This window comes from Tympanuchus pallidicinctus, unplaced genomic scaffold (genome assembly GCF_026119805.1).
Source record: "Tympanuchus pallidicinctus isolate F22 unplaced genomic scaffold, pur_lepc_1.0 scaffold3, whole genome shotgun sequence".
Classification (NCBI taxonomy): domain Eukaryota; kingdom Metazoa; phylum Chordata; class Aves; order Galliformes; family Phasianidae; genus Tympanuchus; species Tympanuchus pallidicinctus.
In genome coordinates this window covers 72996534-73118429 of record NW_026294747.1, presented here as the reverse complement: position 1 = coordinate 73118429, position 121896 = coordinate 72996534, and the positions used below count along the sequence as shown (strand labels likewise).

General features: G+C 40.4%; 2 protein-coding genes across 8 annotated transcripts in view; both read right to left on the bottom strand.

Annotated features, from left to right (window-relative positions):
• Nucleotides 1-2188: 2188 nt before the first annotated feature.
• On the bottom strand, nt 2189-71042 carry ARHGAP12 (Rho GTPase activating protein 12). 6 transcript variants are annotated; one of them, XM_052693798.1, is made up of 19 exons: nt 70906-71042; nt 63620-64374; nt 39379-39642; nt 35297-35437; nt 33659-33739; nt 26846-26971; nt 23741-23815; nt 21569-21630; nt 20272-20353; nt 18074-18196; nt 13655-13756; nt 13238-13336; nt 11546-11648; nt 10529-10648; nt 7584-7682; nt 5775-5852; nt 4556-4690; nt 4199-4301; nt 2189-3787 (listed from the first exon to the last, which is right to left on the bottom strand). In XM_052693798.1, exons 2-19 carry the CDS (start codon nt 64286-64288, stop codon nt 3613-3615), a joined length of 2637 nt encoding a protein of 878 aa, XP_052549758.1. In that variant the 5' UTR covers nt 64289-64374; nt 70906-71042; the 3' UTR covers nt 2189-3612. The 6 variants fall into 6 exon arrangements, with proteins under 6 accessions (XP_052549758.1, XP_052549760.1, XP_052549761.1 ...); XM_052693800.1 differs by lacking the exon at nt 18074-18196 and having other exon boundaries at nt 13655-13759; XM_052693801.1 differs by lacking the exon at nt 18074-18196.
• Nucleotides 71043-91531: 20489 nt separating this feature from the next.
• Nucleotides 91532-121896, bottom strand: part of KIF5B (kinesin family member 5B) — a 31676-nt gene continuing 1311 nt past the window's right edge. Inside the window, exons 2-26 of one of the 2 annotated variants that reach the window (XM_052693797.1) lie at nt 115162-115249; nt 113494-113567; nt 112794-112898; nt 112437-112485; nt 112099-112154; nt 111927-112014; nt 110444-110568; nt 109754-109858; nt 109162-109307; nt 107562-107710; nt 106081-106274; nt 105233-105301; nt 103880-104086; nt 103020-103163; nt 102085-102270; nt 101257-101374; nt 100861-100922; nt 100669-100778; nt 100221-100322; nt 98649-98709; nt 98494-98565; nt 98220-98324; nt 97513-97729; nt 96330-96462; nt 91532-94073 (exon numbers count right to left, since the gene is read on the bottom strand). In XM_052693797.1, the coding sequence (XP_052549757.1) occupies nt 94067-94073; nt 96330-96462; nt 97513-97729; nt 98220-98324; nt 98494-98565; nt 98649-98709; nt 100221-100322; nt 100669-100778; nt 100861-100922; nt 101257-101374; nt 102085-102270; nt 103020-103163; nt 103880-104086; nt 105233-105301; nt 106081-106274; nt 107562-107710; nt 109162-109307; nt 109754-109858; nt 110444-110568; nt 111927-112014; nt 112099-112154; nt 112437-112485; nt 112794-112898; nt 113494-113567; nt 115162-115249 (2772 nt within the window). In that variant the 3' untranslated portion in view covers nt 91532-94066. Of the gene's footprint in view, nt 94074-96329; nt 96463-97512; nt 97730-98219; nt 98325-98493; nt 98566-98648; nt 98710-100220; nt 100323-100668; nt 100779-100860; nt 100923-101256; nt 101375-102084; nt 102274-103019; nt 103164-103879; nt 104087-105232; nt 105302-106080; nt 106275-107561; nt 107711-109161; nt 109308-109753; nt 109859-110443; nt 110569-111926; nt 112015-112098; nt 112155-112436; nt 112486-112793; nt 112899-113493; nt 113568-115161; nt 115250-121896 lie in introns of both variants that reach the window. The other variant, XM_052693796.1, reaches the window with a different exon arrangement.

Here is a 121896-nt window from a genome sequence, read left to right as displayed (position 1 = left end):
CAATAACCCCGGTGTTATCCTATAACTGTTCCCATTTGCCGCTCTGTGTGTGCTGAACACAACGTAAATTTCTTCTTTTGAAAGAGAGCAGCAGCTAAGTACCTTAACAAACAGTGCATCTGGGGAAGTCCAAGAAAACTCTAATATTAGAGCTGCCATTAAAGTCTCAAGGAAATAAAAAGGACCAGGAGGCCAAGCTCCCTCAGCACGTCTTTCATGTTGGTTTGCTACACAGCGTGATCTTGTTTTACAAGTGCTCTGTTTACAAGAATGCTATGGAAAAAGAAAAAAAAAAAGTTCATTTAAGTCCCACAATCGCATAGGGCTACTTTTGAGAAAGGGCCGATGCAGCCCTACCAGCTGCTGGCCCACAGAACTTGGCAATTGTGGAGGCTAATTAAGATTCCTCAGAGCTGCTCTCTGCTCCTCATCAGACATGCTGAGCCTCCCCCCGTGCCTCAGCAGAATGGCCACTGCGAGGCCCGCTCGTGAATTCACCGATTGATTCTGAAAATATCATTACAGGGCTAAATAAAGCCGTTCCCTTTAAGAGGAAAACACCAGCGCTCTGCATAAGAATGAAGCAACGGTACAGCACCCACAGCCCGCACCCACAGCCTGCCTTCTCTCTTATGCTGCCAGAACCAAGGATTGCCAGAGGGTTCAGTGCACAGGGAAGCCGTGCTGGCTGGCTGCGAGGGGGAGCTGTCAGCAGTGAGCACAACAAGCAATGAGCACTGATGGGACCAACTTGCACACATCTTTGATTGAAAAACAGTCCATTCAACATGAGACGATGATGTATTTGTCCTGTCTGTGTGATCACCTCTAGCTTTAAAGAGAAGAAACTCCTACCCGGTATGGATCAAGGCTGAGTGGCTGGGTAACAACACCATGTAGCCGAACTGCAGAGGCACGCAGTTACTGCAGCGTGACTTGAACTGGCAGCAAAGCATGAGACCTGCAGTCCCTTTGCGACTGCAAAGGTTTATATTGCTGTAAAAACAGGTTTTATGCTAGAATCCAATCTGCTTCATATATTCCTCAGTTCAGCCTCTGTTTCATCTAACACCAATTGCTTTCCCTCCCCACGTTTGTACAGAACTCAGGGTTTGATTTTTACAGGAAATAACAGCTAACTGTGGGAAGAAGACACCGCAGACCAGGTAGTGAGGAATCCCAGCGTGCTGCCATGCAGAAGCTCAAGCACACTCGCAGCTCCAACAGCTGCCTCTTCCTGAACAGGCACTGTTTAGCTGCACCACTGTCAGTTAAGAAGTACTTTCCCAAGTGAGACAATTAAAACTCAGGACAATTTCATCGCACAAAACCGTATTATGTATTGTAATAACAAAATGCTTTATTTTCTGGGAGTACAAGGAAAAATGTGATGTTCATCCTGGTTATCAAATGGTTCTAAGGAGGAATTCTTTATCTGAATACAGAAACACTCATACAGCTTATCTATCTCCTTTAGCAATGGGAATTCTTTATTTTACAGCTGAAGTTGGGATTTCAATAATCTACAACAACAGATTTCAACTTTGCTTGTATTCTCTAGTAGATGGGGCATGTCTGCCACTCAGCACTGCTCTTGTTTGAAAGCCTAACAGAAGGCTGAAAAGACAACACAGATGTAGCTATCACAATTCTCACCCAGGTTGCTTTGCAACAAACCACAAGACTTCACCATTACCACAACAAAACAGTGAGAAAGCCGCAAGGTAAGCTGCTTTCTCCTTTATCTATGAAGACTTCTCATTCAAGCTTTATGCTTGTGAAATTCTCATACCATCTGACTACATCTCAGTACTTCACCACACGTTCCCTTTGCAGGAATCTGGAACTCCGTTGTGAGAAGAATACAACAGGTTAAAAGTGAAAGTGAGTTATTTCCCAATGAATCTGCTATCTGTAAGACAGGTTGAGAGCTGAGATGCTTAAAAGACAGCAAACTTATATCCATAAATTACTCCTGTCTTCTACAAATCTTAAAGTAAGAGTTTAGCTTGTTAAAGAAAGGGGATGGGAGGTTCCTAAAATTGTCAGGTTATAAAGTAAGCTTTCACCTTTTAATGTGGCACAACTCCTTGCTGCAAGCAGTATCCATGCTAAGCAACAAGAGGTGTCAGTCTTACTGTGTAAAGGGGGTTCACGTTGTCTGAAGCGGGAATGGCAAACTCCAAAATAACTAATGGTTTTCTTTATTCAGGTTAGACATAACAAATGTCAGATACAGCAGTTAGTCTAGAAAAATACATTTAAAAAAATCTGCAGCAGACCGTGCTCCCTGTAACAAAATCTTTCAAAACCAGTTTTACAAATTATTCTACATTAATGTAAAAAGAAACTCAAATTTAGCATCATGGATTCCATCAAACTTCTCTCTAACAGAACATGAGTTTCACTTTTTGTAGATGTTAGAATTTGTAATATATCTTTCTAATGCATCCTGTACATATTAAATAACCTGAAAGGCTCCTCTTGTAGTGCATTAATTTAGCAAGCACACTCAGTATTTTTCCAGTACCATTCGTATTACAGTTATTTGCCCGCAAATGTAATTAATATCTAAAAGTGCACACAGTTAGGCCCCCCTCCCTCTCCATAACCTGTTTCAATGCTGAAACCCAGACGTAGACTGGAAACATTATGCTACTGCAGCTACTCTACCCACCGTTAGAAATGTGCGACTAGAACATTCTTAAACTATACAAGAACTGAATTATATACAAGAACCAAAAGGACAGTCTGTATTTACATAAGAAACTTCCACTACCACAGCATTGTACCAAGAACTCAGTGTTACAGTCGGTATTTACTTAGGTTTTAGCTGTAGATCAGTATAACAAAACCTAGCTCAGGAAACACCCTGAAAAAATGAACGTATGTATTAAATATGACTTTGTTATGCCACAAGACAAATATCCATTGCTGGATACACTTACAAGTTCAGTGTTCGCAATAGTATGCTGTTCTATAAAGCAACTAAGAAGTTCCAGAAAGGTCACTGGGGGAAAAAAGAGGAAAAAAAAAAGGAAAAAGGACAGCAGATGTCATGTGAGGAATTAGACCTGAATAACTAAACCAAACTGTTAGCATAAGAGAGTCACTGCATGCAGAAACCCCTCGGAAAAGCATCATACCGGCCTGCATCGCGTGCTGTATTGTAATACACGTGCCTAAGATGGAACTTCACTGATTATTTTTTTCATAGAACTTTTCCATACCAAGTGGGAATATTTTAAGGTTAAATTCCAGATTATCCAGTTTGAGATTTAGAGCTTTACTCTCCAACAAATCCAGTGTATGAACCTATACTGTAATTTTCAAATGCTACTGTAAAAAAAAAAAAAAAAAAAGGCAAACTATAAACTTTTAATTTGCTATTTTACAATGAATTTTTCAAAGAAATCCAAACAAGCAAAGTGTTGTCTCTAATTTGCATTAAAGTGGTAAAACACTTCTCCTGTTTTTCCCCTCCCCCAAAAGTGCAAAAATCAAGTTGCTTCTTGGTCCACAAACATAATACATCATATACAGTGAGAGATTTTCCTCCTGATGGAATACTGCTTCCAACCCATCACTTCCAGTTTGCACTCCATGAAAATGTCAGCGTCCAAAGATGGCATTCAATTCCAGCAGAATTAATTCTACAATCTGGTTCTGGTACACCGTATGGACTGCTATGTTACCAGTCTCTTTCTCTGGTTTTAATAAGGTTGGACCAAAAACTATTGCTATGCTCTGATAGGTCATTCGGTTCTTTTCTCCGTTTTCTACAACTCTGAAAGAGAAAAAAATAAACACAAAGAAGATGTATCAGTGCTAGAGTAATGGGATGACAGAAAAGTAGTCCAAAGCAAATGACTATTCATGATATTTAATGACTGCTGGTCTTGTAATTAGCACAAAGCTGCTGCGATTCCCTCCTCTGCAAAAAAAGTTTTGTTCTGTGATACTATTTTTGAAATCCTCACAATTCCTTTAACATAAGACAGTAAGCATCACAATTATGCCACATACCATCCTCCTGATGCTCTGCAAGCTTGTACAAATACAGACTGATACATTCCTTTTATCAAGTCCAATATGTGCTTTTCTTGCATAGCGGGCACTGCCACCTCCCTTTTCTTACCTTGATTATTTAGCTTTAAGGGAGTATTGGCAATACAAAGCCTTTCCCTCTGATTCTTACCTCTTCAGGTGTCTGAAGAGCACTTGCATAGTGTCCTGATTTGGTTTTGGCAACTGTTTGATTAGATCTTTAACAGCATTGACACGCTGTCTCGGTTCTTGCTCTGCAGAAGGAAGAAGTGTAGAAACAAAACCTCAGTAATTCTGTACAAAAAATTAACAGACTGGGGCTAAAAGCTCTGACTTCGCGGGGCTGATATCAGAGAGCATGCTGCCACCTCCTGGGCAGCCTGTATATTACTGAGAGAACTTCAGGTAAGCCTTGTGAACATTCATAACCAAAACATTCTACAATAACCAAATTGCTCCTATTGAGCAGAACTTGTATCAAAAGCACAGAACTGCTTCCCATACTTACTAATTGCATTGACAAAGTCATTGAAGTGGTTGTAAGTGAACAGCGGCTCTGGCAGTTCTCTGAAAAACATCTTTAGAGCTCCTGTGATGACATGTATATCTTCCCATTTACTGTCATTTAAGTCAAGCTTCTCATCTGAGAGAGAAAAATGAATAATTAATGTTAATAATTTAACTACAAAGGCCTAGTTAAAAATGTTAATTCCTTTTCTCTCCTGCGTTTATGGCTTTTAAAATATGGAAGATGGGTATCCTGCTTCAGCCTCTTCACTGCTGGGTACAGAGCTGCAACAGTGTGAAATCTTTTACATTTATAGGTGGCTTGAAGAGTACTTTTCAGAACAAATTCTGTGTGAGATGCTCATAAGGCTGCATCACAGCAACCTTGCATGCTCTTAGAAGGGCTAAAACACTGTCAACAATCCAGCCCAATCCAGCCATTCCACCCTAACCTGAAAGCGGGTTCTCTTCAGAGCCTGTATGAAAAGAGGCAGTCAAACTCTGCCTACTGCACTACGTGCGGTCCTACCAAGGAGGCTTTCCAGAGAAGAATCTCAACTCTGGAGGTAACACAGAATTTACTTTTAGACCTGATTAATCAGGAAATGACTGATCAAATCATAGTGCTCAGGTGAGCTACTGTTCATCTTCCCACCTGCAGGCTACCTATTGATTCCCACTATAGCACTATACAGAACACTACATACACTATAGCACAGATACAGAAAGAGGTTTTATACATGAGAGTACTGTCAAGCTAACAATCCCCACACTAATCTTGCTAAAAAACATTAACTTACAAGTTTAACACTAGTAGAAGCTTGGCATTCTGTTTTCCCATAAGGTATGTAGTTTGGGGTTCTTTAGCCATTTTTTCCCTCTTGAATTCTATTACCACCTTTCTTCAGAAAAATGCTCTAGCAATGTCTCCATGTAAGACCAAACCTCCAGGCTGTTAGGGTGGTGGTTTTTTGTTTATTTTGATAGGGTTTGGTGGTTTCATCTTTGTGTGTATGTGTGTGTGTGTGTGTGTGTGTGTGTGTGTGTGTGTGTGTGTTTTTACACACTAAATTCTGCAATTTTGAATTAACCTTAAGGATGGCCATCATTTCTCAAGAAAAGCTGCAGTTACACATTAAGAAATCATTTCTCATGAGTTCTTTCAAACTTCAAGCAATCTGAAAAGCTAAGCTACTGTAATGTAGCTGATGAAGACTTACCATGATTGACCGCAAATCTTAGCTTCTGTATCACTGCAAGATTACCACTAACTCGGTATAAGCCATCAACATCTAATCCTAAAATAAAGGGATAAACCAATTTTAATCTTTCATGCATACAGGTTCTGAAATCACTAGGCTCCTTGCTCACAGGTCTACTCTGTAAAATCAAAACCTAAAGCTGCCCAGTTAATCTTGTGCTAACGATCACTTGGCTCGGCAATAAACATTTCTCTAGATTTTTTGATGGGCAGGGCACATCACAGAAGGTTTAGTTTGCTGAAAAAGGTTTTGTACTATCAAGCTCAAAGTAATCTTCAAAGCTCCCTATGCAGAAGAATAGGAGTAAATGAGGTACTGGCTTCAAGTTTTCCCAGTAAGACTGGAGACGCCATTTAAAATGCTTGTAGTGGGTGGAGGGAGGGATATATGCAGAGTCCAACATGCAAGAACCGAGTATTTTGTGGATGTTCCATTTTTCAATTTATGGTTAAGAAATATCAAATCAGGCATAAAAGAGCATCTCAAAGTTGTCCAGTGACCAGGTTTGCACGAAGCAACAACGTGCCTGCATACTCACTACCCAACAGCCTTTAGAAGTAAACGGGTAGCCCTTGCTTTTACAGTACTGTAACACTCAGCCAGGGGAAGAAGAAAACTGTCTCTGTGGATGCTACTGCAATTAGTCAGAATTGATTAGCAGGTAAAGAATTAAATTGAAATGCCACTTGAATACAGCACGAGTCAGTGCCCCTGAGAGGGTGAGTGTTGCCAGAATACCTTCAGACCCTGTGGCTCATAGAGTAGTCTGATGCAATACAGCACAGTTACCAGCACCATCTGACATATCCCTTCTCCCCATAATCCACTAGCCATTCCTTTACAAAAAGAACAACTTTGATGTGCGTTGGAAGTAAAAAGAGTTGAAGTAGGAAAAAAAGCTGCTCATTTCTGTCAGCTTCCCCTCAGGTATTTAAAAAGGGAAAACTTCACCACCATCTTCACTGCAGCACTATTTTAAAATATAAAAAATTTTTTTTTAAAAAAAGGGAAAAATAGCCCCTCTCTGTCAAACTGTGGACCTCAAATGGAATAAAGCCTGCTGTTACAAACAAGAAGGCAGTTTGTCCAGTTTGTTGACCTACAGTACCACAATGGAAACGGTTATTTTTTCCCTTCCAGGACACAAGGCAACAGCACTGAGAAAGAAGACAATATGCTGCAAAAAGTCCTAAGTTCCCATGGAAAATGCCTTAAAATTCACTTCTGGTATTCCCTCGTAAACACCCTGATCTCAATATTATATTCTCAAATTAACAGACCATCTGAGCAATGGCAAGAGACAAGCAAGAAGCCCAATCTAAAGTACAAACAAGTCAGGAATTACAACCAAGAAATTAAAAAAAAAAAACACCGGATAAGTCCTTGGTATCAGACAGCTCCCATCAGACAGTCACACGTAACTTCTCAAAGTCTCTCTTCACCTGCGGTAAAACTTTGTTGATAAGCTCTTCTATGACTTGTTGTAATTTCTCCTCCTTTAGACCCTTACTGCCAAAAAGCTGTTCAGCATTCTCCTCATTGTGAAAGATACTGAAGTAGATCAATTCCTCTGCTGTAAGACTTCCTTCCCTCTCCCCATACTGGATTCCACTGGATACCTTCCCACTCTCAAAAACTCATTACCGACAGACATATGTCAGATTATTTTCTCTAACAAATCAACAGCACATTAAGGATTAAAACATTCAAAATTAGACAGCGTGATGAGCAAGAGGGGTTTAAAGACAAACATAAAATTCACCATACCATGTTCCTCAACATGCTCAATGCACAGCTTCACGAACTTTGGCACCGTGCTGTTTTCTCTTTGACACAAGCTGGTGAGATTGGAACCAAACACTTGATCTGGAACCAAGTAAAGAGACTGATTTACAGTGGAACAGGACTGGAGTGACAGAACTAGTTCAGGTTAAAACCTCTACAAAGAGCAAAAAGTACTGGATACAATTGTTGCATTAGAGTGAAAGGGAGTAAAGTTCTGAAAAGAGTCCTTAACAGCTCCCAGAAAGAACAAGTGTCAGCAGTCACCCAAACATGAGTCTAGGGGGGAGGAACTTTTGGTACTGAAATCGTTATAATCCATCAGAAGAAAACTTAGAAGAATCATACAGTCATTACTGCAGTGAAAATTTAATGGATTCAAATGTTCTGTTGTATTTCATTCCTCTCTAGAGTTCAAAATATATAATCTTTGAATAAAAAAAAAAAATCTGAACAGAAAAATTTTAACCCAAATGAAAGCATTCGGGGAGAGAAACGTTATTCTGCATTACACCTACTGTTTAATCCGGCATTACATATTCATTTAAGAGAAAGGTTTCAATATTGAGCTTATTTCTAACACATTTAAGCTCTGAAACGACTACATAAAAGATAGAGCTTTGCACAGCTCTGACTGCATGTGTGACTGTGCATAGGCAACATGGCCGCAAGGTTGCAATTCAAATACAAGTACTTATGGACAACGTCCATCTTTTCAGATACTGTGCATCTTGCTCTCAGAATTACACAAAAGGCAGTGGGAATGCTCTCTGTCATAAAATAGAGCAAAAATGACAATCAGCTTTGGCAGAGAACATGTTGCAAAGTCTTAGTGTTTCACGGACACGTTAATTCTCCTTGTTCAGATCAGATGGTAGCACTGAAACGTTCCCCAGACTCATATGGTTTCATCATATGCCCAAATAACAGATGACATCCCAAGTTCAGATGCATGAGACTGAAACACGGTCTTGAAATATAGAAGCAAAGCTCAGACTCAAAAGGAAGAAAGTTTTATTTTATCTTTTGAAGGCAGCATGTAAGTGACCATCTTTGCAGTACTTAATACATTTCACTTCAGAGCTTATGCAAGAGAGAAACTGCTCTTGCATTTGAACCATGCATAGCATCTAGCCCATTTTTCATGTTTAGTAACAACATTTGCATTTGATAACTGCTTTGGGAAATCCACACAGCACACCAAACCAATTATACAGTAAGAAAATTGGTATTACTAGCTGTACGCATAAAGGCCAGCGCCCCAAAACATCTCATTCCTGCTGCTCCTACTCACACAGCCAGCTGTATAAGCAGAATCAGTAGCAAAGGGTTGAAAAAGGCCACGCAGCAGAAAGGCAGACTAGCAAGCAGCTGTAGCAGGTAAAACAATGCAGATTAGATAGGACAAGAAAATACCGGTATGTAACAAAATTATTTGCTGCAACTGCTTCTGACCATAACAATTTCCACACACAGGAGAACCTTACTTGTTTCCCCCATTTTAAAGCAGCTTTTGTAATTCTGTTTTCCCATGTAAAAAATGTTTAGCACAGCTACTTCTCACTTTGATGCATGCTGTTTCAAGGGTGTTTTGTAAAAATTTTTCATTTTTTCAGCTCATATTCCATTTGACAAGCTTTCATTTACTAAGCTTAATAGCAGCCACAAAGTACACTGGGCTTCAGATAAACTTCTGTATTTTTCACTCATACAGTAAATGTAAAACTGTACAGCACAGATCCAACTGTTAAAGTTTATGTCATGCTTTTAAATAAAAACAAACTCTTTGTTCCTTAGTGTCTTTATTTAAAAATCCAATCATCAGCATGCACGTGTACAAGTTAAACTTGGCTTAGCATTCACTATTGCTCATGGCAGCAGTTATGTCATTGAGAATTCACATGAATTCTAAGCTGTAAAGCAGGGCAAAAACATCAAAGTCTGGGAAAAATGCCTCCTTACTTCAAACAAAAAATTCATCACTTACAGTTAAATTATATTTGCAGATACACAAATATATCAAATGCTACATGCAACAGAAGCACATCTGTTAAAGTATGCAGTTAGGGAAATCACAGTCAGATTTGGTCTGATATTTGCCTACCCATCTGCTATTTTGACCCTAGTAGAGCACCACCTATGAGTCCTGCTAAAGCATACAAACAAATAAATTAAGTTTTACAGTGAGTACCAGGAATTACCAAGAAGAAATTTACACAATCACATTAATTTAGACCTGTTCAAAAACTCTTCTCTTTCAGAGTTCTTACAAATGTGATAGATGGAAGTATATATTAAGCTATCAATCGTTTCATAAGTTGGATTCAAGAATATCTATAAAACTCATTCTTTGTGGAAAAAAAAAAGTCCAAAAAAATGTATAACATAAAAAAAAGGTTAGGGAAAAAGGATGTTGGAGTTGAGATTCCTTTAGCCTCATCCTTTTTCTGCCTAAACATTTCATTTCTAATGAGATGGCACATATTTCTCTGGTTCCATCCAGACTAAAAACATCCCTGTAAAACATGAGCATGTGTTCAGCTCAGTAACAAAGGGACAATCTTCCTTTCCCTCGTTTGCACAAACGATTATTTGGCTATACAAAATTCCCAGCTCAGAGCAGCAGACCAAATGGACTTTCTAGCTCAGAAGCGCTGTGATTCCACAGGGGCTCCTGGGCTCTCATTTTCCACTTCAGTTTTGCCAATAATGGGATGAAAAGGACATCCTTGACAAAGTTTAGTAGCTAACAGCATTGCTCAGAAGACTCAGAAGAACAACAAACAATCACCAGTTTCACTATCCAAGACTTGTTAGGCAGGCCACATTCATGTTTTACTCTAAAACTAGACAACATGAACCCCATTTTACACGTGAATTATCAAATTCAGTTTCTCAAATTATTTCCTTTGTTAAAAAGGTTCATTTACCCTTAATGTAGCCTTTTTCACGGACAGCCTGTAATGTAGGTCGTCGTGTGAGAAACTTCTTGAGCTTCGTTTTGGTCTTTTTCTGATCTGTGGCATCTATATTGCTAGGCATTTTCACCGCTGGAAGTAAAAATACAGTTAGTAAGAATATTCACAAGAACAACTTTTTTTTAACACTGGTTCCTTGGAAAAGAAATTCGACAACAAATACAGAGAAACAGAAAAAAAAAGAAAATAAACCATTCAAATTCACATTGCATTCACATTTTCCTTTTTTTTTTTTTAATTTCTTGTACATAGCATCCATTTTTCAAACTGCCAAGAGGCTAACCTGTCACCAAGTGCTGTGTGTGAAAATAACTAAATAGTAACTTAAAATAAACATGGAATTTAAAACATATAGCTGTGTTTCAGAACTAGCCCTGGCCCTCACCAAGCATTTTAAATTAAATAAATACTTCCTTGCAATCTACGTGCAGCCCAGAAGTAAAGGACAAAACAGACTGCCTGATTAATATATTTCTTTGCAAAGAAAAATTTCTGTGGCTAGAAGAAATTTCTTTCAAATTCCGAGTGTGAGATTAAAAATGTTTCATTTATGTAAGTGATCCAATATAGGGTTAGCAGCTTACTGAAACTGAAGTGTAAGTTAACAGTGAAAATATTTACAGGTGCTGCACCATGGACAAAAAAGTAAAACTATCCAAATCTGTTTCGAATAAGGGCAAAGAGATTCTTACGCAAAACAATTTATGCCAGAGAAAACAAAAACATCCAATTACTTTTACACATTGGACAAAAGTGAGTATACCTTGAGAATAGATCATTTCTTTACTGCCTGTTTTCTCCTACTTTTTAAGTATGATTAGGAAAACAGATAGAAGTCAGAAACTGGCACCAAATGGAAAATGTCCTCTTGAATTCTTTTCTGTTTACACACGAGTGAAGACAAGGTAATTTTTTTTTTGTTTTGTTTTTGCATTCCTAAAATCAATTATTGGAAAGTTTTCTACTCACAACGAAGTTTCCTAGAGTCTTTATTCTCTTTTTCTTTGTCTTGTTTTTCCACCCCAGGAGAATCTGGTACCTCATCTTCTAATGCTTCATCAGATTCTACTACCTATTACATTTAAGAAGATAAAGGTAAGTTTACCAATTCAGAGAACACACCATTAAAAATACATTTCATGTAGACTGCTTTACAATACACTGCTATTTTCCCTTTCACTTAATTCTTTCCAGAATTCTAGATGCCAAAATTATCTTCAGAGATGATACCATTCTTGCTGGCAGTAACTTTGAGAAGCATTTGGTCATAAGACCCAATACTGACAAAAATTTAATTACATCAACTTCTTTCTTCCTCCCAAATTCAGTAGACATCAGCTGTTTCATTCATATGTTCTGCAACAGAAGCACCTGACTGATAAAGTCAAAATCAATTTCTACAGCATTTATCCTGATTCTAATCTCCCTAGTTTAAGTTTTCTGTGACAGAAACAGACTGCCAGTTGGAGAATTAGGCCTCTGTCAAAGTACACACTGAATTCAGTCCAACAGAGTATCGATACCAGGGTCCAAAAGCCTTGCTCTGTGGATTAATGTTCTTTCAGCATATTGTCAAAAAGAACAAAAAACCCACAGTTAAATGGAAATGCAAATCATGTTGCTGTATGAGGGCAGATGCTGAAGAAATTGTCTGCTGCCTATCACCTAGGTTGCATTCCATCAGGAAACAAGAAGAAAGCTTCCTTTGGTCTCAGTGCATAACACCAGTTAATTTGCACTTTAACTTGCACAGCAGATGTGAGCTTTAAACAACCCTCATTCCTTATTGTTTTTCAAAAGCTTCAGACAGACTTTTTAAAATGTCACCAGTCAATATACTCAAACGTTCAATTAATGTCCCTGCCAAGGATCCAGCTGCCACTGACATCATGTGAACAGGATTCTCTTCCTCAAAGCTTTTCAGGATTGTTAAGTTTCAGATCTCCTGGATTTGAATATATCACCTAGAATTTAGGTTTGTAAAATGGACCAAGTCAAAATTTGTGTGTGTAAAAACAGAGCAGATATCCTTCACAGATATTCCTTCTATATAACATATTGACATAACAGCTCCCTGAGGGAGGAGAGAGACATGAATCTAAGCTGTAGCCTTCCTTTGGGCTTCAGATCTGAGCAAGCCACAGCCATCATTCATTCACAGTTACTATCACAATAGAGGGTTTTCTTCAAACTTAAGTTTGTTTCAGATCTGATTCATTTTTGTACCCAAAACTTTCAGTGCTTCAAATTATCAGATGGTCTATATCAGGTATATTTTTCCCTGTGCAGTATTAGGTCTCTACGCTTTTGATTCACACTTTAATTTAGCCTGAAGGGAATAGCAATAGCAGATGCTGAAGTAAGCATTCTTTTGTTGGTCGCCCTCCCTTTCACCCCCCCCCCCTCTTTTCTTGAGAGAAAAAAAGCTCATTTCTGAGGAGATCAGTCCACACCTCCCAGTTCTTAATCCAGTGGATCACTGCTCTTTCCTTGGCACAACAACAATTTTATTTCTTATCACTGGGAATCATCATATCCCCAGCCCATTCCCAAGAAAATGACAAAATGAAGATGTATGTAATTACTACAAATAGCTCATATACATTATTTTGCTAAAAAATACTACCTTGAAATCAGAGCCTTCATGATTCAAATACCTACCTGATTGTTGATAGTGTAGTTAAGGACTTTATACCATTCATTAATGAAGCTGTCATTATCAGACTGAATTAAGAGCTCAGTTCCCTGGCGAGTTTTTAGCTTTAAAGAAACAAAAACAGATGTCATCAGAACTGATAAACATGCTAGAACTCCAAAATCAAATTACATGAAGTTAAACTTCGCGCTGGCACAACTTTCAGATGATAAATAGCTACTCTAAAATCAGTAAAAGCACAAAGTAAGTTGTCTTAAAATTGAAAAGCATATCCTGTACAAATATATTAAGAATGGACATCTCCTGCAGGTACCTAAGTGTGTGATTTACAGAGAAGAAATGCAAAAAACCTGAAGTTTTTAGAGACCATTTTTGAAATTGCTTGAATGCTTAGAGTTTTGCATATAGGTAAAATAATTTACCTCAATGACATTCTTTTTGCTGGATTTGTCCTTTGAAGCCCAGTCAATCAATGCCCCTTTGAGATCCACTGTAAATTCTGGCTTGGACTGATTCACACCAAACTTCTGGAAAAAAAAAAGGAACAATGATGATGAACTTTAAGAAAAATACAAATAACAAAAGCTTCCAAGATACATAGACTTGCAATTCCTGAATGTAACACACTGTCACTTGATTCACAGCCTACGCAATTTAAAGCAAACACAGCATCCTGCCACAAATAAACTAACGTAATACCAGAAAAACTGAAACAAACAAAAAGCACCAAAATCTCTTTATTCATGCCTATTATGAACTGCTCAGCCTAAGGATTTTAAAATTCCAGTAGTTTTAAATTCTGATCAGATTTCAGCAGACTTGTTCCTGTTGAAAGTGGTAGAAGTCTATGGAGAATCTGATCATAGCTTGATTCTTGTGGAAAGTCTCAAGCATCGTCAGTTTTTACATTCGCAGAAGAAAATCTCTTTTTAAATGTTCCCAGTGATGCTTTCTATACTAAATCTATTCAGTATTTTCCTTTAGCATACCCTAGTAAGTAAACAGAAATCAATTTCACTGTCTAGCTTCTAAAAAACAAGTAACCAAAGCAACTAAGAAGCATTTAACCCATTATCAACCGATTTGGAGGAACACAGCATGAATAAGAGCTATCTTTACTTCCTACTTTACCACTACGCTGGGTATAGCCAAGTACTTCTACCAGGGTCACAGTATACATCCCATAGCTTTAAAACATAATTTCTCAAGGAAGACAATTTGCAAACAAAAAGCTAATTGTTAGTAAGTTTTGTTTGCTTTTAATGTATAGAGAAAGCATTAAGTCAATTGGCTGCAGAAGAAAAAAATTGATGTACATTTGGGGGACAGTCTACAGCATCAAATCCATCACAAAGCTTCTTTTCTAGTTATGAAATAATAATAATTTAAATATATATATTTTGTGCTCATGTGACAAAATTCAAGTTGACCCAAGTCTCAAGACAGCATCCTTGCTGCAAACATCACAAGGCTTCCAGTCTGTACCACAACAACGGCACCTGAGGTGAGAAAACACAGCTCAAAAAACAGAACTAATCTGCTGCTTCTGATTAAATTCACAGCAAGGATGTTAGTTAATGCTGTTTTAGAAAGGCTGTTTACAGCTAGAACATCTTCCTACCTGATTCCTAATTAAATGATGATCAGAATGAAACAGCCTAACCTGTGAAATATCAGAATGAAAGAATACTTCTAATTTACACAGTGTCAACTAACATCTGAAAAAACTGCCTGCTTTCTATCTTGATTCTCAGATTTCTCATCTAAGGATGTTTCTTAATAGCTTTTGGTTGAGTCCCAGCTCAGAAATGGAGTTCACAACAACCTTCGTGCATGTTGGAAAACATTTAGGGATGGCCACTGGAGAGAGCATGAGACTAGAGCTGAAGTCCTCTACAAGATGAGGGATTTGTTACCAATGCCTTCCCCATGATGCTGAGCAGCAAAGGAGATGACCTGCAGTGGGTGAAGTCAGTTAGCAACAGCCACAAGTGTTTCGACCACAAGGAGTGGTTCCCTGCTGCCCTCTGGTATGCCCCACTATGCAGAACTCCAGGTGGCAGCTCCCACATTAACTCAAAACACCACTGTACTTTATCCATTTCTTTTTCTTTTTTCTTCTCTTTTTTAAGCCTGACTACCTTCAGCACAACCTGAAAAGCACAGGACAATCCCTCCAAAAAAGAAGAAAAAGAGCCAGCTATTAATGGTGGGAGGGAACAGCCAGGGAACAGCCAAGCAAGCACTCTAAGCCTCCCTACAAAGCACCTCTGATCTACCAGAGTATCACAGACTCATCACAAACTTAGAATTTCCTTGAAGAAAGAAGTTTAACCTTCCATCTCTCCTATGAGCTTCCCTACCATGGTTCTTATCTGCTCCTGCCTGTGTGGAGATGAGAGGCCAGCCACCACTGTCCTCCTCAAAACCTTCCAGGAGCAAATCCCGAGCAAGGCTGCCGAGACGCTCAGCTTACAAGGGTTAGCTAGAGGCAACTGAATCCTTCTGAAACACACAGGTTCTCCTGAGTGCAATAATAAGAAAAGTTGTTCCTTTAGCATCCTGGAAACAGAGCACATTGCTAGGTCCGCACTGGTCAAGCCACATTCAGCCCTTACTCCCAGTTCTGACTGCAGTTCTCTTTTCTGCTGTCAGAGAAGTTGCAGAGAGCAGAAATGAAAGAGAAAGAGGGAAGAGGTCGAGAACATGCTGCTGAGAAAAGCCCTAACATAGTAAGTTGTCCTAGAGTCTCTTCTGACAGATTTTTCCAGGATAAAGAAATAGTCATGGGACATGTTTATGCAATTTTCAAGGCAGAGATAATTTCCCCTTTTTGGAAAGTGTAATGACTGTTGTTTTTTTTCACTCAGACACAGATGCTGAGTTGCATGAGGACTGCCTTGGAGTTATGTGCTGACATCAGAATCACACTTTTTCTTGTTTTCAGGAGTTGTCTCCACATCATGGGTGCAAGCATAGGACAAACCACACAGCCAGTAGTGGGATATATTTCAGCTTTTTTTGGAAATTGAACTGGCTTTTATGTATAGGAAGACACTGGGAAACACAAATGACACCAGCCAGTCTAATAATTCTGTTCCCAGTCAGTTTCATAGAACTTTCTAATTCCATGTCTTCTTCAGAAATAGTGCCAAGGGACAGATGCTTCTGAAGTTCTGTTACCAGTCCCAAAGAACTTACAGCTTGAACAAGAAGAAAAAACACCAAGACATTCTATTTTACCATGGCAGAATTAGAGAGCTTTTCTGAAATCTACTATAAGTATTTACATTTCAAACATTCATCATTATTATCAGCTGAGCCCTGTATACTCAGCTGTGCAATACTGATGAACTACAGCAATGTACATACAGCACTCTTGTACACTGTAAGGAGTGGTATGGCACTGTAAACAGAGCTTGCCCACATTAACTGTGAAGAGCACTTATTTCCTTGATCTTTCAGTGGGAAGTTTACTCACTTCTGGTTTACCACCAGCACACCTGACACTGAAGAAATGCAGCTATTATATAAGGTTGACAAACAAATCCTTCCAGCAATTACTGTTTACTGCTGTTGCTTTTCTTTTTGAAGCCCCATCACTAATATCCATCAGTAGCTATTACATCTCCTTCACAACAAAAGAGAAAAGCTTTCAACATACTGAAAGAATTGAAAGAGAGATGAGTGAAATCCACTATTTCCCTTACAGAAAACAGCATTTTAAACAATATAATGATGCACAAAAATTATGTGGCTTCCACACACACAGGTTCATTGGACAGAAATAAAAAGAGCTGCATCATTTTTAGCACAAGTTTAATTGAAAAAGCCTACAGTTACTGCCTCCTGACAAAAAATAATAATAATAGAGCCATGGTAATCAAAAAGTGCCATGTTTTCAAGGATCTTAACGGAATCCAAAATATTTAGCACTCTCTCCACTCTTCAGAGAGCACAGGAGAGATAGCAATGTAGTTACAGTGACCACCAGATTACAGTCCTCAAAAAGTCAAGAAGTGATACATTGCTTTTAATGTTATATAAGATGTGTGTATACACACACACACTTCTTTACTATGAAAGCTTTAGTTTGATTCTGGTTAAATTAATAATCAGCACTAAAACACTAAGAACTGCTTATATAGCCAGTCAATCCTCTTTTTCCTTCTAACAAGAATCTTAACATTTTCTTCTTTTCCACCATGAAACTATCATATTAGCTACCAACACTTTTTCCAATAAAGAGTACATCCAAGCTTGGCAGCTACCCTTCAACATACGACTAATACAGATGCTTAAATTATACATAAGGAGTTCTACAAATTTATATCAGCTTTATGTATGTAGCATATAGCCAGAATGCCATGGAGATCTTTTCCTTTTTTTTTTTTTTATTTCAGTTATAGCTGACATTAACCAATATCATGTACATTGATGTATCAAAGGCACCACAGGAGCCTTAAAAACAGTCTGAATTAGTTCTGTTAGAAAGAATTAGACATAGTATCTGTTAAAAAGAAACAAAACGTGACCACATCATGCTGTTTATTAGTTAAGACGCTGGTGGTTCAAACGTTAGGCAAATCTGGGATTAGAACTCAGGCGCTGATGATAATAGTTGATCTTTGTTCCATTAAAACAACTACAGCATTATTACAATACACTTTTGTTAATTTGTATCTTAAAAAAAAACCAAAACACTTTGAAAAATAGCAAACAGGATACATAAGGTGTTATTTGAAGTGATAAAACTTAACTTTTGGAACGTTTAAATTTACTTTCAAGATTAGTGGCAAATGGCCTTAGAGCGACAAGAGGCATGCAACATGAACACATACACTGAGAGCTGAAACTTGGGCAGAGTTTACATAGGTGACAGCAGGTCGACGACTGAGAGCATTTTTCCAAGAAGAAAGCAGCGAGAGCAAGAGCTCAGGGATTGAGAGCCCTTGGCAAAATGACTTGACGAGAAAAGGAAGAAAAGTGATGAAGTCACAAAACAATGCACAAAAAATGATATGGTTACATCAATTATTAGACACAGCTAAAAAATCATCTTCTGCTAGATGAAGAAGCAAAGAGGAAATTATTCTCTCATGTCACATAGACTTGACTTTACTCAATTAAAACATTGATAAAGATCAAAGTTTCTGACAAGAGAGGTGCAATTTTTAACGTCCCCCCAAACAATCTTGTGCGTAAAGATCAAAAAGAGCATGTGCTGCGTAAGCCAAATGCAAACATGCATACAGTTGATGTTCTCCCTTGACATTCTCAATTTAATTATAAATATGACAGAATAAAGTTCTGCATACTGTCAGTATTTAACTGTTTGATGCAGAAATACTCTTACTATATATATATTAGTGATCACAATACTTTTGCTGCACTTAAATTATCAAAAGAATTGGTAACTTCTTTTTTCCACTAACGGACTGTTTGAAAGTTGTAACACAGCTCACACTGCTCTCCCCAGCCAAGCAGAGTATTATCATTATATTACACAACTATTATCACTATATTACACGACTATTATTATTATTATTTTTTTTTTTAAGCAGATCATTCAGTCTGGCATACATTTATTCATTTATAACTGTATCATACAATCAGGAACAGCGATATAATAAACATAGTTAAAATTAGTATGCTGCATATTTTTGTTTTGCTTTTTTCCATCAATTGTTAAATTTGGATTAAGAGCATTAAAAATTTTTTAGAATAAAAAAATAATAGTACTCTTTGAGACCACATATCAAACCAACTATCAAACCTCATCCTGAATGGCTGGGAATTTTCCAGTTCATGAAGTAGAATGATGAAAATGGACTTGACTGAATAATAGACAGTGACTAAAGGGTATGAAAGAAGACAAGACCAAGTTTTAAAGCTTTCCAAATCCTAACACTTCCTGCTTTGGAACTCACCTTTTAAGATTCTCTAATATTTCTTCAATATATTTTGTCAGTGAAGATAATGTATGAAAAAGTAGTTCACAGATTTTTTTGATTTTTTTTTTTTAATATTATTTCTCTCACTTGCAAATAATACTAACTATATTTACCCAGCATCCCAACATTTGCAGGTGGGAAGGTCAGTAACTTTCAGGTGTACATGCTTCTGTTCATTTTTCTGCGCTTGACCCTCTGACGTGCATCATACCCTCTTCCTCTTCCCACACTCAGTATGGGCAGATCTCCTTAAGTTACAAAGTCCACTTTCTACAACAAACAGTGCAGTTCAACTTATCTCATGCTTCTAATCCTTATTATTTTTTCCTTCCTTATTGTTTTCCACCTGTTTGACCACCTTGTCCAACTTCACCATTTCCATTCCCTGCTACTCCCAGTGGTTTTTTTTCAAGCAAGTTTATCCACTTTTGTGCAACCACCCCTTCTGCAGCAACAAAATGGCAGAAAAAAAAACCCAAACTCAGAGCTTTGGAAAAGAACAGTCAGTATCAATTCGCTGCCCAAAAAACTGTAGCAGCAGAAAGTGAGTCAAGTAGAAAAATCAGCAAAGCACAGCAGCATAGCTTACATCGGTAAGAAGAAATTTTGTTGGGCAAGATGCAATTTTGTTATCAGTGTGACAACATCCTGGAATAACTTTGTATGACCTCTCCTTAGCTATTATAGGAGATCTACATTTATTTTTAATATCAGACTTCCAAAGTAAGTAAGAAAGCCACAGGTAACAAACCATTTTTATATTGATTCATGTAGGAATGTAGCAGGATTATAGCCAATTTAACTATAATGTTATTAAAGTAGAAACTATATCAATATTGAAGAATCATTGTCATTGTCTCCAGTGTGAAATTTTTCTTTCAAAATAGATGCAAATACTCATCACACATTATGTGGTTATAAAACAAAAGTTCAAAGCTATCACTAAACAGTAAGACAACTTTTTTTTTTTTTTTAAATTGTGCATACATATTGGTATTTAAGACCAATAAACAACAGGGCTGTAATTTGTTGTGCTTTATGATATCAACACTTAAAAGAAGGTGAGGCCTTGTTGCAGAGCTTACCCAGCCAGTTCCACTTCCTTGGGTTTTAGTGAACAGCAGTGATGAACCTTGTAATACCGCCCAGGATGACATCCAATTCTTTCTGTAAATATTTGTAAACAAAACATAATAAATTGACTTTAAAAGCAGATACTAAAGCTGTGTGTCACTGCTGCCCAGCTGACTTGCATGTTAATATACTTAACCATATATATTGTCATCAGTGCCATCAGTAAATCTTAATTGCTTGCATATTTGCAGAAGTGAACATATGTTAATTGTCCCAGCCTGACCATCAAAATCTAAATCAAACAAACCTAATTAGTAGTGGGAGCAGCTCACCAGAAGGAATGCCATACAATTATAATTTCAAAAGGGCTAATCTGGAATGCTCAGCCTACTGTGTACTAAGGAGATTATGCCAAAGCACTGCATAATTCTGAAATTGACTGATCACATCTTATTGGGATGTACGTGCCCCACTTTTATGCAGTAAGCTCATTAACACCAGCAACAAAATATTTGTTACACATCCAAAAAAATACAGGAAAGGAACAAATCAGTTCTTTAGCTGTCTGACAATTTTTGTGCCTAAATATCTGCCTAGAGGTTAAAAAAAAAAATAAAATAGAAAGCCTTACAAGCTCTAACAATCCATTCCCACTGCCTAAACATTAATTATTATTGAACAGCTCTCAAAGTGACAGGAGGGTCACATTGCAGTATTCTGGTAAAGCAGCCCAATAATCCAGATCAGTGATTCCAAACAGATTTGCCCTAAGTGATGAGGGTATACTGCACCAGCAACAGCTTGTATGAGCCACCATCTATCTCTTCCTACTGGGCTCTTAGAAGCAGCTCTGGGAAACCAAGATGGAGATCAGACCTGCTGCCCACCTGGCCCTGGACCAGGTCAGAGGGTCTCTGGAAAATCAGCTGTGTGCTAGCAATTTAATCCTTAAAAAAGAAATAATGCTTCATGTTTCAGAAATTTGGGAATGTTGATATAGACGTATACAATAGTAGACCTAAGAAAATCCCTTTCAAAAAATTACAGGTAAAAAAGTAAACCTAAATTAAATCTGAGGAAAAACCACATTTAGACACTATTTGGTACTGACTCTGCAAACACTGGAATTAGGTTAGACAGTATTAGTTGGTTTTACATTAGGATTTATAACGCAGGTGCCCACCCCTAAGCAAAAAAAGGAAACTACAAATGAGGCCATTCATCACATACAGGTAGAGTAGCATTGATAAATATGGAATCTCTTGCCCACTCGTATCTACACGTACTTCTAAAAGTAGGAGGACCTACCGAACTTTCTTCCCATTTTCTGTAATTTTTGTCACATTCAATAATCCATACTTCTCTTGACCCTGCAAGATGGAATAAGACAAATTAAAAAGAAAATTTGCTTTTATTGCCATCACATCACTGAATTCAATCCCCTCGAACAATCAGTATCTGGCAATAAGCCATCTTTGCCAGTGTTGTAACTTCAAGAAACTGCTGTAAGTATATTTAAACAAGCAGCATCAGTAAAATCAAGATTTTTCACAGGAAAATATTCCAGTATACTAATTACCACTAAGAAGGTATAATGCTTTCCTTCTACAGGGCCTCAGTTCTTTAAAAGAAAAAAAAAACTTAAAACTTTTGTGGTACGACGCAGCAGAAATTTTAAGCAAGGATATGTTGATTTGTGTAATAGTAATTTTGTGTTTGTGTCTGCCACTAAAAAAAAGGAGATATCTGACAAACAACCTAAATTCTTCAACAGAATTCTTCTAACTCAAGTTAACTGTATATTTTAAATAAATCATTCCCGAACTGCATAAAAATACTAATAAATTAGTTTTCAAACAGATGAGCAAAACATTCCATGTCCTATTTTTTCCTAGCCCCAAGAGAAAGATTAGAATTTTAAGCTACTTAATTATACACTGTGGATGAAAATCATTTAATTTGTATGCCACTGTACAACTTTGGAGATCAAGCAGTGAAAAGCAAAAAAAGAATAACAATGAGCTAGAAGGGTATGTTTAAGTTACAAAGGAGTGAATATTTCTAGTTTCTGTACAAGAATAAGAAAAATAAGGCATATTTTTAAAAAATAGGACAAAAAGGAAATAGTCAATTTGCACTATCCTATTGCACTACTGCACTATTAAGAAGTAATCTGTTAGTTGAAATAATCAATTAGGGAAAAGATCTAAATTAGCTTTATCATAACAAAAACATCCTCAATTTTAGATCCACTGAAAATACAAGATATTTAGAGGAGAATGTTAGAGAGAACATCTCAAATTTAAGCAGACCACGGAATAATCACAAAATACAGAATAGAAGAGGAAAACTTGACTCTGACATTGTCTTTATCAGAGACACAGAGCTGTATTTCATGAATCTTACAGATTTTTATTTGCATGTTTTATGTGGTTTGCATTAAACACAAGAGATGTGTTTTCAAAGATAGCATTTATCTGGTGATTCATGCTGTCATGGTCCATTAGTAATTGCTCGTCTTAATCTAATATCTCTACTGAGCCAGAGTGCCTTCCCAAGCCAGTGAAAATATATATTATTTTCCAAAAATAGGACCTCACTGCCTGGGTAACCCATGCTCACTTTCTCCAATATTCTGCGGTATTAAAAAATCGCACAGGGAACAGTTATGAACGCTCCGAAAAAAACCTACTTGGAAAGCATATCATCATGCCTTACTTAACAGCAACACTAGAGGGTACTAAGGAGAAAATTATGGTAATATTTAACTGGGGGGAAGAGAAGTCTAAATAACAAAACACAAAAATACAACTTTTTTTTGTAATATTAAGTTCCAGAGACAGCTAAAGAGAGCAGACTGCTTTTCTCCTATTGTTTACCAGCAATAGCAAGTTCTGCTACAAAATCTAACATCTCAAGATCAAACAAGTGTTCACATTTAAAACTTCAACTGAGGCAAAAAAAAAAATCTGTTTAGCATTCATAACAAGTCTTTAGCAAGTTGAAGTTTTCCTCCCGTTATTCTATGAAAGCAAAAAGACAAGGCTTATTTATATAAGGCTCTCAAGATTACTACAAGTTTTCAACAGGTGAAAACACAAGTGAAAAATGAAGCATTGCATCATATGAGCTATTAGTGACCAACGACAGTGATAAACACAGTGGATACAGAAAGTTTATTTCTGCTTGTAAACTACCAGGTTGCTAGGTATGAAGTCATGACTTGGAGGAAAAAGTCAATCCTACATAATTTGACACAACTAAGCTACACATCCACCACTCTCACAAAGCTGGTTTTAAGTCAAATATTCTTTTTTTTTTTTTTTTTTTTTTTTTTTGAAAGCCCAGTTGGATGCAATACATTCCTTGCACAGTGTCATTAATTCTATCCTGTTCTTTTCTCCCAATAACAAGCAATTTTCTAATCACAAATAGCACGTTTCTACAACATCTACTTATTTAAACAATTTCCATACTGACTGTGGCTTGATGCTTCGGTGAAGAAGGAGAGGACTCATTTTCAGGAAAACTGGCCTTAGAAGAGCTTGATGATTCCTATAGAATTTAAATAATTGGTATAAATTATTCTTTCTCACAGTGTTTTTTTAATTAAAAAATAAAACCTTTTTCACCCCTAAAGGCACACTTTCCAATTTCCCCCCCACTCTCACAAAAATAGGTTGTTCTGAGCATTCATGATATTCTGAAATACTTGTATTATAAACCTGCTTAACTAAACAGTGTTCTTACAATACTTACGGCCCAATCAAACCAGATTATTAAGCATGTACCCATTTGAAAAAAAAAAAAGTTAATACATTATCAGCTTAAAGCAAAGCTTTCATCCATATTAAGGAGCAGATTTCTTTGTATGACTGCAGTCACATTATGAAGCACGTTTGAAATACAAACAAATTACAAGGCACCACGTGGAAAACGAAATTTGAAGAACAGCCTATGCTTCTGTGCAGACAATAAATTTAAGACCAGCATAAAAAATAGCTGTCCATACAGAAAAGTTTATACCAGCTCTATTAACTTCTGTGAGTCCTGGCAGTTGATTTCCTTATAGTAAATGACCAAAACTTTCTAGAGATTCACATTGTTCTTCTAAACCAGACATTGATGATGGAGCAAAAGAAAATGTCTGACAACCAGAAAAAATGCTGGAACCAAAAAGGCACATGAGTTTCCTCTGAAGTATTGACCCCATAAAAATCTGGTAAGAATTTCAAACAGAAGAAAAACAGCATTTGGTCTCTGTTACTTCTCATGCATTTCTCCCCCACCTCCCCAGATGGCTGGTGAAACCACTCATCTGAAAACCAGTTGCTGTTTTTATATTTATTTCACTCCATAGTTCTCACCACTAAGCAGCTCTGGAAGAAGACTACTAGTACACATGGTCATTAACTAATCCTTTATCACAGACTGCCTCTAAGCAACACATGTAACGTGTCTACCACTGATAACAACACGGATGCATCAATGCACCAAACAAATGAACGGCCTCCCTGTCCTTCCACAAAACACTCATGGTACATTTTTAATTTTCTTGAAGCATGAGCATTGTGCTTTATATAAAGTTACATACAGAAACCTTATCAGTAACAAATGCGTGATGACTGCTTATTTTAAAGCTGTTAGAACTGCATTAACTAAGCTACTGACTTAAGACTTCACAGATGCGGCTTATACACAACTTCTCCTGGTTACTACACTAGACATTTGTACAGTTGCACATTTGTTTCACTGGGCTTAAGGTCTAGGTACTAGACTATTGAGTCTTTGAAGTAAGCAGCTCCACCTAATCAATGCTTTACATGAGCATCTTCATTTGACACTGAGCTACATAGAAGCCAGCCCAAAGCAAATTTAAATCCTGTAAAAAAAAAAATCTTCCTTTAAAAGTATGGCCAAATTTTTTAATTTATTGCCAACAGAAGTGTTTATACTGTGAAATGTAAACTTTACATGAAGCTAGAGGACTCCCTCCAGCTTTGATTTTGCAGAACTCCATCTGGCCATTCAAACACAGGTGACAACACATTTGATACATAAAGATGCTTAAGAGGAACAGGAAGGATGAAGAAGGGCAAAGAAACCTTGGAATTGCTAAAGCTAAACTGATGCATCTAGATGCAAAGTGCACCATTGTCAGCCAAGCACGATCCCTGGGTCCTCTGCACTACATATGACATTCTAAACTGACAGCTTCAACACTTAAAATCAAATTCAAGAAATTCTATTCTGAAGAACTAAGTCAACTCATGGTAACTCACTTGCTTCCTTTTCCACAACACTCCATTCCAACACAAACTACTGGAATATTCCAGAAGTAACATGTCAGGCACGTAACATTCTGAGCAGTAGATCCATTTTCATTACTACTACTGTGTTTTGTCCACTTGTCTTTGACATGGGCATGTGTAATTGCACACTTACTGGTCATTCTCCATACTCCCAGAAATACACTGATGTCCTTTCACTTCTCCATGTATCTTTACAGAAGAGAAGTTTACAAGCCAGTTTGTTGGCATCTTATTGTCAGTAGCCTATGCTAACACTTCAGCATTAAGATGCATTTCTGTTTCCATGAATCTTGGGTCAGACTGCTGTGAAGTTCCAAAAATCAGCAAGCCATTCATTACCCCTACAACACCAATTTCAGTTCCTCTCTGCTTACATGAGCTCTCCACGTGCACTGGCAGTATGGCACAGTGCAAGTAGAAATGGCTATGATAGAAATCAGACAAAAAAGACACAGGCAGATGAAGAACAACGGAGAGGCTCTGTCCCCATGCTTGCTCAAACATCTATTAGTTGACAGCCCCCAACAGATTACCAAGAACATGCCACAGAGAATGAACAGAAAACAGCTTCTGTTATTACTGACTCAGCTCTGTGCTGACTAAACTCCCAGCTCTGCTCTGGAGGCGAAATAAAACCAAGCATTTTAGCACTTTCAGTACTGTGCGCTGCCCTTAAACAACATTACAGCCCTGCTGTAATCAAGCACAACTTCTCTTCGCATATTACAGAGGAGATCAGCAGAACTGTCATTAAAGGGATTAGCTCACTACATAACACCACTATTTGTATCTCTAATTTAGAATTTTTGGTTTAGTAAGCAAAAGTTTTATTTCAACTCTATGAATACTTCAGCTACTCATTTGCCATGTTTAAAGGGGATTCTTGCTTAGCGTCTCCTACAACTAAAATATTCAGGCATGAAATATCAATATACCTTACATGGGAACCTCGCCCACATTCACAATTTTTGAATTTAAAACCTTTCCAAAGCCTGAACTGAATTACAGGAAATTCCCAATTATAAGTAAAATGACTATAAACATCAAACTCTGAATTAACATGAGTTATTTCAAGGCTAACAAGAATAAGGCTACCACTGACAAAGAAACAACAGCAAAATTATCAAGCAGTCCTTGGATTCTCTGAATGTTATCAAACAGTGATGCAAAACATAAAATGAGATTTCAGAAATTCATACATGGCAGTTTCTTTTCAATACTTCACAAATAGAAAACAGTTCACATTGCAGCATGCTGTTTAACTTGCTCCTACCTTATCGTTGGTGTCCAACACAATTGTGCTGTGTCTCCATTTTGTTAAAACTATTGGTTCTTGTAGCCTCCTGTCCAGACTCCTACTCTTTATTATATCTCTTTGCTGCTGTGGTGAAGCATTATACTAAAGAAAAGAAAAATCAAACTATAAGTAGGCTCTAATTCACACAAAAAAGGCCTGCATCTTCACAGTACAAACTTTCAGATTCCTGATTTCATCCAGGTGTGTGAATGAAATTTATTTAGCCTTTTCTAAATTTAGCTCTTAGTTTTCAGAACCATCCTGTCTACGGTAGTCCTCTCGACAGACAGATGTTTGATTTCCTGGACAAAAGCTTTCTGCAAGCAACTGCCATATCAAGAACTAGCATGGCATTAGAATAAACATATGATTTAAACATTCAAGTCTTCATATTGCACTGACAGTAAAAAGCACCTCATGACATAAGACAAGGATAACCCTGCTATTCTACAATAAGCCATGCAGATTAAGAGTGTTTAACTGAATATGATTCTATTTGGCTCCAAGGTTTCCTATGCTTAAGAGAGTAGATACTAAGAAGTGAGGTGAGGACTTCCTTTTTCAGAAATACCTACATCAACTATTGCTAAGGGAACTTGTTATTGTGCAACACATCTAAGTGCAGAAAACAAGTATTTAGCAGGAAATAATTTTAAGACTTGGCAGAGCATTAAGAGCAAGGGAGACACAAGTTCTATGTTCTGATAAGCTCAATAGCATTCAGAGATGAACAGGTTGAGAAAATATAAAGGCCATGAGAAAGATCCAGCATTTAACTTCCATTCAGCTTTGCAGCATACATATAAGTAACAGAGACATTTAAAATCATCACGTTATAAAGAACTATAAAAATATTTCAAGCAAACTTTCACATTGAAAGAACAAACAAGAAAAGACAAAAGATTTGTTTGCTTTTTACAGTCAGTAACAATCTCATTCTCTCTATTCAGATTAGAAGACTGAAATCTATACACAGAAACAGAAGGAAATAAGCGTGACACATAATGGACTAGAATTCAAATGTAGCACAGGAAAGTCAAATACTCATTTTACTGAAAAAAGGCAAAAACTATCCTTGACATGACATTGAATTCTACAGTTTTGCTACCAATTTACTCAGGCCCTCCAATTGCTCCAATTGCTACCAATAAACTCAGAGCCTCAGGTCTTCAAAGATGATAATACATACTGACGAAGTACAGCAAAATTAAAGCTCAATAACATAAATTCCAAATTCAAGATGAATAACAATTAAGTTAAATATACAGCAAATACAGCAATATACAGCAAAACTGCCGACATTACAACTAAAACCTAAGCAAGTTTCAACTATACTATGCCTAAACAGCAGAAGACTGCTACAGTGTTCCTTACAACAGTTCAAATATGTTTTTGCTATAAAGTGAACTGTTTATTTTACATATACACACACGTATATATACATCAGTGACATTAATGAATATTAGTTATGGAAATCTTCCACACACTTTCCATTTGAGTATTTTGAAGAACTCAAGCTGTAACCACAAAGACTTTAAAGTATCTTGAATTAAAATCTACCTTAAGAGCTAGAATATAGTCACAGTCTATTTACAGGTGATCTATATTTAAAAGGTGCCTTTGATACCATCATGAACCACTGGGAGTCTGTTTACCTAGCAGGTAACTCCATCCCAAAGGAAAAAGGGTCTGTAAGGCAAGGCTGACTCTCCAGTTTTACAAAATATACTGCACAAGAAAGCAACAATATATAGAGCTAACAGCTAACGTTTCAGGAACACTGCACTGTGCATCTTATCAGCTTCAGTACTTTGTGCTGGTGATACAAGCAGTGTTAATAAACTGACAAAGTCCTTAAAAAGAACATTTGACATCTCTCTCGCATTTTCTCACAACACAAGTGTCAAGTAAACTATTTTCAGTCAAATGTTCATTGTCAGGTATATTTTCCTCCCGGTGAACAGCAGAATAAACTACCAGAGGAAAAAAGAGAAAGCTAAGTATTTCTGGGCTCAAGACAAGCTTCTGCTTCCAAAACAAAGGGAGTGATTTGTGATATTTGTGATTTCTAAAAAGAGTTACAGTGAGATACAGATACTGCTTTGGACTCTGGATTCTCCAAGCAAACTAACCATGAACTACAATGGATAGATGCTACTGGTTAGAGAGAAGCAGCCAGGGTGCCAGTGATGCAGTTAGATTCCTCTTTACATCTTCGGTGTCACCTTGAAGACTAAGGCTAGGTAAGGGCCGTAGAGAAGTCATCCTATGACACCACATGCCCTAGCATCACACCTTTAAAAGTTGCTATCATTTTCCTAATTCTGAAACTTCTAATAATGCAGCACGGAACTCCAAACGCACACTACTGCTCTTTGAAAAAATGTCCCCAGAACTCCAGCTTGTCCCACTCAGTTACCCCTCCCTAGCACTCCCAGCCTGACCCTCATTTCACGGCCAGTTCCTCTTATCAGCAAGTGAGGACAACAAATTGTTCATACTCCTACTGCATACACCAAGTAACCCTGACTCCTTGTTACACTGGTTCTTGGTACAGGGTGAAGACACTGCTGATATTGATTTAGGTAACACAGGGTTATTTTCATTGTTGAAGTCATTCAGTGCTTTCACCAGCTACTTGAAAGCTTTCTTTGCCTCACAGTAAATTTTTCTAACCCTCTCAACTGGCTGAATAACTTATATTTAATTTTAACCCGATAATGGAGCATGGCTCAAGGCTCTGTCCTAGCCTAATTGTGACTGAAATAAATGCAACACCTCCAAGCTATTTGTAGCAGTTGTCCTCATTCTTTGGGAGATGACACAGATCTGTCAGCTTCAAGACAGAGAACAAAGATTCCTCTTTGTTTGCACTAATAACAGACACAGTCAAAGACAAGGAATTGGGCGGGTGAAGGGAGAAGAGGGTGGGAAGCAGCTGACAGTGAAATTTGGTAAAGACCCAACGTTAAAAGCAGGTCAGGGATTAAAACAGGAACATATAAGAATATTCTGACATCCCATTATCCTTTATCACCTTATCTACTCCGCTATATTATTTGCAGTTTTCTCAGTAAACAGTCTGAAATTATTTTTGTTCTTTGAATGATTGCTTCACAACAAAAGGATTTCACCAGTGCTGCAACTGTCTTTGGCTTTGAATAAACTTTTCACTTCTGTGACTGAACTAACATCAATGCAAATGTTTTGCTATTTCTTATGAACTAAAAAAAATGCTTTTTTCACCTTACATAAATAGAAATACAACATTTCTTCACTGCCTGTAAAGGACCCTGCCCACACCTTGCTTTCTCTCCCTGGAGGATTAAGGCTCCTCATGTTCCATCTGTACAAGCAGAGTTTCAGGCCACGGCTGCACTGAAGGAACAGTGCAGGGCAGGAGGCTGCTGCAGAAGACAGCTCCCGTTGGAGCAGAAGTGATCCAAAACCCCTCTGCACCCACTCTACTGACTTGACTGCCCTGGATGTTCTTTGCTTCACCTTCTATCCCAGTGGGTTGTTTGATTTTTTGATTTGTGTTTGTTTTTAATAATCTGCAAGAACAAACAATTGAATGTAGCAGAATCCACAAGAGGAAAGAGAAAGTCTTCTGGAAGATGTATTACAAGTTGCAAGTAAAGATTAGTATCCACTTCAAATAATAATTCAGCTGTCAGTGAACATAGGGCTGAAAATAGGAAAAGTCTGGGGTGTGCATCACCTGGGTGTGGTGAGAGAAGGGACTGTCCTGCTCTGCTCAGCAGCCTCACCTTGAGCACTGTGTGTAGTTTGGCCACCACAACATCAGAAGGGCTTAAAACTATTATAAAGTAATTGTCTACAGGAGGGTTGTGAAGATGTAGAACAGTGAAGAAGGCAACACGTATGACTTCAGTGGCTGAGGTGCCTGGCTGCACTCAGCCCAGAGCCGAGGAGCTGAGCGGAGGCCTGATGGCGGCTGCAGCTCCTCACAGGGAGCGGAGGGCAGCGCTGAGCTCTGCTCTGTGTGACAGCGACAGGGCTGAGGGAACGGCATGGAGCTGTGTGAGGGGAGGGCAGCTGGGCTCAGGGAATGGTTCTGCACCAGAGGGCGGTGGGCACGGAACGGGCTGCACAGGGCTGTGGGCACGGCCCCGAGTGCTGGAGTTCAAGGAGCGTCTGGACACTGCTCACAGACACTGGGTTTGATTTGTAGGTAACTTTCATGTAGTACGGACCCAGGAGTTGCATTTGATGATCCTTGTTGGGTCCCTTCCAACTCATGCTATTTATGATTGTGTTCTTCTGTTCCACTACAAAAAGTTGGGCCATGCTCATCACAAGCGTTAACAGAATTTTTCAGCAGTTGTCAAAGCTACTCCATGCAGATGTTAGTTCAGCCAGAGGCATTCCGCTATTCCTAGATGTTACATAAATGTATATGACTGGAGGGCTTGTTATAAGACTGTCTGAAGTAATCTATGTTGTAACTCACCCTCCTCCCCTAACACCATCAGATACTTGTTTTTATATACACGTACAGTAGTGAAGCACTAATACAGAGCATGTTCACATTTACAGCCAGTGCTATAAAAGCAAAACTTTTTCATGTTACAGTACTATCTCAGTACTGTATCTTGGTTCTAGTTCTAATAATGTGCAGATTACCAAGAATAATCTAAAATAAAAAGCATTATCTTTTTTTCTTTCCTGGTTTAACAGCATCACATAACCATACTATTCCATACATTTATTTTGCAATTAATTTTGAATAGAAACACAAGATCTAAATATGTCAAGGGGAAATAAAACTGATACTGAGTACTACTGTAGACTCCACCTACTTTCTTTTTAAAGATCTTTTTCCAAGTAACTTAATTTTCATTTAAACAAGAGTGGCAGTGCTGAAGTCTTTCTATGGTCTTTTCTCTAAGCATTCATGAGAGTTTCCAACAAAGATAATTTTTCTTCAAAGCCATTCTGCAGTCTATACTGTGTTTCCAGTTCATTTGTCCTAAAGCACTTTTGGAACCAGCCTCAGCAAGCTTTTCGGGAGACTGATCTTCAATCACGCCCCAACTACTCACATCTTTGTAACATTTTCACTGTATGTTCATCAGATACAATGATGCAGACTAGCTAAATATTTTGCTGAAATGTTTAATATATTAATTAAAGCTATAGGTAGGAATTTCTGTCAATACATAAGACTGTGAATTGAGAACTAAATTGCTAATATACTTCTGTTAATCATATATTTGCTGCCACTAAAGCGCTTTCAAAGATCACTCAGTAAGGAACTAATAATAGAGTCTAGTCAGCAGAAGAGAAATAACTTAAGGAAAGTTCCTAACAGCAATATTTGATAATTTTGATATAAACAAGAGGCAAAGCAGATCAGACCACAGATCAGACCAAAAAGAGAGGCTAGCTATCGTTCTGTACATGGTTACTAATAGGAGGGACCTCAGAGGCTTACACAGAACCACTAGAATATCATTACAAACACACTAAACCTCCTCTCTTTGTGTTTATGTCTCACACAACAGTTCTGGTTTATCTTTGCAACTTTTTACAGCCGAATTAGAGCCAACTCAATGAGTTACTTAGTTCAAAGCCAACCTATTTTAGTAGAAAGCAACTTCTTCACTGTCAACTTTGTGCAGGAGGCAAAGAACAAAGCACCAAAGAAATTACTGCCCTTATGTACTTCAAACTATAAACACCTAACTATCAATTGTTTCCACCAGAACTTCTTGAAGCAGATTTTTACTTTTCTACTTAATCTAATAGCCAATTAATGGCTAAATAGCTTTCAAAAACAATAGTTACCAATTCATTATATATATTAGAAAATGTTAAATATTTAACACATCAGATCAACACTGGAGAATTCGTAAAGATAACTCAGCTCTTCAGTAACACAAATTCTTCAGCTGATCTACCAAAAGAGCCGAGCATTTAGCTACATTCCTAAGTTTAAATACTTGTCCAAAAGCACTATCTATTAAGGCTGCTCCTTTTTAAGTAGAAAGGACACAGGCTTTAGGGAAATAATAGCTGAGGAACACACTCTTTGGAATACTTACGCATGCAATTCTCTGAATATTTATTATGATCACCTTAATACATAAGACTGAACAAACATCCTAACACTAGAAAGGCACATATAAAAACATAATTATGACAAGCGTTCTGAAAATGAGAATTATATGTTATTAGGTACATCCTCCGACTACCTAAATCTGTCAATTTCCCATAATTTTTTTTTTCACTCCAATATTAAGTACCAGTTTATACTTTAGTTGAAACTCTTAAAGGTCATTCTCAAAGACACCTTAAACTGTAGAACCTTCTGTTTTTCACTAATTCTGTGTATAAAATCAGAATCATAAAGTGTACATGGCAAAATAATGCATGGCAAAAATAATGCTCTTTGGAGTGTACTACAGAGAAAGCACAATTTCTCAGGAATATTCTGTAGCTTAGAAAATTTACCTTTTTTCCCCTAAAAATGCTTTCTATTTCATGAAAATAAATCACAGATATTACTTCGCAGCCTTACACGAAAAGCTAGGTTCTGCAAAGACATCACATCTTTTTTGCTATTTGAATAGCTACATCATCTATTTTTATTAAGTCTGTCAGCGTGCTTTTCTTCTTCACAACTTGAAATTCCACCAAAGTGACAGAAATAATGAAGTGAAACCCCTAAGTCCTCTTGTTGTGTCTAACTCCCACTAAAGGCCTCATAGAACACCTCCTAGGGAGGAGGGCAACAGTCCAAAGTTTCTTCTTCAGGTCACTCACCTTTGGTAACTCCCATTCTGATCGGGAACCATCAGCACTGTAGTAGTATGGTCTACCTTGTTCATCTGCATGTTTTAGCCACTGTAGAAAGAAGCGTGATGACAGGAAATGTAATTAGTGTGACAGTCATAACATAGCTAAACTCTGATAATTTAGGATTTAAAGTGAATTTGTCATAAAGTCCCATCCACTTCAGCAGGGTGTGCAAAGTAACCTCCGTTAACTAAGTTTAGTCAGTAGTGAGAACAGATCAGTTTTCAGCTTCCTGCATACAGCTCACTATCACTTTTTCCTTCTGCAGCTCCTCAGGCAAAACTCCTGCAGTAACACAGATACTGAATTCCTGATGACTCATATAATCTACTAAGAGATTGTGATAAACAGATGTTTTGAAGATTACACATCTCACTCATCATCATTATGATGTCATTTTAAGGAGGTATGATCTTTACACCAGATCTGTGGAAGGATTTTATACATAAGATCACAAAATTTCAAGTAGCTCATCTAGCAGCTGTTGATAATTTAATAGATTACTAAACAACCTGAACTCCATTTTTATAGCATCAACACGAGCATGAGTTGCAGTCTAAGATGATAATACAGATTCTGTAACCTCTAACAGCAACTCCCAGAATCAAAGAGGTAAAACCATGGTGACTATAACTAATGGTGCAGAACAAACAGAACTGTAAAGAGCAAAATTCTACAGGACTTTTGAACAGTAATACACATGGAAAAACTCACACCTCAGGTCAAGTAGGTTTCACGAAATTATGCACCAGCAAGTTTGTTTTCTATCAATCCCAATGTAATTTTTTTTTTTAACGTTTACCTATTTGCCAAAACAGAGCATGCACTATAGATTTTCAGCAGAAACAGATCTGAGAAGGACAAAAATGCATAACTGACATAAAACTCAACTATTCAAAAGCTTCTTTAAAAGCGCTTGCATACATTAAGTGGAGAACAAGTGATGCTACCATAAACACTCCTTGAAAGTCAAAGAAATCAAAACAACTTCAGTGGACCACTAGAAAAATAGACTGCTTTACAAATATAAACAAATATTGTCATTTTTTCTTCATGGGAGAAAATTCTAGGATACGTCCAGAATCATGCTAAGTTGTCAGGAGCAATTCAGTAATTAGAATAGAACATAAATCTATGATACAGCTATGGTGTAAGTACAAACTTTGTCTACATCTGAAAGCAGCACTGAAAATTTTTTAAAAAGGATGAAACTGAAAAAGAAGATTTTTCAGTTTGAAACCATCCCATCCGGAAGACACCTGCAGACAAGAACAACACTTAAAAGATAATAAGAACATCATGATATTGATATGAAGTTCATTCCTGAAGCATAACCAAGAGGATGGAAGGTGGGGAAAAAACATACACGTTATATATTCATTTAAAATAATATGACACCAATGAAAATAAGAAAACCTCCCCTGAATGGTGAAGCACATACATGAGAAAAAAAAAAAATAGTTCATCTGAGAAAGTTTCATGCATATTTAAAAACAAAAAGGTAGATACCAGTAAGGAATGCTATTCACTTCTAGAAATGAAATCTGCATTTCTATTAGTGAATTAGCTGAAGAGAGCATGTGATGAGAAGAAGGAAAAAAGTACCTTTTCATTAGTATAGTCATTGGTATATAAGGTTTGACCATGTTCATCCAACTCTTCTGACCAACCCTTTGGAGGAGAACCGTACTGACTATCTGACTGGCTGTAACAAGAACTGTGGTCGTTTTCTTCTGATGAAAGATGCTACAAGTAGTCAGAAACATACAAGGCAGTTTTGAGAATGAAAATGCTTTAAAATCTGAAAGATCAAAGATTATTTGACTAGAAAGAGAATAGTAATAAGAGCAGGAAGTTCACATTTTTATGTCTTACATGAGAAAATGAGCTCATAAATAATCAATAATTGCTAGGTAATTGAAACAAAATCAGAACACAATTTATACTTTTTCTTTACTAACCCAGATTCTGACTACTCAAATTCAACCAGTGTCATATGACAGATTCAAACCTAATTAATACTCTGAATCTGTTGCCAATGTAAATTTTATTCCCACCAATTTGTATTACTGAATGACGAAGGAAGCTAGCTTTCATTACCTCTATTGCTCCAGAACACCCACAAGACATACTACACCTTGTGTTTCTGGCATCATCCCAGCTTTCATACTTAAATTCCCTCGTTCTCTTTCCAAATAGTTCATGGAAACCAAATGATCATTCAGGATAACTTCAGCTGAATCTGTCTATGTGTATGATGCATCCCACAATGTTAGCAATTTTCAGTCTTTACCTTCCAGTGTTGGCACGTGACAATTTAAAAGCAAGACATTTTTACCTGCTAAAGACACAGCTAACAGAATTATAAGATTATCTTCTAAAGGTAAGAGTGAATTATAACATGGAAACAAGTTTGATGCATGAAATAGAAGAAAGGTTTTGCACACACATCAAAACTTGTGGTAACTCACCACGTGCATGAGGGAAACTCCCTAAGCTGACACAAACTGACTACTAAGCACAGCAAAATCCATAGATCACTTCTGGTCACTCATAAAGCAAATGTCCCCTACAGCCTACAGAATGCGAGCATTTAAACTATGCATTAAACAATCTCATTTCTTGCCTATAACACAAAAATCCGAACTGCCAATTTCTACTGACTGAGGCAAAAAGTCTTCAGTCACATTTTTACACTTGGACTTGAGACTAACAAGTTGAAAATGCTGCTACAGGCTCCTCTTGAATAATTGCTTTATAACATAGCAGTAGTGTGTACACATATTTAAGTTAACATAACATTTTAATGTTCTAATACTGATTAGAGAAATGTCAGTGCGCTTACGGTAGCAGACTTTGGAAATATATATATATTTAATAAAAATTACAGCCAAACAAGATAATGTTTCTTCCAAATAATTCCTGATGCTGAGGAAAGCAACATACAAATTAAAACTAAATATTCTCCTAGGAGAAAAATAGCAACCAGCCTGTTGCTCAGTAAGAATGACTTCACATGTCTGTCTGTAACATACTTATAACACAACAGTTCTGATGTTCCAAGGCTCAGCTAATCCCATCAGCATACTGTCTAGGAGTTTAACTTTAGCTGATAAACTTAAATGAAATTGCAGAGCTGTTACAAAATTTATCAAACAAAAGTCATTCTTTAACACATAAAAACAAATGCTGAAGTTGCTTAAATGGGCATTTTAAAAATTACACTGGACAAACCACGCTCTACGACTTCTGGTTCCTCTTCCAACACCTTTCCAGTACTGCCTCTATGCTTCCTACTTCATGTAGCCTAATATTTCTACCTAAGAGTCCCAGCCCCAATCATATTCCACCCCAATCAACTAAAAACATCTAAAGCAGACAGCTACCAAATCTGTCATCTCGTTTTACTGTAGCTTAGCCTGGTATCTCAACCTTTACGTATTTGGTAAAAGTATTCAACACCATAAATGAAATGCTGAACACAAACAGTGGACTGTGAAACACTCACAAATGAAGGATTGAAAAGAAGAAAAAAGTGGCTTCAAAACCAACCAGTAATAGCATAGCCATAAAGGACGAATTACAAAAGAATCTTGCACTATTTGAAATTTTTCAACTAGACAAGTTCATATTAATCAAAGCACATATCATCCACTGACCTTACAAAAAAAGAAGTTGAGATGGATAAGATTGTTTGATGGCTAGAATTGGTAAAGCTAGTACAGATTGGCCTTCAAACATCATAAACAAGTGAACGAACTGAGCTATCTGATACAACAGTAAAAACAAAGCAGTAAAGAAGCTTCTGAACATGCAACTACGTGGTGAAGTGGTGGTACAGAGGTTTGAGTCAGGAATCGTCTGCAGATGGTGGGGGAAAGAATTTTTGAAAGTACTCCCATGAGAAGAAGGAATAGTGATGACATTAGGAAATCAGTTACACGTTGCTACATGAGTTACTACTCAAAAAATAGATAAATAAAAGCAGTCATTTCTTCACAGAAAATCACTCCAGAAGAACAAAATTGTACCTAGCAAAAGAACAGCCAAGCGTGAAATTAACAGATAATTGTCAGAGACTGGCAAACTGAGTTTTGCCAGTTTACCTGTTGCAGCCACTAGCCGGTGGCGAGAAGGTAAGACTCTTTAAATGCTTGCAAATACCATTGCTGCTCAGAAGGCCATTCCCAATGGCAATGAGAGGGCTCCCTTTTGCTGTCCGCCCCATTTCTGGCACTAATGGCCCAGAGGCAGATTTCCATAACAGGACGCTTAGCAATCTAAAATTTCTGAGCAGTATACAATTACATTTTAAAACTAAACAACATAATAGCTCATGTGTGGTTCAGGTGGATTTCCTCGTATCTGAAAAAGGTATATGAAAATAGAAGATTTCTTGACATATGTTTGCTTTTTCTTTCAAGCTTGATACTGATTAACCTCAATACTGTTTGAATACAAGAACACTGTTTTAAGCATATTTAAACAGTAATATTCAGCTTCCAAATATTCCTTTTCTTTATCTGAATCACAGCAAATTGAGATAGACTAACACCACTTGTTTAGGTCTGCCTACCAATCAGCTGCACATAGCACATTAGCTACTCAAATATTATCCTTAACTATTTTTTAATGCAAATAACTTCTGTGGGAAAGCTTAACAACAGTAAACAGCTCTAGAAAGTGAAGGATTTGCATTACAAGAAAAAACAGCCTTTATAGCTGGAACATAACCAGGTCAAAAGTTCCTACAGCCTTCCCCAAGCATTTGCCACCATGAGACCCAGACACTTGATTAGACACACCTCTCAGCACTGTTACTTATGGTCTCTTCTTCTCTAGGACATCCAGTTATCATTCACAGAATTAAGAAAATGATTTCCTCAAAGTTCACAATTTTCCCTAACAAAGTATTACTTTTAATTGCCTTTTCCCCTAGTTTTCTCTACAGATATCCAAGGCCCCAAAAAGAAATCATTGATAAGTGTAAATTCATTTCTTGTAAGAAAACAGTTAGATAAAAATGTATGGAATTGAATAGAAGCCTCAATTTCAGTGTTTTTGATGCTGTTGGAAAGTGCTATAAAACATCACTAAGTCTAGTTTTAGCTCCCCAACTCTCCTACGTAGACTTACTGCCACAGCATTAACCAAGCAGGAACAAACACCTGCACGTACCTTTGTTTTACTGTGTATTTAACTTACACTGATAACTCCCCTCGCATTTCATCTCCCTTCCCAGTTTCTAGAAACTGCCTCACTTCCTGTCCTTCCCCCACTTCCTTTATCACCCCAGAAATGTGGAGAATACACTGACAAAGAGAACATATTCCACATCAGAAAAGCTGCAATGGTTTCCTTACTCCATTGTCATTTAAATTCCTGTTAGTTTCAAGTTCTCCTTTATTTTCAAAAGGAAACCTGCAGCACCTGATGAGGGACTGCCAGGTACTTTCACAACTAGTACTCAGGCTCACGATCCATCCTGTACACATTTCATGTACACATTTTCATATACAAAATTGACTGAAGTCAATGGTTGATGGTTACTACATCCCATGAAGCCACACAATTGATAAGACAAATGAAGACAGCCCTTGATACCTCAAAATTCAGAGATATCAAGTTCCATAACAAAACAGTATTCAAATGCATTACAACCTCATTGTGATCTCAGAACAAACTACCTCATGATCTGCATGGCTCTGGGAATCCCCTTTATTAATGCTTGCATCTCGGGCCCAACGTGGAGGTTTCCAGGTTCGTTCCTGTGATCCTCTGTTGTAGTAATAACAGCGTCCTGTTGTATCTTTATGGGTTTCCCATTCCCCATTTATTTGGACTGGAGCACTTGTAGGTAGTGGTGGAAGTGCAGACTGAGATATTTTCAGTTCTTGTAAATTAGCATAAACTGGTGAATCAGGCCTCCCTTGGCTTGGTGGAGTAGTTGGCTATTGAGAGAAGAAATGTATTATTAAAGAGCAAATGACTTTTATAATGCTCCCTTACAAATCAGCATGTATTACAAGAGTAAAATTAACCAACACACTCCTCTTTTTTTTTCTTATTACTTATAAAAGCACAAAGGAAAGCCACAAGATACCAAAAAGATCAGATTTTTTTCAATATTAAACAGATGTTGTTTGTGATATTTATAGTTCACATTTCAGCATTTCTCCAAGTTGATAATTGCCTTGCAATGAATTTGAAATGCAATAAAATCTTCATCAAATAATTATATATTTTAAAACTTCAGCTATGCAGTTAAAGGATTGCTCAGTAGCTGTAAGTAATATGATCTTAAGATGAAACACATTATTTCTTACATGTTACTTCATCAATTAAAGATGGTTTCCAAGTCATTTTCGTCCCCTAATATTATATAAATGATGGTGAATATAAAGCAGTGATTTTGTTTCTCAACGAGAATTCAGCAGACCGTTGAATTTGAAAGACAAATCTAATGTGGTGATGCTGAAACTCCAGAAAACACTTGGGTGGTTTATACCTGTAAGCCTTTCCAAATAAATGCTTACTTAAACTCTTTTATGTAATAACACTGTGAGCATTCTGATTACCACTCCCTTCTTACAGAAATTATGTGGATACTTATTTAAAGTGCCCAATTTTATTCATATATATGCAAATAAGGAGAACAACAATTGTCCACAAGGAAATAAAAAATAAAGGACAATTTCACATTCATATTTTGTGGATATGAAGACCTGCGAAAAGCATAGTTAAAAGTCTGTGGTACTCACTGAAACCATGAGTACTTTCAAATAAGCCACAGAAGTGGTTAGAAGAAAAATATACTTTTGACGTTCAATTTCTGAAGTGCAGTAGAAGCATGTAAAACACACCATGCGAAGGATAAGAGCATGTGTTTTCATGAGAACTGTGATCAGGAAACTGTGGAACCAGCTTGCCATTAAGCCAAATTGAATGCCTGTTAACATAAAGCCAACTCTCTACATCACAGCATTTATTCAGACACTCTAAAGAAAGTAAAAATATCATGCAAACCATCCCTTCCTCCCCCCTCTTGCTTTTAATTTAGAAGCTTTGCTGTAGGCAAGCCCTTGTGCCTCTTGCTGCATCTTTCAAAGGAAAAAAAAGAACATATTGCGTTACATAAAAGATCCTTTACGATGTGCTTTTAAACATTAAAATTTTAGACTGCTAATCATGGCCACATCTAATCATAAATTATTGGGGTTTGCTCAGACAAGAAAGGATATTGTACCACACAATCAGATATCAACTGCTTGCACCACAGCTGGAACCAAATATGGGCAATATCCACAACCAGAAGGGGAAACAGCTAGAGAGGAACTTAATGAGATTAAAACAAGCACAGACCTGTTTTGTGAATCTTTAAAAGTGAAAAGACAACTTACTGGATACAGCAAGTACAGTGTGTTTAACTGGAATATACTGCAAACCTGGGGGGAAGAGGTATCCGCAGCACTTGCAAAATCAGCTGAAAACAATTAGCATCTCCTCCATCAATTCAAAGGAAAGAAACCTACTACAAAACTTTATGAAAACACTACTTTTCTACTACCCAAGTCTCTCCTTTTAGAGGGGCAGAGAGGAATGCTGGAACAGCTGGATTTGGTAAAGTACTGTTTCTTGAGGACATTAATAGCATAAGGAGCACTGCCATAAATGTTCTCAGGAACGTCCCTCGACTCCACTGAACACTGAGAATGCCCTGCCTGCAGCTGCACAGGCCTCAGCCTCGCACAGCAATCCTCAATTTTTGCTTCCACAAAAGACCAGAATTGATTTCGGCACTGTAACTGGAACAACTCTGGATGAAGCTGCAGGACCCATGTCACACTAGAATGATATTGGCAACTCCAGGCCAGTGTGCTCCATGTGCTGCCACGCAGCTCAAGCAACACATCAGTTACACTTCATACACTAATGTGTGATGAAATTGTAACGTATGTTTTTCTTCTGACTGCTTAACACTTCTAAACTAAAATTTCTGGTTTACAAGCAGAGAAGTCAGAATTTCTGCCCAGAACAGCAAACGAGGCAGCTATGAGCCCTGCCAGCCAGGGCAGCCAGCTCTCTCCTGAGAGACCTTTTTGGTACAATTACAAGATTTAAGAGACACCCTTTAAGTTATTGTTTTCAGCAAAGCATGAAAAATGCAAACTCATAAATCTACCTTCAGCACACAGCTTAGCTTTAAGTGCATCCATGGGGATAACATTCTTATCAGGAACTGCTCTGAACAACCGCATGGCACGCAGCAGCACTTCCCCATACCTCTGGGCACGCAGTGAGGTGCGCTGCTGCCTGCAGTGCTGAGTTCAACAGCACCCAACATTACCAATGTTAATTTTACCTGGTAAAAATTTGTTTATTAATAAAGCAACTTATAAAAGCCCCATGAAGCGACCTCTGTGTGCTGCCCTGAGGACGCCAGCAGGAAGGCCTGTCCCTCCCCAGGCAGCTCCCACCAGGCGGCCCTACCGAGCTCCCAGGCCTCCCACACCCCTGCCATTGTGATGAAGGTGACAGCTTCTAGTTCAAGTCTGCTCTGCAAAACTGCCACTAGTTTCAAGTCAAAAAGCATATTAAAATAATTTAACTGTTTTCCTTTCATTTACTAAGCTCATTGGTAATGTGTAAATAGGAGTAAATAAAGCATTACCTAAATCAAAATCGTTTATAACAATTTCCATGGCTGTTTTCCCAAATGCAGATAAATATAGGTTTGCTAAACACCAAACATTTCTGTAAGTACATGTGGACTTCCAGTTAGAACTTCCCTCCCTACTTCCTTTTTTGTCCTACAGAACTTCCAGTGCTCACATGGGCAGAATTAAATCTACTGAAAGAGACTACTTGTTCTTGCAACTCTGATAGCGAGAAAATATGTAAAACACGTCCTTCAGCATGCACACGCACGTACACAGAAGGTGCATTTCAAGCTTCATCTGCCTCTTGGTATGATTTCAAGCTTCTTCCTGCTACTTTCTCTGACTGAAAGCAGTGAAGAACTCTTGCTAGGTAGAAAGTGGTGAGGAAAAATGAGAAAGGAGAAGTACTTCTGCAATGTCACAATGAGCGAAAATTACACAGCCCTGTAAGCACAGTGTCAGCCTTGTGAATACAAAGGACCTCCCTGTAACTCAGTAATGCTCAGTTTGATACATTTGAGGACTGCTGTACTTGACTCAGTTAAGTCGCAGTATCAGCAAATGAACTCCAAACTCGCAAACTGATAATGAAGACTTACACACAGGAAGAAGTTTCCAGAATCAACTCAAAACGTTCTTCAAAATCAGACAGGATGTGTGGCACTTTTGGAACTTAAGTTATTACACTGGCACAGTAGGAAGCAGACACATGCCTTTAAATAAAACAACTTGTTAATCATTCATGAATGAGCAGTCAACATTTTCAAATGCCAGATATGCTATCAGGCCTCAGAACACACGCTTGAACTCAGTGCAATGGAAAGCAATCTTACTATACTTCACAAGGTACTTTTTCATTATCAAAATGCTTAGAAGCTTCTCAAGAATATCTTGGGTATTAAAGTTACTTTAAACAAATGGCTTTCTTCAGACAGCAGTATTTGTTCAAGCATCCAATATTAAAGCAAACAAACAAGGAGGTTCAATGCACTCCAGCAGCCTAAGACTGCAGTTCTGGTAAAAGCAAGGACAAAAGATCTCTTCCTATCTGCTAAAAATATGTTGTTGGTTTCGGCATTGTTTGTTTTATAAGCAAGGAGAACATACTGTATCAAGGACGCAAATAATTCAGAGAGGAAAAAATACCCTGAATCTGACAGTCACCTTTTACAGCACTCAAATCCAACACAACAGCTTTTAGAGCATAACTGCTTCCAGAACAAATCATAAATGATTTTCTCTGCATTACAAATGATTGTTTTGTCCTGGTTCTGTTCACGGCTTTTCTGAACGTTATAACCTTGAATTTAAGGGCCTCCATTTCAGTAACAGCATTTAGATTTCTACAATTCACTGTTAACGAGACAGAAAAGGTCAGGTAGACCTTATCGTGATGCACTAGATCACACTCAGCAGATCACCCATATTCGTGTGTAAGATCAGCAGAGGGAAATGAAGAATCCCAGTTCCCACAACAACCAAGCTTCTTGCCAAAGAATTGCCACTGTCCTTTCAGCAAGTCCTGAGACTTCAATACCAGCTTCATTCCACAAGAATGATATCAAAGTAATCTCAGAACATTTTCATTTCAAGAAGTGACAGCTTCAATTGGAATCAGCTTATCTCCTCCTTTCTCTTCCTGCTCCCTGCAAGGCCTGAGTTTCTACAAACATGCTCAGGATCCTACTTTCTTTCTAACATGTTTAGGCACATCCAAAACTTCTTACATTCTCGGGTGTTCCATGAGGGAGTTTTTCAACAAGTTCCAACTTCACAGGTAAAGATAAACTCTTTTAAATAGCAAAGTTAAAATGGGAACCCAAACAATTCTGTGTGCACTGACTTTCCCTTGCCAAATATTTAACTACGTAGTGCCTTAGACTGTAAGCCCATGATATGCATTGAAAGAAAAATTATTACAGGCCTGTTAATACCTGATCACGGATTTACAGCCAGCCACAGTAGTGCAAATATTATTTAACAGTACTAAGTTTCACCCATTGATTTATCATTATAAAGTGATAAATAAAGGATTTAGTGAAGCAGTACAGAATCAAAAACATCCTGTAAAAAAATCTCAAATATATTTGCTAATTAAAGGCCATTCAACAATTAATGAAACAGTTCAATGTTTAAAGCATCACACTCACACTGCAAGTGATCCAAGCAGTCTCAAGAAAGTCATTTTTATAAATGGCTGGCCAATAACTTTGCATCAAATTGATAATAAAAAGAAAGCATGTAATTTATTTTTCCTAATTACATTTTTTATCAACTTTGGTATATAAACATCTATATATGAAACTAGGTTATGAAACAAAGCATCTTAGGATGCAGAGCTTGTGTTCTGCCAAAAATCTTTTGCTATTTAAGCCATTTGAAAGACATGCTTCTCCCAGAGTTGCTAAAAATAATTCTTTATCTGGTGATAACATAATTCCTTTCAGTAAAAATTCCAATGTTCTGAGAACAGTAATAAATAGAAAATAGAATTTCATACATATACATATTTCATACTTGATAGGGATTATTTATGCATTAATATCAAAATACATGCACCCCCTTCACTTGGTAGCCTAAAATAACTTTTTTTTCCCCCTCATTACATTGTACTGCAAAAGCACTGCAGTGCAGGCCGGCAGGAGGCCCATTCCCAGCACACTCACACCCCGCTGGGAGCAGAAGCATTGAGCCTCTGCAGCAGGGCAGCTCTGGCACAACTCGGGCTGCTCCCAGTCCATCCGTCATCATTGACTGATCAAAGAAAACTGATGGAAAACCAGCCCCCTCCCCCTTTACATTGTACAGATTTATTATTCACATTTCTATAGTGTTCATGTGTTCCTCGCTGAGACGGGCATATGTAAGCTTACGAATTCCGTAGCAAGAAAAGACAGTATATAACTGACCAAAGGACTGCGACAGTGATGTCAAATATTTTATAAAAAAACGGAAATAGGATTTTACAATGGGATCCTTTGTACAATATGGACAAAGATGACAGTGTTTACAGTGCTTGTTCTCTGCCACTTGCACAATCTAGCTTGTCCCTTTAATAAAAAAGCTTTTGTCCCAGGCTACAACAAAGCTGCTTCTCCTATAGTAGGAAATTTAAATACCATATGAAACACTTTACTTCACACATGCTTACAGAGAAAGTTAACACCAATTAGGTTATGGTTGGGAAATGTAAAGTTATGGAGTCAGCCAGTAACTCTCGTTCTAATTGGCAGGGGTGGTGGGGAGGCCTTTTTCTTTTGTTTTTTTTTTTTTTATTCTGTCTTCCACCACAACAAACTATCAAAGGACATAATGTAGTGTCTGTAACATAATTCAGAAATTCAGCACCTTCAACAACCTGGACACATCTTGCAGCATTAACTTTACATGTTTATTTTTCCTCCAAGTTTCATAAAAGCGATAAAGTTGGTTCTATAAGAAGGATGTTTCAACAACTCTAGCAGAAACACAAAATACATTCTGCTGTAGTTTCACTGCTGCCAATTCTCGACCTCTGGAGAACCTAAAGTGCATGGCTGAAAGCTGGTTTGTGAAAAACAAAGCTGTTGGGAACCATTTGTGATGCCTCCTGAGGACCATTTTCTATGAAATCGAATCACACAGAGAACCCCCACAGAAACTCAACTCCAGCAGAGCACTGGCATGTACCATGCTGACAGCTACTGCTTTTTCAGCTGGGCAGGATCACAGAGCTCACATTTAGAAGTGCTACAGCAAAGCAATTGATACAGTAGAACAATCTGTAAACAATGGTTTCAGGAGTACTGGAAAGTTCTCCTTCCCTTCACACGTCATTTACTATTTTGCTTAATGAATTTAATGTATAGCTCTATTTCTTACTTGCTTTACAGAGGTCAAAGTTTACCGATTATCAACTTCCCTGGACTTCTTTATTGCCACTGTTACAATACCACAGCACCTCTAAAGAGTTACCTCATATGAAATATAATTGGGGGCTGGAATGGTGTTACTTGAACTCATGGCAGCTTAAAGGTTTAAAAAAAAAAAAAAAAAAAAGCTTCCATTAGTTTATTTCTATCACTTTACATTGAGTAGCAATATTTCCTACGCTTTACATTTTCCAGAAGCACAGATCCCATAGCATGCAAGTGTACTTTTGAGGGTTCAGTGCTTACACAAGGCAGCGTAAGGCTGCTCACCCATAGGAAGGGCAGATGGGAAAGCAAACATTCCCTCTACATAGGCGCCCGCAGTGCTGAAGCTGTATTAGTGGGCATGCTCAGAAAGCCAGAAAGATCACTCAAGTACCACTCGACAAACATACAATGAAATCCAACACCAAGCAGAATACCAAAGAACAGACTTCTAGTTCAAATGAATCATATTTTACTATTTTTAAGAGAAAGAAAAAGCCAGAGGCATTAAAACTTTCTTAAATATATTTCTTGATGGTTTGGTTATCAACTTAAATGAACAATCTGCAAGATGCTGTTCTAGAACACAGCAGTCATCAAATCTGTGTTCTTCAAAAAGAGTATTCATTTCCAAAGGCTTTACAAAAAAATGCAGAACTCCCACACAATTTATTTACAGCTGTTGGCCTTTTACACTGCTTCTGCAGCAGATTTCACTTGTGTGAAACTACTTCAGAGAATGTTGCTTGTAGCAGCAAATTCTGCAAGCACTTGTTAAGCCAATACTTCTTTGTTACATGTTGGAATAATTTCAAAATATCTTGTTGAGCTTATGAACTGCAGCAGCTATAAGTTTCTAAATAACATACACAGCTGCAGGACACCACCAGTATTCAAACATCACGAAAAATGCTGCAGTATCAGTACACTTAGTGGTACAAAGAAAGCAAAACCCCATTAGAAGCACAGCTAAGCAGCCTAGAAAGCAAACACAGTACAGTATGAAATCAGACACTAGGATAAATCCGTTGGCTTACCTTCCTAATATATTAACAAGAGTATATTCTGTTGGGTAAGCAGCAGGCTTGATCCCTTCCTGAACAAGCAGGCAGCTGCCCCCTGCACAGCTTCACACAGCTGCTGTTCCCAGCTCCCCAACACGCAGGTGACTTGGGCAGGGTTCCATTTGAGAAGGAATGAAGGAAATCTCTTCAAAAAACAGCTACAGGGGGTACTTGCATGAACTTTCATTGACAGTTACATAAAAAACTTGAGGGACAAGTTTGAGTACTGCACAATTTGTTAGCTGAGAGCAATGCCCAAGCAGCATGCTCTGAGTGTTTTGCAGGACTATCCAATTTCAGATGTATGGTGACACACCACATTTTACATGCTGCCATGCTAGGTCTGTACCCTAACCTAAACATCAAGTTTCACACCCAAAGTCTGGAAAAGTTAAAATGGATCCTGTCCATCAAGTAATTAAGCCATACTTTAACATAAAACAGAGCCACAGTAAGGAGTTGGGAATGCTAGGATACAACTGTTCTCAAGTCTGTACACAGTATATGCAAAGTCCTGACTGCTTCCACGCTTCCATTTACAGGCAAATTTTTCAGCCTTTTAAACTCATAGAACATCCACTACCAGAAAAAAAAATTTCTGCCCTTTTTTCTTTTTTTTAAAAAACCGTTTTTTGTTGTTCATCTTAACAGAAAGGGAAGCCACGAGAAGAGTAATTTGCTGTTTTAAATGAGCGAGTTACCCTAACTCCCCATGCACGCACAAGAAGAATTTCCTTTGTGCATAAAGGCAGAAGCCACGCTGACACTTCTGCTTATACCGAGAGCTCAGCAAATACTTTTGCTAATTCAGTTCGTGTCACCAGATTAACACAGTACACAGCTCAGAGGGCTCAGCCAACATTTTCAAGTTTAGAAAACAAGAAAAAAGAAATTAATTGTTAAATAATCAGAAAATAAGAGACAAACAGTAAATAAGGTTCCAGAAAGACCCAGGCCAGCTGGCTGGCTCACGGCTACCAGGAGTGAGTCCCTCCCAGCCCAGCAGCCAATGTCCCACAGCAAGATGGGGGCAGGAACCAGCCTAGCAAATGGCTGCCCCTCCGCTGATTGCTCCCTGCCCAAAGAAATGGGTACAGGGTAGCTGAAGGAGTTGCTGAAGGCTGGTTGGATGAGGCCCTGGGCAGCCTGAGCTGCTGGGTAGGAACCAGTGCATGGCATGGGGATGGAACCGATGGTCTTCAAGGTCGCTTCCAATGCAAACCATTCTGTGATCCCTTATTTTTAGCTATGCCGACTGCTGAGTTGGTCTATTTCTCACATTGTAATGAATCAATCTAAGTAAGAAAAGGTGCTATATTTTTATCTACTCTCCAAACCTCCAGTGTATATCAATACCTAAAATAATTTATAGCCCAGAAGAGCTTTGAAACACTGAGAAACACAGGTAAGGGAAGGGGATATATTTGTCTTTAAGCAAAAGACAATTTTGTTCAGCTTGTATCAAGACGAGTTCCCACTGTGTCTGTGCAGGTTGATGATTCTGGACACTACCCGAGGTCACAGAGCACAGCTCTGAAGAACCAAGCTGCTCAGATTTCAGACAAATAACGATATCTGCTCAGTCAGTCACACCAACCCCACAATGGCTCCTGTTCTGCTCACCAATGTAAAAAAAAAAAAATTAGTAAGATGATAGCAAAACAAATCAAACAGGAAAATAAACACAACACTGTACTTTGGAATTGATAGGTAGGTCTTTCAGAGTTCAGCTATGGACAAAGCCGTTTCTGTGCTCAAAGACGATCACAAAATCACTACAATCATATATATTAGAATGGTTTTTAGCATAGAATTTAAGTCACCTATAGTGATATCCTATAATATGCCAGACAACCGGAAGCTCGAGGTACTCCTAACTACAAATTATCACTTCACAGCCATCAGATACGGAAGTAGTAAGACAATCTCCAGATACAATTAGAAAAAAAATTCTTAGAGGGTAGATGGCCAAACCACCCATTTCACTAACAGGAGCCTCCCTGAGACCTGCAGGATCTCATTTCCCCTCTGCTGACTCTCACAGCTGCAGTGCTGACAGGAAGCTTCAAGTGGCTGTTCTTCCTCAAGATGTTACAAAACACAACTTGTTTCATCATTTGCTTGTTTGTAATACAAATAGAGGTCTTGCAAACAAAATGAACCTGGGGCTTTTAGAGTGCAGGGGAGTCTAGACTGAAATATTTATCTTCTCAGAAGCAGTCATATTTTTCTAGTTCCTATATAATTTTAATGTATCCATTAAGATAAACCAGTTTGAAAATTGTATACTACAGTAATCAAGAAAGAACCACAAAACATACACCTGCAGTATGTCTACAGCATCCTAACTACAAGATCTGATGAGGGGACAAGGCAAAACCACACAGTCTAGACACTTGTTAAAAATAAAAAGGCATACGCTGAAATACTCAAAGAATAACACATCTGTTTATCCTCTAATCTTAACATTCAGCTAAACTTCACGACGAAAACAGACCACTGAAAATAGCGTGCCAGTAATGATGACTTTTGAATGTGCAGCCACACGGTTTGGTGGTCAAGCACCACAAGAACCAAGACATTAGAAGCCCACTCCACAGAAATACTAGTTGCTTTTTAAAAAATGAAGTGCTTTGACAATTAGCATCTCATTGAGTTCTCAGTAATCAAATCAAAATGCTGATTTTCTACTCCTCAGATCTACTGTAACAGGAAAGGGCTCTGCTTCGCTATTTCCAACTGCATGCTGGAAAGAAAACTAAAACGGAAGTTCAAAAGCACGATGTCAGCTAAGTTTCTCATAGCATCTCTCTTTATACTCTTTTTTTTTTTTAAAAAAAAAAAAGAAAAAGCACCACCTTAAAGGGTATAAGAAGGCGAAAAATAGATTAGATGTACAATTAACAGTCAACAAAAATATTCTGTTTCGCTGTGACTATCTGTACAACATTAGTGTACAGAAATCAGACTACAACATTAACACAAGCATTACTGACTGCTATCTTTGAGTTACTTAATAACTTAAAGAAAATAAAAAAGCCTAGGGTTTTTATTTCCTATACTGAAACTTCTCATTTAAAGGCTCAGTACTATCTATTCAACAACTGCTGCATTTGCTGCAGAAGCAAACCATTGGGTATCAACACCCAAAAGTAGAATAATATTCTTGAAATTTGTATCTTTCTGTGCTGATTTCATTTCCCCATATGAGTATTAGCAACTATTCATAGTTACGTGTTTTACCAAATCCTCTTGTCAGCAGGTCCTTCTCAAGCAGAGCTTGAATGAAACATCTCTTAAGAAATCAGTAACAAAGACAGACAGCAGGCCAGAAATAGTAAAGCAAAGGAAAAAAGTTAAAAAACCACAGCTATTTTGATATTTGTAGTAAAAGCCCCATCTCCAAAGTCCTGCTGTGCCAGCTGGATCTGTCCAGACAGGGTCTGTTACTGATGCATGGATCAGAAAGATGGCACTTTGTCCTCCCACTTTTGCTGTCGTGTTCACACTGGGGAACCGCACTGCAGGATTCAGATTGTAAAACTCTCTCAACATCCGGCTCCACAAGCTAAATAAAATTCAAATTCAAGATATAAATGGGTTAATTAATGCAGCTGTAAATGAAGCAGCCCTTGCAATAAAGATAGGAAACTTCATTCCCTGACACACTTCTGACCACAGCACAAGAGTCACGGCGCATAGCCAGTACTAAGCTGGCGAGTGCAGGGAAAAACGTGGCCTTTCCAGTTCCTGCCACGATTACAAGCAATCAATTTCACAAGTTATTAAAAGAAACAAAATAAACCAGTATAATTAAATTGGTTGTCTGACGTAACAGTTTTTCCACTGTTGACAGCTAGAACGAAAAACTGATCCTAATCTCTAGATGTCAGAGATCCATTCTGATCAATCAGTAAGAGGAAGCCAGGATTGAACTGCTACCAAACCTAAAAATGGATGCTGTCTCTACAGCAAAAAGCAGAGCAGAGGTAAAAGACAAAGACATATCTTCTGATGAATCATGTCAAAATTAAGAAAGTGCTTTTAAATGAACTAATTATGTTTTTGCTGCCAAGAAGCTATCCTATGTATTACATTAGAAATTATATGGAAAGATTTTTAGTAATTTATATCTTCTAAGAAAAGTCCTATCAGCATTTTGTATACCAAGAGTACAACAAATGCATTTCATGCATTGAGGGAGTTCAAAAAACGCGGTCAGAAGTCATCAAGCAGCATGTTGTTGCTATTTCACATTACTAAAACATGCCAGACTAATTTATTTTTTTTTTTTTAAACTGTACCACACAATAATGCAAACCTATTAGCACTGCATTATGGCTGAGATAGCAAGAATTTGCTAACAGTTTCATGATGGGTAAGCAACGGGCAGCAAATGTGGCCCTCCCCCAGGTGAGCAAATGGCAGCCCCATGCAGTGGCATCAGCAGAATGTTCCCATTGAAAGTGTGAAGGTAACAGAGCACTGTGGCATGGTCTGCCAAGCTACAAGGAAAAATGCTGTTAAGGAAAGCATGAAGTCCACTCCACACACACAGCAGAGCTCAGCACGTCAGCTTTCAAGAGAAGTTGTACAGAAAGCAGCTGCCCAGTTGCAGAGAACAGGTTAAATGAAGGCTGAGCTTTTTGGGAGTCTCCAAGAAAAAGCGACAGCAATGTAAGGGGCACAGCTGTTCTCTCCTATATTCTTTAATACATTTAAAACTCTTGAATGTAAAACTATTGTATAGAAGTTTTCAAAATAGCACCTTGCCATTGACTTCAGCACTGTTTTCCAGAGACATTTTCAGTATTTCCACGAACTCCTCTAGAAAGGCAAATTCCAGCAGCAGCAGGCACTGCAGGAGGCCACAGCTCCCTCCAGGGTACAAGGGGTGAGCAAAAGCAGAGCGGTGCCGTGTGCTGGTGAGCCAGAATGCTTCCAGAACTGCTGTCTTTCCAAAATGCTTGGCTTGCTGGTCAGTCTATTCCATACAACAGCTGTATTGGAATATATGGCTTACTGGAAAATGTTAAAAACCTGAGTATGCTTTAGGCCAGCACTGCCCTAAAGTCTGTCATCTTCATAAGAGCAACTGAATACATACGGTGGTCAGCCACATTTGTTAAGGATTCTTAATGAGATTCAATCACCAAGATCTAATTGCAGTCCAATCACTGGCAGCAACCAAATCCAGCACAATGACAGCACAGCACTCCTAAGAAAAGCTGCAGGCTGTTCTGTTGATCCTGGGATACCTCACAGCCACCACTCCCCCTGCATTTCTCTGTGGTACAAGAGTTAGAGGAAGGCTTCAGACTGCTCATCTCTGCCAAGAACATCCTTCACACTGGCCTATCTACTCCCCTAGGAGCGAAAGTAATATTACCTGCTGCCTTCAGCCAAGGCAGCACATAGGCTTTGGCCCCTCTGGCAAAATAGGTCTTGGAGCCGCAATGCTGCAAACAGCAATTGAAAAAACATACACAACACATCCTCGTCTCTACTGGAAAGCATATCTTTATTGAGAAGATTAATACAACTAGTTACTATCAGGAGACTTCTCTACTTGAGAAGATTTGGGAACATGAAGTTGCTGGACATGTTTGTGACTGCATGTTTCCATCAGCTTCTCTCCCCACATACACCTTCTGCCCAGAACCTCTGAAGCACACAGCTGATATTTACACATTTTTTTTACACATCCATTTTTCACATGTGCAAATGGTATTTCAACAACAGTTTAATTTGTCATGTCATCATAAATATTAATTTAAAATTAGATAAGCTCCCTTTTAAACACATTGTATTTCTGCATTTTAACATCAAAATTCATTTTTATTATATTTATTATTTTCCCACCCAACAGCAAACAGGTTGGACTTGGTGTTGAAGCACCACTTGCTTTATGCCAGTCCCTGTCCTGGATCATCCTTTACCAAGCCTGCATTCTTACACAACAATCTCTCATGTTTTTATTTGGTAATACTGAGTGCAGTTAGTGGGTTCCATGACAGACAAAGTTTAGATGGTACAAGACAAAAAGTCACCGTGCAACTAAGAGCAGAGATTGCAATTTAACTTTCAAAGGAGCTTAGCACTGAATGACATGTGTCATCTGTGGTGCCTTGGAGCACTTAGGAGCGGAACAGCCTGCCTGAAGCAAACTTTAAGGCAGAAAAACAAGCAATGGTAAGAATGCTTGGCACTGAAACAAGTTTTACATGGGCTTTCTGCTTAAAACCCTCCCTGACCAGGAAGGATACTTCTCACTTTGACACATGAAGAAATGAAGTTCTCAATAAACCATAAAAACCCCCACATGTATCCGCACTCATCAGGAAGAGGGGGGAAGGATGAATGAAAAGCTGATTTGAGACAAAGTGCCACAACCCTCCTAAATCCAGCTGGCGCTGCCTACGCAACATATTTGCTCCAGCACACAACTGAAACTGCAGTTTTGTTTGGGCTGCTGAAACACCCCCCCAAACTCATTTATTTGAGAGGCTCAAGACAAAGAACATCTGCTGTTGCAGCAGGCAGAACTTTTTTTACAGTTTATGAGGTAGGAAGGCAAATCTCATGACAGACATCACACACACACACAACATTTCACGTCAAGATTTCAGTTTCAAATTGTCTTAAAAGACAACAGAATGAACAGAAGCTGTTAAATTAACACAAAAAAGCCTATGGGAAGTGCCACATTGCGTGTATTTTTCTAATTCTTCATTTTTAATTAAACGAGAACAGACACTCTGCTTTTAGCGTTCTGACTCTTTTCCACAGAAGCATACAAAAGAGGATGAATATTTTCATAAAGACATCCAACATACAGCACATCGCTTCCAACATCTGCAGAGATATCTAAGATCCATTTTTAAGTGAAGTGCTAAAATAAAGCACACGAATGCACTGTCAAAAGCCACCTTGAAATCCCAACAAGCACTCAGCAACAGCCCACAATTACAGCAGAATGAAGAACAGGAGGAAGATTCTCACGGGAACCACAACCAGGTTGCAGCTTTCTCCCCCTCGCAACAACTAAAAATACACATACTCGTGCCTTGACTGTATTTCTGACTGCTCCGCTCTACTTGCGGACAGTTTGTTGGCACTTGGATTTGGGGCAGAAATGCAACACTGCCACGCTTTTCTATATCTTCCTTCCTTTTTATTTTTCTTGTACCAGCAAGAATTTCTTTCATTTTTAAAAATGGTTATTTCTGTAATTCAACTTTCAGAATAAATATACTTTTCAACATTCCATTGTTTCTTCCAACTTTTAAGAACTTTCAAATAAGCCAAGTCTGGAGCTACCATGTTTCTTGGAATGAAAAGATATTTCTTAATGAAATTAGGTATTAAGGCAGCTTCCTCCCCCCTCTCCCTCCCCCTCCCCTTTCTCCTGACAGCTGCAGACCAACAGCAATTTGTATCTGCAGAATTTTGTTAACATCACAACAACTCTGAGGCTGCAATGGAGCTCAGATCCAACCATAACAAGGGTGACACAGAACCCTGGCACAGAGAGCACAAATCACAGCTCACAAGTGGTAAAAGCAGAGCAACATTCCCTGGGAGAAGATGAAGTGAGAGGAGGAGAAGAGGATGAGATTGCCTGGATCACCTATGAACTGAGCTCCTAAATACAGCCCCCCAGGGTGCAGGGACTGGTTCATCATCCAGGTTCCCACTGACTTCAGCATCTGCCTTTATCATCCAGTTGGCTTTAAGACTGAACACCAAAAAGATGCTTTGCAATTTTCAACATATGGCCAGCAGGTGTAGGATGTGGGTAGATCTCTAATCCAAAGGAAAATTTACCAATCAATAACAGCCTCAATAGATAGGTGAGAATGAGACAGGCACTGCAGGACTTGGAGCTGCAGCATCACACTGCAGTACTGTAACTGGATCCTTTAAGCACAGCCATGACCAGGCAAGAGCAAAGAGAAAGCTGATGGAAGCCAGAAGAGCAGCATGATTTTGCTGTCCTTGCTGTACATTTAGTGTAAGTGTATGTAGAACTCAAGATGTGAAGTCATCCATCTTTTTCTCCCTCTAGGAAATTCAAGACATGCCACAAAGCAGCACATAGTTATTGCTTGGCCCACTACACAATGCTGAAAAAATAAAGTTGGAAATACTTCACTGACGTTATTCCATTTGTTACAGGAAGCAATCATATTACAAGAAGGCAAGGGAGGTGCCACAAAATGGACAGCAAAAGGAGCAAGATGGCCACAGAGAGTTAACTGAAAACTCAACCAAAGAGTTAATTGTAGGAGGAGAGAAAAACAAAAATCTTTCCTTTGCAATCAATTAAAAAAAAAAAAAAAGAGTTGTCAGTGTAACATCTTTCCCCCATAATGTTCCTATTATTCGTTTTAACAAACATTAGACCAAAGACCAGCAGCTTCTGAAGAGCACTGTCTTGCAGCCTTCATCCATACCAAATGGAGTTTCTTCAGACCCTATGTTTGGGCAAAACCTGCTGAGGCTTCAGAGTTTTACAAAGCAAGACAGAAGATTGTAGCAGAGCACTTGGGATTTTCTGGTTCTTCACAAAGGACAGAAAACTTGAGCCCAAGTTTTGTTCAATTGACAGCTACAACAGCAACTTGTAAACTTGGAATAAGGGATGCAATATGGTTTTAACACACACGGTTAATTAAAAACAGAATTAAAGGAAAATATTCCACTCCTGTACATCACAGTTGACATCCTGTGATATGAACAAGTACTCTAAAGCTTGGGGAAGGAAGGAGCAGAGACAGGTGTCTGCTGGGAAGAGGGACACAGGACTAAGTTTTATTTCCCCCACAGTAAACACTCTCTGTTTTCAGAGAGGACTCATGAAGAACAGCACTCCAAGCTGGCACACAAGAGGACAAAGTGGGGGGAAGGCTGGAGCTCTGAAGGCAGCAGAGCAGTGGGTGGCTGCCGAGGACCTTCCCTGGCACAAGCACAAGCAGCAGAGTGCAGACGGGCTGAAGGACCACTCTATGTGACTGCTGTGCCACAGTCCCGCCGTGCTGCCCTTCGCAAGGCACATTGGGCTCCAGCTCCCAGCCTGCTGCCGGAGCCCAGTTGCGGGAAGCTGGCCGGGCAGGAGGTGGTTAAGAGGTCCTGACAGCATCAGCATGGGCACAAGCACAGAGGCCAAAGAGCAGCACAGGCTGTGTGCAACATGGTAGGACAGCACCCTGGCAATCTATCAAGCTGCCTACAAAAGAAGCCTGTATACTGTACTATTACATACATAGAACAATCAGCTGAGAAAGTTTGCTGCGAGTAGTATTTTTTTAATCAGTGTTTTGCTGGGTATTCTTTTACATTAGTCCACTAGTTGCAGAAGTCAGAAGTCTCATCCCATAAGCCATACTGAAATAGCAAGCATGCCCTTCATCCATCAAACCTGCAAACTTTGCACAAGGCACTTTATAGCTATTCAAGCTACCATAGAGGAACACTCACAGCCTTTGGTATTGCTGCACCAGTATTGACACACAAGATCACAGCACTCTGCCACCACCCCACCTCTGTGCTATTCCAGCTATAAATATTGGTAGAGCCAAGCAGATCCTAGAGCAGCCAAGTCCTTCAGCTGAATGGTAATCCACAAATCTGCTTACACCACCACACCAGGAAACATGCATAGCACTCCAATCTGCAGCACTGCCTTGAAAGAGAACACAGGGAAGCTGCTCAATTTAACTGGGTGGTGTGAAGACCATCTGGAAGCCTCAGAAAAGCAAGGCTTCCATTTAAAAAAAGGAAAGAACTGAACTATTAAATTCATAAGTCCTGTAATCTCAGATTAATGAGGGGTGCCAGTAAATTGCATTCAAGAACTTTGTGACATTATGTGACTTCAGATTCTCTTTGTAAGCATCAAAAACCAACAGAAGCAACAAGCTCAGTCTCTTGAGACAGGTCCTTAACTTTCAGATTTCTTTCACAAAGCTATTTATCAGAAGAACTAGAATTCATTGATACTTAGAATACTCACAACAATCTTCAGAACATCACTGTACACAGTCTTTCATCTGTATAGAGCTTACAACAGAAAAGACATACAGATGAAGGCTAGTGAAAGAAAAATAGCAATCAAAATTACGGTTACTTCTCTTCTCAACCATCTTTCAGCAGTAATAGCAATACCTACTCAAAAACTATTTATAATTTTTACAATGCTAAATGTGCACCTGTAGGGAAAAGATTTTGTCAGGATTCATACGGGAGCTACTCCATGCCCCTGCTCACAGCCTTCTGTATACTGCTTTCCGCAGTACTCACTTTCAGGAAGAAAGATCTTCAAATTTCACAGTATATAAGATCCAGAAATACCATGGAATTACCTATAAACCTCTGCATTTTTGTTCTGCTCTGTCTCCTACAACTGACATTCTCTACAGTAGTTTGATTGCTTCTTTGCACTAACCTAACACCTTCATAACATCATTCCTAGAAAGTTCTGATCTTTCCCCACAGCAACACATGTTAACATAGAGCAAACTCAAAACTGATTCACGTATTCTAATGGCATTCTGCCCAAATCACTCACCATGGCAAGGCTTTTGAAATTCATCATCAATTCTTATTACTCTGTTTTGCTTAAGGGTATTGTCCTTCAGTATTAGAATAAAAATCCATATAAGAACAAAATCCATTTCTCTACATTATTTTTAAATCCTACACCTCTGCCAAGAGACAGAGAAATAGCAGCTGCCTGGGTACCAGATACGCTTAGACTTTACTTTTGTTTTTAAAGCACAAATGCCTACTATTCTAGAGAGGGCTGCATATCTGAAAATAAGTGTTCTGCATTTTATTCTATCCAGTCATACGTTCCCTACTGTTTTGTCACACTGCTGTGAAACAAGCAGTACTTTCTTTAGAATTCTACGAAATAACAGCACATTTATTTAATACATGAGCCCTGCAGTATTCAACAGCTGTCTAGATAGTAGCTAGGTAAAGATACACAGAACACAATTGTTTATTTGGAGAGTTATGCAGTGTGCAAGTACACAATATGATCAAACATTCTCAAGTAAGGTTTGTTTATTACAAAGCAATTTGAAGTTTGTTCTATGTCTGGAAGTTCCTAAGTTAAAAACCAACAGAAGCACTGCCAATGGAGAAGCAGCAAGGCCCCGGTATCTCCTGAAGCTTGAGGTTTATGCAGCAGCCAAACCATCAGTTTGTTTTCCTATGCTGTTTCTTCACATCACTGCTTACTCCACCATCAGCAAAGATTCTGCTGTCCCCATGTTGAGGGCAACATTCTGTGCTGCTTAGCAGAAAAGGCACCCAAACTCACACTGCATGCCAGGAATGGCACTTCTCTAGACGAAAAACAGAAAACAATTCCATATTATGATTGTCATTCCTTGAGCAGCGCAGCTTGAGCTTCATTTGCACTAGACCGGTATCAAAGGCATAGGAGGAAGGTGGATGCCTTAGAACTTTACTTCATCATCTTCTGTGTGAAATCAAACAAGAGTAGAAACTCAGAAGACTAGGTTAGCATGCAAAGAAATATAGGAGTGCTCCAGATCTTTGTTTAAACTCTGAAAGAACAAAAACAGGACCACATGTACCTTACTCAGCCGAGCACTCAGCCACTGTTGGCATAAGCCAGTCAGCTAAACACAACTTGTCCCTCAGGCTATGACTTTTCCACAGTTGCCTTCTATGTTTTGTTTTTAATATTATAATTTTGTTACTATTATTATTATTATTATATTTTTATTATTATTATTATTATTTTAAATGAAGGCCATCCCAATTTGCAACAGAGAAGTTCAGAAGGGTACAAGGGCTATCAGCAGCATCGGGGCACGTGGTACCTATTCATCCTAAGGCACCCAAACCCTGAACTGCTTACACAAAGAGCCACAACTATCTGTTAGTTGACTTACACTGCTGCTGTACATTAACATCATCCACATAGAGCTGCTCACAAACAGCCCTTAGAAAGTCACATTAGCATAGGATAGGAAAAAGAAACAAAAAGTTTCTTTTGTGGACCCTTGAAGGTGCATACAGACAACATTCAGAGCTACTGCTACAACATGAGAGCATTTCAGGCTGGTTACAAATTTCTAACAGCAGTTACTGCAATAACTCTAAAAAATGTTCTGACGCTTTTCAAAAGGCCTCCCCTTGCAAAGCTTTTAGTTCCTCATCATCAGAAGTTGTTCTTCACCTCGTTATATCAGGTATAGCTCAGTATATTATAATCAATGCTGATTTTTAGAAGAGATGATGAAGATAGTACTTAGAACCTAATTGAAAATGCTACATTATAAATGCCATTAAGAATCTGAAGAGATTTGCAGCTGCACCACAAGTATTTTTGGTGCGCTTTCTTCATCCTGGCAACTTTCTTAATTTGCATAACCAACGCCTAAGTGAAAAAGCATCAAACTTCTAACCACCGAAGCAAACTGAATCAAGTCCACAAAGCCAGTAACAGCCCCCTACTTAGAGGGTTCATATCTGTGCAGCACAGTAGCCTGACACTACCACTAGTAGCTCAGTGCCATTAGCCCTTCACTAAAGTGACAAAGTAGTTGAAAAAGGTATGATCTGCTTTCACACTGCCTGTGGAGACATATAAAACTTTATGATCTCAGTTTAAAGAGCTCCAGCAATTTCCACAGAAGCAGCAGAGGTAAAACAGATCTCTTCACGAGATTTTTACTACTTGGAATCAATCAAAGCAAAACAGCCATCCTAGTGATAATCCCCTTTAGCACTTGACAGTTTATGCAATAGTCAATTACTAAAGAGGATGAAAGACAGAACAGTCTTTACAAATGGGTCACTGTCTATATTTATAAATGATTAAAAACAGCCTGCTATTAAAAGTAACTTTAACGAGCATGTAACATTAAATGGGAACAAATGTTCTCATGCACATATACATTCCATGTCTCCCGTGACAGAAGAGAACGTAACACTAACACTCATCCTCATCAGAGAAACTTTTTCAAGCAGGTTATGCATTAGTATGGCTGAAAGCAGATTTCAATTTCTGTCTGCAACTATTTATCCCAAAGTTGCATCTGCATATAAAGATAATCCCAAACCATCCTCAGTGCAATCTCTGAACACACCCATCCTTCCATGTCTGCACATCTTATCCCAAAGCTTGTTAGCAGAACTTACCTGCAAACACTAACCAAAAAAGCCTTTTCAAAACCACTTTTAACCTTCTTCCCCTTTTGCTTCAACTCTTTGTTCCTAAGAAATTAGGTGTGCCTATATATGTATGTTTTAGATAGGTCATTTCCTTTCCCCGCCTCCCTTCAGAAGAATTATTCAGGACTAAGGCACATCTCTCAGTCCTTTCAGTTGCTCAAATACTGTGCACCCTCCGCTACAAAGTCTCCCTCTTTCCCCTTGCTACCCTCTCAAAGGATTATTTTCAGCCGTTCTGCTGGGATCGTGACATCACGCTTAATACAACTGTCCTACAATTTAATTGAGAAATCTCACTGATTCTCACTTAAGCACCATTAGCACACCTGTGATTCTATCTGTGCCCTTCTGATCTACTTAATTCCAATTCTGCTGGCAGTTACCACCTCCACCAGAGATTTAAATCTGGTGCAGCTGAAATGTTTCCTCTCAGGCCCTGCTTTCTCTAATTACCTCCAGCCTTCCTACAGCTCAAGCCCATAAACAAACTGAGTGACACCCAATACTGGGGATTTCTTTGCATAAGGGGTCAAGAATTGCTTTGTGCAAAGGATCAAGAGCATTCCATTACCCAATTAATTTTTTCTTCTCTTGCCGAGATCATTTGCCCACATCTTCAGTAGCAAATTCTTCTGTTCACATTGTCACCACTCTATCCTTTACCTCCTATCAGATTGCAGACATTCAAAAAATCCTTCCTTTATACAGTTCATAGGAGACTGGATCTTCTGGCATTTCCACAGCCCACAAATGTCTGAGTAGAAGACTGTTCAGCTACAAAACCTGCACTTTACTGGAAAGGACAAGAAGGACTATCTTGTGAGAATGAGGAACCTATCTCTTAGAAGAATCTCATCATAAGCAACTCCTCTGCATCTCATACATTTGTACTCAGTGTACTGAGAAAACACTGAAGGTTGGGCTAGGAACAAGTAATTGCCACCACCTCCAGCTAAACTATCTCTCATTCCCACAGCTGGATGGAAAGCCTGAGCTCATGAAATCAAGGACAAAAAAATTCTCCCCTGTCCCCTTCCCGCCCCCTTCCCCTCCCCCCCTCAATCTAGTCTCTAACCTTACAAATTAAGAAGAAAAAACCTGTGGTTTGGAATTTACTGTAACTCAGACAGCATAAAACTGCGTTGCACAGCAGCAGCAGAGGGAAGGAAGAGCCCCAGTCACAGCGCCTTGGGAAGCAGCACCCTGTTTGCATGTGAGAACTGGGAACTTGACGTTCTGACTACAGACTGACTACAGCAATAAAAAACATCTTTCTGAGCCATTAATTTCTGCACAGCTGATTTCTACTTAACAATGTTCATTATTGAAAGAATTATTTAATAAAAAAACCCAAAAACATGAGGCTCTTCCAGAAGAGAAGGCTGGCACTCATATCCAAACTGAGCTAACAGTGACATCAGCATTTCTACTGCTTTCATCTCTGTGGCTACTAAATATCTCATATTTTCACTGCATTTCAAGAGCCTGTGATCGCACACGAGATGAAGTGACTCCACAGTTGTTAAATATGACGGCTGCAAGGTCTATCAAGCTCCCAAGACAACGACCACAGCAAGCTCACCAGTGACAGGAGTCAAACTACTACACGATTTTCCTACAGCTGGAACTCAACATTTTCATGATTTCTAACTTTAAGCATTGGGAAAACTTCCATCTTCAGACCTTCCATGTAACTCAGTGAAGGCTGTACATGCATGCATACCTGTTCTGCTGAAGGCCATGCTTACAAAGAGATTTTCATGTTGAGGCAACATATTTGCAGGGTGGGATGGAGGCGGAAGATGAAGAGATTATGTGTCACCACATCAATAGCCACAAAAAAATCACACGGAAACTGAACAGCTGGCCTGAATGGTTATTACTATTTGCCAGAAGACACCCATGTAAAGTGAATTTCATCTACTTTAATTACAGAAGATGACACATATTCAACACAGTCAAGGAGACTGTCCTAATGCACCATGTAAATTTATGGTAACCTATTTGAAGTAAAAGGTATTTTCAAAGTATTCCTTAGTATTTTGTCATTCACCTGCAAATCAACTAATATGACAGCAGATGAGCTACTACAGATGATTCTGAAGTAAATATCTAAGCATTATTTTATCCTTCCAAGTTCTAAGCAGCTCATACCACCTACAGTGAACATTCATTGGTTTTCTCTACTTTCTTTACAACAACCTTTACATCAATTGTTTTTATAAATGAAGAGATTAAATTCATTAATCTCATTTATTCCTTATTGTTTGCAGAAAAAAAGGAACAAGTGAAAGTAAAATTGTTTTAAGAGTAACAAATATTAGAGGCATGAAGATCCATAACTATAGAAACTGACTTTCAAGAAACAGGTAAAGACTAGAATATTTAAGAACTATTGATTCTGGCTACTTCAGTAACTGCATATAAACGTATGCAAGTTCATGACTGCATAAATCACTCACTCTTGTATCTTTAGGATCTCCCCATACCCAGTCATATCAGCTAAGCAGCTTTGTCTTAACTGTGTCTTATTAATAAGTTGGTGCTGAAGCACAACTATCTATAGGAAGATTTTCATTTCTGAAGTTAGCATCAACTTTCATGTGTATACCACCCTAAAGTGAGTTCTGATTGTGGCAAATAAGTGATCAGTTTGTATTCAAACCACCTAAACACAGACCAAGGAAAAAGCTGACAGTAACCAGCACTACTACCTTCCTCTGGTTTCAAAAAAAAAAAAAAAAAAAAAAAAAAAAAGAAGTGAGCTACTGCAGTTGGTTCCCTTCATCTAGAAGACAATATAACCCAACCTCAGTGTTATCTTAAAACAATAAGGCAATGTTTCTGTAACATTCAATCACAGGACAAACCTGTGGGACATCAGAGCCATTCACATCAACAGTTTAGACTTCAATAGCCAGCTGATGCTGAGACAAGACAGTGGTGCTTACAACTTCTGTTTATTAGGAGAAAATAAGAAAAACAAAACTTAAGACAAATAGTTATGGTAATAGGAGAAGGAAGAATTAAAAAAAAAAAAAAAAAAAAAAAAAAAACACCCACAAATCTACAGAAACTGTTTCTTAAGCTTACCTGCGCTTGTTCAGTGGAGCTGCTACTGAGTTCATCTCCAGATTCTGAATCCTGGTGAATTTTTTCTGAGCCTTCTCCTGCCGAGTCACAAGACTGTTCATGCAAAAAGCTGGTCTTCTCTATTTCCAAGAACTCTGGACATGGGAAATGACCCATGGAGATGGTTCGAAACTGATTGGAAACCTTGGGAGACTGCAACTCGTTGTTAAGTTTTCCATTGTTCTGAGTAAGGTCCAGACTCAAACCAAGAGTTTGACCGGGGCTATTGTTTGGTCCCAGATTTTGATTGGCATCTCGAACTAAACAAGACACTTGAACCGGAGAAGATTTCCCAAAACTAGAAAGCTCTGGTGACTTATTCACATTTTCTGTCGATCTCTGTAATCCATGCGTCAGCTTTAAAGCATTATTTGGCAGCATGCCTGCTTGCTTAACAGGTGGCATCAGTGCTTTCCGTGGTATTTCCTTCACATACTGTGCTGGCACGTAAAAGGGTTTGGAATTTTCATCCCTTTTCACTTGCCACCAATCGTCATTAGTCTTCTTCACTAATATATATTTCTCCCCCTGTTTAATTACAATTTTCTTGTCCTTGGCCTCATACTCATAGTCATACTCCACTTCAATGTACAATTGTCCTGGAAGGATCTTGGCGCTCCTATCAGCCATCTCCACCCCAAGAAATTTCACCTTTTCCGGCAAACACTTTGCCACATTCTGCTTGGGAAGCGTTTGTTTCCTGTTCACAATCACAGCTGCAATAAGAAAAGAAAATGATGTCTATATGATGAAGTAACTGTCCGAGAGCACTTCAGAGGAAAATAATTTCAAAAATAACGTTGTAGACTCCACTTACGTCAACCTCAGTCAAACCCATTAATAAATTAAAGACTCTCAGATACTTTTCACAGCAATAACACAAAGTCAACACTACAACAGAATCCCTGATTTAAGTCTCACAAGCATCTTGCTATCAAGCTACCCGCTAAGCTTGTTGTTGCTACAACTAAGTGATGTCAGTCATTGAGGGCTTGGTGAGAGGACTAGTTTGACTCTCTCTCGCTTATGCACAGGCTTAATTTCTTAAGAAACTGCCATTATTCTGGTTTTAATCAAAATATTTAAAAGGAGATTATGATGTGTTTACTTTGCATTACCCTTCGGTTCAAGAGTCACTTCAGAGCACTGAGAATTCCTTACAAAATCCTTCACTCTTCCTCCAGTGCTGCATCCCAGCTTAGCACAGGCTGGCTATTGCAGACCCACGCACTGTATGTAGCCCCTGCCAACCTGTGCTGAGATGCAAGAGCTTGGGAGCAGTGCAGTATGTGGGCTTTGATGCTCCTGCATCTGGCCAGGCATTAGGACTTCTGAATTGCTTCTAGAAATTGCTAGCATAATGTAATATTAAAAAGTATTTCAAATTTCCAAAATGCTGTGTCTTCAGTGGTTTAAATTCTAAATGTTTAATCTGCTCTTAAGAGACCTTTGAGCAGTATTTACATCATAGAAAACCTGATATGCACCTGGTAAGTGTTAAAAATAAAAAAACCCCCACATTAGAAAGAATATTAAGGATGATGAATCAAAACCAAAAATGGATAATCGATAAAACTATATTATACAGAACCACAGAAACATCTAAATATGCCTTCCACCTCAAACGATTCTATGACTCTTAAAGGCCATCTGGTCCTTTTTGCTTACAGCCCCCTGCAGATACTGACAGGCCGCTCTCAGCTCTCCCCAGAGCCTTTCCTTCTCCAGGCTACACAGCCCCAGCTCTCCCAGCCCGTCCTCACAGGGGAGGCGTTCCATCCCTTGGATCATTTTTGTTGCCCTTCCCTGGATGCACTCTAACAGGTCCATGTCTCTCCTGCACTGAGGACTCCACACCAGGACACAGTGCTCCAGGCAAGGTCTCAAAAAGTATGAAAATGTAGCGTTTAGACTTACAGCACCTTCTAGCATAGCCAACTACCACTGTTCCCATATCCACAACATGCAGTTTCTCCTCTATTTAATCACCTAACACCACAATTGGTGAGTTGGTGAACACCAGTCTTAGCAACTTACAATAAAAACAGCTTAATAAAGGAAAAAATGCAATTTCTTAACCTTGAAAAAAAAAAAATAATCAAAGCTGATAAGGGTGAGATCTCTAACACTCAAAAAGCATTTAGAAGAATCCACATAAAAGCTGCTGTATTAACCTCAAAGACTAACAAATAAGTAAAAAAAAAAACAAAACTAAAAAAAAAAAACCACCAACATATGAATGACAAAAACAATTCAGAAATTTGCTGCTCTGCAAGTTGAGACTTCATGATGAGACCTACATTGTTTACCCTGTAACTCAAATGCAATTCCATGCAGGCACACAGATGCAGACCATAATAGGGACTAAGTGCAAAAACAACAACAAAGGACACTTGTGAAGAGAGCTGAAGCAAAAATGCCTAACAGTTCTGCAGTTTTCCTTCCACCATTTTGGCTATTCGAGCTGATCCTTGAATACACTTAACTCAGCTGAAAACCAACACCTGACAGTCCAACTACAAAGCTTAGAAACAATCACCCTGTTTAAATCATGTCTTTCTTTTCCCCATAGACCATTTCTGCACCCAGGATGCATTTCCGACAGGTAGCCTTAAAGCCACAGTTGTTTACAAGACTCTAAATGGAGTCACAAGATCTGGCTTACAATATTATTGAAGGACTTGGCAGAAAGAAAGATGGTGCCACATGCAAACAAAGCTGGCACTAAGAGGAACGCAAAGAGTAGAGAATAATGCTCAGATTGTCTGCAATGGGTTTCCTCCGCCTTTTTATTCTCTCCCCCATAAAACAGCACCCTGACATTTGCAGCACTGGAGCTAATTTACAGTCTCAGCACAAACCACCCTGCCCACCTGCCGTTCAGCACAAACAGGTATTTTTAAGCGCAGCCCTGCATGTGTTAGCAATTCCAGCAGCAGGTAAACATGCCCACATTGCGGCCTTCCCCGCTCCCATACAAAATGATATTTTCTTCCTTGTAACCAAATCCGACTCCTCCCAACACTTCCCCAGTGCTGCTACCAATCTCAGCTTCAAGGTCACAGACTAGAAAAACATAAGTGACTCTGAGCTACAGGCTACCATGAAGGTATGCTGCCTTGGAAATGAAAATTTAGGAACACAGCCCGTTCACACTGCCTTTCCTTCTCCCATACAGAGGCAAAACAAAAGAACACACAGCCGTGGCTTCCCACAGGGCTTCTAAGCGTTTAAAGGCTTGACATTTTCATTCTTTTGCCTATTTCACGTAACTATTTAGTGAAAAAATGCATGCTAAATGTCTTTTCAAGATAGATATGCCCAGTATAAGCTGTATTTTATACTTTAAAAAGTTAACAGGATTTTAAGAAACAGAAGGTAAATTAAATACAATAGCTACAAAAATGGTTTTGCTAGCTCAGCCCTTTGCCACTAAGAGAAAAGGCACATATTTCTGTTCTTCCAGCCAAGCTGCAAAATTATCAACTCAATAGCAAACATTTGGTAACATCAAACACACGATCAAAAAGAAATCAGTTCTGTGGCAGGCCAGAACACTAAGACAGTTGTATAAACAGCTCATCATCAGGATCAAGCAAGGCTCTGCTCCTCCGCCTCCACAGAGCTAAACACCGAAGGCACAGGTGGGAAAGCTTCCTCACTGCTCAGAGTTCACACTTCAGGTTTGCAGCCAACTGCCGTTATGGTCCCTGCTGCCCAGGGTCAGCATGTGGGCTGTTCTCCCACAAGCTCAGTGCCATCCTGCAGTGGGCACACAGAAACTGGGACACGAGTGCACACTAATGCCATGGGGTGACTTTGGTGCTACAAATCAACAACTGCAGTCACACAGTGGGCCAGGCCTTGCAGACCCTCTGTGCTTTCTCTTTAACTATTACTGGTAAGGCTGGAAGATATCCACTTTGATAAAGAAGGTTGAAATATTCTAACTGGAGGATGACGGGCACAAAAATGAGATTTACTTCCACAGAGTACATCTGCAACCTTCGATATCTTAATCAATAATCAGTATCTTAAATGAAGTCTTCATACCTGGACAGGATTGAGAAGTGGGCCCACACGAACCTAAGAAGTTCAACAAGGCCAAGAGCAAGGTGCTATAGCCAGTCAGAGCAATCCCAGATTACACGTGCAGACTGGGAGAACTCACTGAGAGCAGCCCTGTGGAGAAGGACTTGGGGGTTTGGTGGATAAAAAGCTGGACGTGAGTCTCAGATCTCAGGATGCCCACTGCATCCTGGGCTGCATCAAAAGAGGGGTGGCCAGCAGGGTGAGGTGAGGACCATCCCCTTCTGCTATGCACTTGTGAGGCCCCATCTGCAGTACTGTGCCCAGGTTTGGGGCCCTCGCAACAGAATACGGAGCTGTTGGAGCAAGTCCAAAGAAGGGCCACAGAGATGATCAGAGGGCTGCAGCACCCCTCCTGTGGAGAAAGGTTGAAGGAGCTGGGGTCGTTTAGCTAGGAGGAAGGTCCACAGGAACCTCACCGTAGCCTTCCAGCACCTGAAGGGAGCTTACGTGCAGGAAGGAAATCAACTTTTTACATGGTATGATAGGTGACAACAAACAGGGAAATGGCTTTAAACTATAAAAGAGGAGATTTAGGTTAGATGTTAGGAACACATTCTTTACTCAAAGGGTGGAGAAATGCTGGCACTACTGCCCAGAGAAGTTGTGGATGCCCCATCCCTGGAGGGGCACAAGGCCAGGCTGCATGGGGGAACCAACCCATGGCATGGGGATGGAAGTGAGGGCCCTTAAAGTCCCTTCCAGCCTAAGCTGTTCTATGATTCCAAGAATGTCTGCTTAACAGATAAATAACAATGAATGAACCCAAGTGACAACAAAAACATGGGAAAATATTTTCATGAATACAAAACAAAAAGATTCAGACCACATTTTCCACATTTTTAGAAGCGAAACCCAAATGGTACAGAGTAACTAATTTAAGGAGGGCCGCATGCCCACGAGGAAACACATTTATAGAATCACAGAATGGCCTGGGTTGAAAAAAACCACAATGATCATCTGGTTTCAGCCCCCTGCTACGTGTAGGGTCGCCAACCAGCAGACCAGGCTGCCCAGAGCCACATCCAGCCTGGCCTTGAATGCCTCCAGGGATGGGGCATCCACAACCTCCTTGGGCAACCTGTTCCAGTGCATCACCACTCTCTGCGAAAAACTTCCTCCTAATAACTAACCCAAACCTCTCCTGTCTTAGTTTAAAACCATTCCCCCTTGTCCTGTCACTATCCACCCTGGTAAACATTCACACAGAACACATTTGCCATAACACACACGCTCCCACCAGCTGCCTACCAGCACAGAGATGGGCACCAGCCCAGCCATGCTGACAGAGGCACTGGGTCAGGGATCTCACAGATCTCCTCTGGCACAGAGCTCCCAGGCTCCGCTTCCGATGGGACCTGCTCCCGATGGAACCGTTCCCAGCCCTTACTCAGCAAAGGCTGCACAGGGCCAGCACCCGCTGTTTGCTGAGGTCAGCCCCACCCTGCCTGCTGCCCGCACCCCTGCGACACTTCCTCGGGGTGGGAGCTACGTGCAAAGCTCAGCAGTCCTCCACGCCAGCCCGAGCCCAGCTTTGTTACTAATACAAGATTGTGTTTGCACACTTCCAAACAAACTGGGATCTTTTCTAATCAAACCTGAATAACTGCAACAGCAACTTCAGCCCTTCTTGGAGTGGTTTGTTCAGGTATCTCCTTACTTCAGTAGTCGGCCTTCTTAATGCAGCTGAAACCCTACAGCATCACCCACTGAAAGCACTCAACCCTCACTGATCCCAAAGTGCACGTGACTAGGAAGGGAGGGATGCATGGTCCATGGATGGGAGCCTATAAAGTCATCGTATGTGCATATTGTATTAACTAAGGTAGCTCCCTATTCAGCATTACCTCAGAACGCAATAGGAAATAAAAATCAGGAGGTATACAGCAGGAATTCCCCACCTCCCCTCAGTTTATCCTCCACAGTATTTTCTTCTGATCTTCTATAACCAGGTAATTAAGGCAAAAAGTCTTTTGGGTTTATCTCTTTTTCTTTATATTCCTCCTGACGAAAAAAAAAAACCCTTACTGTGGTTCAGGAATTTTTTACTTTATAATACAAACAGATCTCAGTTACTAAATGCAGAGAGTTGCAGATCTCAGCTCTCTCCTGTGACCTTGTTTGTGTGTCCTACCAAGAAGCACCAGTTGCCTCGTGCAGCCTTTTTTCCATTTTCAGCATCAAACTTCACCCCTTACTGACACAGAGCCTTGTGCGTTGCTACCACAAAAATAACTCAGTCGCCAGCGCTAGATCGGGATAATTTCCTATTAGTTCGGGCCGACACTCCGCCGGGTTCCGGGAGCGCTCCCCCGGGGCAGCGTTCTCAGCAGCGCGGCGCACACCCGTCGCAGCTCACGCTGTTCCGTCCCGCCCGGCACACCTCCACGGCGCTCTGCGGCCGCCGCGCTCCTGCGCGGCCGCCCCCGTAAGCACCGCGTGTGCGTGCGGCGCCCGGACGGAAACAAGCGCAAAGATGCAAACGCGAACAACAAATCGGCCCCAACGGGCAAGTTAGAAGCTTTTGAAAGCGAGCTTAATCCCCGTTCGCTCGAGTTAGCAATCCGCTGCTACTGCAACGTGAAGTGGCTTCCCCGAGCTCGGACTTCCTTAAAAACTAAAGGCTTAATCAGTAACCACGCAGCGCTGCTCGCTGCTCCCTGACTCACGGCAGGCGATGCCCGGCCAGCAACTGTCAGTGCACCTCGCGGGGTCGCTCCGCTCCGCTCCCGTCCCGCCGCCCCCTGCAAACGGCCCCGCCGCCCCGGGCCACCCATCGGCTCGACTTATTTATTCAAAGGCAGCCGCAGCCCCGAAGCGGAGGGGGCGGGCGGGGGCGAGGCGGCGGCAGCGGCCCCAGCAGCGCTGCCCGGAGCCCCTTTGTTCGCAGAGCGGCCGCCCAGGTGAGGCGGTTGCGTAAGGCGCTCAACCCGGCTCGGGCCGCCCCCGGCGCTGTGCGGCCCCCGGCAGCGCCCAGGTGCGCGGCCGCCCCGAGCCCGCCCCGCCCGGGGGATGGCGGCGGGGGCCGCGGAGGGGGCGCGGCCGCGCTCTCGGCCCGCCTCGGGGCAGCCGCCCGCGACGCCGCCGGCGCCGCGCCGCGCCGCCCCCCTCCGCCCCCCGACCGCCAGCCCGAGAGGCGCGGCCCCGCGGCCCCTCACCTGTCCCTGCGGCGCGGGCCCCGCTCCGGTGGCCGCGGTGGCGGTGGCGGTTGCGCGCGTGCCCTGCCCGCCGCTCGCGGCGCGACCCCTGCGTCGAGTGTCAGCTCCCGGGCACGGCGGCGTCACCCCGCGTCACGTGCCGGGGGCGGGGCCGGAGCGGAGGTGGAGGCGGAGCTCCGCCTCCAGTGCGATGCCGCCGCGAGGCCGGGCCCGGGAACGCCGCAGGTGGCGGGGCTGGGGCGGGGCCGGGAGGGCGTCTGGGCCGGGGGAGCCGCTGTGCTGACGGGTAATCGGCGCTGCCCCGTGCGGTTACGGTCACAGAATCACAAAATCACAGAATCACGGCCGTTTCGTGCTCCGAGTGCAACGCGAAGTCGCTCTGTTATGGCGCAGACAGATGGAGCACGGGATCTTTCCTCGCAGCGAGCGGAGACCCGAGTGCCGGTGAACAGGTGAACGGACCGCGGCACTTGAGCAGCTCGATCAAAAATAAGTGAACAGCAACAGGCAAATTCACTTACTCAGTTATGAGAACGTCCCTAACTGTAGCAGACAAAACTGCCGCACAACCCGGCTGGGAACATCTGTGTGACCTTCACAGTGTTTTCAAGCTGTCGGCAATCTTATCTCCAAAGAAACTGTGCCTGCTCCTCGGGGTGGCAAAGGGAGCCTTGGAAGAACGAGCCGAGTGTGAGCAGGGGTGTCCGACTGTGTGAAGACAGCCTAAAGCAATGCTCAGGGATGTGTGCTCTCTGTGCACTCTAACTAACGTGATCAGGGCTAATGCTGGCCCTGTGCTGATTATTTTAGCACGTGGAGTAAGGAAGGAGGTGGTAAAAATCCTCAAAAAGGAGGGGGAAACAGGTGAAAAAGAGAAGGAGAGAAGTGGCAAAAATGCCTTTACATGAATTTCTAATACTGACACTTTCTTGGTATTTTGTATCTGGTGATGCATGACAACATGCAAGACAAGTGGCAAGCTGTACAAATATCTTAAAGCTTTGCTTCTGTGTATCTTGGCCTGAATACTTGTGCCTGTGTCCTCCTGGCTCAAGGATTGGGGCTGCCCATAGGACACCCTCATTGAATTCTATGGGCTATGTTGATGCATCATGGCTGACACCTCTGTCCCAGCTCCTTGTTCAAGCTCATCACAGAGTTCAGAAGAACAGCAGATTGGTATATCTATTGTAAAGGAAACTTTTTTTTTTTTTTTTTTAATAGATGTTCACTATTTACCCTTCAAAGGCCAAAAAAACCAAAACAACTTGTAGTTTTCCATTCAGAGAATGATAGAACTATAGAATATCCCGAATTGGAAGGATCATTCACTCCAACACAAGAATCACCAACTCCAGCTCCTAGCTCTTCACAGGACCGCCCAAAAATATGCATGTGAGAAAGAGCAATTCAGGATGCTGTGTTCAGTTGGATGTTTATGTCTAATAGGATTCTGCTCGCATGCCCAGTTTTGTGGTAGAAAATAATATACTTAAGGCACTCGGGTGTTTCTAAGCAAGCTGACTATGTTTTACCTATTGGCATGCCTGAGGTATGCATAAAAGAATCTAAAAAGTCAGTCATAGTAACCACACTGTAATTAGCCTTTCTTACTGCCAAAGCTGCAGCAGAGTGCTGCAGGATATGGCATTAGTGATTCACTATGAGGCACTCTTCCCTCTGAGTCAGTGCTGAACCTCTGGTCCCACACCATGTCAATGTGCATAATAGAGCCGAAGGTGCCAGAAGATATGTAATTTTGAGTCCCTGCCCAAGTGCAGTCATCCCACAACACTGCACACAAACTGTCCAGCTCAACTTCCAGTTTTAGTGTGTTACGTATCCTGCCTATGAAGGATTTCTCTGTAAATTTTCTGGGATAACAAGAGCTGGAGGTCACAGCCTGTGCCCACTGCAACTCATTTTCCCTGGAGATGTGCAAGCGTGGGATGGCTGTCACACCAACACCTGGGGTAGGGCTGTATGTACACATTAAGTGGCAAGACCTGGTATCTGTAGTGACCTCATGAATTTCAGAGGGAAGGAACTGCCAAATACAATTGCTGCATGTATTGTGGCAGAAACTATAGGGCTATTAATTTTTACACTTATTGATTTGGAAAGTTTATGTATCATAACTCACACATAAAACATCAATTTCCGCATTTGTAAACCAACTCCTTAAACTAAGCCAGCATGCAGTCAGTGTCTGTCTGTCCGGCTGCCCCATATTTCTCCACACCATTGTCCAAATGTAACTTTGCCAAAAGGGAGTTGTCTCTAAGGCAGTTGATTAAGTTCCTGGCAGTTCTGTGAAAAAGGACAGCCATGTAGAAGGGCAGGAACAGACATATGAGAAAATGACATTAGGGATGCCACAGACATGGAGAAAAAGGTTGACCTGATATTTCAGTCTGTCATAAAACACAAATACATAAAAAAAAGAAAGAAAAAAAGAAAAAAGAAAAAAGAAAAAAAAAAAAAAAAAAAAGTGTCGTAGTCCTGAAAATCCAGTCCTGGAATAAACATTTTTTGCTGTTTGAATTAGACATGGAAAGAATACTTATTCTCCTTAGGTTGAGAGCTCTGAAATAGCAGGGTCATTAGTATAGAAGTCTGAGTCTACTAAATCTGAAGGGCAAAATTTCTTTTTCTCATCTGAGTCTACTAATTCCACTCTCTACAAGTTCAGCTGTCCATTCTTTCAGGCGTGACTCAGTTGCAGTAATTCTGGATGAACGTCATGTTTTAATTCATTTGAAATGCATATCTGAGACTGGATGCTGCCATGCTGCTGCTCACAGTGCCAGAACTGCTGTTAGGTAACCAACCGAAATGTGCTGCCTAAAACATGACCAGTCTGAGATCCGGGCTGTTTATTCTTTATTTGCCCTCCCCCTCACCAAACAGCCTAATCTCATTGTGAACTACACTGATTCCTTCTTTCGGAAGTACACAGAGCTTTCTTATAACTTCTTTCTTCAGGCAGGTACTGCAGATATTCACCTTACTCTTTCTGCTTTCTCCTTGGATTTTCAATCCATTTTCCCATCATTCTGTGTTTGTGACTGTAACCTCAATAGCAACATGCAGTAGGGAAATGGGTCCAAATTTAGATTTTAAAAAATCTTCTTAAATGAACAGACAGTTCTTACATAGATAGAATTTTTTGTTTCCAATACTACTTACAAATTTGTTTTATAAAGTAGTTCAACTCGCCTCATATGAAATACATCACCTGGGGCACCTCCTGTCTACTCTGCTCCCACTCTCTGTTTTTCTGACAGCTTCTACCCTCTCACCTCGAGCTAAAGATACTTCTGCCACCTACACACGTCCATACAATCAATCTCCCCTTTCTGTTCCTTCTAGAGACTACAAAAGCACTTTTAACAACGTGCAGATGCTGTGGGTTTTTTGCATGAACTTGTCAATTTACTCCCCATCTCCTGCCTCGGCTCGTGGATGAGCCATCTTTATTTATATAACTGTATTATAGAGAAAATCAATTGAAAAGGGAACAAAGAAAGTCAGGAATATAAAAAAAGGAAGGCAGATTTCTCAGAAGTTCAGCAAAGGATTTCTGCTGTGGCACTGCAGAGGAATGTTCTTTGCCTTAAGGAGGAGCTTCTGTTCGCAGTTCAGAGAAAGTAATGTGAAAATGTAGGGAGAAATGTGTGCAATTCTTCTGTCCTTCCAGGGGATTTTGTAAAAATAATGTTAGAATGTTCTGTGGGCTGCACATGCTTCTTCTGCTCATCTGCCACTCGATTGTTTCGTGGTGTTTAATGGTTGGATTTCTCTCTGGAACCATCTGGTGGGAGCTGTGACAAAAATTCCAATATGGCCATTGTTTGTGTTAGCAGTCTATCAACTATCCGATTATCAGCATTACTACAGAACAAAGTAGCACTTGTTTTGGTCAAAAGGACCATTTAGGTTTGCTCCTGTCATGAACAGCCTCACTGGTCTCCTGTGACCTAGCACTGTTTGCTGCTTTTATCTTCTTGGGCATCTACTACCAAGGTATCACTTCTATGCTGAGCATGAAAATGCATCTCTGAGGCACAGCATGGGATTAAAAATGAGGAAAGGAACCAAATCCTTCTCTGATACACTCTCGAGAACAAGCAGTGGGTGAAGGAGAGCATTTCTTCCTTCTGCCTTTGCTCAAGCATAGAAGTACAACGCTAGGTCTTAGCCTGGCACAAATATTGTGTCCTGGTCTCACAGTGGCCTTAGCTAACAGATAGACAATACAAAAGGTACAAATAATCCCTTAATAACAGCTCCTTCATGAGATAAAACTGCAATGAAAGGTACTGACTATGGTACTCAACAACAATCACTCTTGCAAATCACAGTCTAAAACTGTCAGTGCTGAGAGGCAGACAGGGCACCTGCAGTGTTGTTAATGCGGTCCTGGTCAAGGCTTTGGGACGTGGTTTGGCCAAGTGTGAGCTGGAAATGACAAGATGCTTACTAACCAAAATTAGAAATAAGGACTGAAATAGGCTGTAGGAACAGGAGTAAAAAATACTTACATTTTTCATACTCATCATGGTGGCTTGAAACAGGTGAGTCATGCACTTATTTTTAGGAGGCCCCAAACATTTACATGCTCTCATATTTAGCTGAGCACTGCAAAGAGAGTGGAGATTTTCAATGGCTTCAGGAGCACTGGAGTCGGGAAAGGTGCAACACTTTCCAAGAGGCTACTGAACGCATTTGGAGAAATACCATTAGGACTTGGCTGCTTCTGTGAAAGGAAGATACAAGATATCCATGTGCCCTCTGTGGCTGTGGCTATACCTCTGTGGTAACAACAGCTTGCGCAGTGAGCCCGACTATCCTGGGAGGGCCTGCAGCCACACTGCTCAGTGTGATCTGGTGTTCACATCCAAACTGGCTGGTGGGAAAAGCCTCATAGCAGAAGGTGTGTGGGACCCTCCAACCAAACCATGGGAAGGACAGCTCTAACAAGTTAACAAAATAAATGAGCTCATTCCAGCATCTGTGAGCATATTCTTTTTGCCAGTATAGATGTCACCTTCTATTCTTCCTCCTCCAGACACTTTGTTCTGTTTTAGCCCCTGCACCAGCTCTTGTCTATTTAATTCTCTATTTCATAGAAGACGAAAGCAAATTTCTGTACAGCGACTGACAGCGACTGCAGAAAGAGTTAGGTAGAAGGTTGTGACATTTCCACGGCTTGCTGTGTTTCTTTCTTTCAATTTTGTATTTTGTTTCTGACAAAAAAGTTATTTCAAGTCCCTGAGTGGGCTGGTATGAAGGAAACTATGTGCTGGCTCAGAGTTCCCAGTAATTTCAGAACATCATAGCCATTCCTGAGAAGTCACTGCAGTTCAGGGAACAAACTTGTTCCAATCACGTTTCTCCTTCTTCAAGAACAGAGAACTTCAGGAATCCAAATCTTCATTTTGTCTCATGTTTGCTTTCATGCAAGTGTTTCTGCAGCTCATTGCTGCTCTTCCTGCTTGCCCAGTTATTTTCCACTGAGAAGGGAAAAGAGACCCTTACAAAATATTTCATTGCTCCAAGGCTGGTGCAGCAATAGTGCTAGAGGTGATAGCAGTCAGTGCTGCCATCTCCTCTGCTGTCTCATCTGGCTTCAGCCAGAAATGAGTCACTCACATTTTTCACTAGAGAGCAAACCACAAAAAGTACTCATAAAAAGGGATTGGCTGGGTCTGCCTTATTTGTGTATGTTTTTTATTAGTAAAATCAATTTGTCATTAGATAGAATGGAAAATTACAGTACTTTGGCCAGACCAGAATTGGTTTACACCCCGAGCTGCTGTGAAGGATTCCCTGGTGTGTTTGGGGTGGACCATAGCTTGACCGTACGATTGCCCCATCCTAAATAAAGGGAGAAAGGAGCGGCTGTACGAGCTGTGACCCTGCACTGCACATCATCAATGCAGCCTCTGCCCAACTCCTTTCCCCTGGCCACAGCGGTTCACTGCTGGCACACCCCAAAGCCTTCGTGGAAACGCCTGATTTGTGTCATCAAGCTGCTCCCCAGAGCCTCCTTGTCAGAATCATCACAGGGTGTCATTGCTGCACATCAAAAGTCAAGCATCAATTTAATAATTGCTAGACCTTTTTGTGAAAATGTTGATGGTGAATATGAACCCTGTTGGTCTGTATCTCATTTGGAGCCCGTTCTATATAATCAATGTCCAAAACGCATTTTAGCCGGTTTCAATCAGCTCAATCTCAGTGAACGTTGTGCCTGGCGGGCTGTGGCTTTGGCAGCACGTAACATGTGAGCTCTGACTGCTGTGTTACACACAGAGGTCATGATTTTCTCCCGCAGTGGGAGGAAACCCAGCAGCACCCGCCTGGCCCATCCCACAACGTGCTGTGCTGTGGGTGCTGTGCTGGTTTCGGTCGTGGTGACACTGTGGGTGGAAGAGTCACAGAGCTGCAATCAGCTGGGCCCAGATAAAGGCAGGTGGCATCACCATGGCACAGGGAAGTGGGAGCAGGGCTGCAGGGATCTATTATCCTTCAGATAAAAGAATACCTAGAAGGTGTGCTAGGTGATGAAATAACTGCACCTTAGGGATGAATCAACTCCAAAGCCAAGTGAGAGGTGTTCTCTGGCCTAGAGCTTTGTTAGCATTACGTTTGCAATGAAAGAAAACGCAGGGAGGGCTCTCGGGTATCCTGCTGAGATAAAAAACTAAAGGGGAAAACAAAATTAAAAACAGGCCCCAGTTTGGGTGAGAACAAAGTTAAATCCGGGAGTTTTCATGGCAACACAAAGAGCTTGTTGTTTGGCTCAAATGAAGCAGAAGATGCCAACTCCCCCACACTGGTGTTCTGCTGGAAGGGACCCATGTGGATCATCCACTCAAACTCCCAGCTCCACACAGCACCCAAACCCAGTGTCTGAGGGCTGTGTCCAGACACACTCCTTGAACTCCAGCACTCAGGGCCGTGCCCACAGCCCTGTGCAGCCCGTTCCGTGCCCACCGCCCTCTGGTGCAGAACCATTCCCTGAGCCCAGCTGCCCTCCCCTCACACAGCTCCATGCCGTTCCCTCAGCCCTGTCGCTGTCACACAGAGCAGAGCTCAGCGCTGCCCTCCGCTCCCTGTGAGGAGCTGCAGCCGCCATCAGGCCTCCGCTCAGCTCCTCGGCTCTGGGCTGAGTGCAGCCAGGCACCTCAGCTGCTCCTCATCCGTGTTATCTTCTAGATCCTTCCCCATCCTTGTGCAGCAGAAGTTAAAACAGGCTCCCTGCTGCGGTGGTGGGCGAATAACACAAAGTCACCATTCTTTAACACGGAGAGGTCTTCTGCTGTTGTGCTGTTGGTTGTGGTTGTTCTTAGGATCCCAATCACATCGCCACCCGAGCAGTTCTCTTTCTCAGCACATTTAGTTTCTTGGAAGAGGACAAGGGAGGCATGAAAAGGGAAAAAATAGCTTTTCTTATAAGGATGATTCAGGATTGCTCTGTTGTTTTGTAAGTGGGCATTATTCATTTTCCCCACTTTATTACACTTTCCTTTTGAGAGGCAAAAGAAATTAGTATGCTTTCCTTCTGGGACAGACCAGTACAGTGATAAGAAAAAATATAATGTGTTGGTCAAAAGAGTGCAGATCAAAAGTCTCCGATTGCTCTCTTTCAAAATAGGGAAAGAAAAAAGAAGGGAACATTCAGTGACAGTGAAATGTTACAAATTAGAAACAGAGACCATTTTTCACACAGAAGAGGCACTCATTACCAGAAGCTTCCGCACAGCCTGAGTGCAGGAGCAGGAAACAAAGGAGCCTTGCACAGGTGGAACTGCAGGGGCTGTAAACCCTCTGGTTTCACAGCATAAACTGGCCTGCTGGACCTCCGGCAGTGAATAGGAATCCAGGGCAGGTCGCCTCCAAAAGAACTTGAATGCTTTGGCTTTTAGAGAAGGGATTTTGGCACAGGCAGTCCTCTGCTCCTGCACCGCCTGTCTGTGTTTGTGTGGCCCTATGCAAAGCCACTGGGATTTTCAGAAACTGAATTTGGCTTGTACAGAGTATGGGTTTATCTCATAAAATCATTGCTTCAGGACACCAACACACTTTCTTGCCAAGAAAATAATAATAATGTATAGGCTGCAGGTTAGCCAGTCTGTGGTTTCGCCTCTTTGTTCCCTGTTTATTCCAGAGAAACATGCGACAGGTAAATGGGTCTCTATTTGTTGTGACAAAGAACAATCTGATGAAAAGTAGATGGTTTGCAAAGTTAAAAGGATGATCAGCAGCGAATCACAGGACAGGAATCCCTCAGCAGAACTTCCAGTTTCTGGGGACAAGGTAGCAGCAGCATTCTGTCCTGGAGGCACACCCCCAGCTCTCACCGTGCTCTCAGCACACTCCCAGCCCTGTACAACCTAGAAGAGAAACAAAGGCAATGTGTGATTTGTCTCTCCTCCTTATTTAAAATTCCCCCCAAAGCAATTACTGATGAATTATGCACTCTTCCCCTCTCTTGTGTATATGCTCACTGGCTGGCTGGATGGATGCTAGCCATCTATTATTCATGGGCTCTCTCTCTCCAGCCTGGCCCTGCAGCATCACTGCTGCCCATTGTGGATTATTGCCATCTGCTGGAAAACGTTAGACTGCCAGATAACCTCACCCCAATTCCTGAAAATGGAGTCGAGCCACTTAAATTGTTAACAGCAGGCACTGGCCAGCATCATCACAGCTGTGAGATGTAAATGCTTCAATTTCACATGCTTCTGAGGAACCTAGCAATCCAGGGGATGAGGTAGGAGTGGGGCTTACGGCAGCACAAAGTGGCACCTTCAGGGCCTTTGTGGGCATGGGTTGCCCCCATGGCTCTGAGAGAACCATAAAGCCACTGCAGTGCTGCAGTGACCAGGTTATCACATGGAGCGAGGCTGTTCTGCAGCTGGGAGGCTTTCTCTTAGATACAGATCATCTCAGGATATTCAGTTAGATGTATAAGAAGGCAGGCTGGATATTAGGAAAAATTTCTTCTCAGAAAAAGTGATGAGGCACTGGCACTGGCTGCCCAGGGAGGTGGTGGAGTCACTGTCCCTGAGATGTGGATGTGGATGTGGCACTGAGGGGCACAGTTAGTGTGCATGGTGATGTTGGCTCGATGGGTGGACATGATGGTCTTAGGGGGGTTTTCCAACCTTAATGATGCTATGCTTCCACCTGACTTTTTTCCTTCCAGAGGTAAATAAATTTCAAGCACAATGAGAATCTTTTATGAGTAATAAAATCTTTAACATCTTTCAAAAACAAAAGAGTGCCACGTAAATGAGGATGCACTCTGGAAATGGGATGGGCTCTGATCCCCAGGGCTGCTGGGCTCCAGCAGCAGCACTGGTGTTGCCTCTCTGTGGCCTGTGACAAACCATCCCATGGTGCTACGAAGCCAAATGTGAAAAAAAGCCTACTGTGCTTCTTAACATCCCAAGCAGATGATTAACAACATGTATTTTTAAAAGGAGCTTTTATGTTCTCGTGTCATGCACCCTTATGTTGAAGCTCAACGTAACTGTCTATACTGATATAAACGTCAGAGGAAAACTAATTAATCTCTTACTGGATGGTGAAATGATAGCTTCAATTTGCTGTATTACCTTTTTTTCCTGACTGTGCTACAGTCAGTTCATATCTCAGAGATAGGTCCTTTTATAGAAGAAAGCAGGTTACTTTTTCTAGGTTTAAAGTCTTCAATTGCTTTCAGCTTCATGCAACTTTTTGATTGGGCTGTCAGACAGCAAAAGGCTGAGGGGGGCACCCAAGGAATGATCTCAACCAAAGAAAATACAGCATGATGGGAGACAACTGACATTACTAGACAAGCTCATGATGTATCACAAATGTTTTGTTCATATTACAGGTAAAACTGCAAAATAATTCTGGATTATACCTTAAAAGATAATGGATTAATTAAAATCATGTTTGAACATCCTCAGTACAATATCCAGAATATTCGGTTGGTGTGAATGCTGGCAGGCTCAGTAAAATTGCTTGGACACAGACAGTGCCCTGATCAGCTTCTGAGGCTGAGAGAATCTGACAGGCATTCATCCCCAGACAGATCAGTCTGACAAGATGATGTGCTGATGACTGTCTATTTTCTGTAAATTCTGCAGTTTTTGATCCTGTGATTGCCCAGCAAGAATAAGACAAATGAGCTGCTTAAAATCAATGCTCCCCAAAGCAAAAGAGTCTTTGATTTACTCAAGGTGTTCTGTTATTACCTGACACTTACGTGTGATGGGCACTGAAGATCTACATCGATTTTTGAGGTTCAGAAACTGAAAGAGGAAATGGGTTCCGCTGAGCCTCGCCACAATGGGATTTTGTCATATTTTTTGGTGATAATAAATTCATCCATTGATCTTATTCTTAGTTGGCTCTAAAATGCAGATTGGTGCTTTATTATCTGCCTGTGTGCTAGAGGGTATGTCAGGAGCTCAAAGAGATACTCAAAATTGTTAGCACTGCAGTCTGTACTGCTGTGAGCAAGCAGCAGGAGTAGCACAGTGAGCAGGTGGATCCTATGCTGTAGAATTTATAGTAAATAAAAGAAAAAAGCAGTATGGGGAGAGAAGGTGATGCTGTGGGAGCCCCGCAGCCTTGCTGTTGCAGCCTTATTGCATGGCAAGGAAATGTGGTGAAGGGATGGAAGCTGCAGCAGAGCGCAGAACTTCCCCATTCCTTTTGCTGCTGTAAGCTGCAGCTGTGGGTACACACAAAGCACTGCGGCTGCCTGGTGGCATTGGTCTCACTGCCGGATCCGGAGGTGTCCTATTGAATTTGGTGAGGATGAATGACAAAATAACAGCATGGCTGGAGTAGAACTGGACATCTGGGTCCATCTGGCTCCTCAAACAGGGACACCCAGAGCTGGGAGCCCAGGCTCATGCCCAAGCAGCATCTGAACATCTCCAAGGAGGGACCCCACTGCCTCTGGGTGGCCTGTTCCTCTCCATGCCACCCCCCCCCTCTGCTATTCTACTTAAAGCTGCACTTTGGTTTTACTTTGGGTTAATGGATTTAGAAATGCTTTAGGGTAGCAGGTGGGAGGGCTTAACCAGCGTGGCTGGTTCTCACAGTGTTATCGTTGCTCAGCCAATGCAGTGGTTGGCTTGGTGTGTTGGACCCCGGCTGGATACAGGTGGTTCCTCCCTTGATGCCAGGCCAGGCTGCAACCACCTCCCTGCAGGGATGAGGCAGCAGCCTGTGGGGCCACAGTCACCTCCTGCTGGAACTGCAGTCACCTGCTGTGGGACCATGGTCACCTCCTTGGATTTCTCTGCCTTCTGAACAGGAGACCACACAGGTTTCAATTCACTCGGCATCAGGAGAACTTCGCACCATTTTAGCAGCACAAGGCTGACTCAGGACACAGTGTTACAGCAGGGAAGAACTTTTGCTTAACACATTTCTATTCACAAACCTGAAATACTTTATACAGCAGGGCAGAGATTTTTCTGTTGAGTTTAATCCATGCCAGGCAGTAATCTCCTAATTACACTGTGCAGCAGGATCAGTCTTGCTAATCCTTAATTAGATCTTTGCTTGGAAAATATTTTGTCTCACTGCTGTCTCTTGCACATAGTCTCCACCTGCCCAAAGGCTCCCACCTTTGGCCCCAGGTGTGTTAAATTCATTGTTTCCATCTTCTCCAGCAGTGATGCTGGGGCTGTGCACCACAGGACCCCCACTCCATCTGCACCAGTGGCCCACATCCACTCCCACTCCCTCTGGGCTGGCCAAACCCAGGGCAAACCCTGAAGCACACAGTCCCACATGTCCTGTGTGGTCCTGGGTCCCACTGACCTGAAATGGGAGTTACAGCAGTTACAGAAGCAGAGGTGAGCTACCCACAGGTGTATTGAGTTATGGATTTAAGCTTCCACGGGGGAACAGGAAAATGCAACCTGCCTTTTCTCCCTGCTGCTGCATGAGGCACTGATGTTGGCATAGATTTTTGTAAGAATCCATTTCTCCTTTTTGAGAATAAATGCAGAAAAAAAGAGTTCTCTGGATCAGATGAATGGTTTGAGTGAACAAAAGAGTTTTAATTTAAAAGAAACACAGCTCACTCTGACCTCACTTTCAAGCCACAGTGACCCTATCTGTTGTGATGTGAACTCTTAGTGGTCTTTCACTATTAGATGATACCCCCAGATATGAACCCAGGCTTTAGCTACCAACACTTGTACTATACCATACATTAAGTACTCCTTTCAGCTGTGCTCTTTCCTCTGATTTGTCCCTTTCAACTTGGTATATTTTTTTGTTCTACAAATTCATTTATAAAAAAAAAAACGCTGATGAAACTGTAGATATTGATGTAAAGGCAGATTTAATACTTCAAAGGTGATTGCATTAGCTTCCATGATGAATTATTTGATAACAATGGGAAATAATTTCTCAAGCAAAGATGAAGATGCTTCAACCACCTGCACACATCATGCCTGAGAATAACCCAACATAGGAAAATGCCAGCTTTCTTCCCAAACTGAGCCCATCTGGCAGCGACCTGGTGATGCCCAAAGCCTTCAATGGGACCAGAGTTCAGAGTTGGTGGTAGCAGCCAGGCATCTCTGGGATGGCTTTTGCAACGGCAAACACTGTTGGTGGGTGGCTCATATGAGCTTAGTTGTCGCTCTGGTGCCTCAGATAGGGATCGCTGTTTTGGATGTGAGCTGAAGAAAGCAGGAAAACCGCAGACAAGCTGTATGACCTGGTGATTTCTGCTGCACCGCCTCCTCCTCACACACAGCTGGTGTGGCCAGGCAGATCAGTCCTGCATGCACAGCTCTGGTGGCACAGGCAAGCCTCAAACGTTCCTCAAAGGAGTAGGATAGGAACTCTAGAATCTGTTAAATTGGCTCATAGAGCATGAACAGTTGGTTTGGTGAAGCTGCCAGGCTGTCTCTCCAGCATGGCAAAGCAAAGGGAGATTTCAGGCCAGGAAGAGCAGGCAAGAAAACCTGCAGTGTTCAATGCCTGAGTTTTGCAGAATGACTGCTCTGACTTGGGCTCAGCTCTGTCTTGGTCACCCACAGACGTGCTCCAGTGTGGGCGAATTTCATTCTCTTTGAAGACCAGGTTGCAAAAGAGTTATGGAGAGATGTGAACCGTCCCTCTACTTGACGATGTGCCATGAATTGCTTGGGATTTGTACAAGCAGGATTTGGGGAATAGCAATTTCTGTAAAACTCTGCATCTCCTAATTACAATCACAACCCACTCATTGCACGGCTGACTCTTGGCATGTGAAACAGCAATAATTGTGCATTCCAATTCCAAAGCTGCGACTAATTGCTGCTGTGCTTCCTCCTGCTCACACACGCAGGCAAACAGGAATGTGCCACATACTTGCCACGTCCAAGTCCATCACCCAAGAGGTGTGATGTTACAGGAATCTAAGGCAGCAAGCAGGCCAGGGCCGGCATCCACTGTGGGAGCAAAATTCACCCACACTTTTTGCTAGGAGAGAAGGTTTCACCCCCAGCCTTGCTAACCTCACACCTTCTGAGCACCACCCGGCCTGGAAGCCTGCCTGGCAAAGCAGGGCTGTGAGCACGCTGCTCCATGTCACAAGGGCCCACTGCAGTGGGTAAGTGAGGCGGCAGGCACATGCTGATGTTGCTCTGGCGTGGTGCCCCAGCAGCCGCTGCTTCCACACTGGGCCAGCTGGCCGGTGAGTGTAATAATAATAATGCACATTACATAATATATTGTGTAGCAAGAATATCTATAAGTAATATAGGACAGGAGGGTGCCTGCACCTCTGTTCAGGGGGAGACACGCGGTGAGAGGCCTCCGCAAGCAGAGGCAAAGCTGCATGCCGAGACTGAGTGGACTCAAGTTCATCTCTGAGCTCCCAGGAAAGCAGCTTAACAGGCAGACATAGAGCAAAGTGCTTCCATCTGAACACGGCCCTGCTGCCCTACAGCCTACACCAGATCTGAGCTGGTTATTAGCATTAATTATTTAATATCTAATTAGTAAAGTACTCTATCTCTAGTGTTAATGGATGAAGAATGGTTTTAAACTAAAAGAGGGGCTAGGTCCTAAGAGAAAATTCTTTACCCAGAGGGCAGTGAGGCCCCTAGCACTGCTGCCCAGAGAAGCTGTGTGTGACCCATCTGTGGAGATACTCGAGGCCAAGCTGAACGGTGCCCTGGGCAGCCTGAACCTCTGGGTGGGAACCCTGCCCACAGCACAGGGATGAACTGATGGTCTTTAAGTTCCCTTCCAGCCCAAGCCATTATGCGATTCCATGACTCTATGATTGCAGAAAATCTTTCTGTACCAATGTATGTGATCTTTAAACAGGATAAATTCTGACCTCTGTGAAGAGTTTCATAAACAGAGAGCAATAAATAGGTTTTCTCCCAGGAACCGTTTTCCCCATCGCAAGCAAAACTTTCCCAATATCAGCTTGTTTGCTTTTCACTTTGAACAAAGAGATCGCCTAAAATTTGTAATATCACAAAGCACCATTATAGAAACAAATGGTACAGAGTCTCTCCAACATGTGACATTCTTGGGTAATCTCAGTGACAGTGTTGCACACCCATTACCACACACATCAAATGAAAATAACATTTCAGAAGGGAACATACTCCACATCACTCCCCCACAAGAATATTTTAGAGGGTGGGAGAGACCTGCAGCTGTTTGGAAAGCATGAGTCTCACTGCAGGGTGAGTCAATATGGAGTGACATTTCTCTTTTCAAACGAGTCAGAGGTCAGACAAGACGTCCTGCTGTACTGATGCTGTGCACTGACTGCCCACCCCGGACTGGGCCTTCTCGGCCACAGGGCACTGCAGGGCTGCTTCTGCCCCAAAGGGTAATCTGACCAGTCTCAAAGAATAGGAAATGCAATTGTACATCCACACAGATGTATGTGTACAGAGATATAAGTAGAGCTTAACCTGTGCATGTAGAACCTGGATAAATGCTGCATACGTTGCATAGTGCTCACTCAGAGCTTGAGTAATTTGGGGTTTTAGACAGCAGCCAACTTCTGTCTAACATGACTGAATGTTTGCTGGTGAATGTGTGAGTGAGCACTCACTGTGTCAAATATAAATGACTCTGTCAGAAATATATGAATGTGAACCAAACTCCTCAGGTAAATGCATCACCCTGCTCTCCTTCCTCTCCATCAGTTTCAGGCTCCAAGCCTAGAAATCAATCCCTCACACGTGTGGCTGGCCATGAATGCAGGCTAGTCACAGGTAGCCATGGTATGTGACTCAGGCTGGTGTTTGTTGCACCCCAGTCACCCACTGGCTGCTCAGGGCAGGTACTGCTCGCAGGAGCAGAAGTCAGCACAAGATCCCAGTCCCGCCCCACTTGAGAGGTCAAAGGCCTCTTTGCAAACACTCTTTCTAAACCTGTCTTTAAAAACAAAACAAAACAAAACCAAACAGGGCGGTTTTTCCACTCACTGATGGCATAAAGGAAGTGGGAGCAGGAATCCTCTCTGTGGACCCATGCATGAGTCATGACTTTCTGTTTTGGTTCACTTTGGTGCTGGGCTTTGGTTTTTTTGCTGCTGTTTCTACCCTTGGCTTAGTGGTTTTCCTCCCTTCAGCCAAACACTACTTCTCTATAGAAGGTCTCTTTGAGTTTCCCTTGCCACTGAACTGGGAGCAGAGCATCTCCCACCCCCTGCCCTTTGCCAGGAACATTCCTCACCTTGTTCTCACTTAAAGTCCTCGTGGGGACCCACACACCTGAGCACGTTTCCCATCCACGTGGGAAAGCACTGCAGGCCAAGCCACCTTCTCCCCAACACTTATGCCTGCCCACAATACTCCACTAGGGTGGAAGGAGACTCAATGTAATAATAATAAAAAATGGTTCTTGGGGTGTTGTGTCTGCGATGGGCCTTCTTGGTTGGAACAGACACCTGCAGGGAAAGCCATGTAGCAGTCAGTGGGGCTCTGAGGATTACATGAGCAAAAAATATTTTTAAGAAGACTGATGAAGCACTGGTACAGGCTGCTCAGGGAGATGGTGGAGTCACCATCCCTGGAGGTGTTTAAGAACCGTGTGGATGTGGCACTGAGGGATGTGGGAGTGGTGGGAATGGGTTGATGGTTGGACTTAGAAGTCTTCTCCAACCGTGATGATTCTATAATTCTGTATATGGAAATGGTGGCCAAATAGCTCATGATTGGGTGTATTTAGAGCAGCAGTGCCCCCTGCGTGATTTGTGTTTCAGCTGCCAGCTTGATTTCACTAACAACAATATAGGCCCTTTGTGGGGGCAGTCAATAAGCTCAGCAGGAGCCTGCCCTGATTCTATGATACAATACTACCAATTTTCTTCGTCCATGGTCTGCAACACTTCCTAAGGGCTCCATCACACCTCTCCTGTTCCCCCCCCCTCCAAAAACAATGGGGGAAGAAAATGTGGTGAAAAAACTCACAGGTTGAGGTAAGGACAAGATCACTCATCAATTACTGTCATAGGCAAAACAGACTCAGCACAAAGGAGAATAAAGTAATTTATTGCCTGTTGCTAACGGAACAGAGCACTGAGAACTAAAGCAGACTAAAGCCAACTTCCCCCCACCCTCTGCCACCTCCTCCCCCCAGGCGGTCCAGGGGAAGAGGGGCTGCAGTTACTCCATAACTCTTCATCTCTGTCACTCCTCCATGGTCACTCTGCCCTATGTGGGGCCCCTCTCATGGTCACCATTCTTCCAAAACCCACCCTGCATGGGATTCCCACAGGCTGCAACTCTCCAAGCACATCTCCAGCACAGCTCCATACACCAGGCCCACCCTTCAGGAACTGCTCCAGCAGCAGCCCCCCCCAGCAGCAGCTCTGCCCAACACACAGGGTCCATGTGCTCATCCTGCCATATGTTTGCGGCCCAGCAGAGGAAGGGAGCACCACGCTCAGCAGAAAGGACTCATGAGACATTGCATCGTACACTTACGTTACCCTCTCCCACAGCACGGGTGATTTTGTCCCTATCTATTATTCAGTGCATAAAATTAGAAAACTCTAAACCAGTTACAGAAAGAGGACTTATTAGCTGCTCAGCAATTTAAGTGGCCTGCTCCTCCTTACTCCATGTGCAGTTATGGCAACATCAGAAAAAATTCTGTTTCTATAGCTACCAAGATTGGCTCCGAGCCATGAGTTTATGATCAATAAAACATTCCAGATGTGGCTCCAAGAGCTTTCATTAATAATAATATTTTAAAAAGGGAAAATTTAAGAAGTACGATGAGAATCTTCAGAATCATTCCAAGGGACAGAAATGAGATGCTTTTGATCTAATCAGATGAGAAACAAAGAGCAGCTAGTGCCCACAAGCCTTTATCCCCAGCAGAAGCAGAAGTGTGGCTCTCCGTGGGCGCAAGCGCTGGGGAGCAGCTTCTCAGAACCGCACGGCACACAGCTGAGCAGAAAGGGAACCCAGACTGTCCCCACTTTCCCAACACCCTGCTGACCTGCAGAACAGAACCCTGAGGCAAGGTGAGATCGTGAAGGCTGAATTCCCTGCCCTGCAAGTGTCTCCTTACTCGCAAGTAGTCTCAAGATCTTGGTATCTTGTTCCCTCCAGAGTAGCTATCTATCATAAAGCCTAAAGAAACGTTGTGTTACTGCTGGGTCTGATGAGACCTCATCGCCAGCCACAGTTGATCTGTGTGTCCAACAGAAGGGGAGAAATGTAGCCAAGAGAAAGAGGAGGGGGAACCTCAGAGCCAGGCCTGCCTTGCAACAGCCTGACGGGGTCTGAAGGGCTCAGGGCACTCTCCTGTCTTCAACCACCCCCAAGTGCCTCTGCGTGCTGACCTTACACAAACTCTTTTTCCCAACAGTTCCCAAACTCCTCTGGCTCTGCACAGCCCTGCCTTGTCCCATGCTGCTGAGGGAGCCGAGGCAGGGATCTGTCTGACCAAAGAATCCAACACAGCCAAGCTGTGGGTCACTGCTCCACTAGCAGCTACAAAGGCCTGAACTCTGCCAGCTCCACTGACTAAATGCCCTTTTGTTCACCTGCACATACACTCCTTCTCTGCACTCAGGGGGATACAGTTCTCTCCTGACAGCTTCTGCAAAGCTTCTGGTTACAGTTGGGTGAAAACTAGAAGGCAGTATTTTATTAAAATGTATGCCTATTTTCATGTGCTAAGCCCATTTGTTATGCACGTTCTCTCATCTCCTGCTTCCCAGCTCATTTTCACCAGTGTGTCTCCAGGTTAATAAACTCAACCGGAGCTACGTGGATCATTTTAGTGCAAGTCATGTGCTCTGCATCTCTGATGAGCCCACAACAGAATGGCTCATTTGCTGCCACGTTGCCATTGACTTACCCTGTGCTGGAACTGGATGCTGCTGTTTGTCACCCCGGGAGTGAAACATTAATTTAATGCTATCTGCATTTATTACACAGCCTATTGTACAGGCTGCCAAGGGAAACTGACAGTCCTCTAAAATAATGAGTGTGGGGGGAGAAATCCATTTCTCACCAGGAATGACTCCTCCTGCCTCTCTCCTGCAGCTCACGTGTCTGTGGATCAGCGGAGATGGGAGAAAAACACTGAAATGTCTCTGAGCATCACCTATGAGTGCATCTGTGGGCGCACCTGTGAGCGCATTTGACAGTGACTCACAGCACCAAGGGGAGCTCTGACTTTCTGCATCTTGTATCGCTGTTTTGCAGTTCAAAAAGATACCAGATTCTGTGATGTTTCCAAGTATCTTCCTGCAACAAGAAACCTGCTTTAATAAAGAGCATACGATGCCCAGAAGAACATTAAGAAACACCACACGCGACTTCTCACAGTATTTTAAGGTCAAGATTCAGTTTTGTGCAACTCCGTGAGGTAGAGAAGTTTTCCAATAACAGCACTGAACGCTGCTCCTGAAGCGTTCCTTCGCGACAAACAGCTCGGCCCACAGGACGGCGGCAGAGCGAGCCGTAAAGAAGCCAGGCTAAGCACGGACCGCGCGGGTTTGGGCGGCTCCACGCGGCCCCGCGCCTCTAGGACTTCCTCCAGGACTTCTCTGCGCCGTGCGGCGGAGGCCTCGGGGCGGCTGCGACCAGGGAGGAGACGAGAGAAATGCAGCCTCTGTGGGAGGGGGAAGCAAAAGCAAAACGAGCGACGCTCATTCTCGAGGCGCTTCGGCCCCGCGCTCCCAAGCGGGCGCCCCGCAGCCGGGCACAGCGCGTCCCCTGGCTGCCGCTCCCTCGGCTTCCAGCCTCATGCCGGGCCCTGAGGGAAGCGGAGGCTTCACGTCCCACTCGAGAGCGGTGTGGATTTCCGACGAAAGCAGAAACGAGGTCCACGCCGAGGGCAGAGCGTGCGGTTGGTTAACGGACCTCCGCGTTCAGCCCGGCCTCCGCGGGGAGGGAGCTCGCTGCCCTCCGCTCCCTCACAGCCCCAGAAGCTGTGAGGCAGGCATCCCTTAGCCTTCAGCTGCAACGGAAGTGGTTCGAGTTGCTCGGCCCCAGCGCACACCTGGATCAAGCACCTCGCCAGGGCGACCGAACTGCCGTCCTTTAACAGAAGGCACTCTCAAATCTTCGTTAGTATAGGATTAGCTCAGCCCCGAGCAGCTTCACAGGCAGCGTCTTTTCTGAGATCACCTTTGATGTATCAGCAGAGTTAAATGTAGGGCTCTTGTGCATGCTTCTATACACCTGAGATATATTAGCTCTACAAATTTAGCTGCAAGTTTCTCTGGGAAAATTACCCTGCAAGTGAGAAAGAGCTTCCATATAAAATGTATCAGTTCAGGAGCAATCACCAAAAGCAGAAACAAGTGTCACAAATTACAGTAAAAGAAAAATTAGTCTTCAAGGAAAAAACGCCCAGCAGAGAGATAAGAGGTCTACAAAACATTAGAAGGGGATGGTGCTCTCACAGACAGGAATGAGCGACCACCAGGTACCAAGTCGAAAACACAAGAAGTTCTTGAAGCACACTGACAGGAGCCGCTAAAGGAAAGGAGGACAAGTCTACATGGATTTGGAAGACACTCCAAGCACATCGAAGTCCTCCAAGCACAAGCAAAGAAACAGCCCACAGCAGATTGCAGACAGCCCCCAAGCGTGCACGCTGTGAGAAGATACTGAGGGGAAGCATTGCATCCGGCTGTTTTTAAATGAGGCATCTTCACCCTTAAAAGCCCTCAAAAAATTCACTTCCACTTGCTCAGAATGCACATCACTTGCCCACATCTCCAATTTGTTTTCCTTCCTATTTTGTTTCCAAAATAAAACAAGGTTTTATTTTGAGGAACACATATAATCCAAGAGTATCAATGGTTCCCTGATTGTCAGTAAGCCCAAACCAAGGACACGTCTGTCCTTACTGCCTTCTGCTCCCAGAAATTTCTTCCACAAGGCATTAACTGTAGGGTTGTTTTTTTGTTTCATTTTTCAATCATGAACAATCATTTGAAGCCCAAGATTAAATATTTATGATGGGGCGTATGAAAAACTTGCGAACAGTGAGACAAAAGGTGAGGGATGCGATCACAGATGACATAATTGGCCAGGAAACCTGTAAAGTTAAAATACACCCTGACCATTTGACAGACCAGTGCACATACAGTAAACGCAGAAAGTTCAAAGATTTTCCTTCTCTTTATTTAAACACAAATACATTTACAGCATGCAAGTAAATTAAAACTATACGGCGTCTTCCCCAAATCAATCATTTTAATGCATCTCAAGTGTACTGAAGTTAAATCATCTTAGTCCACAGGCAGAATTGTCCTCTCATGTCAAATTTAGAATCACACACAGCAGTGAGTCAGCATTTAAGCTATGCAAATAATTTAGTCATTCACCTGAAATAAATATTATTTCACCGAGTTCCTACCCTAAACCATCCTGTAAAAAATGTGACCTAGAGGAACGTAAAAAATAAGAACCATTCAAAGACTGCAAGTTTAACTAGCAGTGCTGAACATTCCCTGTAGAGACTGAAGATTAAATTTACAAAAAACAGTAATTGTCCCGTCCAGCTGACCTATGACAGCCAAACCTGAAAACAAAAAGGTTTTTTGTTCCGTTTTTCCTTTTTTACATTTTAAGAGGCAGTTCTTGGTAAACTCCATAAAAGGTTTAAAATAAAAAAGTTTAAATACAAAAAGGTGACGTACGCTGAGCTACAGATTAGTTACCATTTATTTTTTTAAATACAGCAATTTTCAGCACCAAAACCCACAATGATTACCCACAGAAATGAAACCCCCATTCACAGGCACGAGAAAAAAAATCCTGCTTCATTTGAATGCATTTTCAAGAAAGAGGGGTTTTGCTTTTATGATTGCAAATCAATACATGAAGGCCTGAGCACTGAAGGAGTTAATGCAAAGAGAAATGACGGACAGTGCTGTTTCCATTATGAGAAAACTCAGGTGAACTGTTTGCTGTTCCTTTTCTCAGTGTGCTGTGTTTGAACACGCTCTGAAACAAGCAAGTCTGGAGCGTTGGGCAGCCTTCACCAACAGAAGCCTTAAAAGCTGAAAACTCCAAAACAAGTGACATTTCTGACCGATACACTCAGCCTTTCAAAAGCAAACTATTAAAAACTCAGACTAATGTAGATATAGAAAACTAGTGGTTCAAGGTCTAAAGTCTGACTGCACTCCATCATAATATAAATATTTTCTCTATTTATTATATAAAAGTTGAACATGAACTGCTGTCTGAACAGCCACAGATCTCTTTCTCCACAATAATTGCAGAACACCCATCAAGAAAACTCCAAAGTGGTATTAATCGGGCATGGAGAGCCATCCAAATTCTTTCCGTAACATTCAGTTCCTTCTTCCTCAAAAGACCTGATAACTAATTACTATCCAGAAGCTGTTCTAAGAATTATAGTGGCTAAACCCTATGAATAAGTTAGGCAAATTGCACTAGAAGAGTTTAAAACCCAGATTCAGCTCAGTGGGAATATCAGAGCTCAAAAAACCAACCAAAAAACCCCATGTTTCATTTCATTAGCCACTTCACAGGACTTTATTGCAAAGAGAAGAAAAAAGATTCAACAACTACTACTTTGGACATTCCATATACCTACTCACAAACGGATTACAAGTACAACTCAGTGTAGTGCTTTATTTTTATTTTTAAACGCATCTCTGGGACTTGCAGATACATCCACTTTAAGAAGTCTTATCCTCGATCAGGCATATCTGAAATCGCTGCTCAAATTTACTGTAACTGGAAGTCAAAATTTCAGCCCAAAGTTCAGTACTGTGTATGCAGTGGAATATCGAGCTACATTTTAGATGGTGCTCATTTCACTATTATGAAACAGCAAAAGTGAACCGTCACAGATAGAGACAAATGGATAAACAAGCTCATCAGAATGAAGCAGAATGTTTTCACTCCACCAGACTGTACTGTGTGTAGAATCAGGAACAGGACAGATGAGACAATCCATTCCAGAGTCTTTTTTGTAAACTTCGGTTTACTCTTAGTACTGTACAGTGTTTAATTCTAAAGCACCCGATAGAGGGGCATCGAATCAGATAACAGTGGAACAGCCTCGTTCATACTGAACCCTGTAGTTCTGTGGTGCAGTGCTCGCGGTGCCGTAGGGCAGTTGTTGTAAGCACACTTCAGTATTCTGATGCTGTACAAATAAGTTTAGTTCCAATGCTCTATGCAGCATTCCAAAGGAAAACCGTAATGTTACGCAGTGCCGCTCTAGTTCAGTGGGACACGTAGTGTTATGTGAAGTGATGGAAATGGAAATATACTTCAACACTGTTGCACATTCCCTAAGACAATAAATGTACACAAAAGAAGCTAGAAAATCTGAACTAAGGTTTTCTTAATGTACATTCAGCTTGGCACAGTGCAGACTAAATTTAAGACATGAAAGACAAACCGTGTAATGAGCAGAGCTACACTTTAACTAACATGTCATTTTTCAAGACGCCAAAATTGCACTCTAGTTTGTTTGTTTGGAGGGGAAGGGGGAATTAGTTAGCAGAATTTGTAGAAGGGAAAAGAGCTGTACAGGCCAGGTATAATTTATACATTTTCAAAAAATAATCCTACAGTCCCCAAAGGGAGAGATTATTGTCATGGAATGACTCCCTCTACACGATATCCAATCCTCTTCATGCTGCATTAGCCTCTCAGCAACTGTAAATGAGAAAAATAAAGGAGTTAAAGGTTTGTACTCGATAAGCCAAAAAAAGCCATGCTATTTACACTTACAGTAGAACACATTCACTATTTATACAGCTCTTCAGAGCTCAATTCTTAAACCACTTAAATAAATGCTAATACAACATCTGCTTTAGAATGAGAAATTACGCAACACAAAGCATTTAAGCAATGCTGGCTGTTACCAATACAAATTTACAGCAAGATAAGCTGACTAACACTACTGAGACCAGATACTCAAAGCAGCAAACATTACAATCCAGCCAATTCTATCTCCATTTCCCACAGCTATTGCTACTTTTCCAGGGAAGTGAGAACTGTCTGGGTACCACCTACCCACCTAGCAGCTGCTGCTCTTCTGGAAGGACACGGTGGGAATGAAGAGGTTATTTAGCACTAATGAAGTTTGATTCTGTAGGGAAGTAACAAAGGACTCTCTCTTCGTTTACCAGAGAATACCTAGAATAATTTGTTAAATGGCAGTCTCCAGATATGAAACAGCATATCATGTTTCTACTGTACCAGAAGTTCTAACCTAACCAGAAATCCAGATGCTTGCTATCTTAGTATAAGCCCTCATAAAAAGAAAAAAGACCATTGTTCTGCTCTTAAGAGCTAAACTCAGCACTATTATATAGCAACAGGTAACAGGCCTATACTGAAGATATCTATGAAAGCTTTACAGCTGCCTAAAGAAACTCTGTGAGCATATTATGTCACTGGTTTCTTTTGTCATTTTGTTGTTCTTTTTTTTTTTTTTTTGTTTTTTTTTTTTAAACTTACCTATTTTTCTCTCTCCGATGATTTATCTACAAATAGTCCAAAACTCACAGTGCTAAGTCCCTGCTTAAATTCCTCACAGCCAACAGTGAAAGTTCCTTCTTCACAGCAAGATAAAAGCTCAAAATTCAGTCCTTTATTGCTGATTATAAGGGTACTTAAGCTACTTGATAAAGACGTATGACATTCAGTAATCTCTCTCTTTCTCTCTCTCTTTACAGATCTAGGCAGCACTATTGTACCACAAATATCCACATGCTCAAGGCATCTAAAATAAATTAGGTCAATCACACCTCCACCAGATGCCTCTGCATTGGACAGCTGAACTAGACTACCTTCAGTGTCAAAGTAATTGCAAGATAAGCTTCATCACTCCAAAATAATAATCAAACATCCATGAATCGCCAGCTCCTTGGTCACTGAAGGCAGATGTTATTCCAAGTTAAGTTACATTCCACTTCACCCTCTACCTTAAGAAAGACTACTGAACAGAACCAGGTTCCTCTAACTAGTTCTACAGCCTAAGTTCCTCCCCTCAATTACAGCAAAAGTCTTGAAAAGACATTCAGCTAACAACAATAAATGAACAAAAACAAGATTACTATAAGCCACTCTGGAGCCATTCAACAAGGGAAAGGCCAATGATCACACGATCATATTGGAAGCATTTTCCAACTGAAGATACAGATAATCTTAACTAAGAATTCCTACAAGATATCCCTATTTGAACACTCAGAAGTGAGGGTGATGACAGAGGAGGCAGCAAAGCTTTTCCCTTCAGTGGTCAATAAATGAACTACAGTGAAGATGTTAACAAGAGACTTGAGTGAATAACTTACATATGAGTACCTGACTCAGTTTAATAATTTATGAGATTAGAGATGTAGTCTCAATTTTAAAAATGCATATATTGATTTCAATTACTATTGCTGTATTTTAATTAGTACATTTAAATTTACTGGACAGAGACATTACTTGTTCCATTAAACACCTGCAAATTACCAACACACAAAACACAGTACACAGTTGGTATAAACAGCAAGGAAACAATGTATAAGAATAGGGTCTTTTTTATTTTATTGCCCAAAGCTTTCTAAAGCGACCTACAAAAGGAAATACTAGCAAGCCAAAAGAACATGACATGTCCACTCCCTTCCCAAATATTAGCTATTTGCTGTGGCTGGCAATAGTATCCTTATTGCCTTTATTTTTTTTACTTTTTTTTTTTTTTTTTTTCCCTCTACTGGAACAGAACTCCAGCATTACTGTTGGACAATAAATGTTAGTTGTGAAACAAAACAACTGCATTCATCAGATGCACATCAATACTGATTTTCAAACTATAAATTCTAGGCAAAAAAAGTCCACGGTTCTTCATGTGACTTTATGCAGAAGAATGGACAGTAATGAAGCTACACAAAAGCAGCCTCAAACCCTTCGAGCCAAACTTACACTTTGTCCTGCCGTCCTCCACCTCCGCGCAGTGCAACTGGCTGGCTGTTCTGAGTGAACGCACCTCCCCCACGAATTGCACTTGGATGAGTTGGAGAAGCTGCTGGATGTTGGCCAGGACGGATGGGCTTAGCTGTATGAGGAGAGACACGACTTACAGGTCTGCATGTAACACTTTCAACATTCAAATTTACTAATGCTTATTTTACAGCGTCCTAGGAGTAATAATAAAAATTGAATGCATTTTAAATTAAATTAAAACAAATTTAGGAGATGGTATTTTTAGAACTTGCCTGTTTTTCAGTGCTCAGTACTAATCTGACAAAGTGTTCCTTTTATTGTCCCTGCTGGAATTAAAGCTAACAAAGTTTTGAATAATTATCTTCACATGTATTATCTGCTCCACCTAACGGATGTCCTTGGAAGAGCACCATCTCTTGTCAGGAGGAATTCAGTTCATCACTTGAGTTTCACAAGCATTATGTTCCTGAGAAGAATTCTACCACACTGCCCACCTCACACCTATCACTAGTTACACTGCTCTGCTAGCAGTTCTGCATATGGGCTGCTCCACAAACAACACTGCTCCATGCACTACTTACTAGCACGCGTTATAATACTCGCTATATTTTGGAACTCAACACAAAGTAATTTTGACAGGCAATCCACATGCTTCATGTGTTTTCATAAACAAATACTGTTTGCACTGAGCACTGCACCAGCTCCTAACACTTCATAACTTCATACAAAACTATACAGCCTTACGAAGCCATATTAGAATCATAAAGGTTGGAAAAGACCTTTAAGATCCAGTCCAACAGCACATCTACTACTGATAATGTCTATTAAATCCCCCACACCTACTTCTTGAATATCTTGAAATGTTGTTAATAAAAATAAGATGTGCATTCAATATTGTTTTGTTCTAGGAGCCAGAACACACATTCAGAGTAGAATTCTAGGTAAAACTTTCCCAGCTCACATAGTGGATCACAGAAATGATCCATCTGACACAAAATATAACAGAACACACACACAGTTCAACTGTTAACCACAACAGAACTTGTAGAACACTGCACCATGTTCATGTGAGTGGATCCAACTACAGCTGAAAAATACACGCAGAGAAAAAAGTACATCAGGAGAGCTGGAAGTTTTAGAAGCCAACAGATTCTTTACTAACCAATTTGTGCAGAATGTCCTCGTCTGGCCATATTTTTGGATCTTACAGCTTCCTTTATACGGTCTACTTCCTGCTGATACCGCTTGCGATCACGAGACGCATTCTCTTTGGCTTCCTTCAGTGCAGACTCCAAAGCTTTAACTCTTTCAGCTGTAGCCCTAAGTCGCTTCTCCAGTTTCGGAAGCTCACAGCGAAGGTCTGCGTTATCACGTACCAGCTACAGAAATTAAATCCATTAGTTTCTTGGATTCTCTCTTTATGGGTAGAGCCAACCAACACACAATCCCCTGACCAGGCATACTGTCTGGTATGAACAGCACGGCACCTATCCTAGCGTACTTAAACTTTTAGTAAATCTAATAGCTCAGCACTAAGATTGTCATCTGCTACTATGAAAGAACACGCTATCCAACATAGACACTCACAACCTACGTGCCGTCAGGGACAAGCAGGCATCTCACCCAGACTGAGACACTGACTCTTAACACCAGCTTCAGTCTTCTCTGGTTTAAACAACTATTTCACTGGTACCCACCGAATTAATTTATTGGAAAACTTTAACCTACTGTTTTATATCAAGAAATACATTCAAGACATCAAAATACTTTCAAAACAGTTACTTCATAAACAACACATCACTTCCATGATGATGCAGCTTAAGCAGTCTGTTTGCTTTTGATTGAACTTGAAATTAGGTCTCGTCGTACCTGCTTGTGAACTTTTGTAAGCTGTTCAAGATTATTCTCAAGGAAAGAAATCTTCTGTTTTTGTGCAGCACTGCCTCCTGTATCATCCGAGTCAATCTCAGCACTCTGCAGTAACAAAGGCATGAGAAGGGAAAAAAAAGATACCGAGTACACATCTGAACTTACGTGTTAAAATCAAACCAGAAAAAACACAGATGAATTTCAGTTTAGAACCGAGTCTGAAATGTACACAACAATCTCAGAGACACCAAATATCATCACAGCACCACATTACCTTTTTCACTCTAGTAGCCAGATCCTGAACAAACAGCTTCCGAAGATTGTGGAGAGTCTGAAGTTCTTTAGCCTACAGTTGAGGAAGAGAAGAAATTTCTCAAGGAAAAAAGCAAGTAATTCCATTTCCCACAGAACATATTTTGATAAGCTTACCACAGTCTCTTCCAAGCCCTTTAAATCTTGCCTTGCTTGCTCCCGTCTGTCCTGCATAACCCTAAAAGAGAATATATTCACCCTAAAGCATCTGAACAAAGCTGAAAATGCTTTAAGAAGACTCGAGCGGTAAACAACATGGTTCAAATGAAAAACATCTATTTCTCAGCTGCAGCCCTCACGATTACGGATATAACCAACTGATGACATGACTCAAATCCGCATGGAACAAGGGAGAAAGCTGCAAATGGCAAAGAGGGAGAACTCCTAATACTGAACAGATACAAACAAGTACTTTCAGCTACCTAAGCTATGAATTTATAAAATGAATGAAGGAAGATTTTTCAGAATCAAGTTCAGTAACACCAGTGAAAATCTTATTCTACAAATGCTCTTCTCTTCAATCATCTATGAATGTGTTAAGTATCAAGCAATGGATTTGGGATTCTCTCTTTTTGTTCCACCACCTCACCTCCATTACATTTGCCAAAGCTTGCACCATAAGCAATGGAATTTCAGTTTCCAGGAATATAACCCAGCAGTACTGCTCTGAACTCCTCCTGTCTTCCTACTTAACGTGCAAGCAGTGACTGCACTGCTAACGCTCTGGAAAGTTCTCATCCAGTTACACACTACTAGATGGCAGCTAAGTGATTAAACATCTGAGATTATCAAATATGCTAAAGAATCTGTCAGCATTCTATCCATTTTCAAGACCTCACTGGAAAAGTAGTTGTAGACACCTTATACAACTATTTAGGTCAATAAAATGTGAATAATCAGCATCATTTCTGTTCTGTCCTTTGCCAGCACATTTCTGATGTGCAACGGATAAAATAACTGGATTGAAGGAGGAGGACATAATATCAAATGAATTTTAATGTTTCTTGCAGATCTTTGGAAGGGCAAAGTTTCTAACATAGCAAGTCCCCTTAAGAGATCAATGCTGTGTATTTCTTTTACTAGCCTGCAAAATATGAAACAAATGTGGTATGTTTATTAAATCTTCTATGACAAGAAAATCTATTGGGACTATTAGAGGTGTATGAAATAAATAAGGTGGACTTACTTACACACTACCATTCAAATTTCAGTCAATTTAACCAACAACGTATTTCACAGTAAAAGTCCTGAGAAGTATGTGCTGATTATTGCTTACAAACAGATCAGTTTAAGTCAGAACTACCTAACTAGCTAAACCATGCAAGAACTAGAAACAGTGAGGATCAGTTCTAATGTTAATGCAAGTCTCTTCTAGTCTTACAGCATGCAAAACTTAGCTGTAAAAATAGGAAGTTAACTGCTCATCCCATAGCACACTGACATTGAAAAATGCCAGGCCTTTTGTCACATAAAATGATGACATCTTTGCATCCTTCATTATTTTACTTCCAGCTTTATATACTAAGGCAGTGGAAAAGGTTCTAAAAAATTAAATTCAAGGTGGCTCTGGAGCCTCACTTTAATAACATATCTATCAAACAGTGAAAGCAACTTCATCATCATATCAGGTCTCTAGCTTAAAAAAAAAAGTTCCTCCACACACTTGTTTTATGTGAGATCATCACTTACGTAAGCTCATGCAGTTTTCTACTTTTCTCCTGATCGGTTGCTTTTAACTTCTCATGCTCAACTCTCAGACGCTCCTGCTCAAGCATCATCTTCTGATTTTGGCTGAAGACAAAGTAAATAATCAGATGTATTTTCAAAAGGATGGGAAAGGAATATGTCTTTGATATCTATTTAAATTAACCTGAAGCAGAAAAGACCTTTGTTGTATCACTATAATGACAAGCATCCAGAAATCCATTAAACTGCAATCCAAGTCATGTTATCAGAAGCCTTAGTTTCTAATTATTGATATGTTGTTGCAGTCAAGTGCATCTATCATAAATGACATCCAGTAAAGCAACAGAAATATGAAGAAAAATCCCTGCCACTTCCCTCCCATCCTACTGTCCTTCTGTACTTGCACAGTCTGGAGACATTTGCCAATACCACAATGACGGTAATCGCTTACTCTTGGAGTTCAGTGATAAGTTTTTCCTTTGCATCAACTTCATCTCGCAGGCTACTGATTTGTTTCTGATGTGTCTCACGATGGCTCTGAATCTGCTGTTCCACAGCTTGCTATTTGAAAAAACAAAACAGCATGTATTATGCTTTGAGTTGTTACAATTTGGGCTGTTAAAAAAAAAAAAAAATAGCTTACCTTGACTTCATTTGCAGTTTGAACCTTATTTAAGTGCTCTTTCTCCATCTCATGGACTTTTTCTAGAAATGGGAGAAAAGAGAAGACTTTTCAGCTCGGTATCTAGGCTGCCACAAAGAGGATGAAGGTAGTTCCCCTTTCCTCCTCTCCCACACCTCAAAATACCCAAGTTGCATATCTATGTACATCAATTACAATCATTAACATCTTTAATCCTACTCTTAGCAGTTGAACACAGCAAGTACGTATTCCCATTGACTAACGCTGTAGGTTCAGTAGCAAGAAGCTACCTTATAGCTCTGCCCTTCAATCTAAACTGACCACTTCCATATTTATTCTTACATTTTTCAACTGGGGTGGGGGAAGGAAGGACTGACTACCAAAAACTGTTCTTACCTTGTGCACGCAGTTGAACTAGTTCCTCATTAAGAGAATCCACAGACTCTTCCAGTTGCCTCTTTTTCTGCTCCACATTCTGAAGATACTCAGTCAATGACTTGATCTTGGCTTCGTGCTTGCAGAATGAAAAGATGCATTTACTTCAGAACTAGGTATCGTGGAATTACATCTATACAAACACCTTATTTCTTATTTCTTTAAACAAGCAACCTGGTCTCAAAATAAAGATGGTGCAAACTAAATCTCTAAGAAGAATATGACTACACAACCAGGTCTGTAACACAGCCTGTTAGAACATCTTGCATTCACCTTGCTCAATTGAGTGAAGCACATTTTCTGGCAGGGAGAAGAGATGTGTTTGAATATTAAATACTATCAGATCAGAAAGAGGCTCCCTGCATTTAGAAAACTGCACAGAAACACACATCATCTTATTCATAAAAGATGATCTGTATGTAAATCAAAATAATTAAACTGCACATGTAATCACAATGTTGGTGGTGGTTAGAAGTCACATCGCTCATCTTCTCTAACAACCACAAAAAAATGGCCAATTATGCATGTAAAACTACTGCAATGTCACTGTGCTAACGCTACCTCTTCCACTTCAAACTTGACGCATTAGAGCAGAGCACAAGATTTGTGAGATGTGTATTTGTAAGTGGTCCCATGACAGAGAACATAAAGATCCTAGTAATTAATACAAATGTTACAGAAGTACTATCAGGCTGCAAACATACTGTGGAAATTCTAACATCCTGTTGCACAATTACTCAAAAGCACAAATACAAAGGATACAGCTGAGTTCTGTAAAGAAACACTTACCTGGGAGATACGGAGTTGACAGGCAGCCAACTCCTTCTCGTTCTCTTCCATTTTCTTATTGCTTTCAGCCTGTGTTCCCTCCAACTGTTTGCATCGTTTTACCATTGTTTTTACTTCCGATTTCATTTTGCTGATGTACAGCCTTGCAACTGTGAATTCTTCATCTATCATGCCAGTTCCCTCAGGCTGCTGAAAATTGTGGAATCACATTTAGAAAGCTTAGGTACAGAAACAGAATTCAAGATGAGGTAAAGCAATTTAGTGCCTAGCATTCTGGCGCTCACCCGAACCAGTAATCACAGCACTCAGCCATCAAAATGAACCTACATGAATAACCTGGAAGTGTAACATGCTTAAAAGGTTACCTTTAATATCTCATCCCTTACGAGCTTAACTCTAATGAACCTGACTGAGGTATTGACAAATTGCATCTGCAGGTTAACACCAAAAAAGCATTACTTGATCTAACCTAGACTCTTGAAAATAATTATTCTGTTAGTTTTTGTTTTCCTTTCCTGAGCTATTTTGTTTGCACAAAGGTAATATGTCACTTACAGCACGGCTTAAGTTCCTGTCCTATGCTCATCCTCTAAATTACACTTTATTTCAGAAATATGTTCCATTTTTAAGGGAAGTAACCTCCCTGTAGCCACTATAGGTCCAAGACAACACCTTTGAAACTGTCATGGTCCCAAGAACAGTATGAATGAAAACACTATTTCAATTATCATACCTGCTCTCTCTCACGTTTGCATAATCAATTTCTGTTTGGTACCTGGAAACTCACAGAAAAAGCAAGAAATAACCTAATTCTGAATTTATTAATACATAAGGCTTCCTATGGTGGTTATTTTTACTGCACCATGAAGCCTCACCCTATCCATCCACAGTGTGTGCGTGCAATACATGGCACTAAAAATTGCACTAATTCTTACCTTGACATCATTATTTCCGACTGCAATTCCTATTTCTGCAAGATCTTTTAGTAAGGAGGCCATCATCTCTGTTGCTCGTTTCTTCTGATGGTTAGTCATTTCTTTAAGTTTTTGAAGCTCTGCATCTATACTAGCTAAAGTGACCTGCAGTAAAAATAATTACATTTCAATAAACAATGCATACATTTTTAGAATTACTTCTACGTTACATAATATTGCAACATCAAAACACAGCACCCAGTTCTGGGAGCATGTAAGCACTGCTATTACTCCAGAACAGATTTGCAGTTAGTTTGAACTGCTGTGGTTGCAGCAGCTGCAATTCAGTAGCCTGCGTGCTCTAAACTCGCCTGCTCTTTGTTTACCAGCTTTAAAAGAGCAGAAATATTCCAGTGGTGCCAAAGGATAGTTACTGCATGGGTTTGCTGCGACAGACAGAGAATGACAACACCTTAATTTTACTTCTATATCCATCTCTCAGTTCTGTCAACACACATCAGTACCAAAACTGTGCAGTCTCTGAATGCTACTGAGAGGACTAACACAGTTTCCACAAATAGTTTCACTAAACATACAAACAAATTTTGACACAGGAAGAAATCTTTCAGGACATATCTACCATGAAAGAATTCCTGGATTTTCATGCAAAAGAGAGGAAGGAGAGTACAAAAAAAAAGCCATATAAAGAGTGTATCAGTCATTTCGGTGATCAAATCAGGAGTTTCTTTTCTGGTATTAAGCAAGCTCTAGACTTAAACTCTCATTTTCTCCTTGAGAAAAACCTTTGGCTTCAAGATACACAGCTAAGACAAGAAAATCCATACGTTGAAGATTCTCATCAATTCAATCAATTTTCCTACCGATTTCTGATTGAGTTCATCACTAAGCAGTTCATATTCCTTTGCCTTATCTTCTACTTCCTGAGACTTCTGATCGTAATTGACAGCTAACTCTTCAAGAGCTTGTAGCACTTCTTTCACTTCCTCTTTAGAGGCATCATTTTCAGCCTGAAGGCGATTCAGCTCAGCTTGCAGATTGTCTTGGTCCCGTCTAGTTGATGCTAGAAGCTACAACATCGATAAGATTTATTTAAATTAACAAATTATTAACAAAAAAATGCATTAATAAGTGAAATCTTCATGTCTTCATGTATCTACTGACACTGTCTGTACCTACTTTTTTTTTTTTTATAGTGTCTAGCATAACAAAGTAAGGACATTAAGCATAGGTACAATGAGATACACCTATACCCAGAATTCTTCAACTTTTACAGTCTTTGCAAAATGGAAATGAGAGCAGACCAAGGCCCTTAAGGTGGCAAATGAAAACACACAAAACATTGCAAGTCCTCTAAAGAGTTGCCGAATACTTCTCATGAATCTAAAACCGTCAACAAATTAGTGATTAAACTTTCAGAACTTCAACACAGTTGGCTGCTGCAGAACAGCTAGACAAAAGAGTTGGAAAAGATGTAACTCAAGTAAAGAGTAAATAATAGCTCCAACTTTCTGCATTCTCAACTCATTTCCCTTTTGGCCAACACATCAAGTTGTTTGTTTGTTTTTAATTATTACTTTTAAGAAACAAATAAGTAGCATTTGTCATCTTTGTTAAATGAAATTGATAGGTGTTTACCCATGCAATTAAGTTATACTTGTATTCACATGTCACTGATATTTGGAATGTATCACTAAGTAGAAACAACAAAGATCTCCCTTTTTATATCAAGGGCCACAATATTCCACACATAGCCCCAGCCCAACTTCTCTGCCAGTACAGCAATACTGACTGAAGCAAACAGTAGAAAAGATTTCTTACAGTAAATCAAAGTACTTTCAGTTTTGACAAACTGCTAATTTTGTACGAAGACAACAGCCTACATTTTTGCATAACATACTTTGCAGAATTGCAAAGGTTGAAAAGGACCATCGAGTCCAACACCCCTGCTAATGCAGGATCCTTACAGTGGGACACACAGGTTTCTTCTGTCCTCATGGATACTTAAGGTTCAAGTAGACTGGCTCAGATGTAGCCAAAAGCACAGTGTAAGTGGAAAGAATGAATAAGCAGAGCATTTCAATTCAGGTTAAAAAAGAACACTGCACAGTAATGAGCCACCACCCTTCTTCCTAGTCATAAACTTTGGCCCATTATGAATATCTCAGACAGAGACTCAAAGAAAAGCAAAATAAAGGTACAAAAGCAAAACTCACCTCTTCCTGATCCAACATTTGTGTTTTCAGTTTTTCTACCAGTTGGCTCTGCTGATTAATTTCTTCATCCTGCGGTTGAAGAAAGACAGTGTTCAAAAAACTGACAAACACCGCTGAGAAAATCAGTCTATGAGAAGGTAACATCAGATACATAATCTTTCCATGTTCTGAGATGACTGGACAACTCAAAGCAGTAAAAGCAAAAAAAAACATACATACACACAACAGATGTACACAATGCTGTGCTCCAAAGACAACATTTTCCTGACTGTGCTTTTACAAATCCTCCTCAGTCTGTTTTGAACTTCCAAAACTAACTCAGATTTAATTAGAAGTTTTTTCTTCGCCAGATTTAGTACAGCTGTTTCAATTTTAGATTATATTCAATGAGTGCATATTTTACTTGAAAACAGCAGTTTTTCTCTCCAGTTAACCTTTTTCTGCTTACTCATTATTTTCCTTCTTCTGGTGCAGAATTAATCCAAATAACCAGCTAAGAATGGTCACCATCCAGGAAGCACAAATGCTAGTTGAGATTCTCATGAGCTCCTCCTTCTCAACTTTTATTTTTCTCTGTCTAACACCCCACCCCACCTTTGCATTCATTACAATTTTTTTCAGCAAAGTTTCAGCAAAGGGGCAAGAGCAACCTCAGAAAGGATGCTCATTTTGGATGGAATAAAGCCATCTGAACATCACTTAATCAGAACTCTAGAATTAGAGTAGCTCCTTCAGGCAAAAGTTTAAACAAGCTGTAGTAACAAATGAAGACTGGCAAATTAAGCATTACACAATGCAGTTTAAGATGCATTTCAAAGAGGTCTTACGTTAAATATAAAAAGGCATACCTTGTCATCCAGTTGCTTGTATAATTTGGCAATTTCTTCCTCACATTTTCTTCTCTCAGCATCAGTGAAATTGCCAGTTACTCCAATCGTGGTAGCTGGAGTATCATTAATAACAGTAATATCCTTGTCCACTGCAAAAGCTTCTAAGTTGGCCTTCTCCTTGTCAAACTGCTCATCAACAGGTACAGTCTCCCCTTAAATAAAGGAATACACTTATGAAGAATTTTTAGCAGACTTGGTCATGAAGCATCTTCCAAGTATTATCTATTCCCTAATTACAGTACAGTTCCATGGTTAATAAGCAATCGAGTTCATAGCTTCCATGGCAAAAATGACTACATCCTGCTTATCACTGAACATTACATTTCAGCCAGTTACTCTGCTATAGGCTGTAAATCTTATGTCAAAATGTCTTCCAGAAGAGCATCTAATTGGTACTGCTGACAGAAACCCTTTTCCCCCTCCCCCCCCCCCCTTTGGCAGTTTGTCATGACATGTAGCCATATTTACTGCTAAACTGATTTGCTTTTTAAAAATATTCCCACAATTACACTTTTATGTTTCCATGTCCATCAACACTTTCCTGAGAACACTCTACTACCTTCACGTTTAAAAAAAAAAAACACATACAAAATTAGCCACTTCTCTGGTAAATTCAAAGTAAATTCCTTGGTGTCTGATTACAAAGCACTTTATGCAGCCCCTGAATGATATGGGCTCTTTCCAACATTCCTGTATGGTGTGTGAATATTCTGGAAGAATTGCACTCAACATTCCAGGTGTGGTCTCTACATAAGACAGGGAGGAGGAAAAATAAATAAATCCCACCCAACTTAAGTGAGGCCTTTCATTTCTTCCCTCAGATTTACACTAGAATGCAGTGCACAAATTGTCTGATTTGTATGATGTATCACTTTATGATGTCAAAATCATCTTCTAAAACTGAAAACTCCAGAATACATCCATACCTTAAATCTCACATTTACAATTTCATATTTATCTTGCATTTTGCCAGTAGCTTCAGTCCAAAAGAATTCATTCACTCAGAGAGAACAGGCACATATTTTGTACTGTTAGCAATTTCTTTTTTTTTTGCCCATAGAAGCGTTTGAATTATGAGGACAAAATCTTACAACACCAGTTTGAATTTGAAGTTTCTGCACAGTTCCTGCAATTACAGTTAGTATCATTCTTTACTTCCAGATGAGTTTTTTAGAATGTACCTCAATCTAGTTCTGCTAAAAAATCAGGCACTGAAGAACCTAACACCAACACACTTGCACACATTTCTGTCAGTATGTGATTACTAAAGTTGTTCCAATTCCAATGAAAAATAGTAAGCTTCAACATCAGCCTAACATCTTTGCACTAGTATTCTTTGTACTGTTTGGCATTGTGTTCTTCATTATTTTTGGAATCCTGAAGAGTAATTCGGCATCTCCTTGTCTGAAGTCTGCACAACAAAGAAAACTGCTTCTCACCATTCCGCCATCTGTTGAGTTCATTCTCCAGCCACTGTATGGTGTTACGCAGCGTCTTGTTTTTCTCTTTTTCTTTCTCATACTTTTTCTTCCACTGTTCTGCAGTGAGCTCCACATTGACACAGACTGTGTTCTTAATGGTCTTTGCTCTACACAGAAAGAAAAATCTCTAAAATGGATTCTATTTCTTAAAAAGAAAATAATATTGAAAGTGTAAAGAACTCAACTCCTTCCAAAAGCTCAACCCTACACCCTGCCCACTTACTGTTTCTTCAGTTGGATTGATACAATTGTTAATGGACTCAGTAATGTAACAGCCATAGAGAAGACTGAAAAAAACTCAAGCCAGCTGAGTTGGAAAGAAGCAGCTGTATACTTTCACTTGAATAGGGATGGTGTACAGATTTGAACAAAGACTAGCATTTACCATACCTAACAAACGTTTCTCTAATGGACAGCATAATACTTTCAGGATGTAAATCACCTAGCTTAAGGAACAGCTCCAAAGTCCAGTTACTAGATCTGCATTAACTGGAGAGGTGTACGAGCTACAAAGTACAGATGCATTTAATTCAGGTGATACATTCAGCCAAGCAAATCTCACCCAAACAGGTTACCTTCAGAGACAAAATATCAAGGACTAACACGCCTTAACAAAGCTAACATGCAGTTGTGTTAGCAAGGTACCTGGCTTACATCAGTAACTTACATATTATTTCCTACCAAGAATTATCCCCTCCAAAAGATGAAAACAGAAAAGCAGCTTATTGGCAGACAGAAACCCATCCCTGCCAACATCATGACTCCCATACATTTCTGCAAAGCCTCACTGGGAGTGACTACTACCAGAAGGCACATCACTGCCTACTAATTACGTAATATTTACTTAACCTTTAGTTCCCACACCTAAAGGTTTCAGCAGAAACTTAACAACCCCAGAAAGCTGATACCAGACAACTATGGTTACCTGAGCAACTCCTGAAGATATTCAAGAGCAAGGGACATTGAGTCTACACAGCTACAGCTGGAAGACACTTGCTCAAACCTGAATGCTAGAAATATTGCAAGGAAAGAAACTCCTAGATGCTAAAAGGAGATCAAACTAGAATTCCACTGCTGGAGAACACAGTTACGATTCCACACCTACTAACTACTCAGGTTCTTATTTTAACAGATTTTTAACAAGTTCTAAAGTCACACAGTCTACCTTCCGTAATAAAAATCACTGAAATAAATAAAACTGAAAATTCTGTTGTTGAACTAAAATGGAAGAGACACAGAAAAAAGAGAAATGTCGATGGCTTTCATGATGGCAGAACTAAAGGAAAAAAGTAAATACTCTAAATAATTTGTTTTAGGAATCCTGACTGCCTTTATTTCTTATTTTAGTAAAAGCAAAATATTAAGGTACATTTACTTTCACAATCAGCATCAGTTAGAGATCTCAAACCACATACTTGAAGAACAGCTTCACCACTCTGTTTATTGTAGAAGGTTTCTTTTATTGTCATTGTTAGGCACGCAAGTGCAGCACATACACAGCACTTAAATTCTCTTAGGAAATTCTGTTGTCTCTCTCCTCATTTAAGATGATACTCACCTTTGGCCAAAGAGAAGAGTAGATTTTGTTTCAGATTCATTGTATGAAGATGGAGAGCAGCAAATGACAATAGTGGTTCTACAGTTACCTCCTAGTGAATCTTGAAGGATTCTGGTCATTTTGCTATCACGATATGGAACATAAGTCTACCAAGAAAATGATGAAAAGAATTGGTCGTGTTTTGGGGGTTTTTTTTCATATTATTTACTCTGTTGAAGAGCTATGCTTTCCTTAGGTATAACTTCATTAGGAAGAGAGATTAAATTCTACTTCAATTAATATAACATTCAGTTGAACATACACCAACTGATCTAAAATCTTGTTTCTATGCTTGGTAACTTTCAGAGTCCAACAAAGCTTCCCCTCTGTTTAGGCCCCTTACTACTAAATGCAACTTTATTATTTATCAATGACAACATAGTACAAGAAAACCTTATTACTGCAATGTGTTGATGTAATTGGATTACTTTAAAAGACTCCATGCACATTACTATGATCAATGAAGATTTGTCTATAACATACTGTACAGAAATACGAACCCTTTATCTTGCAGTACAAAAACAGGTCATAAAACAAACCATAGAACACTTACACTGCTTTCAGCCAAAGCTGAGATGACATTTCCAAGAGCAGACAAAGACTTGTTGATGTTCTTAGCCTCATCCAGCACAGCACCTTCTGCTCCAGTTTTGCTAACCTAAAGTATTTCAATAAATTACTAAATGTTACATCAGAAAAATCACCTTCCACATTTAATACAAAACTTGGATACCAGGTCTTAAAATGGGTAAGTTACGGTGTGAAAGAAGACAGCAATAACATAACATAACAGTAATATAGAATAAGCAGCATGGTACATGTTTCCTTCTCTTCTTCAATCCCATGACACAGCAAGCTGAGCAGTCACTTCAACAATGTTAATCAGTACTTCAAAAATAAAAAAACCTGGTATCACCATCAAGTGAAAATGTAGATATTCCACATCCATAAATAGACTCTTGATAACAGTACCTGGCTAGCCAACACACCCTTTTTTTCTGTGCTCAGATACTGAAACTGAACTCTAGCCTACTTCCCAACCTTCTCCATATTTACAAACCCTCAGCGAAGAAATGCAAAGCAGCTCAGAGATAATATCTAACAGCCAATAAAGAAATCACAATTCAAAATTAAATTTAAAACACTTCACAGATAAGAACTGAGCAGTCTATTATATTACTGTAAAATGTTTGATTGTAAGGAATGATTTTTGCTTCTCAAAGCTGGAAGAATGTAACATTACCTTTTCACTACCTGCCAAGTCCACAAGATAGAGTTTTCCACTTAGTTTCTGTTCTGTTTGAGTATTCTCTTGCTTTACATTAATAAGAAAAATACTATGACTCCGAGAGCTGTGTTCATTCATATCTGCAATTAAAAAATAAATATAATTTGTCAAAAATAATGGTACAACCCATCTAACTCAGCTAAACAGTATCTTGCTAAAGCGAGAGATGCAAAGCTAATGAAACAGTATACAGTGGTATCACTGTGACACGGTAAAACTAAAAGGCAATAACCAACAGTACCATCTAACTAAAGACTTCACTATCCATAGTTTGTCAACTATGGATTGACATCTAATTTACCATATTAGAAAAGAAAGCACATTTACATTTAGCAGAGTACTTTGTTTGCAGCACATCCTTCTGTGCAAATGCCAAGTACATAGCCAAAATTCCTCACCACCCTTTCTGGTTTAAATGCTTATTCTGCACATCTCATCTCAGAAGTGAGCAGTAAAAGATTCACGTCAAATCTTAAAGATGATTTTAATGAATTGACAAAAATCTGATCCGACTGCAATCTGAACAACGTCTGCCTACTTCTTCCTTTTGTCTATAAATCTCTCACAGGCTTAAAAACTAACCAGCACCACAGGAACAGATCAACATGAAAGAATATCCCTCTATTCAAATTTCTGCTACTTTTCTGTTTGTTAGTCTGGTCCCTATTTCAGAACCTTACTACCTCAGAGCACCAAAAATATAAGGGCAGGACTTTCCTCAATGGAAGCATTTTCTTATGCCCAGATCTTAACCAAAGAATATAAATATGTTTTTCTTTATTATTGTATGCCTTTCCCCCCCCACCCCTTTCCACACAAATATGTGGACAAACTTCACAAACAATTTGGTTCTCAAAGATTTCAGAGTCACTTCAAATAGAAACAATGTTTTGCATGCATCTCACCTTCCCTCCTCTTTATTTTGCCTGCATTTCAAAAACAGACACAACTCCTAATCCTAATCCTTGGGGGGAATTCAGAGGCCTATGACATGACTCCTTGCAACTCATTCGCACACCTCAGGCCAAAACAAATGGGATGCTACTTATATCTGCAGCACATCTGAAAATATAACCCAATCAGCTTTTCTCACAGGCTACAATAAAATGGCCAAACAGTAGATGAGTCACAGTGGCTTGCTTACACATTCATAGGGTAACTGGAACAAACTCCACAAACCAAGATCCTGCACTGCCCCTTATTGAAGAGCTCCAACAATCAAAGCTCTTCTCTGATTCCTCTTTCCAATCAAAGCCTAATTAACAATATTAACAAAAAATACATTGAAAGTCTTGGTACTTAAAGACATGTCACAACTGTTTGTACAAAGCCTTTTCAACAACGCGAATTTAGTTCACCGTCCTTGTTCTTATGGTACGTTTTAAAAAGTCAGAAAGGCAACTGACAAATCACTCAAGCAGGTAGGGAAAGCACTTACTTGTAACTGCTACATGTCGGTTCGATTTTCCTTCATCTATAGTATCCATAACTTCTTCTGGACTACATACAAAACGTTCTGTGCAACCCTTTAAAACAAAACACCAATAAGCCAGAAGAAAACGGACTACATTGGAAGCAAAAGACCAAAACACAATCAGAATGACACTTACCTTTACATAGGGAACTCTATTTTTGTCTTCATGAACAGAAAGATTGGTCTTTGAAACTGGAAGAGAAAAAGTTCTAAAGCTAAGGTATGTATGACTTCTTCACAGAATGAGACATTTACAACAGATCCAAGTAAAAAATGGAACATACATCAAGCAACCATCACAACAGTTACAGCTGCATTGTATAAATTACCTATGTGCTCTTTCATTTTGACGTATCTGTATCAGAGATGGGTTACTTATTAACATGACACATCTCAGCATCATTCTAAAGCTTTTGTTCTTTAAATATCTCTACCGAGTTTACTTCCTATGCTCAAAGTAAATAAGAGACTTACCATCCAAAAGGTCCCTTATTTTATCCAAGTATATTTCAAAATATGACACCTAGAAGTGTGCAACAAACAGCATTAGAAAGCAAGAATGTTCAGCTCTTCACATGCTGCCTCATCTAGTTCACAAACTTGAGGATGAACTAAAATACACAGCACTGCCACAAGTTATCAAGATAGTGACCATCTATGTTTAATGGAAACAAGATTCAAGTATTATTCTTTAAGAGCCAGTTACATCTGAAATAACCTCTTGTATTTTCCAATTCACAAGCATTCATAACAGATATGGAACACCCATTCAGCAACAGAGTACTTCCACTTTTAATATAGAATACATATAGGAAATAAAGAAAAGGTTACCTTAATATGAAACTCAAGATTCTCATCCATAGAGTAAATATAATTAAAGATATCTTGTACTATTCTTGGAATAATCCCCATTCCATCTGGGTCGTGAAGCTTCCCCTTATTAGAAAAGGGAATGAAAAAACATTTATACTGAATCCAACAGCACAAAGCATTTGAAGGCAGAATAAAAAGTCAGACAAGCTAGCTTTAAAATGTTGGTGGGTAAATGCACTTCTTTTTTATCTGCAAAGGAAGCTCTTGACCATCCACTTGTGCCAGCACTTGCTAGGATCAAAAAGAACAGTCTCAAAAACCTCACACAAAACAATGAGAAATCTACCATGAACAACATTGTGTTTTCCATCCTGCTTTTGATAGCTGAATAAATACAGTAATTGCCATTCTTACATCTGAAAAATAATGTGGGTATCCAGAGTTTGTAATAGAAAGGAAAATGAAAGATGCAGATGCTTCATTTCTGGAAGTCTTCAAATTCAGGGTGGATGGGAGCTTTGGGCAACTTAATCTAATGAAAAATATCCATGCCCACTGCAGAGCAGTTGGAACTACTGATCTTTAAAGATCCTTTCCAACCTAAACTATTCTACGATTTCATGAAAACAAGCCAACATCTTATCTCTAGAAATTTACACCACTTTGGTGAAAAGAGATGAATGTGACATTAAAAGAAAATAATTTTAAGTTGCCTTACTTCCATAGTGTGTGTCTTTCCAGATGATGTCTGCCCGTAAGCAAATATTGTACCATTGTATCCCTCAAGTACATCTAAAGACAAAGAGTATTTTATTAGGACCGATTTCCTTCTCCTAAAGGAAAGTCAACTAAAAAAGAATGCAAGCAATTCCTAGAATGCTCAGCAAGTTAAGTCATTCAGTGACTGAAAAGTGCTACAACACCAGGTTCTGGGACAGGATGGCAGCAGCATCTTTCCTTACTCCTTTTAATGCAGTCGCTACAGATTGCATTTTCAGAAGCTGTATTAGAAGTATTAGAAGTAGCTGCTCCTTCAGCCAGCAAAACACAGCTTCAGAGTCAGTAATAAGAAGGAAATCAATACAACTGCCATGTCGAACAGACAGCCTTGGACCATTGAGACAAATCGTACTATGTGCTGTGCTATTTGCTGCCTTCACAGTACAGCTGGAGTATCTGATGATTAAAAGAATGAGTTACTCTACAGTTTTCAAGCATCTTACTCCTTGGCCATAAGCTTACATTTTAAATCGTGAACAAATCAATTCGAAGTTTCAGGCTGAAGGACTGCGGTTTGTTTGCAAGTCAGTTAATGTGAAATCCCATTCTGCAAACTTCTACTCCACAAGCAAGTATGAGAGACTGCAAACAGTGAGGTCTACCTCCCATTACAAACATAATAACAACTGTACCACCACTACAGCTCCTCAGCATCATGATCTACCTCAGAACAGAAAATCTACCCAGAGAAACTAAGACTAAATGTTCAGCTGGAAGAAGCAGGATGAGGAGGAAAGGGACAAGATTACATACAAGTCTTGGTTAACTTGTTTTTAAGGAAAAAACTTCTGATCTAATCCTGATTACTCTTTAAGTCTTCAAGAGTTAAATACCTGCAGCAGCACGGACTCATAACAGCAATTCACTTTCCTATTTACTAAAAACCATCAACACTTCACTAATGTTCTTCTTACTTCCAATTGTTGATAGTTTATGCAGTCCTAAGAAGGCTTTGATAAGATTGTTTTAAAAGCTGAACCAGTTAGAAGTTGTACTGATCTCCTTAAGAAATGAATCAATGTTATTTTGAGGGAATTACCAAACTCCTTGCTACCATACTTTACTTTGGTGCAACCTTCTTCGTTAGAACACACGATCCCCAGAAGCCACAAAGCCAACTGGACGGTTCAAGTTTAGAGAGCCAGTACTGAAATACTGAGCAGCACTGAAATAAGGTAACTCATAACAGCAAAGTTAAACAAAACAAACATCAGGTTTCCCAAGTTTCCTTTCACCTTACATTCCTCCAAACAAAAGTAACTGTAGGATGTTTTCTGGCACCAATAAATACAACCTACTCATAAGAGTTGTTTTCAAACAGACAGAAGCCTATCTTTTATTAATTTAGGACCAACTGTTTTAACCTTCAGCAAAGATATGAAAAAAAAAACAAAGTAACAGGTAAATATCATCAAAAAACTGGAGAAGCAGGCTTAGTACTGACATAATATCACCTCAACTACAGGATTATTTCATATTCTGAACCATGACGATTGCTATTAAACTTATAGGAGGTAAAAGGGAGCAACAGAAGGACCAGTTTTCAACATTAAAACCCATACAAATAAAGCTTTTCCTGGTAATTAAAGAGTTTGTTCCACCTTACCTTTGACAATCTTTTTAGCACAATCATTGTACACTTGCTCCTGGGATGTGTTTGACTGGAATACACGGTCAAATATATATGGCTTGGACTGTAAAAAGAATCAGAAAAAACTATTAAAAAAAAGATGACCCTGCAAGCACCACTGAGAGGTGTTTGTTCACATAGCTTAGAAGCAGCCTACATGTCTCAGTCCCATCTTATGTTTTATTTTAAGCACTTGAAGGACGCAGTGATAAATCAGCTTATGTATGTGTCTAAGTCTTTACATGTTTGCTTACAAATAAGGCCTTGAATTAAACATATTTGGTTTTTAAGCGCAACCCAAATTGTTTTCCATAACTACTCTGCTACATGACCTCTACTTACTCGATTTACACTGTAAACCAGTGCCCAGTGTCTGTACATCTCAGAACCCATTATTCTTCTCCGCTGCTTTGGTAAAGCCAAATTATTAAAACCAACTTACATCACATCACAATGTGCCTTCATAGTATTTGTTAAAAACCTCAAATCAAAGGGAACATCCAGGTCACCGACAGTCAGCACAAGAAACATTTCCCCACGCACGATATCCCCACAATAAGGTTCTGTAAGCAGAAGGAAAAGGCCACTCTAGAGGAAGGGAACTTCCATAGACTTCCTTAGGAAAGCACTGAAAGAGGAAGCTCTGACACAGCTTTTTGAAAAGAATGTGGGATTTGGTAACAGCTGTAACAAGCTGACAATCCATAAAGATATGAGTTATCATGCTCATCTTATTAAGCTGAAATACTCCTAGCATTTCTAGAGCTTGATTTATTATCTTTGCAGACAGCTGAGGTTTACAAGGGCCTTAAGTCAGTTTCTACCACTAAACTTACTGCAACTGTTAATGCTCCGTTCGGCCTATGTGTAATTCATTATCATCCTCCCCTCCCCCAAGGATATTGTGGGACTGCCTCCCTGGCAGCAGAACAAGTCTAGCTTCCATCTTTTACCCACCCACTCACCACATTCCCTTTCCTAGCCTGACCTTCCATTTGCCTTTTAATAACATCTAGCATAACACCAAACAAAGCTTTTCAGAGCCAATGCATATCCCTCTGCTTAGAGAGCCTGAAATTCAGATAGATGAGCTCCCTCTTGGAAAAAAGAAAATAATTACACAGTTCACTGTGTAAATATGCTCAAGAAACCACAAGACTTAGCAGGCAGAAACTATCCCTAAGGTGCTGAAGTCTGCCAGAACATTTGTTTCACAGTAGGGAAATCACAGGCTTTCTCAATTACTCATTCTAGCTTCAAATACACCTCAAACCCATATGCACTATAGGTGGAACTCAGGTCTCTATGTACACCAGAATACAAACAAGCAAGCCCAAGTATCCCCAAGGTAAGAAAATGAAGGTTGAGAACTCATTATGTAACAAGTCTACGTCACCATAAAAAACACTCCTAAGTTTTCTTTCTCACTAACATCTAAAACTTCAAAAAGCCTCCATACTCACCATTACCAGGCAGCTCTTCTACAACACTGCAAGCTATCCACATCCCAAACATGAGGCACACCTGTCGCATGCTCAAGTTTGTCAGCATATGTGTACACACTGAAACAATAGTTATTACCCGTAATAGTAGCCATGGAAGATCACGTTTATCACTGCCCACTGGAGAAATCCAGAGCGAAAAGTGAATGCCCGAGAGGAGGGTGCAGCTGATACACCGGTGGGAAGGGATGCCCCTCAGGCAGTCACTGCCAGGCTTCAGACGTAGATCCATGTGAAACATATTAATTCAACAAGGCTGAGTGCAAGGTCCTGCGCCTGGGCTGGGGCAATCCCCAGTATCCACCCGGATTGAGAGAGGCCCTACAGATAAGGATCTGGGGACAGAGGATGGAAAATAAGATATGGGCCAGCAATGTGTGCTTGCAGCCCAGAAGGCACTTTGCTGGCTTATATGTATGCTGGGCTGCAGAATGACAAGTATGACCAGCAGGCCAACGGAGGCAATTTCACCTCTCTACTCCAGCCTTGTGAGACCCCATCTGCAGTACTGCATCCAGGCCTACAACACCCACACAAGAAAGATGTGGAGTGCAGGAGCAGGTCCAGAGGAGGCCATGAGGATGTTCAGAGGGCTGCAGCACCTCTCCTAAAAGGAAAGGCTGAGGGAGCTGGGCCCGTTCAACCTAGAGAAGAGAGGGCTCTGGGGAAACCACACTGCAGCCTTCCAGTACTAGGAGGGGGCTCATAAAAAAAGACAGTGAGAGACTCCTTACCAAGGTGTGTAGTGACAGCACAAGGGGTGACTGTTCTAAACATGGAAGAGATTGGATAGAACAAGAATTCTTCGTGAAGTGGTGAAGCACTGGAACTGGTTGCACAAAGTTGTGGATGCCCTATCACTGGAAGGCAGGCTGGATGCAGCTTTGGGAAACACGCCCTTGCCCATGGCAGGGAGTCTGGAAAGGTCCCTTCCAAACCATTCTGTATTCTACAATCACTGCAAATAATCAGTGTAACATTAGCAAGCCTGTAAAACTCGAACCCTGCTCCAAATTATTGTTCCAGAAAATATTTAAATAATTATTCCAATTAAATTACAACTTCCTAAAATTACGAACAATTTAATTTACATTAGGAAAGGTTTGTGGGCAGAATCTTCTGACAGTTTACACAGCAACCATTAACAACATTCACTGTTTTCACACAGGTTCACAACACATCTTATCTTTGCTGTTCCCAACAGAGCACCAACAGCTATGAGAACAGAAAAGTATATTAAAGTGCAAACATTTTGCATGCTATCCGTACTTTAATATCTACACTTACCCTATAGTCTATTTATGTACTACTACAGAAGTAGCAGTAGGTACTCCACCATCTAGTAGCAAATCTTTACTCCCCTCAAAGCAATCCAACAAAAACCAACCAATCAATCCAGCCTGGTTTCCAGTACAGGAGGACACAGCTTGCTCAGAAGGCACAGCAGGGAGAACCTGGGCTAGGCTACCCTGCAGTCCATGGGTATCTGCAGCAGGCTCTGGCAGTGCCCCCCTTCTGCATGTTTTTAAATGCTGTTTTGAAGATGGGTGGTTTTTCTCACCTACTCTTCAGGCAAGCAAACGCTGACTGAACTACACTACTATCTGTGTAAAGAGAAAATTACATTTACTAATTCAACAGCAATCCCTAGACATAGAATACTTCTGGATTATTTACTTGCAAATAGGCATTTAGATGGTCTCATAAAAGAACAGAGATAAAGCATGTTGTATAATTACTGCCTTTTTTTGTTTACAAAACATTGATTTGAAGAATAGCATACACGACAATTGCCATAGATTAGTAAGAACAGAGAGCTAAACTGCAAAGACTTCACTCAGGCAATATTGCCTTTAATTGGAATTTGTCACATGCCCAGCAGCTGTCACTGTATAAATAAACAAGATCAATTCCCCTCAACAACTGCTACCAATGCAAGTACAAAATGCAGTAATTCCAACCTAAAGAACACCTATGAATGATGCTGCTTACACCACTTGTTATTTCCCATTTTGGGGTAAAAAAAAAGTGGTATATTTGTTTACCTATTCTCAACATTATACTTCTCCAGATGAATCTAGAACACAACTTCACTCAAAAACCCAATTGTGTATTTCACTCCAGACAGCAGAATGTTTTTTTATAAAATACATGAAAAGCCCATTTCATCATCAGTGAACCAGTATTGAACCAAGCAGGTTTAACTAAGCATGTTCCAAGATCATCATGTTTTAAGAATACAAGTTACATTTAGTGCTGTTTCACACCACTGACAACTGCAATACTACATCTTATCACTGTTCTTTTTTAAGAGTTTACTTTTTGCTGTAAACAAAGCCAAAATAGCATTACCTAGATTAACTCACCCCAGAAAGTCTGGTCATTATCTTTTAAGGGATTAATCATGAAAGATTAAAGCGCTGGATATTTTTTCCTGCACTGGCTGTCTTTTCTTCCCCGAGGAGTACAACGATCAGATGACGTGAAGGCCATGAACACACAAGAGGCCCAAGCAGCACTACCACAAGGTGCCTGCAGTGGTGGCAGTATCACTTCTGTAATATGAGCTTTAACATACCCCAGAAACGTTCAGCAAATCTTACAATTAAGAAATTAACGTGACCTATAAGTGACACCAGAAACATCAAGCAAACAAGCAGAACGCTGACTAGCCTAGCATTTCTTCTGACCAGTTCTCTGCCACAGGAGAACTTCAGCTCCCATAACTGCAGCACTGAAGGGATGCTGCACCACAGCAACAACTCCGCAGTGCCTCCATGGCCCCTACAAAGCACTTCTGCCAACACGATTTATCACAGGCTGACGTGAATGTTAACATGGGGTTTATGCTCAAGTACTGAGTTCCGCAGTTAAAGACCAGCTATCATCCTCCACTTACTGGAATGGACTGCTAAAACAACATCACAGCTATCCATGCTTCACTTACAAGAGGCTGAAGCAAGAAGTAAAGGGCTTACCTTCTGCCTTGCATCTTTAATAAAGAACATTCTTCCTATCAGCACAAAACATGTTAAAAAAAACCTCAGTGAACAGTCCCTGGAAAGTATGAAGACAATGGCCTGACTCAGTTCTTCCTATTACTAAGTGAAGGAATTACCACCTGAACACACCTAGCAGAGTGCCTTCTTAGCTTTGCACAAACAACTGCAGCTGAGACAGAACAGTCAGTGAATCTCGAAATCTTTCTGCCTTATTTTTCTTCTTGCTGTGCAAGTATTGTAAAGATTATTCATGCTGATACTTGAATTGCACCGTTTATTTATTGTTATGGATGGAGTGTTAACTACACACACAGAAGTTACTGAAAACTCGATTTCCAGCATGAAAATAGCAGTTCTGCAGAAAGTTTCAGCAAAACCTTGGTTTTACTGTTTCTTCTAAAGAGAAAAGTGCTGCTGGCATAAAAATGGTCCTTGGATTTCAGAACAGAAGACAAATAAGAGATGAGTGAGGTGTTTCAAACAACTGATATGTAGCCACTAGGTATAACTGTCCTTCAAACAAGCTAGAACATTTGCTTTCTGTTAAATCATCACAGCAACAGCTGAAAAACTTCTCAATCATCCACCATCTCACAGGAGACAAAAATATTAAGAAAAAACACTGAAGGAATACAGTCTTTTCAGCTTCTCATTGCTGTTAGTCATTCACGCTTGCAGCTGCAATCTAGGCATCAAGTGCTTTTATTTGTACTTCTAATTGTGCTTTCTTTCACACTACCAAATACCAATTAAAAGTTGTTCTAAGAACATACCTTGCTTCTTCGACTTATGTGGGTCAGCACCTTTCTGTCAACAGTGCACGTGAATTACATTTTCATTTTTGAATAATCTACTGCCAAAAGCTCCAGTAATAGCAAGTGATCTTCATTAATCTATTTCCATGTGACACACAGCCTTGTTCTCATTTGCTATTCAGTATTGGTTTAGAAGGCAATGAAAAAGAAAGCTGAAATACTCACTCTTCACAGGGGCTACATCTCACTCCAAAGAAATATGAAAATACAGGCAGGCAGAGTTCTTTTGTGTTAATAATCACAGAAATAACCAATGCTCTATGATTGCTACGTGGAATATCTAGAGGGCAGACAAAGGGATACGGATATTTGGGTGAGTACCCAGAATACTTCACCACTTCCATCATTCAACAGCACTGTTTTCGGCTTAGGCATCAGTTCAAAAAGAGGAAGTGTGACTGTATTCAGCAATTCATCTTTTGAGTAGTTTTAAGATAAGCAAATTCTCACATTCGAAAAAATAAAGAACATACTCATGTAAGTTTGCTATTCCTCCACATTCCGCTGTACTCAAAAGCCTGAAATTCATGAGTAAATTGATATCAACTTCTGCATATAAGGAGACCTGCCATATTTAACCTAAACATCATATACTCAATAACAAGTGACCCCATTTTCTATTTTAACAGAACCCTTGTATTTACTCGTATTTACTTAGCTGAAAGAACCATTCAAAAATACTCAAGTGTTTGAATGGAAAGATGCATTCTCAATTAATGATTTAAAAGGTTTTTACTGGTTTAAAAAAGACAAACATGCCAAGTGGTGCAAAGACAGTACTTTGTTTCCAAGGTCTGCTCTTCAAGACAGACTGACTTGCCTCCTCACATTGCTCCTATGCCCCAGCTACAATAAAGTGTTTTATCTAATACAAATCAAACCGACTCCCTTGTGGAGAAAGACAGCCACGTCAGTAATTAAGCAGGGGCTAGGGAAAGAGGGGGGAAGGGAGGACAGATAGCTCAGAGACGACAAGGGAGCCAAGAAGGGAGGAGGAGAAGGTTTGGCTGTAGTCACCGATCTTCCCCAGCCGCCTCCACAGAGGAGTCAGATGTGCAGTCCGTCACAAACGCTCCTGCAGTCACCCAGTTTTCAGCTCCTATTTACCATTCCAGGCAACTCCCAGATACTGTTAAAGAAGCCTTCCCTGCTTCAGCACAGACCAAGCGCGCACAAGAAGGTGAAGCCCTTCAGGCTGCTCAAGACAAGGCAGCTAAGGAAAGCAGCTACAGAAGTGCCTCAAGTACTGTTCAGCAGGCAGCCAAAATGGCTTTCAGCAGTAAATACAGAAACTATCAGCTGATAATAATCAAATGCACAGCTGAGGAATGTTTTTAGAAACTGTTTCACAAGAAGAACTAAGAACTGTTTCTGTTACCATCTGCCCTCTGG

Bases quoted from the DNA above. Each gene is read 5' to 3' on its own strand.
- ARHGAP12 (XM_052693798.1), bottom strand. From the start codon at position 64,288: ATGGCTGATAGGAGCGCCAAGATCCTTCCAGGACAATTGTACATTGAA. The intron at 39,643-63,619 runs GTAAGCTTAAGA...TTCTCTCAATAG, and splicing joins GCTCCACTGAACAAGCGCAG to CCAACTACTCCACCAAGCCA. The intron at 4,302-4,555 runs GTAAGTATGGGA...TTCCTTCTGCAG, and splicing joins TGACTTTGTCAATGCAATTA to AGCAAGAACCGAGACAGCGT.